The sequence below is a fragment of the Somniosus microcephalus genome, chromosome 7 (genome assembly GCF_052327205.1).
Source record: "Somniosus microcephalus isolate GS21.2 chromosome 7, FLI_Smic_1.0, whole genome shotgun sequence".
NCBI classification, from domain to species: Eukaryota; Metazoa; Chordata; class Chondrichthyes; order Squaliformes; family Somniosidae; genus Somniosus; species Somniosus microcephalus.
The window spans coordinates 108,278-251,204 of NC_140993.1; the positions used below are offsets into that span (position 1 = coordinate 108,278).

The 142,927-nt window shown below is 46.4% G+C and overlaps 11 protein-coding genes and 3 non-coding genes across 14 annotated transcripts; 6 read left to right on the plus strand and 8 right to left on the minus strand.

Annotated features, from left to right (window-relative positions):
- Positions 1–22,051: 22,051 nt before the first annotated feature.
- On the minus strand, positions 22,052–22,123 carry trnag-ucc (transfer RNA glycine (anticodon UCC)). The gene has a single exon. It is a non-coding gene; the product is annotated as a tRNA-Gly (tRNA).
- A 7,830-nt stretch (positions 22,124–29,953) lies between these two features.
- On the plus strand, positions 29,954–30,662 carry LOC147114415 (histone H1.4-like). Its single transcript, XM_085993913.1, has one exon. The coding sequence runs from the start codon at positions 29,954–29,956 to the stop codon at positions 30,638–30,640; it is 687 nt and encodes a 228-aa protein (XP_085850039.1). The 3' UTR covers positions 30,641–30,662.
- A 16,441-nt stretch (positions 30,663–47,103) lies between these two features.
- LOC147114416 (histone H3) lies at positions 47,104–47,637 on the plus strand. Its single transcript, XM_085992068.1, has one exon. The coding sequence runs from the start codon at positions 47,207–47,209 to the stop codon at positions 47,615–47,617; it is 411 nt and encodes a 136-aa protein (XP_085848194.1). The 5' UTR covers positions 47,104–47,206; the 3' UTR covers positions 47,618–47,637.
- An 828-nt stretch (positions 47,638–48,465) lies between these two features.
- Positions 48,466–48,855, minus strand: LOC147114417 (histone H2A type 2-C). The gene has a single exon (XM_085992070.1). The coding sequence runs from the start codon at positions 48,853–48,855 to the stop codon at positions 48,466–48,468; it is 390 nt and encodes a 129-aa protein (XP_085848196.1).
- A 12,060-nt stretch (positions 48,856–60,915) lies between these two features.
- On the minus strand, positions 60,916–61,305 carry LOC147114418 (histone H2A type 2-C-like). The gene has a single exon (XM_085992071.1). The coding sequence runs from the start codon at positions 61,303–61,305 to the stop codon at positions 60,916–60,918; it is 390 nt and encodes a 129-aa protein (XP_085848197.1).
- A 6,735-nt stretch (positions 61,306–68,040) lies between these two features.
- On the minus strand, positions 68,041–68,112 carry trnag-ucc (transfer RNA glycine (anticodon UCC)). The gene has a single exon. It is a non-coding gene; the product is annotated as a tRNA-Gly (tRNA).
- A 6,072-nt stretch (positions 68,113–74,184) lies between these two features.
- Positions 74,185–75,398, plus strand: LOC147114420 (histone H1-like). Its single transcript, XM_085993915.1, has one exon. It carries the CDS (start codon positions 74,185–74,187, stop codon positions 74,899–74,901), a length of 717 nt encoding a protein of 238 aa, XP_085850041.1. The 3' UTR covers positions 74,902–75,398.
- A 6,719-nt stretch (positions 75,399–82,117) lies between these two features.
- Positions 82,118–82,574, plus strand: LOC147114421 (histone H3). The gene has a single exon (XM_085992072.1). It carries the CDS (start codon positions 82,143–82,145, stop codon positions 82,551–82,553), a length of 411 nt encoding a protein of 136 aa, XP_085848198.1. The 5' UTR covers positions 82,118–82,142; the 3' UTR covers positions 82,554–82,574.
- Positions 82,575–83,401: 827 nt separating this feature from the next.
- LOC147114422 (histone H2A type 2-C-like) lies at positions 83,402–83,791 on the minus strand. The gene has a single exon (XM_085992073.1). The coding sequence runs from the start codon at positions 83,789–83,791 to the stop codon at positions 83,402–83,404; it is 390 nt and encodes a 129-aa protein (XP_085848199.1).
- Positions 83,792–96,101: 12,310 nt separating this feature from the next.
- On the minus strand, positions 96,102–96,491 carry LOC147114423 (histone H2A type 2-C-like). Its single transcript, XM_085993916.1, has one exon. It carries the CDS (start codon positions 96,489–96,491, stop codon positions 96,102–96,104), a length of 390 nt encoding a protein of 129 aa, XP_085850042.1.
- Positions 96,492–108,015: 11,524 nt separating this feature from the next.
- trnag-ucc (transfer RNA glycine (anticodon UCC)) lies at positions 108,016–108,087 on the minus strand. Its single transcript has one exon. It is a non-coding gene; the product is annotated as a tRNA-Gly (tRNA).
- A 6,071-nt stretch (positions 108,088–114,158) lies between these two features.
- On the plus strand, positions 114,159–115,443 carry LOC147114425 (histone H1-like). Its single transcript, XM_085993917.1, has one exon. The coding sequence runs from the start codon at positions 114,159–114,161 to the stop codon at positions 114,843–114,845; it is 687 nt and encodes a 228-aa protein (XP_085850043.1). The 3' UTR covers positions 114,846–115,443.
- Positions 115,444–122,090: 6,647 nt separating this feature from the next.
- LOC147114426 (histone H3) lies at positions 122,091–122,542 on the plus strand. Its single transcript, XM_085992074.1, has one exon. It carries the CDS (start codon positions 122,091–122,093, stop codon positions 122,499–122,501), a length of 411 nt encoding a protein of 136 aa, XP_085848200.1. The 3' UTR covers positions 122,502–122,542.
- An 809-nt stretch (positions 122,543–123,351) lies between these two features.
- On the minus strand, positions 123,352–123,750 carry LOC147114427 (histone H2A type 2-C-like). Its single transcript, XM_085992075.1, has one exon. The coding sequence runs from the start codon at positions 123,739–123,741 to the stop codon at positions 123,352–123,354; it is 390 nt and encodes a 129-aa protein (XP_085848201.1). The 5' UTR covers positions 123,742–123,750.
- Positions 123,751–142,927: the final 19,177 nt, after the last annotated feature.

Consider the following 142,927-nt stretch of genomic DNA (forward strand, 5'->3'; position numbering starts at 1 on the left):
TTCGCTGTCTGTTTCTGGTATGGGAGTGTGAACTTTAGTCTGTCTCTTCCCGTCTAATCTTGTGTGTGTGTGGGTTTCACCCTGTACCGGTCACTCTCTGGGACGTGAGTGCAAGTTTCACCCTGTATCTGTCAGTCTCTTTTAATTGTGTTTTGATTTTATCTATAGCTGTGAACCTGGTATGTGAATGTGGGTTTTACTCTATAGCATTCTGTCTCTAGGATGTGTGTGTGGATTTTACTCGAACTCAGTTTCTAGTCTTTTGTCTGTACCTGTCAGTTTCTGGTGTGATTGTAGATTTTACTTTGTTCCTGTCTGTCTCTGCTTTGTGAGTGTGGGCTTTATTCTGTAGCTGTCATTTCTGCAACTGGTTGTGAGTGTGGGATTGATTCTGTATCTCTTATACTGGTGATGTATGTGAGTGTGAGAATTATTATGTAATTGACAGTCTCTTGTATTGTACTATCCTTGCTCTGTGTAACTATTGAATTCCATTCCTTCTCCACCTTGTGTAGGCCAATGCTCGTTTGAGATTATCTGTGACTGTCTCAGGAGGAGGTTTGTTTCAGTCCATTACCTCCGACTCTCTGGTCTTGTATTTTAGTTATTCGGGTTGACTGTCCGTGTACAGCCAGCAGCGAGGACTGACACCATATCAGTGTCTATCTGTTCGTATGTGTTAGGGAGTGAAAATGGATATGCCTATCAGTGCAATGTGTTTGGGCTTTGAAACAGCATCTTATTCAACTACTGCAAGTTATTGTGAGATTCATAATGTAACACTGGAAATTCGGATCACTGTGGGGCTGACTGCTTCTGCTGCCTGTTATAATAGGATAGAGGCCAGTTCTGTGTCTCTGCGCTCTGTGAGTGATAGTCTACTTACTGTGTGTGCGATGGAGCTGCCTGAATAGTTAACAGAATGTCTCAGAGCCCGGATACTGATATATCTGAGGGAGCGACAATGTATCTCTCGATCACCAGCAACACGGTTCTGGAGAACTCAACGCACCCAAAGGAAATAACCGATTTTTGAATTGTGTTATTTCACATTTCTCACCTGCTGCCTGCAATCGATGCAGGTTGTGAATCTCCGCACATCCTCACTGTCAGGCTGTTTCCCTGTTCACTGAACAATAACAACAGACACGGTGAGATTGGAACTGAATCAGGAACATTCACTACTGATCTGGAGAAAGCAGCAATGATTTGGAAGAGCGAGGTGATTTACTTTCTAAGTTATCTTACACTGTACACACACAGCCCGAGAATGGCCTCTCCCTTCCCCCACTCACTCCATGTTCCGGAACGAGATCCTGTTCCAATCTGTCTCTTACAAACAATCCCCGGCTTCCGATGAACTTACCCCGACTCAAAGCCCATCTGCGGACACAGTCTCAATGCGATGTGCTGCTGTGAGGAGGCTGCTGTTTGCTCCCTTTCTCGGGCCCGTGATATCTCCGCTCCCTGATGTGTTCAGCGATCATCAGCCGAGCACAGAGGAAACGGCCCCCGCTGGCAGAGCTGGGGGAGGTGAGCTCACGTGGTCCCTTCCTGTCACTTTAAACACTGTGGGGGAGAGGGGGAGGTGCAGGAAACTATTTTAATGCTGAAGCATGAAAGCTGGAGGCGGAGCTGAAGCTCAGAGGACGCTGTCTCTGCTCTGTCTGTCACACTGATTCTGTCTCGTCCCAGCCTCTCTCACACTCTGCCTTTCTCAACCAGATCCGGGCTGGCTTCATAAATTCATCAGGACGGCGAGAGTTTATCATTCAGTTGATATTCCTGTAAAGAATTGTCCGGCCTGGAGGAGGTAAAGGGGCAAAGGACTGGGAAAAGTCGGAGCCAAGCGCCACCGAAAAGTGACAACATCCAGGGCACAAAACAAAGGCTCTTCTCAGAGCCACCCACCGCCTCACAGAGAGAGCAGCGCCCTGGGACCGGGAGCGGGGATATATTGGGGTGGGGAATAGCTTCAGAATTATAAGGATTATTATGGGGTTACAAGTGACTCTTTGGGCCGGACCCTGTATTCTCCCCTCACAGTGAAATGCTCTTTTAGTCTTCCTGGGTGTCCATGCGCTCAGTGTTCTGTTTCCATTCAGCTTTTATATATCAGACAGATGGTGTGACGGGGAACCGGAGCTTTCCACCTCACAATAGGTTAAACCGAGCTGCTGTGACAAGAGGCCAACTTGTGAGATTATTCTCCTTCTGAAGTTTGCTTCCTGCACAGATACTGTCGGGGATTGTGGAATTCAAGGGTTTAAGTAAAGTCATTGGATGGACTGTAATGTCTCCAGTTCTAACTGTCGGAACCCGCTGTAACCTGAGGCTACTTCGGATTGGTCGCTTGATTGGAATCCAATTTCCTTAACAGAATTAACTATTGGCCTCAATTGATCAATTTTAAAATTAAGTTTGAAACATTCCACCACATTCAAAAAAGAAAGATTTAATTTATAATTTTTAAATTCGACAGAGACAGACATTAAATTGGGGCAGTTTCACTAATTTTCCGCTAATTTCCTCACCAGATTGACAGGGCTTTGGCCGGAATGAATAAACTGACGAAATCAGTGCATTAAACTGGCGGCTCCTTCAGAGAGGCTGTGGGTGGCTCTTAAAGCAGCCGTTGTGATTTCCATGTTTCTGTCAGTAAATTGTAGAGTTATACTTGGAGCTGGCATTCTTGGCCAGCTCCCCGGCCAACACCAGACTCACGGCGGTCTGGATGTGTGGACACAATCCGCACTCTCCAAACTATTAGACGTCTTTGCCATCTACTGGCTAAAAGCGAGTGCTGCAACAAGAGGCAATGATTCAGCAGAAACCATTTTGATTTCGACAGATACCTCAGCACCGTGGTTCCGCTTAAAACCATTGCCAAGTAGTTTGTTGGTCTAGCTGAAAACTCCAAACAACCATTAAAAGCAGATGGACGCGCTCATCCGATTCTAGTGTGAACAGGGTGGTTGATCATTGAGTGTGGGATAGACACTCCCTCTGTCACTCTGGTACTATGTGCCAATGTGGGATTCACTGCTGAATATGGGACAGATACTGTATCTGTCACTCTCTGCATTGTCAGTGGCAGATTGGCTGGCGAAAAACGATAGATACTGTATCTGACACTGTCTAGTACAATGTGACATTTTTAAATTGTCTGGTGAGGCTACACTTGATACTTTATCTGTCACTCTCTGGTGCTGTGTCAGTGTGGGATTGACAGGTGAGTATTGGAAAAGCACGACCAATCACTAGTACTGCTTGTGAATGAGGGGATATTCGTTCATACAGGATACCAATTGTATGTTACTCTGTTACTGTGTGGCAGCGTTTGATTGTCAGGTGAGTGGTGGATAGATAACTTAATGGGCAAATCTGTGAATTTCAAAGTAGAATTTAAGATTCAACATGTTAATTTAGATCTGAGATTGGTTGGAATCATACCTAGCACAAAGGAAGTTGGCTGTGGTTGTTGGAGGTCATTCATTTCAATCACATGACATCACTGCAGGAGTTCCTCAGGGCAGTGTCCTAGGACCAACCATCTTCAGCTGTTTCATCAATGACCTTCCCTCCATCATAAGGTCAGAAGTGGGGATGTTCGCACATTGTTCAGCACCATTCAAGACTCGTCATATACTGACGCAGTCCATGTCCATATGCAGCAAAACCTGGACAACATTCAGACTTGGGCTGACAAGTGGCAAGTAACATTCGCACCACACAAGTGCCAGGCAATGACCATCTCCAACAAGCGAGACTCTAACCATCTCCCCTTGACATTCAATGGCATTACCATCGCTGAATCCCCCACTATCAACATCCTGGGGGTTACCATTGATCAGAAACTGAACTGGACCAGCCATATAAATACTGTGGCTACAAGAGCAGGCCAGAGGCTGGGAATGCTGCAGCGAGTGCCTCACCTCCTGACTCCCCAAAGACTTTCCACCATCTACAAGGCACAAGTCAGGAGTCTGATGGAATACTCTCCACTTGCCTGGATGAGTGCCGCTCCAATAACACTCAAGAAGTTCGACGCCATTCAGGATAAATCTGCCCGCTTGATTGGCACTCCATCCACCACCTTCAAAATTCACTCCCTCCACCACCGGCGCACTGTGGCTGCCGTGTGTACCATCTACAAATGCACTGCAGCAACTCGCCAAAGCTCCTTCAACAGCACCTTCCAAACCCATGACCTCTACCACTTAGAAGGACAAGGGCAGCAGATGCATGAGAACATCACCACCTACAAGTTCCCCTCCAAGCCGCACACCATCCTGACTTGGACCTGTATCGCCATTCCTTCACTGTTGCTGGGCCAAAATCCTGGAACTCCCTCCCTAAAAGCATTGTGGGTGTACCTACACCATATGGGCTGCAGCGGTTCAAGAAGGCGGCTCACCACCATCTTCTCAAGGGCAATTAGGGATGGGCACTATATGCAGGCCTAGCCAGCCAGCGATGCCCACATCCCATCAATGAATAAAAAAAATAAATTGTGACCCATAGAACAGAACAGTAACGAGCCCTTTCCTGGATACAGTGGGTGGCTCTTAAAAGAGCCTTTGAGTTATTAGATTGAATCTTGTCCGCTTTACTTGCTCTTGGAGCTGGCAGTGCCGGTTTTCTGGGGCAGCAGCATGGCTTGGATATTAGGCAGCACCCCGCCCTGAGCGATGGTCACCTTTCCCAGCAGCTTGTTGAGCTCCTCGTCATTGCGGATGGCCAGCTGCAGGTGTCTGGGGATGATGCGGGTCTTCTTGTTGTTGCGGGCCACGTTGCCGGCCAGCTCCAGGATTTCAGCGGTCAGATACTCGAGCACAGCAGCCATGTAGACCGGGGCTCCGGCACCCACACGCTCAGCATAGTTGCCCTTTCGCAGGAGCCTGAGAACACGGCCCACAGGGAACTGCAGTCCGGCCCGGGAGGAGTGGGACTTGGCCTTGGCCTAAGCTTTACCGCCGGTTTTTCCTCTTCCAGACATTTGCACAATCAACACGGTCAGAGAAAGAATGAAAGTCTCCTCTGCTACTGCTCTTCTGCTCTCCTTATACCTTCTTAAGGAATTCAGAGAGCTAAATTATGATTGGTTGCTTTGTATGAATTTCATTTGTGTTTTCCGTTGACCAACCCACCAATCAATAGGGCGGAAATAATTGGCCTCAACAGTCAGACCGCCAATGATATTTTATTTTCAAAAAGCCCGCCAATGTTTTTCTAAACCACCGAATTAAGTTAATAAATTCATTATTAGCCAAAGATTTCGGAACATTTTAAAATTCTTTTTGTCTTATTCCATCACTCCCTTGCAAATTCCAGGCTGATACTGCTGTGTATGTACCTTTAAGAGAGAACTGTTTTACAGCTCCTGTATACTGTAGTACCGGCAGTGACCACACCTGTATATAAAGCCAGAGCAGGCTTCTGTACTTCAGTCTTGAGACTACTCTACTCCAGTAAACACCTGTTGATTGTTAAGTTACAGCCTCCGTGTAGTTCTTGGGGAAACATCCCATTTAAAGAATCACGGATCTAACAGTGGCGACGAGGTTGATTCGAATCTGCCTGCAACTCTGCATTTCCCATCGAGGAGTCGCTCTGGGAGGACGGTGGAAGAAACCCGAGGCCAGAAGCACAGGCGTCGACCACAAGCAACCACCCAGTCATCCGGCAGCAAGTCAACATTGCAGGAGTGGCTGTTGAGAGCCGGGCTTGGTTCCCCAGCCACGACGATCCAGCAACAGACTGGCAACAGGTGCAGTGCACACCCTTCCCAGACAGCGGCGGTGGGAGCCAACCGACGGCGTAGAAAAGCCGAGCAGCATCAACGGGGTAAGAGAGAGGGTGAAGCGCACAGGGCACGGCCGGAGGTTAAACGACCGAGTTGCGTCGAGGACAAACGAGCAGAAAGAGAGAGAGGGTAAAGCAGCAGCCGGGTTCAGGACCGAGCGACGGTAACGGGAAAGGCGCACAGGAGAACGCGCAGAGCACAGCCAGGGCTAAAGGGCTGAACCGCGTCCACGGAGAGAAGGGGGAGCACGGGAGACACCATTGAGCAGCGGAGAAGAAGGGAGAGCGCGGGAGATGCCATTTTTAGAAGCCGCAGCGGAGAAGAAGGGCGAGCGCGGGAAGGAAGGAAAGCGTTAAAGACACCATTTTGTTCCAGCGGAGAAGAAGGGAGAGCGTGGGAGACAACATTTAGACAGTTAAAATGCACCCAGGGATGGCGAAGAGTGGCAGTATCACAGCGTTCAACAATGAAGTCGAAGATTGGGCGACATATGTGGAATGCATTGAGGTGTACTGCAGGGCGAATGAAGTGCCAGATGCTAGGAAAGCACTGGTTTTGTTAAATTCCATGGGTGCAAAAACTTATGGCTTGCTGCGAAACCTGATAACCCCAGAGAAGCCCGTGGAGAAGATTTTTGAAAGCATAGTAGAAATCCTACAGGACCACTTAAGCACCACACCGCTGCTGATAGCAGAAAGATTTAAGTTCCACAAAAGGAACAAGCATAATGACAAAAGTAATGCTGAGTACTTAACGGAACTGCGCAGTTATCGAAACACTGCCAGTTTGGAGCGTCTCTATCAGATACATTAAGGGACAAGTTTGCGTGTGGGCTTCAAAGTGAAGGAACCCAGAAACGGCTTCTATCAGAAAAGGATCTTAAGCTGGACAAGGCTTTCAGCATGGCAGTATCACTCGAAGCAGCCGCACAGGGCGCTGCAGAGATACAATGAAAACCGCAAGAATACGGCACCAATGAAATGTCATATGGAGCAGGGAAGTGTTATCGCTGTGGCAGAACGACACACGATCAGAAGGATTGTTGGTTCAAGGACCAAGTGTGCAGACAGTGTGGAAAGGCAGGACACATAGCAAGAGTCTGCAGGTCAGGGAAGAAAACCAACAGCAGGGAATCTCCACAGGAGAAGTATAAAAAGGTACATAAGGTGATGGACAGTAGTTCAGATGAACAGGGAAGTGATAAAGACTCCGGAAGCAAGGAGCTGGGTTGTCTGAAACTACATAAGGTAATCAAAACGGAGGATCACCAGACTATCTGGGTCACACTCAAGATAGACGGAGTCCAAGTGAAAATGGAATTGGACACTGGATCAGCCCTAACAGCCATAAACCAAAGGGACTACAAGCAGTTATTTCCACATATACCCTTGGAAGCTACAGAGATTGTCTTGAAGATATACACGGGGCAAAAAGTCTACCCCAAAGGAAAAATAAGGGTGAAAGTTATATACAAAGGCCAGGAAATACCTAAAATGGACCTATATGTATTGCCAGATGGAGGACCACCACTACTAGGACGTGAATGGATCCGGAAGATACAACTAGATTGGCATTCCATACAGGCACTGAAGGTTGAGGCCAAAAAGGATGACGACGCCACACCTGGTTGACTGTCAAAAATGCTAACTGACGCACAAGAGGTGTTCCAGAGGGACTCGGAACACTAAAAGGCATAACAGCAATGATTAAAATAGAGGAAAATGCAAGGCCAAAGTTTTTTAAGGCCAGAGCAGTGCCTTATAAGAACATAAGAAATAGTAGCAGGAGTTGGCCAATCGGCCCCTCGAGCCTGCTCCACCATTCAATAAGATCATGGCTGATCTGATCCTAACCTCAAATCTTCTATCACTCTGCATCCACCCGAACCCATGTGATCTCCCGGGAGAGGCAAAAAACCAGATAAAGACCCAATGGCCAATTTGGGAGAAGAAAATCTTGGAAATTCCTCTCCGACCCATCTAGGGGATCGAAATTCTTCCAGGAGATCACTCTGTCCCTATATTTTCTACAGTACTTACCTTCTGTAAAGACAATCGCCACCCCAGCCAGGAACAGGAATAAAACCATCTCCTGAAATCTGACACGGAATTAGAACACAGTAGGAGCAGAACCAGGCTACACGGCCCCTGGGACCACTCCACTACCCACAGGGCCATGACCATTCCGAACCTAGACTCATGTCCAATTTCCTGCCCGCTCCCCGTAACCCTTAATTCCCTTTACTTCTAGGAAACTATCTATTACTGTTTTAAATTTATTTAATGATGTAGCTTCCACAGCTTTCTGGGGCAGCAAATTCCACAAACCTACCACCCTCTGAGTGAAGAAGTTTCTCCTCATCTCAGTTTTGAAAGAGCAGCCCCTTATTTTAAGATTATGCCCCCTAGTTCTAGTTTCACCCATCATTGGGAACATCCTCACCGCATCCACCCGATCAAGCCCCTTCACAATCTTATATATTTCAATAAGATCGCCTCTCATTCTTCTGAACTCCAATGAGTAGAGTCCCAATCTACTCAACCTCTCCTCATATGACCACCCCCTCATCCCCGGGATTAACTGAGTGAACCTTCTTTGTACTGACTCGAGAGCAAGTATGTATTTTCTTAAGTATGGACACCAAAACTGTATGCAGTATTCCAGGTGCGGTCTCACCAATACCTTGTACAACTGCAGCAATACTTTCCTGTTTTTATATTCCATCCCCCTAGCAATAAAAGCCAACATTCCATTGGCCTTCTTGATCACTTGCTGCACCTGCATACTAACTTTTTGAGTTTCGTGCACCAGGACCCCCAGATCCCTTTGCACTACATTACATTCCAGTTTCTTGCCATTAAGACAATAACTTGCTCTATGATTTTTCCTGCCAAAGTGCATAACCTCACACTTTCCAGTATTGTATTCCATCTGCCAAATCTCTGCCCACTTACTTAGCCTGTCTATGTCCCTTTGCAGGTTTTTTATGTCCTCCTCACTCACTACTTTCCGTCCCATCTTTGTATCATCTGCAAACTTTGATGTGTTACACTCGGTCCCCTCCTCCAAATCTTTAATATAGATTGTAAAGAGTTGAGGACCCAGCACTGACCCCTGCGGAACACCACTAGTTACTGGTTGCCAATCTGAGACCGAACCATTTATCCCAACTCTCTGCTTTCTGTTAGAGAGCCAATCCTCCACCCACGCCAGACTATTACCCCCAATCCCGTGATTTTTTATCTTGAGCAATAATCTTTTGTGTGGCACTTTGTCAAATGCCTTTTGGAAGTCTAAATGCACTACGTCCACTGGTTCCCCTTTATCCACCCTGTATGTTACTTCCTCAAAAAACTCCAGCAAATTTGTCAAACATGACTTCCCCTTCATGAAACCATGCTGAGTTTGTCCTATTAAATTATGTTTATCGAAATGTCCCGTTACTGTCTCCTTAATAATGGACTCTAACATTTTATCAACCACAGATGTTAGGCTAACAGGACTATAGTTTCCAGCCTTCTGCCTACTACCCTTTTTAAATAAGGGTGTTACATTAGCAGTTTTCCAATCTGCCGGGACCTTTGCTGAGTCCAGTGAGTTTTGGAAAATTATTACCAATGCATCCACAATCCCTACCGATACTTCCCTCAAGACCCTAGGATGCAAGCCATCAGGTCCAGGAAATTTATCCCCCTTGAGTCCCATTATTTTACCAAGTACCACTTCCTTAATGATTTTAATCGTATTTAGTTCCTCCCCCCCTAGAGCCCCCTGTTTGTCCAGTGTTAGGATATTCTTAGTGTCCTCTACTGTAAAGACTGATACAAAATAATTGTTCAGTGTTTTTGCCATCTCCATGTTTCCCACCATTAATTTCCCGGTCTCATCCTCTAAGGGACCAACATTTACTTTAGCCACCCTTTTTCTTTTTATATAACTATAGAAACTTTTACTGTCTGTTTTTATATTTTTTGCTAATTTACTTTCATAATCTATCTTCCCTTTCTTAATCAATCTTTTAGTTATTTTTTGCTGTCTTTTAAAGACTTCCCAATCTTCCATCCTCCCACTAGATTTGGCTACCATATATGCCCTTGCTTTTAGTCGGATACTATCCTTAATTACTTTACTTAGCCACGGATGGCTATCTTTTCTTTTACACCCTCTTTTCCTCAGTGGAATATATATTTTTTGGAAGTTGTAAAACAACTCCTTAAATGTACACCACTGATCATGTACTGTCTTACCCTTTAATCTATTTTCCCAGTCCACTCAAATCAATTCCGCTCTCATACCTTCGTAGTCTCATTTATTCAAGCTCAGCACGCTTGTTTGAGATCCAACCTTCTCACCCTCTAATTGAATATGGAACTCAACCATGTTATGGTCACTCATTCCAAGGGGATCCTTTACTAGGACATTTTTAATTAATCCTGTCTCATTACACAGGACCAAATCTAAGGTTGCTTGCCCCCTGGTCGGTTCAGTTACGTACTGCTCAAGAAACCCATCCCTAATACACTCAATGAACTCATCCTCAAGGCTGCTCTGCCCAATTTGATTTGTCCAGTTAATATGATAATTAAAATCCCCCATAATTATAGCTGTTCCCTTATTACAAGCCTCAACTATTTCCTGATTAATACTCCGTCCAACAGATTTGCAACTGTTCGGAGGCCTATAGACTACACCCACTAGTGTTTTTTTCCCCTTATTATTCCTTATCTCCACCCAAACTGTTTCACTATTCTGCTCCTTTGATCAATATCATTTCTCTGTATTATAGTGATTCCTTCCTTTATTAACATAGCCACCCCACCTCCTCTCCCTTCCTACCTGTCCTTCCTGATTGTTAAATAGCCTGGTATGTTTAATTCCCAGTCATGGACACCCTGCAGCCATATTTCTGTAATGGCCACAAGATCATACCCATATGTCGTTATTTGTGCCATTAACTCATTCATTTTGTTACAAATGCTACGTGCATTCAGATAAAGAACTTTCAAATATGTTTTGTAACACTTAGTTCCTGTTTTTTCCCTTTTTAGTGATTTACTTTTTACTCCATACCTTCTGTCCCTTCCTGACACATTCTGTTTTTTAATTCCCCCACTGCTACCTAAATCTATGACCTTCTCTGTTGTCATTTCTATTTTTGCTCTCTAGAAACCGCCCCGCCACTAATTAGTTTAAAGCCCTCTCTACATCCCTAGTTATATGATTCGCCAGGGCTCTAGTCCCAGCACTGGCCAAGTGGAGTCCGTCCCAATGGAACAGCTCCCTCCTGTCCCAGTATTGGTGCCAGTGTCCCAAGAAGCAAAACCCATTTCTCCCACACCAGTCTTTGAGCCACGAATGTAACTCTTTAATTTTATTTATCCTAGCCACATTCGCTCGTGGCTCAGGTAATAACCCAGAGATTATTACCCTTGAGGTTCTGTTTTTTAATTTGACCCCTAGCTGCTCATACTCCTTTAACAGAACCGTCTTCCTTGTCCTATCTGCATCGTTTGTACCAACATGGACCACGACAACTGGATCCTCCCCCTCCCACTCCAAGTTTCATTCCAGCCCAGAAGAGATGCCCTTAACCCTGGCACCGGGCAGGCAACACAGCCTTCGGGACTCCCGCTCTTGACTGCAGAGAACCCTATCTATCCCCCTAATGATACTATCCCCTACCACTACAACATTTCTTTTTACTCCCTCCACTTGAATGGCCCCCTGTACCACGGTGCTGTGGCCAGGTTACTCATCCTCCCTGCAGTCCCCGCTCCCGCCCTCACAGGGAGCAAGAACCTCGATCCTGCTGGACAAGAACAATGGCTGCATCTCCTTCAACACTACATCCTGGATCCCTGTACCATCCTCACTCGCAGTCACACCATCCTGTCCCTGACCACGGACTACATCTGCAGTAATTAACTTCATAGGTGTGACCATCTCCTGAAACATAGAGTCCAGGAACTTCTCCCCCTCCCTGATGTGTCGCAGTGTCTGAAGCTCGGTCTCAAGCTCCATAACATGGAACTTGAGTTCCTCTAGCAGCAAACACTTGTCGCAGATGTACTCACCATGAGCCTCAATGGGGACCACCGGCTCCCACATCTCGCAACAGTAACACATCACCTGCTCCATTCTATATAATTCATTAAATTTCTTATTATTAGTTATGAAGACCCTGGCCGGATATAGATGATAATATCACACCACTATTCAATAGGACTTACCAACTTAAAGGTATAAAAGAGAAGAGAAGGAAGAAAACCAACCAACCAGCTGATAACCAACCTCCTCCTTGAATACTGTCTGTGGGGCCTGTTTGGTTGACTCGTCTCGTTGCTCTGCCTCCACAGTGTTGTCCAAGCCTGGGAGTGGGGAACAAAACAGAGCAGAAAACACACCCTCACCTCCCACTTATCCGAACTCTCCCACTTAGGAAAACTCCAGCACCACTCAATGCACAAAGCACTCCGTGCACTGCACTAGCCCCTCCCCTTTTATACCCAGATTCTACTTCCGGTTTAAACTGCCCAAGAGTTTAAAAAACCCTTAAAAAATTAAACTTACTTCAAATAATTGACTTCTTAACACACTAAAATTCACAAAATACACTTAAATGATTTATCTCCCACTTAGCAAAACTCCAGCACCACTCAATGCACAAAGCACTACTGTACAACTGTAGACAAATTTGCTAAGAACTTATGGTAGTAGTTCACCAATCTGAGGAACGACCTCAGTTGTGACACATTTTCCGGTGCTGGAGCCTTGACTTCTGCCTCAATCTTTTCAGGGGACATATGTAACCCCTCTTCATCAATAATGTGGCCACAATACGAGATCTGCTTCTGGAAAAACTCGCACTTGTGGCGATTAGCTCGTAGCCCATATTCCTTTAATCTAGTGAGCACCTTCTCCAGGTTGGCAAGGTGCTCACTGTCATTTTCGCCCGTGACCAGGATGTCGTCGAAATAATACTTGGTCCCTGCGATCCGACCAGCCGTTGATGCAGAGCTGGAAGGGTTGGAACATTCAGGAGTACTGTCCAAAGTAGACTGGAGCGAGTGGCCTACACCCATCATCCCTGTAATGAAGAGGTTGTTGAGTAATACGCCTGGGGAACCAAAGAAGGTCCACATCTGTGGGGATTTCAAGGTGACAGTGAACCCAATCCTTCACACGGTACAATATCTGCTTCCACGGATTGAGGATATTTTCGCCTCGCTATCTGGGGGTAAAGGCTTCACCAAAATTGATCTGGCCCAGGCATATTTGCAAATGGAGGTAGAAGAAGCCTCGAAACAATACATCATGATCAACACTCATAAAGGTCTCTATCAATACAACCAACTGGTGTTCGGGATAGCATTGGCTCTGGCTATTTGGCAAAGGGCAATGGATCAAGTCCTGCAAGGAATTCCAGGGACCCAGTGTTATTTCGACGACATCCTGGTCACGGCCGAAAATGACAGTGAGCACCTCGCCAACCTGGAGAAGGTGCTCACTAGATTAAAGGAATATGGGCTACGAGCAAATCACCACAAGTGCAAGTTTTTCCAGAAGCAGATCTCGTATTGTGGCCACATTATTGATGAAGAGGGGTTACATAAGTCCCCTGAAAAGATTGAGGCAGTACTCAAGTCTCCAGCACCGGAAAATGTGTCACAACTGAGGTCGTTCCTCGGATTGGTGAACTACTACCATAAGTTCTTACCAAATTTGTCTACAGTAGTACACCCACTGAATACCCTACTGCAAACGGGGGTACTATGGAAGTGGAATGACGAATGTAAACGAGCTTTCCAGAAGTGCAAATATTTGATCACATTAAAAGAGGTGTTAGCCCATTTCAACACAGCACTACCAATCCGGTTGGCATGTGATGCATCACCCTATGGTATTGGAGCGGTGTTGTCGCACAAATTCCCGGATGGGTTGGAGAGGCCAGTAGCCTTTGCGTCTTGGTCACTAACCTCAGCCGAGCGCAACTACGCCCAGATTGACAGGGAGGCACTCAACCTAGTATGGGGAGTAAAAAAATTCAACCACTATCTGCATGGACAGAAGTTCACCTTGCTGACTGACCACCAACCACTTGTCTCCATCTTTAATCCAAAGAAGGGCGTTCCGGTAATGACTGCAGAACGGTTACAAAGATGGTCCCTTTTTCTAGGGGTGAACCAATATGAAGTAGAATATAAAGGCACGAAACAGCACGGAAATGCTGATGGTCTATCGCGCTTGCCACTGCCTACTGTGGAGGAAGCACCAGCAGTGGACCCTATCGAGATATTTTATTCATCAATAATTGAACGATTGCCAGTAACTAACGCGGATATAGAGGAGGAGAACCGCAATGATCCAACACTGTCTCGGGTATATGATTTGATGGTGAGGGGGTGGCCAACACATGGTGACTCAGTGTTGCCAGCATTCTCACCCAGAAGAGAACAGCTGTCAGTATGCCAGGGGATAGTGAAGTGTGAATCCTGAGTGGTAATTCCACCCAAGTTAAGGGAGAGAGTGCTAAATGAGCTTCACGAAGGTCATCTGGGAGGGGTGAAAATGAAAAGCCTTGCTAGGGCTTATGTGTGGTGGCCGGGGATTGATCAACAAATCGAGGACCTAACTAAGAGCTGCTCAGGATGCCAGAAGGTCCAAAATGCACCACCACATACCCCTCTACACCCTTGGGAGTGGCCCTCCTCTCCATGGCAACGGGTGCATATTGATTTTGCTGGTCCATTCATGGACTCAATGTTTTTAATAGCTGTGGATGCGCACTCGAAATGGCCTGAGGTGATCCAAATGTCCTCCACCACCACGGAGAAAACTATTGCAGTCCTACGGACCATCTTCGCCAGGAACGGCTTGCCAGAGCAGATTTGCTCTGATAACGGACCACAGTTTGTGTCCGAAGAGTTTCGAAATTTATGGAAAGAAATGGGGTAAGGCATTACACCCCCACTCTGTATCATCCAGCCACCAATGGATTGGCTGAGAGGGTTGTACAAACCTTTAAAAAAGCAGTGAGGGCCATGTGCGATGACGACATTCCACTGCAGCAAAAAGGTGGACAATTTCCTGTTAGCCTACAGAAATGCGACACATACAATCACCAACCAGACCCCGGCCATGATGTTTTTTAACCGAAGGTTGAGACCTCGCCTGTATTTGCTCAGACCAAATGTGCGAAGAAATGTCGAGGATAAACAATTCCAGCACATCAATGAGAAGCCGACAAGGAGCTTCAATGTAGGACAACCAGTCTTGGCCCGTGATTACCGAACAGAGAAATGGCAACCCGGAACGATATGCACACGGCAGGGGCCATTAATCTACGCAGTGGATGTCAGGGAGAACATTGTGAGGTGCCACGTCGACCAGATCTTAGCGTCACAGGAACGAGTCAACCCCATGTCTCGCGTTCCTGGGAATGAACCCGACATACTGGTAGCATCTACCTCAGAAACAGTAGCAGTGGGAGCCGATGGAAAGGGGCCAGAATCGCCTCCGCACCAAGAACAAGAACCTCAGGAAAGGCGCTATCCAGAAAGGATCAGGAAGCCGCCCCAAAGACTGAATTTATAAATGGGCTATTTCTGTTTAATGCGCATGTTAAAGTGTTAACTGTTATTTGAATATTATGGGTACTGTTAATCTAAAAGGGGAGGAATTGTTGTGTATGTACCTTTAAGAGAGAACTGTTTTACAGCTCCTGTATACTGTAGTACCGGCAGTGACCACACCTGTATATAAAGCCAGAGCAGGCTTCTGTACTTCAGTCTTGAGACTACTCTACTCCAGTAAACACCTGTTGATTGTTAAGTTACAGCCTCCGTGTAGTTCTTGGGGAAACATCTTATTTAAAGAATCACGGATCTAACAGATACAATCAGGATTAATTTCTGGTTCAATTTCAAACTGTAACAGGTGCGATTCAATCCCCATTGATTCTGTAACAGGAGACATTCCAGGTCAATCTTTGTAAAAGTGAGGTTTCACAGATTATCGACCGATCATTTGCACAGGCGCGGCTGCGGGAGTGAAACTAGAACTGGGAGTCCTGCTGTGAAAAGGGAAGAGGGACATAGTGATCAAACTGACCCCCTTCTGTTCTCTAAAATAACTCCCATTCTGCCTTGTTACACTGCAGGAAGTCTCACTTAATAAACGGATGACTCCTAAATTGCATAAATAAATTGGAAAGGTCTTGACAGAGAATAAAGTGACTGAAATCAGAGTCTCGTCCCTTAAACAAGCTTTTAATTTGTCGGCAGGCGCTGTAAATGAACAGGACAGAGACCAGAGGGAAAGAGCGACCACGACCGTGTTTGTAGTCCTTATCAGCCGAGCACAGAGGAAACGGCATCCGCTGGGGGAGTGGTGCTCGCATGGGCCCTTCCCGTCGGTTTAAAAAGTGTGGGGGAGGGGGAGGCTTCTTCTTCTTATCGTGTCCACGGACAGTCTATACATAACCCAGCCAGAACTGGACACATTTTTGCACCTTGTTGTTGGATTCGGCAAGATCTGCAACAGTGCAGGGTTCCTCTTACGATGGGCATTGCAGGAGATGTTGCATAGTCTATGCCTCAGTTCCACATTCACAAGTTGTCGGACTGGTTGAATATCCCCATTTGCTTAGTGACACCTTTGAGCAACCTACACTGTCCTAAGTCTGTTAAGACACTTCCAGATTGCTCAGTTGCAATCAGCTCCTGGGGGGAGGCTTTCATCAGGTAAAATTTCCATCGCTCGGGGTTGTTCAAGACTGGCGAGCCAGTCTTTCCACAAGGCGATGCGGGCTTCAGATGAGGTTGATTGTAATGGAACAACACTGTTCATGAAGCTCTTCCTTGACTTTAGACGGCTGGGTGTAGGTGTATGACAATGCAGAGGGTGCCTCTCATCTGATGTTTGACGGAGTCGCTCTTTCTTGCTGGCTACCGTTCTTCTTATATCAGGGGGAGCAATACCCGCCAGGATATATAGGCTGTTTGTGTTTGTTGGTTTTAAGCAACCTGTGATAAATTGGCAGCTTGCATTCAGAACGGCATCCATCTTCTTGGCATGAGTAGACCTTTCCCATGCAGGGCAGGCATATTCGGCAGTGGAATAGCAAAGAGCAAGTGCACTGGTTCACAATGTTTTCGGGCTTGCTCCCCATCTTGTGTTAGTGAGCTTATTCAGGATGTTGTTTCGTGCACTTACTTTTGTCTTTGTCTTCTTGATGTGGTTCTTGAAGGTGAGACATTGGTCAAGGGTGACTCCTAAGTAGATAGGGTGCTCTCAATGCGTCAGTGTTGCTCCACACCAGGTTACTTTCAACTGGTGTTTGGCTTCACGGTTTCTGAGGTGGAATGCACAAACTTGCATCTTTGATGGGTTTGCGCGAAGGTGGTTTTCTTCACAGTAGGATTTTAGTCCCTCCAAGGCCTCAGAAAGCGTTTTCTCCACGGTGTTAAAATCAGTGCTTTGGGCAGTGACACATAAGTCATTAGCATATATAAAACAGCGTGTAACACCGTCTATACGTTGATCATTCATGTAGATGTTGTACAGCAGCGGTGCAAGCATGCTTCCCTGAGGAAGACCATTCTTCTGAATACGCCACCTGCTGCACTTCCCACCTAGTTCAACATAGAACCGGCGATTCTGAAGCATGCTTTCCAACAGCTCTGTTAAGTGAATATCTTTTGTCATCTCTAGAATCTTGCAGAGAAGTCGTCTATGGTTCACTGTATCGTATGCTGCTGACAGGTCTACAAAAACAGCACCTGTTACCATCCCTTGCTCAAAACCATCTTCGATGTGTTGTGTGAGGTTGAGCAGTTGGCTTGTTGTTGATTTCCCGGGGCGGAAACCTGCTTGTTCTGGAATGATCTTCTCATGTACAGTTGGTGCTATCCTATTGAGTATCAGGCGTTCAAACAGCTTATAGGTGTGGCAAAGCAGTGAAATTGGCCGAAAACTCTTAGGATCTGAGGGAATCTTTTCCAGGCTTTAATAATGCTATTACATGTGCCTTCTGCCAGATATTAGGTAGCTTGTGTGTTGCCAGACAGTGGTTGAACAATTGTAGGAGCTATTTCTTTGCTTGCTGTCCAAAATGCTTTATCTGCTCCATTGCTATTTTGTCAAGACCAATTGCTTTCCCGTGTTTTAGACTAGATGTACCAGTTTCCAGCTCTTCCATGTTGAATGGTCTAGTGAAGCCAGGATCATCGCTGTACTTCTTCCTATCTAGTTGTGCTCTGGTTGTTTCTTGTTGATTTTTCCATTTAGGAGCAATTGGTGTACAACTTGGTTAGCAGACACATTTGGATGTTGGGCAGCTTTCTTGGGATCACCACCAAGTTTGCATATGAGAGACCATGCCTTCTTGTTGTTTTTTGAAAGATCTGTTGTCTCTATCAAGGTGTTCCAGGTGTTTTGACATTCTTGAGAGACACTTAACATCACCCTCTCACCGGTAGATATTGTTTCCTCTGAGAAGGGGTCAGATTCAAACATTGAGGCATACTCCCAGCAGAGTTCAGCATTCTCCTTGGTGAGACCAGGGAAGTAGTGTACTCTGCAACCTCGGGGGATCTTCATTCTAGCTGTTTTTTGGTCAGCTTTTGCAAAGAGGTTGCAGTGCTCAGGTAGGGTTTAATGCGTTTAACCTTGCGGTCAAGTGCTCGTGTGAAACCGTTCCAATCGGCCTTCTTGAAGTTGAAGCACCTTTTGAATGGTATGACGGTTAGTAACACTGCTGCATTTACCTGGATGCCAATAGGACGGTGTTGTGTCTGTGGTATTGGGTCTCTGACAAGCTTCTTGCAGAGGCCAGCGATGTCGTTGCTGGCAATGGCAAGATCTGGATTATATCTACATTTCCAGTGGGCACTGTGGAAGGAGGCTGGCAATTTAGGATCGTGGATGAGACAAAGCTGGTTAGTGTCCATCCATTCTTCGACTGCTTCTCCATCGTTGTTAGTCTCCTTGTACCACCATTGGGTACTGTGGCTATTAAAGTCTCCAATGATGATCTGTGGTTTATTGTGCAGGTTGGGTACAGGGTTAGAGAAGCTGAAATCTGTGCCAGGTGGCTTATACACTGAGGTCACTACTACTTTGCTCAGCTCTACGGTTAGAATTTCGATGTTGTCCTCCTCTGTTTTAGAAGTGGCTTCTACAACTGAGGAGGAGGCGAGGGTTGTATTTTAGCGCATGATCAGATTTCTTTTTATCACACTTAAATCAACAAAAATGTGATCGTTTTACAAATCGCTTTTATCATTCATTAAATGGGCCTCATTGAGACGATGTTAATTATCATCCGAATTACTGATAAACGGAGTGTGTGACCCGCACACTGGAGTGGGAGTTCCTGAAGAGGTTTACACATTCCATCAAATGAGATTTTATTTTCACCCACAGGGTGGTGGGGGTCTGGAATTATTTTGCCTGAAAGGGTGTTAGAGACTGAAACCCTCATCACATTTAATAAAAGTACTTGGATATGACCATAAGTGCCATAAACTGCACTTTAGGGACAGCTTGTTTCCCACGGCTGTCATCCTACTGAACTCCACAAATAAACTCTAAAGCCTGCACATCTGCCAATGCACTTTATTATGGTTATGTTTATGTTAATGTATTACAAGCCAAATGTATGTTGAATGTTTAAGTGTCTTAATCTAAATGTACACTCTCGGGAGCCGCAAGCCTACATTTCGTTGTACTGCACTTGTGCACTAACAATGACAATAAAAGTTGATTTGATTTGACAACGGACCAAGAGCTGTAAAGTGCGAATTGGCTTTATAGATTGTTTATGGCCGACAGACACGATGAGCCAAATGGCCTCCTTCTGTGCCGTAACTTTCTATAATACTGTACATCGCAGAGACAGAGAGCTATAGAGTAAAGACACACTCACATACTAGACCCTAAGAAATACACAGTAACTCTCAGTCAGATCCCAGAAAGTGTCAGATATAGAGTAAAATCAACACCCACATAAATCCCAGACCAGAAATTGAGTTACAGAAGTGCCGCTACCGACAAGGCTACGGCCGGCAGAGATGAAGGGTCGAATAACCTCCTTCTATGCCGTAAATGTCTACGATTCAATGACAGAGGTCCATTCGACCCATCGTGCGTATGCTGATTTAAAACACCTCCACACCTAAATTTGATCTTGTAATTTAATATAGATCTTCACCGATCACAATGTAAATCGTCAATCTATCCCCGCTCCCAGGTCACTGCTCTCTCTGTGAGGTGGTGAGTGGCTCTTAAAAGAGCCTTTGTGTTGTGTTTGGTTGAAAGAGTTGAGTTGTTCAGCTGCCGAATCCATAGAGTTGTTTCAGAGTGTACACCACATGCATGGCAGTGACCGTCTTGCACTTGGCGTGCTCAGTGTAGGTGACTGCATCCCTGTTTTACTCTGTATCTATTAGTCTCTGGTATGTGAGTGTCGGTTTTACTCTGTATCTGTTAATGTCTGGTATGTGAGTGTGTGTTTCACTCTGTATCTGTTAGTCTCTGGTATCTGAGTGTTGGTTTTATTCCATAGCAAATGTTCCCTTTAAGCTGCCGGTCCTATGCAGCAGATCCTACGATGTTCTAATGGCAACAGCTGCACATGCATGTTAATCTGAATGGGTCGCGCAGCCCCCACAAAAAATAGTCGCTGGGAATTGAGTGTGGGTTTTACTCTGTATCTGTCTGTCTCTGGTATTTAAGTGTGGATTTCACACTGTATCAGTCAATCTCTGGGAAGTGAGTGTGATATTTACTCTGTATCTGTATGTCTCTGGTATGTGACTGTGGGCTTTACTCTGTACCTTTCAAACTTCATCGATGTGAGTGTGGCTTTCTCTCTGTCCCTGAGAGTCTCTGGTGTGTGAGTGCGGGTTTTACTGTGCGTTGTTCAGTCTCTGATAGCTGAGTGTGAGTTTTATTCTGTATTAATCTGACTGTGGTATGTGTGTGTGTGTTTTACTTTATATGATTGAAAATACGGAATTTTTTAGAAGGTGAAAGCCTAGTAAATGTTCGTATTCAGAGGGATTTGTGTATCCTCGTACATGAATCACAGAAAGTTAACAGCAATCAATTGGGAATTAAATGTTATATTTGCCCTTATTGCAAGCGGTTGGATTCTAAGTGTATGGTAGTGTTGGTTCAATTTTATAGGTCTGGGATGAGCAGAAATGTATTCACTCGAAGGGTTATGAATCTTTTCAATTCTACCCCAGAGGGCTGTGGATGCTCAGCCGGCGGGTATATTCAAGACTGAGGTATATAGATTTTGGGCACTTAGTGTATCGTATCAACAGAATCAATTTCTGCTAATTGCATGTGGGGTTCACTCTAACTGTCAATCCCTGGTGTCTGAGTGTATGTTTTACACTGTGTCTGTCAATCTTTGGTATATGAATGTGGGTTCCACTCTATACCCGTCGTACTCTGGTATATTAGTATAGTTTTATCTGTACCAGACATATTTATGATATGTGAGTATTCGTTTTACTTTCTAGGAACATTTGAATTTCGAGCAGGGGTTGGCCATACTGCCTCTCGAGCCTGCTCTGATATTCAATAAGATCATGGCTGACCTTCGAACTCAACTCGGATTTCCTGTCCTTTCCCGAAACCCCTTAATTCCTCTGCAGTACAAGAATCTGAATCAGCCTTAAACATAATCAACGACTGAGCATCCACAGCTCCTTGGGGCAGCGAATTCCAAATATTCGCAACCCTCTGAGTGAAGAAATTCCTCCTTATCTGAGTCTTAAAAGGCCGGCCATTTCTCCGGAGTCTTTGCCCCATAGTTCTAGATTCTCCTGTGAGGGGAAACAATCTCTGAAATGTGAGTGTGAGTCTTACTCTTTACCTGCCAGTTTCTGCTAAATTGTGGGTGGCTTTTCATTGTACCTGTCAGTTTCTGGTATGGAAGAGAGGTTTTCACCCTGTACCTGTCAATTACTCGTAATTGTGTATGGGCTTTACTCTGTATCTGCCAGTTTCTGTCGTGCGAGTGTTTGTTTTGTTCTGTATCTGTCAATCTCTAATACATGACCTTCCCCTGCAGTATCCATAGCACTGTTTGTGACCTGAAATCTTCTCTCTTTTTTGATCACCGAGATCAAAGTATTTTGTCAGTTGCAATGGACATTTTTCTCTTAAAATCCTGCTGCAACGTTCCACATGTCAGTTCTGACCTGCGAGGGGTATTAAAAGTACCTCGGTTGCGATGGCCGGGAATCGAACCCGGGTCAACTGCTTGGAAGGCAGCTATGCTCACCAATATACCACCATCGCTCATATATGTTAATTTATATATTTACGGACTATATCCTTCTTTTGGCTCCTAAGTGGGTCAAGTGAGAGAAACAGCACTCATTTTAATCAGAACGTCAGCACTTTCCCTCCAATTAAGAATGGCCACTGTGAATAATTATATCGCTTGGATTGAGCCCTCACTCCGTTTATTTTTTAAAAATCCTTTATAGGTTAAAAATAATAATCCACAAAAATAAATTGAAAATCATTTTTATGGGAGAAGCAAATGGGCGATGATTTTTGTTGTTGTAAATTTTAGTGAAATGGCATTGGCTGGAAGGCATTAAACTGCGATAGGGTGACCTAAACTGTATCAACAGGAGCCTGGTTGCGATGCCGCGAATTCGAACACCAATCAACTCGCTCGAAAGAGCAGCTACAATCACCACTGTCCCCCCATCGCTCTAATTTTAAAATGTAATCTTCTGTATTTACAGATCGAACGCAATGGGTCTTTGGAGCTTTAGTCAGGATGAGTAAAACACTTTGCAATCATTTCAATCTGAACATAAACAAGGTGTTCAGTTTATTTCTCTCCAATATAAACAGTTACTGATGAATGGTTATCTTGTTGCACTACTGGCTGGCGGCCAGGAGATGGCACCAACCTCTAATAGTTTGGAGTGTACGGATTGTGTCCACACATCCAGACCGCCGTGAGTCTGGTGCTGCCCGGAGAGCTGGCCAAGCACGGCGTGTCGGAAGGGACAATGCCGGTGGCCATTGTAAATGAATTTCACAACGCACTGAGAAAGCATAAAGCATAGCAACGGCTCTTGTAAGAGGAAACCACAGCATTAATTTAGTCGAATTCTTCATTCGGGAATAACAACAGAAAATGCTGGAAAAACTCAGCAGGTCAGGCAACATCCGTGGAGAGAAATTTGAGTTGACGTTTCGGGTTTGACCCTTTTTGCTATCGTATTCATTCGGGATATCGTCCTTTTAAAGAATCACAGAAAGGTACAGCACATTTGTTTGTGGCTTTACTCTGCAACTGTTATTTACTGCTATTTGAGTGCGGGTTTAACGCTGTACCTGTCTGTATCTGGAATGTGAGTTTGTGATTTATTCTGTACCTGTTGTTTTCTGGTAAGTGAGTGAACATTTTTCTTTGTATCTGTCAGTGTCTTGATGTGAGAGTGTGTGTTTCAGTCTACATGTCCACCTCTGGTATGGAAGTGTGGTTTTTATTTTGTACCTGTTATTTTCTGATGTGGAAGAGAGGCTTTACTCTGTACTTCTCAAGCTCTGGAATGTGTGCATGGGTTATACCCTCGATTTGTAATTCTCTGTTATGTGACAGTTCATTTAATCTATGTCAATCAGTGTCTGATATAATACTGTGCGTTTTACTCTACTTGTCAATTTCTGACACATGAGTGTGGCTTTTCTGCTCTAACGCTCAGGAACTGGTATGTGAGTGTGGGTGTTTCTCTGTACCTGTCAGTTTCTGGTATGTGAGTGTGGATTTTACTCTGTACCTGTCTATCTCTGGTATGTGAGTGAGGGTTTTTGATCCAGTGCAGACAGTTTCTATTATGAGTAAGTGTTTAAACCAGTAGCTGCCAGTTTCTGTTATGGAAGCCTGATTTTGGTCTGTATCTGTCAGTCTCCGGGATGCATGTTGGGTCTTATCTGTACCTGCCAGTTTCTGGTGAGTGGCTGTGGATTTCACTCTCTACCTCTCTGTATCTGGTATGTGAGTGTCAGTTTCTGTCTTTCTGTCTGTGTCTAGTATGGGAGTGTAGATTTTACTCTGTAAATGTCTATCTCTGGTATGTGAGTGGGGTTTTCATCTGTGTCTGTCCATCAATCTCAGTTACAGTAAGTGATTGTGATTCTTTCTCAATCTGTCATTCTGTGAGTGATAATATACTTACCGTGTGTGAGAAGGAGCTGCCTGCACTGCTCCTTGTATTCCGCATGGAGGAGAGATCACTTTTTATTCTGGCTCAGTGAAGTATTTTGCTTCGAGAACAATAATATGAGAAAAACATTGGTTATACAATATGGACAGTTGAGGGTAGAATATAAAAAATAAAGTTATAATTAATGTGTTTTTTTATAATAAAATAAATTATCTGGAGAGAGGAAACAGTGATACAAACATTGTCTTTGTCTGACCTCACTGCAATACAGCGGGTCTCAGATTCTCCACACCAGGTGTGTAGGACTGCTCTATGGTAAGTTATCAACATCCAGACACAACACAGACCCAGCACTGCACCATGAATGGAACCACCTCAATACAGCCGGTCTCAGATTCTCCACACCAGGTGTGTAGGACTGTTCTATAGTAAGTTATCAGCATCCAGACACAACACAAACCCAGCACTGGACCATGAATGGAACCACCTCAATACAGCCAGTCTCAGATTCTCCACACCAGGTGTGTAGGATTGTTCTATGGTAAGTTATCAGCATCCGGACACAACACAAACCCAGCACTGGACCATGAATGGAACAACCTCAATACAGCCAGTCTCAGATTCTCCACACCAGGTGTGTAGGATTGTTCTATGGTAAGTTATCAGCATCCAGACATAACACAAATCCAGCACTGGACCATGAATGGAACCACCTCAATACAGCGGGTCTCAGATTCTCCACACCAGGTGTGTAGGACTGTTCTATAGTAAGTTATCAGCATCCAGACACAACACAAATCCAGCACTGGACCACGAATGGAACCACCTCATTGCCACACGCCAGGTTTATATCTCCCATTCCCATGGGACGACCTATGAAGTTCTGGATGGCTTCCTGGAATATAACCACAGGTACCTGGGCTGTATAAACAATTGTTTTCAGTCTAAGGACAGAAAGCAGCGAGTTGTGGTAAATGTCTGTTTTTCAGACTGGAGGATGGTAGACAGTAGTGTTCCCCAAGGGTCAGTGCTGTGGCCACTGCTTTTTTGATCCATATTGATAACCTGGATATTGGAATACAAAGTTGAATTTCTGAATTTGCAGATGACACCAAACTTGGGGGTGAGGCAGGCAGTGAGCATCGACTGCAACAGGACACAGAAAGGCTAGCAGAATTGACAGACAAGTGGCAGATAGAACTTAGCACAGAGACGTGTGAGATGATGCATTTTGGCAGAAGGAACAGGGAGAGGAAATATACACTTAATGGCACAGTTTTAAAGAGTGTGCAGGGACAGAAGAACCTGGGAGTTAATGTGCATAGGTCCCTGAAGGTGGCAGGACATATTGAGAGAGTGGTTAGGAAAGTATTTGGGATCTTGGGTTTCATAAATAGAGATATTGAGTACAAAAGTAGAGATGTTATGCTGAATCTTTATAAAGCACTGGTTAGGCCACAACTGGAGTATTGCATTAAGTTCTGCTCACCACACTTTAGGAAGGATGTGAAGGCCCTTGAGAGGGCGCAGAGGAGATTGACCAGAATAGTTCTGGGGAGGGGGGGATCTTAGCTACAAGGAAAGGTTGGAGAAGCTGGATTTGTTTTTATTAGAGCAAAGGAGGTTGAGGGGTGATTTGATAGAGGTGTACAAGATTATGACGGGTTTGAATAGGCTAGATGGAGAAATGCTGTTCCCACTACTTGATGGTACAAGGACCAGGGAACACAGAATTAAGGTTTTGGGCAAGAGATATGGGGGGGTGGGGGGCCGTGTGAGGACATTTTTTTTATGCAGCGAGTGGTGAGGACCTGGAACTCGCTGCCGACGGAAGTGGTGGAAGCGGAGACACTAAATGTGTTCAAGGGGAGACTGGATAGGCACTTGAGGGAAATACACTTGCAGGGCTACGGGGATAGAGCGGGGGAATGGGACTGACTGGATTGCTCTACAGAGAGCCGGCATGGACTTGATGGGCCGATTGGCCTCCTTCTGTGCCGTTATGAATCTATGACTATGACTCTATGGAAACCGAGTTAGGGCCTGTGAACTTAACAGAATGCCACAGAGCGCGGATCCTGATGTACCTGAAGGAGCGACTATGTATCTCCTAATCACCAGCAACACGGTTCTGGAGAACTCAATGCATCGAAACAAAGGTAACGATTTTTGAAATGTGTTCTTTCACACTTCTCACCTGGTGCCCGCAATAGATGCACTTTGTGAACTAAAGCAGCAATGATTTGAAAGAGCGAGGTGATTTACTTTCTATGTTAACTTACACTGTACACACACAGCCCGAGAATGGCCTCTCCCTTCCCCCACTCACTCCATGTTCCGGAAATATTTCCTGCTTCAATCTGTCTCGCAGAAACACCCGCGAATGCCGCTGAACAGTCCCAGTGCGACGAGCTGCTGTGAGGAGGCTGCTGTTTGCTCCCTTACTCAGGCCCGTGATATCTCCGCTCCCTGATGTGTTCAGCGATCATTAGCCGAGCACAGAGGAAACGGTCCCCGCTGGCAGAGCTGGGGGAGGGGAGCTCACAGGGCCCTTCCTGTCGCTTTAAACACTGTGCTGGAGAGGGGGAGGAGAAGGCAAGTGTTTACCACGCATGCTCAGACCTCTCTCCTGAGGCAAATTAAAAGAAGCAACAGCAACAACAACTTGAATTTATAAAGCACATTTAAATGAATAAATCGTCCCAATGATCTTGACAGGAGCGTTATCAAAGAAACATTGTCACCGAAACAGATAAGGAGATATTAGGAGAGGAGGAAGCGACTCTGGACACACGTCAGTTGCTGCCGGTGAGTGTGAGAGCGACGCGAATCCTGTCCCTTTGAGCGATTTGTTTCCCCATACTGTATGGAAGGATGGGGAGGAACAGGCTCTGTCAATCTCTGATACTGAACTGCTGGTGAGTGGGGAGTTTAATCCGTCTCTGCCTGTCTCCGCTGGGTGAGTAGGCGACAGATACCAGTCAAGTTCCCGAGCCTGTGTGACTGTCACCCCCTGTGTCTGTCTCTGTGCCTTGTGTACAGGATCAATCCTCAGTCCCTCTATCCCCCAGCCCTGCCTGTTATATCTGGATCGATGCTGAACCTATCATTTTTCGCTCTATTGAAACCGAGGTGTGGAGATGCCGGAGTTGGACTGGGGTGGACAAATGTAAGAAGTCACACAACACCAGGTTATAGTCCAACAGCTTTATTCGAAATCACAAGCTTTCGGAGCGCTGCTCCTTCTTCAGGTGAAGTGGAGAAATGCATAAAGACACAGCTTATATAGTCAGAGAATCTTGTCAGATGTTTACAGTTAACCTTTCAACTGCCATTTATCACACCTCGGCAGAGAGATAATCACAGCAGTCAAAGGTGTGAATGGTGTCCAAACAGGTCAGTCAGGGAAATATTACATCAAAGAACAATGAGGTGGGGTCACAAGGTGTCAAATATTGCAGATGCTGGGGTCTGTATGAAAAACAAAAAAACAGACAAGAAACATTTTTTTTTTGGCTGGAAATCAAAGCAGGTCCGGCCGCATCTGTGTAGGAAGAACAAGCCAATGTCGACTCGAGTCTGGATGACCCTGCGTCAGGTGGGGTTACATGTAGCATGACATGAACCCAAGATCTCGGTTGAGGCCGTCCTCATGGGTGCGGAACTTGGCTATCAGTTTCTGCTCGACGATTTTGCATTGTCGTGTGTCTTGAAGGCCGCCTTGGAGAATGCTTACCCGAAGATCGGAGGCTGAATGTCCATGACTGCTGAAGTGTTCCCCGACTGGGAGGGAACACTCCTGCCTGGTGATTGTTGCGCGGTGTCCGTTCATCCGTTGTCACAGTGTCTGCATGGTCTCGCCGATGTACCATGCTCCGGGGCATCCTTTCCTGCAACGTATCAGGTAGACAACGTTGGCCGAGTCACATGAGTATGTACCATGTACCCGGTGGGTGGCGTTCTCACGTGTGATGATGGTATCCGTGTTGATACCATCATCACACTTGAGGACACCACCCACCGGGTACATGGTACATACTCATATGACTCGGCCAACGTTGTCTACCTCATACGTTGCAGGAAAGGATGCCCCGGAGCATGGTACATCGGCGAGACCATGCAGACACTGCGACAACGGATGACTGGACACCACGCAACAATCACCAGGCAGGAGTGTTCGCTCCCAGTCGGGGAACACTTCAGCAGTCAAGGACATTCAGCCTCCGATCTTCGGGTAAGGATTCTCCAAGGCGGCCTTCGAGACACACGACAACGCAAAATCGTTGAGCAGAAACTGATAGCCAAGTTCCGCACCCATGAGGACGGCCTCAACCGAGATCTTGGGTTCATGTCACGCTACATGTAACCCCACCTGAAGCAGGGTCATCTAGACTCGAGTCGACATTGGCTTGTTCTCTCTACACAGATGCGGCCGGACCTGCTGTGATTTCCAGCCAAAAAAAAAATGTTTTTTGTCAGTTTTTTTGTTTTTCATACAGACCCCAGCAATATTTGACCCCTTGTGACCCCACCTCATTGTTCTTTGATGTAATGTTTCCCTGACTGACCTGTTTGGACACCATTCACACCTTTGACTGCTGTGATTATCTCTCTGCCGAGGTGTGATAAATGGCAGTTGGAAAGGTTACCTGTAAACATCTGACATGATTCTCTGACTATATAAGCTGTGTCTTTATGCATTTCTCCACTTCACCTGAAGAAGGAGCAGCGCTCCGAAAGCTTGTGATTTCGAATAAAGCTGTTGGACTATAACCTGGTGTTGTATTGAAACCGAGTTCAAGGTATGTGTGGTGAACAGAATGCCTCACTATTTCTGTGAATAATACAATGATCTAAAAGCAGGCCAGACTCGACACAGCCAAACTGTGACACGTTCCTGCCCCTAAATCTCGGTAACAGAGAGTGCGTGGACCGCCTGGCTCAGAGAACGAACATTAAGACTGATGCAGTCTCTCTGCCCCTCTCTCTGGTTGCTGTCTCTGGGTGTTGAGAATGGAATGCACAGGACACCAGTTGCTCTGTTCTGTTCCTCAATTTCGGAGAGAGAGACAGAGAGAGGCTAGAGGGGCGGTGAGATCATCATTTCTATTTTCATATAAATCAAACATATTTCTGCCTGCGAACAATATAATACCTTCAAACCAGATATGGGTGAACACAGCCAGAGCTGTGATTGGCTCCTGCCCCTGAATCTGGGGAACAGACACTATGAGGAGCGCCGGCCTCAGAGTGTTTAACACTGACTGAGCTGGGAAACTGCAACTAACCCCGAGAATCGGCAGCACAGGCCGAGCGGAGAGGAAAACCTGTCCTGTGAACTGTAAATCTGGGAACAGATTGTGCTGTGAATGAGCAGAGTGAACATTGTGTCAGCGAGTGTGTTAAAGGGGCGGGTGCGTTAGACAAGTGTCACTGTGTTTGTTTGTCCGCTCCCATCGCCGGATTTCAGACACGCTCTTGTGCAAAATTTAAAGATTTCCCTGTCATAGGATCGCCCTGCTCCCCTGCTCAGCCCTGAAGTGGGAATTAAACGTGAAGCTTTAGTTGATTTCAAATTTCAGTCGACAAACAGCGAACATTTCCGCGATTGGGTGAGAGAGCGCGATCAGTGCAGCAATGAAACGGTTTTAAATCGAAATTGTTGTCTTGAATTCTGATGAAACTTTCTCGACAGCAAACATTCCAGTCTTCCAGACAGAAAGAGGCCAGTCTGGGAATGTGGGGTGCCCGAGTTTAATTGGAATCGGAGAGGTAATAAAGACAGAGAAACACAGAGAGGCTGGAGGGGCCGGGAGCTGACAGCAGGATGTCTCCGCCCCGTCCGCTCGCTGCCTATAAGTAGCTCTGTGCCGCCGCCTCTCGTCTCATTTCTGACCCAGCTCTGACTGTCAGAGAGATTTTCTACAGAGTCGCGGACATGACTGAGATCGCAGCCGCCGAAACGGCTCCTCCTGCCGCCGCCGCTCAAACCAAGGCTCCCAGCAAGGAGAAGAAAGCGGCTCCCCGCTCCAAGCCTGCCGGTCCCACGTTGGGCGAACAGATCCTCAAGGTTGTGGCGAGTGGCAGCGATCGCAAGGGGATGTCCCTGGCGGCGATAAAGAAGGCTCTGGCTGCCAACGGCTTCGATGTGCTGAGGCAGCGTTCACTGATCAATTTAAGTATCAAGAGGAAAGTGGAAAACGGCTTCCTGGAGCAGACCAAGGGCACGGGCGCCGCGGGCTCCTTCAGGCTCGCTAAGAAGGAATCCCAGCGGAAAGAGGGAAAGAAGGTGAAGAAACCAGCAGCCAAGAAACCAGTAGCCAAGAAATCTCCAGTCAAGAAACCAGCAGCCAAGAAATCTCCAGCCAAGAAACCAGCAGCCAAGAAACCAGCAGCCAAGAAATCTCCAGCTAAGAAACCAGCAGCCAAGAAAACGATCACCATGAAAGCAGCAACGTCAAAAAAGACAGCGAAAGCGGCGGCTGGGAAGAAGGCGGCGGCGAAGAAGCCCAAGAGCCCCAAGAAGGCCAGGGGCGGAATGGTGAAGGCGGCCAAGAAGGTGGAAAAACCCAAGGCCAAGCCCAAATCAGCAATGCCTCAGAAAGCAGCGCCCAAAAGAAAATAAAAAGGACAACTTGTAAACATCTGAACGGAAAGGCTCTTCTCAGAGCCACCCACGTCTTTCCAAAAAGAGCTGATCACGGAATCAGATGATCCATTTCCCGGGGCCGGGCTCAGATTCCCGATTGAAATCATTTCAAATGAACCGCGGCTCCCTGGTGACTCGCTGACATTCGCTGCACCCACCCCTGCCCCAGTGTCTGCAATAAAACACAGAACGGGATGTCCGGGCCGGGCCTCACTAACTGGGGGGTGTTCGGCTCCAGTCTCAGGTTATGGTCATTTTCAGGGGTTCACAGGTTGAGGGAATCTCGAGCGGCAGAGCGCGGCTATAAAAGCCCCAGAGACCAGGTAAGGCCTCAGTGTGAGAATCGGCTGGCTGAGCGGCTGTATAAAAGCCCCAGAGACCAGGTAAGGCCTCAGTGCGAGAATCGCGGGCTGAGCGGCTGTAAAAAAGCCCCAGAGACCAGGTAAGGCCTCAGTGCGAGAATCGCGGGCTGAGCGGCTGTATAAAAGCCCCAGAGACCAGGTAAGGCCTCAGTGTGAGAATCGCGGGCTGAGCGGCTGTATAAAAGTCCCAGAGACCAGGTAAGGTCTCAGTGCGAGAACCGCGGGCTGAGCGGCTGTATAAAGGCCCCAGAGACCAGGTAAGGTCTCAGTGCGAGAACCGCGGGCTGAGCGGCTGTATAAAGGCCCCAGAGACCAGGTAAGGTCTACAGTGCGAGAACCGCAGGCTGAGCGGCTGTATAAAGGCCCCAGAGACCAGGTAAGGTCTCAGTGCGAGAACCGCGGGCTGAGCGGCTGTATAAAGGCCCCAGAGACCAGGTAAGGTCTACAGTGCGAGAACCGCAGGCTGAGCGGCTGTATAAAGGCCCCAGAGACCAGGTAAGGTCTCAGTGTGAGAACCGCGGGCTGAGCGGCTGTATAAAGGCCCCAGAGACCAGGTAAGGTCTACAGTGCGAGAACCGCGGGCTGAGCGGCTGTATAAAGGCCCCAGAGACCAGGTAAGGTTTACCAATCTCCAGTCTGGGAACTCGGAGGGAAGGAGAGAGGTAAAAAGTAATCCAAGTGTGACGTCACCAGAAAGCGGGTAAGTGATTGGTTGGTAAGTATTTCTCCCTTTTTAAGCTTAAATCTCTTTGGTTTATAGTTTCTAAGGTGTGATATTCACCATCTAGAATCGGGGCAGAGGGTATTTAAGAATAATATTAATAAATTTAATTAATTACATAGAATGGGAGATCAGGTGATGTGTTGCTGCTGCAATATGTGGGAGCTGGTGGACACCATTGATGCTCACGGTGATCACATTTGCAGAAAGTGTTGGCTGCTGGAGGAATTCCGGCTCCGTGTTGAAGAGCTGGAGTCCGAGCTTCAAACATTGAGACACATTACGGAGGGGGAGAGTTACCTGGACTCTGTGTATCACGAGGTATTCACACCAATTAGATTAATTAATTCAGATGTAGTCCGTGGCCAGGCTCAGGATGGTGTGACTAGAAGTGAGGCAGGTACGGGGATCCAGGAGGTAGTGTTGGAGCAGCCGCAGCCCTTGCACTTGTCCAACAGGTTCGAGGCTCTTACTCCCTGTGAGGATGGGAACAGGGTCTGCGGGGAGGATGAGCAACCTGGCCACAGCACCGTGGAGCGGGGGGCCATTCAAGTGGGGGGAGTTAAAAGAAATGTTGTAGTGGTAGGGGATAGTATCGTTAGGGGGATAGATAGAGTTCTTTGCAGCCGAGAGCGAGAGTCCCGAAGGCTGTGTTGCCTGCCCGGTGCTAGGGTTAAGGAGATCCCCTCTGGACTGGAGAGAAACTTGGAGTGGGAGGGGGAGGATCCAGTTGTCGTGGTCCATGTTGGTACCAACGACATAGATAGGACAAGGAAGGAGGTTCTGCTGAGGGAGTTTGAACAGCTAGGGGCCAAATTAAAAAGCAGAACCACAAGGGTAATAATCTCTGGATTATTACCTGAGCCACGAGCGAATTTGGCTAGGACAAATAAAATTAGAGAGTTAAATGCGTGGCTCAAAGACTGGTGTGGGAGAAATGGGTTTTGCTTCCTGGGACACTGGCACCAGTACTGGGGCAGGAGGGAGCTGTTCTGTTGGGACGGGCTTCACTTGGCCAGTGCTGGGACTAGAGTCCTGGCGGATCATATAACTAGGGCTGTAGAGAGGGCTTTAAACTAATGTTGTAGATAAAATGATTCCTCGGAAACTAGACTTTGAGTTAGAGAGACAACTTTATTAAATGACAGAGCTCTGGGAGAAGCGTCTGCAACCACGCGGTCTGTGAGAGCACCTTCTCCTCGATTGTAGTACGTGCCGAGCTTATATAAAATTCCAAGAAGTTGGTTTTAGATCATTTACATTCATTCAATCAATTCATTTATTAGCGCATATCGTTATTTTCCTCCAGTCGGGGTTTACACACTTGTGTTGCCAATTCTGCCTCTTCAGTGATTGCGAAAGGTCTTCGTTCCATCTTGTTCCATCCGCGTCACCGGCGGAATGTGATTAGTTCGATAATAGGATACCAGTGAACCTTTTTAGTCCTCAGTGATTCAATTAGTCCCAGTCAGGACACGAGATGAACTTTGTTCCAGCCATGCGTAAGCGTGGCATGTCTCATTGTGCAGTGATTCAATTTGTCCCAGTCAGCGAATTTATTGTTTGTGTCTTTTCCAGCAAAATCTTGTCCAGCAAAATTTTATTCTAACACTAACTAGTGGGGGGGAGGTTCCTGGAGAGCAAATAATAAAAATGACAACAGAGAAGGTCATAGACTTAGGTAGCAGTGGGGAAATTAAAAACCAGAGCATGTCAGGAAGGGGCAGAAGGTATGGTGTAAAAGGTAAAGTAATAAAAAGGGCAAAAGCAGGAACTAAGTGTCACAAAACATCTTTGAAAGTTCTCTATCTGAATGCACGTAGCATTCGTAACAAAATAGATGAGTTAATGGCACAAATAACTACATATGGGTATGATCTTGTGGCCATTACAGAAACATGGCTGCAGGGTGACAGTGCCTGGGAATTAAACATACCAGGTTATTTAACGATCAGGAAGGACAGGCAGGAAGGAAGGGGAGGTGGGGTGGCTATGTTAATAAAGGAAGGAATCACTGTAATACAGAGAAATGATATTGGGTCAAAAGATCAGGATAATGAAACAGTTTGAGTGGAGGTAAGGAATAATAAGGGGAAAAAAACACTAGTGGGCGTAGTCTATAGGCCTCCGAACAGTGGCAACTCTGTTGGACGGAGTATCAATCAGGAAATAGTTGAGGCTTGTAATAAGGGAACATCTATAATTATGGGGGATTTTAACTATCACATTAATTGGACAAATCAAATTGGGCAGGGCTGCCTTGAGGATGAGTTCATTGAGTGTATTAGGGATGGGTTTCTTGAGCAGTATGTAACTGAACCGACCAGGGGGCAAGCAACCTTAGATCTGGTCCTGTGTAACGAGACAGGATTAATTAATAATGTCCTAGTAAAGGATCCCATTGGAATGAGTGACCATAACATGGTTGAATTCCATATTCAATTAGAGGGTGAGAAGGTTGCATCTCAAACAAGCGTGCTGAGCTTGAATAAAGGAGACTATGAAGGTATGAGAGCAGAATTGAGTAGAGTGGATTGGGACAATAGATTAAAGGGTAAGACGATACATGATCAGTGGTGTACATTTAAGGAGTTATTTTACAACTTCCAAAAAATATATATTCCACTGAGAAGAAAAGGGTGTAAAAGAAAAGACAGCCATCCGTGGCTAAGTAAAGAAATTAAGGATAGTATTCAACTAAAAACAAGGGCATATAAGGTAGCCAAATCTAGTGGGATGATAGAAGATTGGGAAAACTTTAAAAGACAGCAGAAAATAACAAAAAGATTGAGTAAGAAAGGGAAGATAGATTATGAAAGTAAATTAGCAAAAAATATAAAAACAGATAGTAAGAGTTTTTATAGTTATATAAAAGGAAAAAGGGTGGCTAAAGTAAATGTTGGTCCCTTAGAGGATGAGACCGGGAAATTAATGGTGGGAAATATGGAGATGGCAAAAACACTGAATGAATATTCTATATCAGTCTTTACAGTAGAAGACACTAAGAATATCCCAACACTGGACAAACAGGGGGCTAAAGGCGGGCGGGGGGAGGACCTAAACACGATCAAAATCACTAAGGAAGTGGTACTCAGTAAAATAATGGGACTCAAGTTGGATAAATCACCTGGACCTGGTGGCTTACATCCTAGGGTCTTGAGGGAAGTGGCAGTAGGGATTGTGGATGCATTGGTAATAATTTTCCAAAACTCCCTGGACTCGGCAAAGGTCCCGGCAGACTGGAAAACTGCTAATGTAACAGCCTTATTTAAAAAGGGTAGTAGACAGAAGGCTGGAAACTATAGACCAGTTAGCCTAACATCTGTGGTAGGTAAAATTTTGGAGTCCATTATTAAGGAGACAGTAACAGGACATTTGGATAATCATAATTTAATAGGACAAAGTCAGCATGGTTTTATGAAGGGGAAGGCATGTTTGACAAATTTGCTGGAGTTCTTTGAGGAAGTAACATATAGGGTGGATAAAGGGGAACCAGTGGACGTAGTGTATTTAGACTTCCAAAAGGCATTTGACAAGGTGCCACACAAAAGATTATTGCTTAAGATAAAAAATCATGGGATTGGGGGTAATATTCTGGCATGGATAGAGGATTGGCTATCTAACAGAAGGCAGAGAGTTGGGATAAATGGTTCATTCTCAGACTGGCAATCAGTAACTAGTGGTGTTCCACAGGGGTCAGTGCTGGGTCCCCAACTCTTTACAATCTATATTAATGATTTGGAGGAGGGGACCGAGTGTAACATATCAAAGTTTGCAGATGATACTAAGAGGGGAGGGAAAGTAGTGAGTGAGGAGGACATAAAAAACCTGCAAGGGGACATAGACAGGCTAAGTCAGTGGGCAGAGATTTGGCAGATGGAATACAATACTGGAAAGTGTGAGGTTATGCACTTTGGCAGGAAAAATCGTAGAGCAAGTTATTATCTTAATGGCAAGAAACTGGAAAGTACTGAAGTACAAAGGGATCTGGGGGTCCTGGTGCACGAAACTCAAAAGGTTAGTATGCAGGTACAGCAAGTGAATAAGAAGGCCAATGGAATGTTGGCTTTCATTGCTAGGGGGAAAGAATATAAAAATAGGGAGGTATTGCTTCAGTTGTACAAGGTATTGGTGAGACCGCACCTGGAATACTGCATACAGTTTTGGTGTCCATACTTAAGGAAGGACATACTTGCTCTCGAGTCAGTACAAAGAAGGTTCACTCGGTTAATCCCGGGGATGAGGGGATGGACATATGAGGAGAGGTTGAGTAGATTGGGACTCTACTCATTTGAGTTCAGAAGAATGAGAGGCGATCTTATTGAAACATATAAGATTGTGAAGGGGTTGGATCGGATGGATGAGGGGAGGATGTTCCCGATGATGGGTGAAACTAGATCTAGGGGGCAGAGTCTTAGAATAAGGGGCTGCTCTTTCAAAACTGAGATGAGGAGGAACTACTTTACTCAGAGGGTGGTAGGTCCATGGAATATGCTGCCGCAAAAAGGTGTAGAAGCTACATCATTACATAAATTTATAACAGAAATAGACAGTTTCCTAGAAGTAAAGGGAATTAAGGGTTGCGGGGAGTGGGCAGGAATTTGGACATGAGTCTAGTTTCGGATCGGTCATGGCCCTGTGGGTAGCGGAGCAGGCCCAGGGGCCGTGTAGCCTGATCCTGCTCCTATTTCGTGTGTCTAATTCTGTTAGATTCAGGAGATGGTTCTGTGATAGTAGATTGGCGGTTAGGATCAGAACAGCCATGATCTTATTGAATGGTGGAGCAGGCTCGAGGGGCCGATTGGCCTACTCCTGCTCCTATTTCTTATGTTCTTATGAGGGGGAGGGAGAACAGCCAGTGGTCGTGGTCCACATTGGTACCAACGACATAGGTAAAAAGAGGGATGAGGTACTGCAGCAAGAATTTAGGGAGCTAGGTGAAGGATTAAGGAGCAGGACCTCAAAGGTTGTAATTTCTGGATTACTCCCGGTGCCACGTGCTAGTAAGTATAGGAATAGGAAGATAGAACAGATGAATGCGTGGCTAAAGGGATGGTGCAAGGGGGAGGGCTTTAGTTTCCTGGATCACTGGATCTGCTTCTGGGAAAGGTGGGACTTGTACAAGTCGGACGGTTTACACCTGAACCAGGGGGGAACCAATATCCTTGCGGGGAGGTTTGCTAGCACTGCTGGGGAGGGTTTAAACTAACTTGGCAGGGGGTTGGGGTACAGAGTGGAGCTATAGTAGGGGGTGATTTACGGCCAAATACAGAGGGAAAAACAAGTCAGCTGGGAAGGCAGAGCAAATATGTGAAGGCAAAAGAGAATATGGCAGGGCTGGAAGGCATTTATTTTAATGCAAGGAGTCTTGCAAATAAGGTGGATGAACTGAAGTTGTTGTTGAACACATGGGAGTACGATATTGTTGCTATCACGGAGACATGGTTGAGGGAGAGTCAGGTTGGCAGCTCAATATTCCGGGGTATAGCATCTTCAGGCGAGACAGAGGGGGGTGTAAAAGGGGAGGGGGTGTTGCAATATTAATTAAGGAGTCAATTACTGCTGTAAGGAGGGATGATATATTAGCGGGTTCCTCTAATGAGGCCATATGGGTAGAACTTAAAAACAAAAAGGGGGCAAGCACTTTGCTGGGAGTGTACTATAGGCCCCCAAACAGTCAGGGGGAGATAGAGGAACAGATATGTAGGCAAAGCTCCGAGAAGTGCGAAAATAATAGGGTAATAATAGTGGGGGATTTCAACTTCCCCAATATAAATTGGGACAGTCAGAGTGTGAAAGGCTTAGAGGGTGCAGAATTCTTAAAGTGCATCCAGGAGAGCTTTTTGAGCCAACATGTAGAAAGTCCTACAAGAGAGGGGGCGGTACTGGACCTAATTCTGGGGAATGTAGCCGGGCAAGTGGTGGAAGTGTCAGTAGGAGAGCATTTTGGCGACAGTGACCATAATTCGGTGAGATTTAAGGTGGTCATGGAAAAAGACAAAGACGGCCCGGAAATAAGGGTTCTAAATTGGGGGAAGGCCGATTTTAATATGATAAGGCAGGATCTGGCCAAAGTGGACTGGGAGCAGCTGCTTATAGGAAAATCCACATCAAAACAGTGGGAGACTTTCAGAAGGGAAATAGAGAGAGTACAACGCCAACATGTTCCTGTAAAGGTCAAGGGTGGGACCAACAAGCAAAGGGAACCTTGGATGACAAGGGATATACAAAAATGCATTAGAAATAAGAGGGGGGCTTTTGGCAGTTACAAAAGACTAAAGACAGAAGAAGCCCTAGAGGAGTATAAAAAGTGCAGGGGCATACTTAAAAAAGAAATTAGGAGGGCGAGGAGGGGCCATGAAATAACACTGGCGAGCAAAATAAAGGAAAATCCTAAGATGTTTTATAAGTATATTAAGGGCAAGAGGATAACCAGGGAAAGGGTAGGGCCCATTAGGGACCAAAGTGGCAATCTGTGTGTAGAGCCAGAGGATGTAGGCGGGGTTTGAAATTAATTTTTTGCATCTGTGTTCACTATGGAGAAAGACGATGCAGACATAGAAATCGGGCAAGGGGACTGTGACATACTTGAACATATTAGCATCGAGAGGGAGGAGGTGCTAGCGGTTTTAGCGGGCCAAAAAGTGGATAAATCCCCAGGCCCGGACGAGATGTATCCCAGGCTGCTGTGGGAGGCAAGGGAGGAGATTGCAGGGGCTCTGACACTAATTTTCAGAACCTCTCTGGCCACAGGGGATGTACCAGAGGACTGGAGAACAGCTAACGTAGTACCATTATTCAAGAAGGGTAGCAGGGATAAACCAGGGAATTACAGGCCAGTGAGTCTAACATCTGTGGTGGGGAAATTATTGGAAAAAATTCTGAGGGACAAAATTAATCTCCACTTGGAGAGGCAAGGATTAATCGGGGATAGTCAGCATGGCTTTGTTAAGGGTAAATCATGTCTAACAAATCTGATCGAATTTTTCGAGGGGGTGACTAGTGGGGTGGATGAGGGAAATGCTGTGGATGTGGTGTACATGGACTTCAGTAAAGCTTTTGACAAAGTCCCGCATAGGAGACTGGTCAAGAAGGTAAGAGCCCATGGGATCCAGGGTGCCTTGGCGCGTTGGATCCTAAACTGGCTGAGTGGCAGGAGGCAGAGGGTGATGGTCGAAGGTTGCTTTTGTGACTGGAAGCCTGTGTCCAGTGGGGTACCTCAGGGATCGGTGCTGGGTCCCTTATTGTTTGTGATCTACATAAATGATTTGGATGAAAATGTAAAAGGTATGATCAGTAAGTTCGCAGATGACACGAAAATTGGTGGGGTGGTAAATTGCGAGGAGGAAAGCCTGCGGCTACAGGACGATATAAACGGGTTGGTCAGATGGGCGGAAAAGTGGCAAATGGAATTTAACCCTGAAAAGTGCGAGGTGATGCATTTTGGACGGACAAATAAGGCAAGGGAATACACAATGAGTGGTAGGACCCTAGGAAGTACAGAGGGTCAGAGGGACCTTGGTGTACATGTACATAGATCCCTGAAGGCAGCGGAGCAGGTAGATAAGGTGGTTAAAAAGGCACATGGGATACTTGCCTTCATTAGCCGAGGCATAGAATATAAGAGCAGGGAGGTTAAGATGGAGCTGTACAAAACGCTGGTGAGGCCACAGCTGGAGTACTGTGTGCAGTTCTGGTCGCCTCACTATAGGAAGGATGTGATTGCTTTGGAGAGGGTGCAGAGAAGATTCACCAGGATGTTACCAGGGATGGAGCGCCTCAGCTATGAAGAGAGGCTGGACAGGCTGGAGTTGTTTTCCTTGGAGCAGAGAAGGCTGAGGGGGGACTTGATTGAGGTGTACAAAATAATGAGGGGCATAGATAGGGTAGATAAAGAGGAACTTTTCCCCTTAGTGGGGGGGTCAATAACAAGGGGGCATAGATTCAGGGTAAGGGGCAGGAGATTTAGAGGGGACTTGAGGAGGAACTTTTTCACCCAGAGGGTGGTTGGAATGTGGAACTCAATGCCTGAAAGGGTGGTGGAGGCAGGAACCCTCACAACATTCAAGAAGCATTTGGATGAGCACTTGAAATGCCATTGCATACAAGGCTATGGACCAAATGCTGGAAAATGGGATTAGACTGGACAGGGATGGATGGGCGGCGCAGACACGATGGGCCGAAGGGCCTCTTTCTGTGCTGTAAAACTCTATGACTCTATGACTCTATGAGAGTCTCTGTGAGACGGTGACACTGGTGGAGATACCCCGCGTCACAACTCAAACCCCAACACATGTGATTCTCCAAATCACCTGGAATAAAGTGTTTGTAAACTGCTGAACCCGTCTGTGTGGGGAGGTGGAATAAGGTCAGAGATTGACATGGAAGGAGACGGGATGACTTGTGATCGAAGGGACTGTATATAGGCGGGAATATTACTGATAGTTAATTGTAACAGGACCTTATTTGAAAAGCTTCTTGTGGTGTATGTAACCGTTCCACCTTTAAGAGAACTATTTTAAGAGATGCACTACTTTATCTTGGCTGCTGTATACTGTAATACCGGTGGTGACCACACCGGTATATAAGTGCTGTGTAATGATTTATTGAGCAGTTCAGCCTGAACTCCGACTAGTAAAGACCTGTTGAATTTACTCTTGTGGTCTGTGTGCAGTGATTCTTATTACCAATAACTAGAACAGACAGACTTAACATTGGCGACGATGATGATCTTACCCTGCGGCAGAGATATATCCAAGGCAGTTTAACAGGCGTCGAGAAGAGGCATCCGCCCTCATCATCCTGCTGAGAAAAGACTCGGGTCTGAAGAGCAAGGAAGAATCCTGACATGAAGCCTTCCATCAGCAACAGGCAGCGATCATCCCTTCTATCACGGTGGTGGGTAAGCCGATCAGCGACGAGCAGCAAGTCGGCCACGTTGGCTGTGAAGTAGGGGAGGGAAAAACGGAGGATATAAGGGCGGAGAACTCGACCACGGCCGGGGAAAAGAGCCGGACAGAAGTCGGGGCCAGAGGCACTGAGACTGGGACAGCGTACGGCACGGGAGCCGCGGTGAATGCAAACGCAGCCGGTGTAAAAGACCGGGCTGCAAGCGGGCTGGGAGACGCAACAGCGTCGAGGGAGAGCTCGACCGCGACCGGGGAAAAAGGCCGGGCAGCTACCGAGGCCGCTAGGCGCGGTATAAAATTTTAAAAAACCGCGGAGAACTCAGCCGCAGCCGGGGGAAAGGACCGGACTGCAAGAGGGGCTGGGAGGCACGATTTGAGAACCGTTGGGGAGGGCGAACGCAGCAATACGGCAATCGCCATTACAGCCAGCGGGGGAGAAAGGCAAACACGGGAAGCCGCCACTTTCATAGGCGGGGGAAGAAGACAAGCGCGGGAAACCACCATTTTGAAAAAAAAATAAAAGAAACATTTCTTTTTGTTTCTCAAGAAGATTGCGAGGATGCCTAAGCATGGTAACATCAATGATTTCGATCCCGATGTTGAAGATTGGGCCACGTATGTAGAACGCATAGAGATTTATTGTAAGGCAAATAAAATATCAGATGAAGATAAAGCACTAACCTTACTGAACTCAATGGGTGCGAAGACATACGGGCTATTGAAGCATCTTCTATCACCAGCTAAACCGGCAGATCAGGCTTTCGCTAATATTGTTGCTGTCCTGAGAAATCATTTGAACCCCACACCGCTGATGTTAGAGGAACGATTTAAATTTTATGCGAGAACGCAACTGAAAGAGGAAAGCAACGCGGAGTATTTAATTGAACTGCGTAAGCTAGCGAAATACTGTCAGTTTGGGGAAAGACTGACAGAGGCACTGAGAGACAAATTCGTGTGTGGATTGTCGAAAGAAGGAACACAAAAGCAGCTGCTTGAAGAGAATGATCTTACACTTGATAAGGCTGTCACTATGGCAGCATCGCACGAAGCCGCAGCGAGAGGCTCTGTGGAAATGCAGCTGAAGGCAGCGGTACTCAGCGTAGATCAAATGGCTTTGGGTACAGCGAAATGTTATCGTTGTGGAAAGACAACACACAATCAGAACCAATGCTGGTTTAAAAATCAGGAATGTAGAAAATGTGGCAAGCTTGGTCACATAGCTAAAGTATGCCGGTCAGGAAAGAAGACCAGCAACAAAAAGTCACCGCAGGAAAAGTGCAGAAAGGTACATAAGGTGGCTGAGAAGAGTTCGGATGAACAGAATTCGGATTCAGTCTCCAACAGCAAGGAACTGGGTAGTCTGAGAATTCACAATGTGAGTAAGGAAGCTGACCTACAAAGTATCTGGGTCACACTTCAGATAGCAGGAGTCCAAGTGAAGATGGAATTGGACACCGGATCGGCGTTGACGGTCATGAATAAGCAAGATTACAAAAGGTTATTCACACATATTCCCCTACGGGATACAGAGATAATATTGCAGACATACACGGGGCAAAGAGTATACCCCATCGGAAAGATAAAAGTCAAGGTGGTACACAAGGGCAAAGAACACCAAGGAATGGACTTATATGTACTACCTGAGGGAGGTCCACCACTTCTGGGATGGGAGTGGATCAGGAAAATAAATATGGACTCGCACTCCCTACAAGCAATAACGGTAGATTCCGGAAAAAAAGATGTCAAACCTGAACGATTGTCCAGAATATTGGATGAGGCTAAAGAGGTGTTCCAACAGGGACTGGGAACACTGAGAGGAATTATGGCAAAAATCAAGATTGCAGAACATGCAGACCCAAAATCTTTCAAAGCCAGACTGGTACCTTATGCGATACGACCTGCTGTGGAAGCTGAGCTGGAAGGGCTAGAACGTTCAGGAGTACTGTCTAAGGTGGACTGGAGTGAGTGGGCCACGCCCATTGTTCCCGTCATGAAGCGTTCATCGAGTAACAAGCCAGGGGAACCGGGGAAGGTCCGCATCTGTGGAGACTTCAAGATCACGGTTAATCCGGTGCTTCACACGGTGCAATATCTGTTTCCGCGGATTGAGGATATCTTTGCTTCATTGTCTGGCAGGAAACACTTCAACAAGATAGACCTGGCGCAAGCGTACTTACAGATGGAAGTTGAGGAAGAATCGCGCCAGTATCTCACAATCAACACGCACAGAGGCTTGTATCGATATAATGGACTGGTTTTTGGAGTGGCTTCGGCTCCAGCAATTTGGCAGAGGGCCATGGAGCAGGTATTACAGGGAATTCCAAGCACTCAATGTTACTTGGACGATATCCTGATTACAGGAGATGACGATGAGGAACACCTTGCAAATTTGAAACTGGTGCTCACCAGATTGAAGGAATATGGACTTCGAGTTAATCGCCAGAAATGTGAGTTCTTTCTGAAACGGATCTCGTACTGTGGTCATGTCATTGACCAGGAGGGGCTGCACAAGTCACCTGACAAGATCGAAGCTGTTGTGAAGGCTCCCGCTCCGGAAAATGTATCCCAGTTGAGGTCGTTCCTCGGGTTGATTAACTATTCCCATAAGTTTCTGCCAAATCTATCCACGGTGCTGCACCCACTGAACGCTCTTTTGCAGAAAGAAGTACCATGGAAGTGGAGCGAGGACTGTAAGAAGGCCTTTCACAAAAGCAAGGCATTGATCACCTCAGAGGAAGTGTTGGCTCACTTCAACCCAACGCTACCTATTCGTTTAGCTTGTGATGCTTCTCCTTATGGTATTGGAGCAGTACTCTCGCACAAGTTGCCAAATGGCTTGGAAAGGCCAGTCGCATTTGCATCCAGATCATTGACCTCCGCTGAGCGCAACTATGCTCAGATAGATAGGGAGGCTCTCAGCCTTGTGTGGGGAGTAAAGAAGTTTAATCATTACCTGCAGGGCCAGAAGTTTACACTGCTGACAGACCACCAGCCGTTGGTATCCATTTTTAACCCTAAGAAGGGTGTTTCGGTGATGACAGCACAGAGGCTCCAGAGATGGTCCCTTTTCCTAGGGGCACATCAATATCAGATAGAATTCAAAGGTACAAAGCAGCATGGTAATGCTGATGGGCTGTCGCGCCTGCCACTACCTACTGAGGAGGAGGCACCGACGGTTGACCCGGTGGAGTTATTTCACTCGACCATCATTGAATGTTTACCTGTCACCAATGCAAATATTGAAAGGGAGACTAGGAATGACCCGACACTGTCCCGGGTCTATGAATTGACAGTAAAGGGATGGCCAGCCCATGGTGATCCACTGTTACCGGCATTCTCAGCAAGACGAGAACAGCTGTCCATCTGTCAGGGAACATTGATGTATGGAACAAGGGTGATTATCCCTCCTAAGTTAAGAGAGAGAGTTCTAAAAGAACTACATGAAGGTCATCTGGGGGGAGTCAAGATGAAAAGCCTTGCTAGGGCTTATGTGTGGTGGCCGGGTATCGACCAACAGATAGAGGATCTGACAAAAAGCTGCTCAGGGTGCCAAAAAGTCCAAAATGCACCTCCAATTGCACCGCTGCATCCATGGGAATGGCCTTCAACCCCATGGCAACGTGTACATATTGACTTTGCTGGTCCATTCATGGATTCCATGTTTTTAATTGCGGTGGACGCACATTCTAAATGGCCAGAAGTGATTAAAATGACTACCACTACCTCGGAGAAGACGATCATGGTGCTAAGAACGATATTTGCAAGAAATGGATTGCCAGAGCCAATATGTTCAGACAACGGACCACAGTTCGTGTCAGAGGAATTCCAGAAATTCCTGAAGAAGAATGGGGTGAAACATTATACCTCTGCCCCATATCATCCAGCTACGAATGGGCTGGCCGAGAGGTTTGTACAGATGTTCAAAAAGGCAATAAAGGCCATGAGCGAAGATCAGATTCCACTGCAACACAAGTTGGACAAATTCCTACTGGCATATCGAAACGCCACCCATGCAACAACAAACCAAAGTCCTGCCATGATGTTCTATAACAGGAGGTTGCGGTCCAGGTTGGACTTGTTAAAACCAAATGTGTGGAGGGAAGTCGAAAACAAACAGTTCCAGCATATCAATAACAAGCCCACTCGGAGTTTTGAAATAGGTCAACCGGTGTCAGCCAGGGACTATAAAAACGAGAAATGGCAATCTGGAACAATTCGGGCCAGACAAGGACCCCTGATGTACATGGTAGATGTTGGTGAAAATGTAATGCGACGTCATGCTGACCAACTGGTGGGATCGAGAACAAGGGTCGAGCCCATGGTTACGACAGAGACAACCGTGGAGGAAGTTAGTGAACCTGAAGCATCTACCTCAGAAGTGAATATACCTGATGATGATGTCCTATCCATAGGGGATCAACTAGATGAGTCACCCCAGCAACGAGAACCAGAGACCCCTGAAAGGCGTTATCCGTCTTGGATCAGGAGGCCTCCTCAGAGACTGAATCTGTGAACTGTTTTTACATGAAGTTGTGTATATATGTTATGATGTTATGTTTAATGGGGAATATATACTGTTAAGCTAAAAAGGGAGGATTGTGGTGTATGTAACCGTTCCACCTTTAAGAGAACTATTTTAAGAGATGCACTACTTTATCTTGGCTGCTGTATACTGTAATACCGGTGGTGACCACACCGGTATATAAGTGCTGTGTAATGATTTATTGGGCAGTTCAGCCTGACCTCCGACTAGTAAAGACCTGTTGAATTTACTCTTGTGGTCTGTGTGCAGTGATTCTTATTAACAATAACTAGAACACACAGACTTAACACTTCTGGTTTCAGGAAACCCTTGAATATAAAGTCCGAGTCTGTAAGGGTTTGTGCGGAGCGCTGGGTTTCGGTTCTACTGTCGATAAACGGTTTGAAATTGGCGGTTGCAGAAAGCTGGAGGTGGAGCTGGAAGATCAGAGGCCGCTCTCTGCTCTGTCTGTCACTCTTGAAATTGTCTCCTCCCCTCCCGCTCTCTCTGTTCAATCTCTCACTCTGTATACTCCCCTCCCCGCCTCTCTCACTCTGCGCTTTCTCAGTCAGGTCGGAGTCGGCTGTATATAAGAGCAGCCAGAAGCCTTTCGTTTTTCATTCAGCAGAAATTTGACTGAAGAATCATCATGACTGGACGCGGTAAAGGAGGCAAAGGACTTGGCAAAGGCGGAGCCAAGCGGCACCGTAAAGTGCTCCGTGACAACATCCAGGGCATCACCAAACCAGCCATCCGCCGCCTGGCTCGCCGTGGCGGTGTCCAGCGGATCTAGGGTTTGATCTACGAGGAGACCCGCGGGGTGCTGAAGGTTTTCCTGGAGAATGTGATCAGGGATGCGGTCACCTACACTGAGTACGCCAAGCGCAAGACGGTCACTGCCATGGATGTGGTGTACGCTCTGAAAAGGCAGGGCCGCACTCTCTATGGATTCGGCGGCTGAACAACTCGACTCTTTTTACCAAACACAACACAAAGGCTCTTCTAAGAGCCACCCAACGCCTCACAGAGAGAGCAGTGACCTTGCGACGGGAGCGGGGTTAGATTGTGGTCAGAAATAGATTGTAGCCAGAAATATTAGAAACGGATTGCGCTGCGCTGTGGATTTTGGAATTTCCGAATTTAGCTTTCGGTTGCACCAAGGTTCGAGAGAGGTTTATTTGCCCAGACGGCACATTCTCTCCTCAGTGAAAAGCCACATCACATCTATACATTTGTTCATTGTCTTGTACTGTAATGATTATAATTGTAATAATCAGCAGGCTGGTCGGGCCTTCGTTCTGTTATTCTGCGTTCACCGTCACACATTCCTTGCGCTGTTCTATGAACAGGGTTAATTTGTCAGCCTCTGAACTGTAACCGGCGGCAATAAATCTCCATTCAGCAATCTAAAATGTGCCGAGTATCAGATCTCTCACTGCACAGTTCCCGAATGACAGATTGTTGGCCAAGCCCTTCTCACAGGCTCCACGGGGACAGAGAGAAGCGACTGATTTCTGATCCTCTCCCCTGAAAGCGGCGGCTAACCTCACAATGGGACGGGCGGAGGGAAATTCTGAATGGGCTGGAGAGGAGAGGTGAGAGGAATCGAGTGGAAGAGCGGGAGATTGGCGCGGGTCCCTTTCCCCGCTCCTGTCAGCATCAACAACCCAGAGGGAGAAGGGCCCTAAAGCACCAAGGCCAGGAAGGTACATTTAAAACCTTCAATGGTTCCGGCAATGATCCTTTCAATTTGTGCAGGATAAAATTGATTTGTGTCAAAACGGTTATTTCCTGCACTAAAATTGGCGGGCGTTTTGAAATGGGCGATTAATCCCAGCTCAGCCAATCGGGGTCTGAGATTCCAGCGTTTCATTGACTGGTCAGAATTGGGATGAAAGTGTCTGGGCGCCGGTCTCCAGCCAATCAGTGCTCGGGGCGGTCCCTCACTGAGTATAACAGTGCGGACACACAGCAGATTCCGCATTAACAGTCTATGTGTTCCAGATTGTGCTGAGATCGGTTCAGAAAATGGCCAGGACCAAGCAGACAGCGCGCAAATCGACCGGAGGCAAAGCTCCTCGCAAACAGCTGGCGACCAAAGCGGCCCGGAAGAGCGCTCCAGCTACGGGCGGAGTAAAGAAGCCCCATCGCTACAGACCCGGCACTGTGGCTCTGAGGGAGATCCGCCGCTACCAGAAATCCACCGAGCTGCTGATCCGCAAACTGCCCTTCCAGCGCCTGGTGCGGGAGATCGCTCAGGACTTCAAGACCGACCTGCGTTTCCAGAGCTCGGCCGTCATGGCCCTGCAGGAGGCCAGCGAGGCTTACCTGGTGGGGCTGTTTGAGGACACCAACCTGTGCGCCATCCACGCCAAGCGAGTCACCATCATGCCCAAAGATATCCAGCTGGCTCGCCGCATCCGCGGGGAGCGCGCCTAAACTCACTCTGCCCGGCTCCAGATTTTAGCACCAGATACAACAACGGCTCTTTTAAGAGCCACCAAACCAGCAAAGGAAAGAGCTGCGATCGGCGCAAGGCAAATTGGTCTGTGCACACACCGTGCAGGTCTTGTGTTAATGTAACTGGGGATTTATAGTGGGGGCAGTGAATATCTGAAGGTGCGTTTATGATCTAGGTTGAAATGTGATTGAGCTGCCCAATAGACTGAATGAACTCGCCCAGTGTGAGTCGGAAACTGTCATTTCTGATAGCAAACTGATCCAACTTCACATACTGGGATAGATCCGAGAGAACGAGGTGCCTGAAGTCTGACTCTCACCTTTAAAGCCAGCTCTTAATGCGGGGACAGGCGGGAATTTTAGTTACTATTGGAAATATTTTAAATTAACCAGAGCGCCAATTCTGATTCGATTCTGCCAACTAAAACGGGAAATGTTTGTATGGTTCCGGATGTATATATTTCTCCCTATGGAATTATTGTCCCAATAACGAACGGTAAGCCCATCCACCGCTCACTCACTTTCTACTCGGTTCTAAACATCCGTTCACATTCGGCTCTCCCAATAACATGTTCATTGAGTGCCGGTCTCACGTTCGGGTTCCGTGTGTTTTGTTTTACTCTGAAGCCAGACCTTCTATATATTGAATCACCGATCTGAATATTCGCTCACAGCAAGCCCGCTAGTGTTTGTAGATCTAGATTTCTACATGCTCGACAGTGTCCTGTTTATAGCGGAAAATGTTTGAACAGTAACCAGCTCTTTCACAGATAAAGTAGGTGGCTCTGAAAAGAGCCTTTGGGTTATTAGATTGAATCTTGTCCGCTTTACTTGCTCTTGGACCTGGCAGTGCTGGTTTTCTTGGGCAGCAGCACGGCCTGGATATTAGGCAGCACCCCGCCCTGAGCGATGGTCACCTTTCCCAGCAGCTTGTTGAGCTCCTCGTCATTGCGGATGGCCAGCTGCAGGTGTCTGGGGATGATGCGGGTCTTCTTGTTGTCGCGGGCCGCGTTGCCGGCCAGCTCCAGGATTTCAGCGGTCAGATACTCGAGCACAGCAGCCATGTAGACCGGGGCTCCGGCACCCACACGCTCAGCGTAGTTGCCCTTTCGCAGGAGCCTGTGAACACGGCCCACAGGGAACTGCAGTCCGGCCCGGGATGAGCGAGACTTGGCCTTGGCCCGAGCTTTACCGCCGGTTTTTCCTCTTCCAGACATTTCCACAATTCACTCCTTGAAAGAAAGAATGAAAATCTCCTCCCATATCTGCCCTTCTTATGCCTTCTGGAGGAATGCAGAGAGCGTACTTGTGATTGGTCGCTCTGTGGTGAATTTCATTGGTGCTTTGCGGTGACCAATCACAGTCTGCTTTTCCCGCCAATCAAAACAGTGCGGAAATAACTGCCTCAACAGTCAGACTGCGAACGATTTTTTAATTTCAAAAAGCCCGCTAATACTTTCCTGAATAAATTTACTCATAGCCAAGGAGTTCCAAATAATTCCTTGTGTCTTATTCCCTCTCATCCGTGCAAATTCTAGGCTGTTACAATCAGGATTAATTCCGGGTTCAATATCGAAACTTCACGGGCGGGATTAAATCGCCATTGATTCTGTAACGGGACACATTCCTGCTCAATCTTTGTAAAAGTGAGGATTCAGATTATCGATCGATCCTTTGCACGGGCGCTGCTGCAGGAGTGAAACTAGTTCTGGGTGTCCTGCTGTGAGAAGAGAAGATGGACAGAGTGATCAAACTGACCCCGTTCTGGTCTCGAAGAACCCCCATTCAGGATTGTTACAATAAAGGAATTCTCAGGTTAATAAAATGATTGACCACAACTGGCATTGAAAAAATGAAAATGTTTTTATAGAGATTGAGGTGAATGAAATCAGAGTCTCCTCTCGAAAACAAGCTTTTAATTCGTCGGAAGGCGCTGCAAGTGAACGGGTCTGAGAGTAAAGGGAAAGAGCGATCAGGGACCGTGTTTGTAATTTACTGGACGGGAAATACAACAGCGACACTAAGGTCGATCCGGTCAGCGAAACTGCTTATCTGAAAAGACAAAACTAAATCTACAGCTGGAACTTTAAACGTTCCCAAACACACTTCTAACGGAAATAATTACAGTAAATTGAGCCTAAAGGGAGATGTGTTTGTGTAGCTCTTTCAGAGAGATTGTGGGTGGCTCTTAAAAGAACCGTTGCGTTTTGGGTTTGTTCTTTCAGCACAGCGTGCAGTTTTACTTGGAGCTGGTGTATTTGGTCACCGCCTTTGTGCCTTCCGACACGGCGTGCTTGGCCAGCTCCCCGGGCAGCAGCAGGCGCACGGCGGTCTGGATCTCCCGGGAGCTGATGGTGCGCCGCTTGTTGTAATGGGCCAGGCGGGAAGCCTCACCCGCGATGCGCTCGAAAATATCGTTCACAAACGAGTTCATGATGCCCATGGCCTTTGAGGAGATGCCGGTGTCGGGGTGAACCTGCTTCATCACTTTGTAGATGTAGATGGAGTAACTCTCCTTCCTCGACTTTCTGCGCTTCTTCCCGCCCTTCGCTGCCGGTTTAGTGACGGTTTTCTTGGCGCCCTTCTTGGCAACTGTTTTCTTTTCATCAACCATTCTCAAACTCGAATTCAGGAACAAAATGACGCAAACCCGCTCCGCGCTCGGAATAAATAGGCAGCCCCCACAGTCCTATGCTAATGAGGGATGGGTGAAGGCAATGGTTGTGATTGGCTGGTGAAGAGTGATGTGAAATGCCATTGTTCTGCATCTCTCTGATTGGCTTCTTTATGTATCCAATCAGATTGAGCTTTTGTCACCAGCACGCCCCCTGCAGTCAGAAAGGTCATTGCAAGTGCATCTGTCCATTCACCATTTCCCAGACCATTATCCAGGGTCCCAAGCACTTCTTCCGGACGAGACAACAATGTAGATGTACTTCCTCCAACCAGTGCACTATATTCACGTCTTGCGGTGTGGTCTCCGCCAATTTAGTTCAATATCTGACAGTCTCTAGTACTGTGAGTGTGTGTATTGGAATAGTTCTGTATTATTCAGTCTCTGGTGATTTATGTAAGTGTGGGAATCATTCTCAATCTGAATCTCTGTTACAGTATGTGAGTGTGGGATCCATTCGTTTCCTGTCCGTCACTGATACCATGTGTCAGTGTGGGATTCCATCTGTATCCGTCAGACTCTGGTACCGTGTGTCAGTGTTGGGATTCATTCAGAATCTGTCATTCTCTGGTACTGTACGTGTGTGTGATATTAATTCTGTATCTGTCTGTCACTGGGATGTGCGAGTTTGAGATTCAGTCTGTATCTGTCATTCACTGGGATGGTGTGCATGTCTAAGATTAATTCTGGATCTGTCAGTCTCTGGTACTGAGTGTAGTGTGGGATTCATTCTGTTTCTGTCATTCACTGGGACGTTGTGCAAGTCTAAGTCTAAGATGTCAGTCTCTGGTACTGAGTGTGAGTGTGAGATTCATTCTGTATTTGTCAGTCTCTGGGACTGCAGGTTAGTGTCGTATTAGTGCTGAATCTGTCAGTCTCTCGTACTGTCTTTCACCGAAGAATTCCGCATGTATCTGCTACTTACTCGGTTTATGAATGTGGGATTTGTCCTGCATCTGTCAGACTCTGGCACTTGATGTTAGTTTGAAATTAATTCCATTTCTGCTAGTATCTGCTACTGTATCAGAGTGTGGGACTGAATCTATCTGTAAATCAATTGTACTGCATGTGATTGTGGACTCATTCTGTATCTGCCAGGCCCTATGATGCTGTGTGTTACTGTAAGATTCATTCTCTCTCTGTCAGCCTCTGTTCTGTATGTGCTTGTTAGAGTAATTATATATCTGTCATTTTCTGGTGCTGTATATGAGAGGGAGATTCATTCTATAACAATCAGCCTTTAATGTGGGGTTAATGGTGTCTCTATCATTTTCCTGTACTGTGTGCCAGTCTGTATTAATTCTGGGTCTGTCACCGTCTGATACTCTGTGTCAGTGTGAGATTCATTCTCACTCTCTGCCAATCTGATATACTGTATGTGAGATTGAGATTTATTATATATCTGTCAGTTTGGGATTTATTCTTTACCTGTCAGTCTCTGATACTGTATGTGAGAGTTAGATTAATTCTGTCTCTGTCACTATCTGGTGCTGTATGTGAGTGTGAGATATCTGTCAATCTCTGATACCATATGAGAGCATGAGATTAATTCTATACCTGTCAGTCCCTGATAATCTGTGTCAGTGTGGGATTGATTCTGTGTTAGTCAGTGTCTGATACTCCATGTGACAGTGAGATACATTCTGTATCTCTCAGTCTCTGTTATTATGTTTGAAAGTGAGATCCATTCTGTATCAGTCAGTCTTTAATTCTCTGTATCAGAGTGGGGATCATTGTGTCTCTATCATTTTCTGGTACTGTATATGATTGTGGGATTCATTCTGTACCTGTCTGACTCTGATGCTGTTAGTGTGAGATTCATTCTGTATCTGTCAGTCTCTGATACTGTATTTGAGACTGAGCTGTATTCTATATCAGTCAGCTCTGGCACGGCATAAGAATTTGGAAATCATTATATAACTGTCTGTCTCTGATACACTATGGGAGAAATTGATTTATTTTCTGTCTGTTAATCTTTGGTATCGTATGTGATTGTTATATACAATCTTTATCTCTTAGACTTTGATACACTTTGTCAGAGTTTGATTAATTCTGGATTTGTCTGTTTCTGGTTCAGTATGTGACAATGAGGTGCATTCAGTATTAATTATGTGTCTGTCAGTCTTTGGTACTTTGTGTGAGAGTGAGAATCATTCTGTATATATGTCTCTGATACTCTTGTCATTGTGTATTTGATTCTGTATTTGTCAGTGTCTAGTACTAAATGTGACAGTGAGGTACATTCTCTGTCAATCTCTGGACTTTGTGTGAGAGTGAGATTCATTCTGTACCAGTCAGTCTTTAATAATCGGTGTCAGTGTGGGATTCATTGTATCTCTATTATTTTCTGGTATTGCATGTGTGTGGGGTACTCATTCTGTGTCTGTCACACTCCGATACTCTGTGTCAGTGTGTGATTCAACCTGCACCTGTCAGTCTCTGGATGGTGAATGTGGGTTTCACTCTGTACCTGTCAGTTTCTGATGAGATAATGTGGGTTTTTCACTGTAACTGTCAGTTTCTGATATGTGAATTTTAGGTTTTACTCTACCAGTCAGTCTCTAATATGTGAGTGTGGGTTTTATTCTGCATCTTCCAATTACTGTTCTGTGAGAATGGGTTTTATTCTGTTTCTGTCTGTCTTTGGTTTGTAAATGTGGGTTCTATTCTGTACCCATCGATCTCTTGTATTCTAGTACTGCTTTTATTCAGAACCAGTCAGTTTCTGATAGATGAGAGTGGGTTTTCCTTTCTATCTGTCAATTTCTGCTATTGAAAAAGTGTTTACTCTGAATCTGTAAGTTTCTGGTTTGTGAGTGTGGGTTTTTGTCTTTATCTGTCAAACTCTACTATGTGAGTGTCTTTTTCACTATCTTCTTTTTCTGCTATGCAATGTTGTGTTTTTTTATGTACCTATCAGCTTCTGGTAATTGAGTGTGGGTTTCTCTGTATCAGTCAGTCACAGTTGTGTGAGTGTGAGATTATTCTGTCTCTGTCAGTTTCTGATATCTGAGTGTGTGTTTTTCTTTGTACCTCTCAGTGTCTGGTTTGTTAGGACGGGCTTTATTTTGTACATTTTTGTTTCTTATATGTGCGAGTGGGTTGGAATATGTACTTTTTAGTCTCTGTTGAATGTGTGAGTATTTGAATTAATACCTACTAGTTTCTGGAATGTGTGTGTCAGTTTTACTCTATCTCTTCGTCTATGGTATGTGAATGTGGGACTTACTATTTATCTCTCAGTCTTTGGTGTGAGTGTGGGTTTTACCGTGTATCTGTCTGTCTCTGTGAGTTGAGTGTGGGTTTTACTCTGTAAATGTTGTATTATGGGATGTGTGTTAGGTTTTTCCCTGTAAATGTCGTTATCTGTGGTGTATGGTGGGGTGTTTACTCTGTATATGTCATACTCTGGGATGTGAGTGTGTGTTTTACTCTGCAATGTTATACTTTGGGATGTGTGTCAGGGTATTACTCTGTAAATGTCACAATCTGGGATGTGCGGTGGGGGGTTCACTCTATACGTCATACTCTGGGATGTGAATGTGTGTTTTTCTCTGTATCTGTCATACTCTGAGATGTATTTTTGGGTTTTACTCTGTATCTATCATACTCAGGAATGTGTGTGTGGGTTTTAATCTATATCTGTAATACTCTGAGATGTGTTTACGCATTTTACTCTCTATCTGTTTGTCTTTGGTGTGCGAGGGTGGGCTTTACTCTATATCTGTCAGATTCTGGTTTCCGAGTGCCAGGTTTTAATCTTTACCTGTCTGTTTCTGTCATGGAAATGTGGGTGGTCATTCTGTGCCTGACAGTCTCTGGTTTGTGAGTGTGGCTTTATTCTATATCTGTGATGCTTGAGGGGCCATTTGACCTACTCCTGTTTCTAATGCTTATATCTCTGGGATGTGAGTGTGGGTTTTTGTCTGTAATATTCAGTTTGTGCCACGTGTGTGTGTGTTTTACTCTGTACCTCTTTGTGTCTGGGGTGTGAGTGTGGGTTTTTCTTTGTAACAGTCAGTGTCTAGTATGTGAATATGGGCTTTATTTTGAACCTGTTGTTTTCCGGTATGTGTGGCTATGTTGTATTATGTATCTGTCAGTTTCTGTTATATGATTGAGGATTTTACTCTATTCATGACTGTCTCTGATATATGAGTATGGGTTTTTCTCTGTCCCTATTCAGATGGATTGGAGTGTCCTTTTACACGAATCACAGAAAGTTAACATGCAGGTACAATTAGAATGGTAAAAGGAATGTTTGCATTTATTGCAAAGGGGTCGCAGTAAAAGTATACGTATGTGTGCTGCAATTTTGTAGGCCTTTGGTTATACCATAACTGGAGCACTTTGCATATTTTGGTCTCCTTAGCTAAGGCAGGGTTTACATGCTCTAGATGGGGTGTATCAAGTGTTCACGAGATTGATTCCTAGGCTGTTCTATGAGGAGAGATTGATTATAATGGGCATATATTCTGTGGAGTTTAGAAGAATGAGAGGTGATCTCATTGAAACATTTCAAATTATAGAGTGTTTGACAGGGGTAAATGCTGCGAGGCTGTTTCCCCTGGCAGGAGAGTCTAGAACCAGAAGTCATAGACTCGTGACAAGGCATTGGACAATTAGGAATGAGTTGATGAGAAATGTATCCACTCAGAAGGTAGTGAATCTTTGGAATTCTCTACTGCATGGGGCTGTGGATGCTCAGTCGATGAGTGTATTCAAGACTGAGATCATAGACTTTTGGGCACTAAGGGAAACAAGGGATTTAGGGAGAGGGTGGGAAATTGGAGTTGTGGCAGAAGTTCAGCCATGATCTTATTGAATATCGGAGCAGGCTTGAGGGGCAATATAACTATTTCTTATTTTCTTATAGCTGACTGTCTCTTGGATGTGTTTGTGGATTTTATTCTGTATCTGTCAGTCTCTTGAATGTGAGTGTTGTGTTGTTTCACTATCTTCAGTTTCTGGTATGCATATCTTGCATTTATTTTGCACCTGTGATCTTCTGGTATGTGAGTTTCACTCTGTATCTGACAGTCTCTGGTATATGAGTGTGAGTTTCACTCTGTATCTGACAGTCTCTGATATGTGAGTGTGAGTTTCACTCTGTATCTGACAGTCTCTGGTATGTGAGTGTGAGTTTTACTCTGTATCTGACAGTCTCTGGTATATGAATGTGAGTTTCACTCTGTATCTGACAGTCTCTGGTATATGAGTGTAAGTTTCACTCTGTATCTGACAGTCTCTGATATGTCAGTGTGAGTTTCACTCTGTATCTGACAGTCTCTGTTATATGAGTGTGAGTTTCATTCTGTATCTGACAGTCTCTGGTATGTGAGTGTGAGTTTCACTCTGTATCTGACAGTCTCTGATATGTGAGTGTGGGTTTTATGCTGTACCTTTCAATTTCTGTTGTAAGAGTAAGGGTTTTGTTCAGTACCTGTCAGTTTCTGGGATGGGAGTGTGGAATTTATTCTGCATCTGTCAGTCACTGGTTTGTGAGTAATGGCATTAATCTCTAGCTGTCATTCTCTGGTGCCTGAGATTTGTTGTCCCATTTATCATTCAGAGTCTATAATTTGGATGTGGGCTTTATTCTGTATTTGTCAGTCTCTGGGGTTTTATTCTTTATCTGACAGCTTCTGTTGTGTGAGTGTGTGTTTCACTCTGTACCATTCTGCCTCTTGTATGTGAGTGTGGTGTGATCTCTGTAAATGTCAGTTTCAAGTACGTGAGTGGGGATTTATGCTGTATCTGGTAGTTTCTATTATATGAGTAAGGTTTAATCAGTCGCTGTCTGTTTCTGGTATGGGAGTGTGGACTTTAGTCTGTCTCTTCCCGTCTAATCTTGTGTGTGTGTGGGTTTCACCCTGTACCGGTCACTCTCTGGGATGTGAGTGCAAGTTTCACCCTGTATCTGTCAGTCTCTTTTAATTGTGTTTTGATTTTATCTATAGCTGTGAACCTGGTATCTGAATGTGGGTTTTACTCTATAGCATTCTGTCTCTAGGATGTGTGTGTGGATTTTACTCTAACTCAGTTTCTAGTCTTTTGTCTGTACCTGTCAGTTTCTGGTGTGATTGTAGATTTTACTTTGTACCTGTCTGTCACTGCTTTGTGAGTGTGGGCTTTATTCTGTAGCTGTCATTTCTGCTACTGGTTGTGAGTGTGGGATTGATTCTGTATCTCTTATACTGGTAATGTATGTGAGTGTGAGAATTATTATGTAATTGACAGTCTCTTGTATTGTACTATTCTTGCTCTGTGTAACTATTGGATTCCATTCCTTCTCCACCTTGTGTAGGCCAATGCTCGTTTGAGATTATCTGTGACTGTCTCAGGAGGAGGCTTGTTTCAGTCCATTACCTCCGACTCTCTGGTCTTGTATTTTAGTTATTCGATTACCTGTAAACATCTGACATTATTCTCTGGCTATATAAGCTGTGTCTTTATGCATTTCTCCACTTCACCTAACGAAGGAGCAGCGCTCCGAAAGCTTGTGATTTCAAATAAAGCTGTTGGACTATAACCTGGTGTTGTGTGACTTCTGACATTTGTCCACCCCAGTCCAAATCCGGCATCTCCACACTTTAGTTATTCGGGTTGACTGTCCGTTTGCAGCCAGCAGCGAGGACTGACACCATATCAGTGTCTATCTGTTCGTATGTGTAAGGGAGTGAAAATGGATATGCCTATCAGTGCAATGTGTTTGGGCTTTGAAACAGCATCTTATTCAACTACTGCAAGTTACTGTGAGATTCATAATGTAACACTGGAAATTCGGATCACTGTGGGGCTGAGTGCTTCTGCTGCCTGTTATAATAGGATAGAGGCCAGTTCTGTGTCTCTGCGCTCTGTGAGTGATAGTCTACTTACTGTGTGTGCGATGGAGCTGCCTGAATAGTTAACAGAATGTCTCAGAGCCCGGATACTGATATATCTGAGGGAGCGACAATGTATCTCTCGATCACCAGCAACACGGTTCTGGAGAACTCAACGCACCCAAAGGAAATAACCGATTTTTGAATTGTGTTATTTCACATTTCTCACCTGCTGCCTGCAATCGATGCACGTTGTGAATCTCCGCACATCCTCACTGTCAGGCTGTTTCCCTGTTCACTGAACAATAACAACAGACACGGTGAGATTGGAACTGAATCAGGAACATTCACGACTGATCTGGAGAAAGCAGCAATGATTTGAAAGAGCGAGGTGATTTACTCTCTAAGTTATCTTACACTGTGCACACACAGCCCGAGAATGGCTTCTCCCTTCCCCCACTCACTCCATGTTCCGGAACTAGTTCCTGTTCCAATCTGTCTCTTACAAACAATCCCCAGCTTCCGATGAAATTACCCCGACTCAAAGCCCATCTGCGGACACAGTCTCAATGCGATGTGCTGCTGTGAGGAGGCTGCTGTTTGCTCCCTTACTCAGGCCCGTGATATCTCCGCTCCCTGATGTGTTCAGCGATCATCAGCCGAGCACAGAGGAAACGGCCCCCGCTGGCATAGCTGGGGGAGGGGAGCTCACGTGGTCCCTTCCTGTCACTTTAAACACTGTGGGGGAGAGGGGGAGGTGCAGGAAACTGTTTAAATGCTGAAGCATGAAAGCTGGAGGCGGAGCTGAAGCTCAGAGGACGCTGTCTCTGCTCTGTCTACCATTCTGATTCTGTCTCGTCCCAGCCTCTCTCACACTCTGCCTTTCTCAACCAGATCCGGGCTGGCTTCATAAATTCATCAGGACGGCGAGAGTTTATCATTCAGTTGATATTCCTGTAAAGAATTGTCCGGCCTGGAGGAGGTAAAGGAGGCAAAGGACTGGGAAAAGTCGGAGCCAAGCGCCAGCGAAAAGTGACAACATCCAGGCACAAAACAAAGGCTCTTCTCAGAGCCACCCACCGCCTCACAGAGAGAGCAGCGCCCTGGGACCGGGAGCGGGGATATATTGGGGTGGGGAATAGCTTCAGAATTATAAGGATTATTATGGGGTTACAAGTGACTCTTTGGGCCGGACCCTGTATTCTCCCCTCGCAGTGAAATGCTCTTTTAGTCTTCCTGGGTGTCCATGCGCTTAGTGTTCTGTTTCCATTCAGCTTTTATATATCAGACAGATGGTGTGACGGGGAACCGGAGCTTTCCACCTCACAATAGGTTAAACCGAGCTGCTGTGAGAAGAGGCCAACTTGTGAGATTATTCTCCTTCTGAAGTTTGCTTCCTGCACAGATACTGTCGGGGATTGTGAAATTCAAGGGTTTAAGTAAAGTCATTGGATGGACTGCAATGTCTCCAGTTCTAACTGTCGGAACCCGCTGTAACCTGAGGCTACTTCGGATTGGTCGCTTGATTGGAATCCCATTTCCTTAACAGAATTAACTATTGGCCTCAATTGATCAATTTTAAAATTAAGTTTGATACATTCCATCACATTCAAAAAAGAAAGATTTAATTTATAATTATTAAATTCGACAGAGACAGACATTAAATTGGGGCAGTTTCACTAATTTTCTGCTAATTTCCTCACCAGATTGACAGGACTTTGGCCGGAATGAATAAACTGACGAAATCAGTGCATTAAACTGGCGGCTCCTTCAGAGAGGCTGTGGGTGGCTCTGAAAGCAGCCGTTGTGATTTCCATATTTCTGTCAGTAAATTGTAGAGTTTTACTTGGAGCTGGCGTTCTTGGCCAGCTCCTCGGCCAACACCAGACTCACGGCGGTCTGGATGTGTGGACACAATCCGCACTCTCCAAACTATTAGACGTCTTTGTCATCTACTGGCTAAAAGCGAGTGCTGCAACAAGAGACAATGATTCAGCAGAAACCATTTTGATTTTGACAGATACCTCAGCGCCGTGTTTATGTTCCGCTTAAAACCATTGCCAAGTAGTTTATTGGTCTAGCTGAAAACTCCAAACAACCATTAAAAGCAGATGGACGCGCTCATCCGATTCTAGTGTGAACAGTGTGGTTGATCATTGCGTGTGGGATAGACACTCCCTCTGTCACTCTGGTACTATGTGCCAATGTGGGATTCACTGCTGAATATGGGACAGATACTGTATCTGTCACTCTCTGCATTGTCAGTGGCAGATTGGCTGGCGAAAAACGACAGATACTGTATCTGACACTGTCTAGTACAATGTGACATTTTTAAATTGTCTGGTGAGGCTATACTAGATACTTTATCTGTCACTCTCTGGTACTGTGTCAGTGTGGAATTGACAGGTGAGTATTGGAAAAGCACGACCACTCACTACTACTGCTTGTGAGTGAGGGGATATTCGTTCATACAGGATACCAATTGTATGTTACTCTGTTACTGTGTGGCAGCGTTTGATTGTCAGGTGAGTGGTGGATAGATAACTGAATGGGCAAATCTGTGAATTTCAAAGTAGAATTTAAGATTTAAGATGTTAATTTAGATCTGAGATTGGTTGGAATCATACCTAGCACAAAAGAAGTTGGCTGAGGTTGTTGGAGGTCATTCATCTCAATCACATGACATCACTGCAGGAGTTCCTCAGGACAGTGTCCTTGGCCCAACCATCTTCAGCTGTTTCATCAATGACCTTCCCTCCATCATAAGGTCAGAAGTGGGGATGTTCGCACATTGTTCAGCACCATTCGAGACTCGTCAGATACTGACGAAGTCTGTGTCCATATGCAGCAAGACCTGGACAACATTCAGACTTGGGCTGACAAGTGGCAAGTAACATTCGCACCACACAAGTGCCAGGCAATGACCATCTCCAACAAGCGAGACTAACCATCACCCCCTAACATTCAATGTCATTAATATCGCTGAACCCCCCACTATCAACATCCTGGGGGTTACCATTGATCAGAAACTGAACTGGACCAGCCATATAAATACTGTAGCTACAAGAGCAGGCCAGAGGCTGGGAATTCTGCGGTGAGTGTCGCACCTCCTGACTCCCCAAAGACTTTCCACCATCTACAAGGCACAAGTCAGGAGTGTGATGGAATACTCTCCACTTGCCTGGATGAGTGCAGCTCCAACAACACTCAAGAAGCTCGACACCATTCAGGATAAAGCAGCCCACTTGATTGGCACTCCATCCACCACCTTCAACATTCACTCCCTCCACCACCGGCACACTGTGGCTGCCGTGTGTACCATCTACAAATGCACTGCAGCAACTCGCCAAAGCTCCTTCAACAGCACCTTCCAAACCCGCGACCTCTACCACTTAGAAGGACAAGGGCAGCAGACGCATGGGAACATCACCACCTACAAGTTCCCCTCCAAGCCACACACCATCCTGACTTGGACCTGTATCGCCATTCCTTCACTGTTGCTGGGCCAAAATCCTGGAACTCCCTCCCTAACAGCATTGTGGGTGTACCTACACCATATGAACTGCAGCGGTTCAAGAAGGCGGCTCACCACCATCTTCTCAAGGGCAATTAGGGATGGGCACTATATGCAGGCCTAGCCAGCCAGCGACGCCCACATCCCATCAATGAATAAAAAAAAAAATTGTGACCCATAGAACAGAACAGTAACCAGCCCTTTCCTAGATACAGTGGGTGGCTCTGAAAAGAGCCTTTGGTTATTAGATTGAATCTTGTCCGCTTTACTTCCTCTTGGAGCTGGCAGTGCTGGTTTTCTTGGGCAGCAGCATGGCCTGGATATTAGGCAGCACCCCACCCTGAGCGATGGTCACCTTTCCCAGCAGCTTATTGAGCTCCTCGTCATTGCGGATGGCCAGCTGCAGGTGTCTGGGGATGATGCGGGTCTTCTTGTTGTCGCGGGCCGTGTTGCCGGCCAGCTCCAGGATTTCAGCGGTCAGATACTCGAGCACAGCAGCCATGTAGACCGGGGCTCCGGCACCCACACACTCTGCAAAGTTGGCCTTTTGCAGGAGCCTGAGAACACGGCCTCCAGGGAACTGCAGTCCGGCCCGGGAGGAGCGGGACTTGGCCTTGGCCCGAGCTTTACCGCTGGTTTTTCCTCTTCCAGACATTTCCACACGGTCAGAGAAAGAATGAAAGTCTCCTCTGCTACTGCTCTTCTGCATTCCTTATACCTTCTTAAGGAACTCAGAGAGCGAAATTATGATTGGTTGCTTTGTATGAATTTCATTTGTGTTTTCCGTTGACCAACCTGCCAATCAATAGGGCGGAAAAAACTGGCCTCAACAGTCAGACCGCCAACGATTTTTTATTTTCAAAAAGCCCGCCAACGTTTTTCTAAACCACAGAATTAAGTTAATAAATTCATTATTAGTCAAAGATTTCCTAACATTTTTAAATTCTTTTTATCTTATTCCATCACTACCTTGCAAATTCCAGGCTGATACTGTTGTGTATGTACCTTTAAGAGACAACTGTTTTACAGCTCCTGTATACTGTAGTACCGGCAGTGACCACACCTGTATATAAAGCCGGAGCAGGCTTCTGTACTTCAGTCTTGAGACTACTCTACTCCAGTAAACACCTGTTGATTGTTAAGTTACAGCCTCCGTGTAGTTCTTGGGGAAACATCCTATTTAAAGAATCACGGATCTAACAGGTACAATCAGGATTAATTTCGGGTTCTATTTCAAACTGTAACAGGTGCGATTCAATCCCCATTGATTCTGTAACAGGAGACATTCCAGGTCAATCTTTGTAAAAGTGAGGTTTCACAGATTATCGACCGATCATTTGCACAGGCGCGGCTGCGGGAGTGAAACTAGAACTGGGAGTCCTGCTGTGAAAAGGGAAGAGGGACATAGTGATCAATCTGGCCCCCTTCTGTTCTCTAAAATAACTCCCATTCTGCCTTGTTACACTGCAGGAAGTCTCACTTAATAAACGGATGACTCCTAAATTGCATAAATAAATTGGAAAGGTCTTGACAGAGAATAAAGTGACTGAAATCAGAGTCTCGTCCCTTAAACAAGCTTTTAATTCGTCGGCACGCGCTGTAAATGAACAGGACAGAGAGCAGAGGGAAAGAGCGACCACGACCGTGTTTGTAGTCCTTATCAGCCGAGCACAGAGGAAACGGCATCCGCTGGGGGAGCGGTGCTCGCATGGGCCCTTCCCGCCGGTTTAAAAAGTGCAGGGGAGGGGGAGGCTTCTTCTTCTTATCGTGTCCACGGACAGTCTATACATAGCCCAGCCAGAACTGGACACATTTTTGCGCCTTGTTGTTGGATTCGGCAAGATCTGCAACAGTGCAGGGTTCCTCTAACAATGGGCATTGCAGGAGATGTTGCATAGTCTGTGCCTCAGATCCACATTCACAAGTTGTCAGACTGGTTGAATATCCCCATTTGCTTAGTGACACCTTTGAGCAACCTACACCGGTCCTAAGTCTGTTAAGGCACTTCCAGATTGCCCAGTTGCAATTAGCTCCTGGGGGGAGGTTTTCATCAGGTAAAATTTCCATTGCTGGGGGTTGTTCAAGACTGGCGAGCCAGTCTTTCCACAAGGCGATGCGGGCTTCAGATGAGGTTTATTGTAATGGAACAACACTGTTCATGAAGCTCTTCCTGGACTTTAGATGGCTGGGTGTAGGTGTATGACAATGCAGAGGGTGCCTCTCATCTGATGTTTGACGGAGTCGCTCTTTCTTGCTGGCCACCATTCTTCTAATATCAGGGGGAGCGATACCCGCCAGGGTATATAGGCTGTTGGTGTTTGTTGGTTTTAAGCAACCTGTGATAAATTGGCAGCTTGCATTCAGAATGGCATCCATCTTCTTGGCATGAGTAGACCTTTCCCATGCAGGGCAGGCATATTCGGCAGTGGAATAACAAAGAGCAAGTGCACTGGTTCGCAATGTTTTCGGGCTTGCTCCCCATCTTGTGTTAGTTAGCTTATTCAGGATGTTGTTTCGTGCACTTACTTTCACCTTTGTCTTCTCGATGTGGTTCTTGAAGGTGAGACATCTGTCAAGGGTGACTCCTAAGTAGATAGGGTGCTCGCTATGCGTCAGTGTTGCTCCACACCAGGTTACTTTCAACTGACGTTTGGCTTCACGGTTTCTGAGGTGGAATGCACAAACTTGCGTCTTTGATGGGTTTGCGCGAAGGTTGTTTTCTTCATAGTGGGATTTTAGTCCCTCCAAGGCCTCAGAAAGCGCTTTCTCCACGGTGTTAAATTCAGTGCTTTGGTCAGTGACACCTAAGTCATCAGCCTATATAAAACGGCGTGTGACACCGTCAATAGGTTGTTCATTCATGTAGATGTTGTACAGCAGCAGTGCAAACACGCTTCCCTGAGGAAGACCATTCTTCTGAATACGCCACCTGCTGCGCTTCCCACTTAATTCAACATAGAGCCGGCGATTCTGAAGCGTGCTTTCTAACAGCTCTGTTAAGTGAATCTCTTTTGTCATCTCTAGAAGATTGCAGAGGAGACGTCTATGGTTCACTGTATTGTATGCTGCTGACAGGTCTACAAAAACAGCACCTGTTACCATCCCTTGCTCAAAACCATCTTCGATGTGTTGTGTGAGGTTGAGCAGTTGGCTTGTTGTTGATTTGCCGGGGCGGAAACCTGCTTGCTCTGGAATGATCTTCTCATCTACAGTTGGTGCTATCCTATTGAGTATCAGGCGTTCAAACAGCTTATAGGTGTGGCAAAGCAGTGAAATTGGCCGAAAACTCTTAGGATCTGAGGGATCTTTTCCAGGCTTTAATAGTGCTATTACATGTGCCTTCTGCCAGATATTAGGTAGCTTGTGTGTTGCCAGACAGTGGTTGAACAATTGTAGGAGCCACTTCTTTGCTTGCTGTCCAAAATGCTTTATCTGCTCCATTGCTATTTTGTCAAGACCAATTGCTTTCCCGTGTTTTAGATTAGATGTACCAGTTTCCAGCTCTTCCATGGTGAATGGTCTAGTGAAGCCAGGATCATCGCTGTACTTCTTCCTATCTAGTTGTGCTCTTGGTTGTTTCTTGTTGATTTTTCCATTCAGGAGCAACTGGTGTGCAACTTGGTTAGCAGACACATTTGGATGTTGGGCAGCTTTCTTGGGATCACCACCAAGTTTGCGTATGAGAGACCATGCCTTCTTGCTGTTTTTTGTAAGATCTGTTGTCTCTATCATGGTGTTCCAGGTGTTTTGACGTTCTTGAGAGATACTTAACATCACCCTCCCGCCGGTAGATATTGTTTCCTCTGAGAAGGGGTCAGATTCAAACATTGAGACATACTCCCAGTAGAGTTCAGCATTCTCCTTGGTGAGACCAGGGATGTAGTGTACTCTGCAACATCGGGGGATCTTCCTTCTAGCTGTTTTTTGGACAGCTTTTGCAAAGAGGTTGTAGTGCTCAGGTAGTGGTTTAATGCGTTTAACCTTGCGGTCAAGTGCTCGTGTGAAACCGTTCCAATCGGCCTTCTTGAAGTTGAAGCGCCTTTTGAATGGTACGATGGTTGGTAACACTGCTGCATTTGCCTGGATGCCAATAGTACGGTGTTGTGTCTGTGGTATTGGGTCTGTGACAAGCTTTTTGCAGAGGCCAGCGATGTCTTTGCTGGCAATGGCAAGATCTGGATTATATCTACATTTCCAGCGGGCACTGTGGAAGGAGGCTGGCAATTTAGGATCGTGGATGAGACTAAGCTGGTTCGTGTCCATCCATTCTTCGACTGCTTCTCCATCGTTGTTAGTCTCCTTGTACCACCATTGGGTACTGTGGCTATTAAAGTCTCCAATGATGATCTGTGGTTTATTGTGCAGGTTGGGTACAGGGTTAGAGAAGCTGAAATCTGTACCAGGTGGCTTGTACACTGAGGTCACTACTACTTTGCTCAGCTCTACGGTTAGAATTTCGATGTTGTCCTCCTCTGTTTTAGAAGTGGCTTCGACAACTGAGGGGGAGGCGAGGGTTGTATTTTAGCGCATGATCAGATTTCTTTTTATCCCACTTAAATCAACAAAAATGTGATCGTTTTACAAATCGCTTTTATCATTCATTAAATGGGCCTCATTAAGACGATGTTAATTATCATCCGAATTACTGATAAACCGAGTGTGTGACCCGCACACTGGAGTGGGAGTTCCTGAAGAGGTTTACACATTCCGTCAAATGAGATTTTATTTTCACCCACAGGGTGGTTGGGGTCTGGAATTATTTTGCCTGAAAGGGTGTTAGAGACAGAAACCTTCATCACATTTAATAAAAGAACTTGGATATGACCATAAGTGCCGTAAACTGGAAGACAAAGGACCAAGAGCTGTAAAGTGAGATTTGGCTTTATAGATTGTTTATGGCCGACAGACACGATGGGCCGAATGGCCTCCTTCTGTGCCGTAACATTCTATAATACTATACATCGCAGAGACAGAGAGCTATAGAGTAAAGACACACTCACATACTAGACCCTAAGAAATACACAGTAACTCTCAGTCAGATCCCAGAAAGTGTCAGATATAGAGTAAAATCAACACCCACATAAATCCCAGACCAGAAATTGAGTTACAGAAGTGCCGCTACCGATCAGGCTACGGCCGGCAGAGATGAAGGGTCGATTAACCTCCTTCTATGCCGTAAATGTCTACGATTCAACGACTGAAGGCCATTCGACCCATCGTGCGTATGCTGATTTATAACACCTCCACACCTAAATTTGATCTTGTAATTAAATATAGATCTTCACCGATCACAATGTAAATCGTCAATCTATCCCCGCTCCCAGGTCACTGCTCTCTCTGTGAGGTGGTGAGTGGCTCTTAAAAGAGCCTTTGTGTTGTGTTTGGTTGAAAGAGTCGAGTTGTTCTCCCGCCGAATCCATAGAGTGCGGCCCTGCCGTTTCAGAGCGTACACCACATGCATGGCAGTGACCGTTTTGCGCTTGGCGTGCTCAGTGCAGGTGACCGCATCCCTGTTTTACTCTGTATCTGTTAGTCTCTGTTATGTGAGTGTCGGTTTTACTCTGTATCTGTTAGTGTCTGGTATGTGAGTGTGTCTTTCACTCTGTATCTGTTAGTCTCTGGTATCTGAGTGTCGGTTTTATTCTATAGCAAATGTTCCCTTTAAGCTGCCGGTCCTGTGCAGCAGATCCTACGATGTTCTAATGGCAACAACTGCACATGCATGTTAATCTGAATGGGTCGCGCAGCCCCCACAAAAAATACTCTCTGGGAATTGAGTGTGGGTTTTACTCTGTATCTGTCTGTCTCTGGTATTTAAGTGTGGATTTCACACTGTATCAGTAAATCTCTGGGAAGTGAGTGTGATATTTACTCTGTATCTGTATGTCTCTGGTATGTGACTGTGGGCTTTATTCTGTACCTTTCAATTTCATCGATGTGAGTGTGGCTTTCTCTCTGTCCCTGACAGTCTCTGGTGTGTGAGTGCGGGTTTTACTATGTGTTGTTCAGTCTCTGGTAGCTGAGTGTGGGTTTTATTCTGTATTAATCTGACTCTGGTATGTGTGTGTGTGTTTTACTTTATATGATTGAAAATACGGAATTTTTTAGAAGGTGAAACCCCAGTAAATGTTCGTATTCAGAGGGATTTGTGTGTCCTCGTACATGAATCACAGAAAGTTAACAGCAATCAATTGGGAATTAAATTTTATATTTGCCCTTATTGCAAGTGGTTGGAGTATAAGTGTATGGTAGTGTTGGTTCAACTTATAGGTCTGGGATGAGCAGAAATGTATTCACTCGGAGGGTTATGAATCTTTTCAATTCTACCCCAGAGGGCTGTGGATGCTCAGTCGGTGGGTATATTCAAGACTGAGATATAGAGATTTTTGGGCACTTAGTGTATCGTATCAACAGAATCAATTTCTGCTAATTGCATGTGGGGTTCACTCTAACTGTCAATCCCTGGTGTCTGAGTGTATGTTTTACACTGTGTCTGTCAATCTTTGGTATATGAATGTGGGTTCTACTCTATACCCGTCGTTCTCTGGTATATTAATATAGTTTTATCTGTACCAGACATATTTATGATATGTGAGTATTCGTTTTACTTTCTAAGAACATTTGAATTTCGAGCAGGGGTGGCCATACTGCCTCTCGAGCCTGCTCTGATATTCAATAAGATCATGGCTGACCTTCGAACTCAACTCGGATTTCCTGTCCTTTCCCGATATCCCTTAATTCCTCTGCAGTACAAGAATCTATATCAGCCTTAAACATAATCAACGACTGAGCATCCACAGCTCCTTGGGGCAGCGAATTCCAAATATTCGCAACCCTCTGAGTGAAGAAATTCCTCCTTATCGGAGTCTTAAAAGGCCGGCCATTTCTCCGGAGCCTTTGCCCCATAGTTCTAGATTCTCCTGTGAGGGGAAACAATCTCTGAAATGTGAGTGTGAGTCTTACTCTTTACCTGCCAGTTTCTGCTAAATTGTGGGTGGCTTTTCATTGTACCTGTCAGTTTCTGGTATGGAAGAGAGGTTTTCACCCTGTACCTGTCAATTACTCGTAATTGCGTATGGGCTTTACTCTGTATCTGCCAGTTTCTGTCGTGCGAGTGTTGGTTTTGTTCTGTATCTGTCAATCTCTAACACATGACCTTCCCCTGCAGTATCCATAGCACTGTTTGTGACCTAGAAATCTTCTGTCTTTTTTGATCACCATTTTCACTGTTGTTTTAAAATTCCTTTTTAATTCTGTGGGAGACGCATGGGATTCCATGGAAGATCAAAGTATTTTGTCAGTTGCAATGGACATTTTTTTCTCTTAAAATCCTGCTGCAACGTTCCACATGTCAGTTCTGACCTGCGAGGGGTATTAAAAGTACCTCGGTTGCGATGGCCGGGAATCGAACCCAGGTCAACTGCTTGGAAGGCAGCTATGCTCACCACTATACCACCATCGCTCATATATGTTAATTTATATATTTACGGACTATATCCTTCTTTTGGCTCCTAAGTGGGTCAAGTGAGAGACACAGCACTCATTTTAATCAGAACGTCAGCACTATGCTGAGGCACTTTCCCTCCAATTAAAAATGGCCACTGTGAATAATTATATCGCTTGGATTGAGCCCTCACTCCGTTTATTATTTTAAAATCCTTTATAGGTTAAAAATAATAATCCACAAAAATAAATTGAAAATCATTTTTATGGGAGAAGCAAATGGGCGATGATTTATTTTGTTGTAAATTTTAGTGAAATGGCATTTGCTGGAAGGCATTAAACTGCGATAGGGTGACCTAAACTGTATCAACAGGAGCCTGGTTGCGATGCCGCGAATTCGAACACCAATCAACTCGCTCGAAAGAGCAGCTACAATCACCACTGTCCCCCCATCGTTCTAATTTTAAAATGTAATCTTCTGTATTTACAGATCGCACGCAATGGGTCTTTGGAGCTTTAGTCAGGATGAGTAAAACACTTTGCAATCATTTCAATCTGAACATAAACAAGGTGTTCAGTTTATTTCTCTCCAATATAAACAGTTACTGATGAATGGTTATCTTGTTGCACTACTGGCTGGCGGCCAGGAGATGGCACCAACCTCTAATAGTTTGGAGTGTACGGATTGTGTCCACACATCCAGACCGCCGTGAGTCTGGTGCTGCCCGGGGAGCTGGCCAAACACGGCGTGTCGGAAGGGACAATGCCGGTGGCCATTGCAAATAAATTTCACAACGCACTGAGAAAGCATAAAGCAAAGCAACGGCTCTTGTAAGAGGAAACCACAGCATTAATTTAGTCGAATTATTCATTCGGGATATTGTCCTTTTAAAGAATCACAGAAAGGTACAGCACATTTGTTTGTGGCTTTACTCTGCAACTGCTATTTACTGCTATTTGAGTGCGGGTTTAACGCTGTACCTGTCTGTATCTGGAATGTGAGTTTGTGATTTATTCTGTACCTGTTGTTTTCTAGTAAGTGAGTGAATATTTTTCTTTGTATCTGTCAGTGTCTTGATGTGAGAGTCTGTGTTTCAGTCTACATGTCCACCTCTGGTATGGAAGTGTGGTTTATATTTTGTACCTGTTATTTTCTGGTGTGGAAGAGAGGCTTTACTCTGTACTTCTCAAGCTCTGGAATGTGTGCATGGGTTATACCCTCGATTTGTAATTCTCTGTTATGTGACAGTTCATTTAATCTACGTCAGTCAGTGTGCGTTTTACTCTACTTGTCAATTTCTGACACATGAGTGTGGCTTTTCTGCTGTAACGCTCAGGTACTGGTATGTGAGTGTGGGTGTTTCTCTGTACCTGTCAGTTTCTGGTATGTGAGTGTGGATTTTACTCTGTACCTGCCTATCTCTGGTATGTGAGTGAGGGTTTTTGATCTAGTGCAGACAGTTTCTATTATGAGTAAGTGTTTAAACCAGTAGCTGCCAGTTTCTGTTATGGAAGCCTGTTTTTGGTCTGTACCTGTCAGTCTCTGGGATGCATGTTGGGTTTTATCTGTACCTGCCAGTTTCTGGTGAGTGGCTGTGGATTTCACTCTCTACCTCTCTGCAACTGGTATGTGAGCGTCAGTTTCTGTCTTTCTATCTGTGTCTAGTATGGGAGTGTAGATTTTAATCTGTACCTGTCTATCTCTGGTATGTGAGTGGGGTTTTCATCTGTATCTGTCAGTCAATCTCAGTTACAGTAAGTGATTGTGATTCTTTCTCAATCTGTCATTCTGTGAGTGATAATATACTTACTGTGTGTGAGAAGGAGCTGCCTGCGCTGCTCCTTGTATTCCGCATGGAGGAGAGATCACTTTTTATTCTGGCTCAGTGAAGTATTTTGCTTCGAGAATAATAATATGAGAAAAATATTGGTAATACAATATGGACAGTTGAGGGTAGAATATAAAAATAAAGTTATAATTAATGTGTTTTTTCTAATAAAGTAAAGTATCTGGAGAGAGGAAACCACGATACAAACATTGTCTTTGTCTGACCTCACTGCAATACATTGGGTCTCAGATTCTCCATGACAGGTGTGTAGGACTGTTCTATAGTAAGTTATCAGCATCCACACACAACACAAACCCATCACTGGACCATGAATGGAACCACCTCAATACAGCGGGTATCAGATTCTCCACACCAGGTGTGTAGGACTGTTCTATGGTAAGTTATCAGCATCCAGACACAACACAAACCCAGCACTGGACCATGAATGGAAACACCTCAATACAGCCGGTCTCAGATTCTCCACGACAGGTGTGTAGGACTGTTCTATTGTAAGTTATCAGCATCCAGACACAACACAAACCCAGCACTGGACCATGAATGGAAACACCTCAATACAGTCGGTCTCAGATTCTCCACGACAGGTGTGTAGGACTGTTCTATGGTAAGTTATCAGCATCCAGACACAACACAAACCCAGCACTGGACCATGAATGGAACCACCTCAATACAGCCGGTCTCAGATTCTCCAAACCAGGTGTGTAGGACTGTTCTATGGTATGTTATCAGCATCCAGACACAACACAAATCCAGCACTAGACCATGAATGGAACCACCTCAATGCCACACGCCAGGTTTATATCTCCCATTCGCATGCGACTACCTATGAATTTCTGGATGGCTTCCTGGACTATAACCACAGGTACCTGGGCTGTACAAAGAATTGTTTTCAGTCTAAGGACAGAAAACAGCGAGTTGTGGTAAATGTCTGTTTTTCAGACTGGAGGATGGTAGACAGTAGTGTTCCCCAAGGGTCAGTGCTGTGGCCACTGCTTTTTTGATCCATATAAATAACCTGGATATTGGAATACAAAGTTGCATTTCTAAATTTGCAGATGACACCAAACTTGGGGGTGAGGCAGGCAGTGAGCATGATACCAATCAACTGCAACAGGACACAGAAAGGCTAGCAGAATTGACAGACAAGTGGCAGCTAGAACTTAATACAGAGACGTGTGAGATGATGCATTTTGGCAGAAGGAACAGGGAGAGGAAATATACACTTAATGACACAGTTTTAAAGAGTGTGCAGGGACAGAAGAACCTGGGAGTTAATGTACATAGGTCCCTGAAGGTGGCAGGACATATTAAGAGAGTGGTTAGGAAAGTATATGGGATCTTGGGTTTCATAAATAGAGGTATTGAGTACAAAAGTAGAGATGCTATGCTGAAACTTTATAAAGCACTGTTTAGGCCACAACTGGAGTATTGCGTCCAGTTCTGGTCACCACACTTTAGGAAGGATGTGAAGGCCCTTGAGAGGGTGCAGAGGAGATTGACCAGAATAGTTCTGGGGAGGCGGGGGGGGGGGGGGGTCTTAGCTACAAGGAAAGGTTGGAGAAGCTGGATTTGTTTTTATTAGAGCAAAGGAGGTTGAGGGGTGATTTGATGGAGGTGTACAAGATTATGACGGGTTTGAATAGGCTAGATGGAGAAAGGCTGTTCCCACTACTTGATGGTACAAGGACCAGGGAACACAGAATTAAGGTTTTGGGCAAGAGATATGGGGGGGGGGGGAGGGGTTGTGAGGTCATTTTTTTAATGCAGCGAGTGGTGAGGACCTGGAACTCGCTGCCGACGGAAGTGGTGGAAGCGGAGACACTAAATGTGTTCAAGGGGAGACTGGATAGGCACTTGAGGGAAATACACTTGCAGGGCTACGGGGATAGAGCGGGGGAATGGGACTGACTGAATTGCTCTACAGAGAGTCGGCATGGACTCGATGGGCCGAACGGATTCCTTCTGTGCCGTTATGAATCTATGACTATGACTCTATGGAAACCGAGTTGAGGGCCTGTGTAGTTAACAGAATGCCACAGAGCGCGGATCCTGATGTACCTGAAGGAGCGACTATGTATCTCCTAATCACCAGCAACACGGTTCTGGAGAACTTAGTGCATCGAAACAAAATAACCGATTTTTGAAATGTGTTCTTTCACACTTCTCACCTGGTGCCCGCAATAGATGCACTTTGTGAACTAAAGCAGCAATAATTTGAAAGAGCGAGGTGATTTACTTTCTATGTTAACTTACACTGTACAAACACAGCCCGGGAATGGCCTCTCCCTTCCCCCACTCACTCCATGTTCCGGAAATATTTCCTGCTTCAATCTGTCTCGTACAAACAGCCCCGAATGCCGCTGAACAGCCCCAGTGCGACGAGCTGCTGTGAGGAGGCTGCTGTTTGCTCCGTTACTCAGGCCCGTGATATCTCCGCTCCCTGATGTGTTCAGCGATCATTAGCCGAGCACAGAGGAAACGGTCCCCGCTGGCAGAGCTGGGGGAGGGGAGCTCGCAGGGCCCTTCCTGTCGCTTTAAACACTGTGCTGGAGAGGGGGAGGAGAAGGCAAGTGTTTATCACGCATGCTCAGACCTCTCTCCTGAGGCAAATTAAAAGAAGCAACAGCAACAACAACTTGAATTTATAAAGCACATTTAAATGAATAAATCGTCCCAATGAGCTTGACAGGAGCGTTATCAAAGAAACATTGTCACCGAAACAGATAAGGAGATATTAGGAGAGGAGGAAGCGACACTGGACACACGTCAGTTGCTGCCGGTGAGTGTGAGAGCGACGCGAATCCTGTCCCTTTGAGCGATTTGTTTCCCCAATACTGTATGGAAGGATGGGGAGGAACAGGCTCTGTCAATCTCTGATACTGAACTGCTGGTGAGTGGGGAGTTTAATCCGTCTCTGCCTGTCTCCGCTGGGTGAGTAGGCGACAGATACCAGTCAAGTTCCCGAGCCTGTGTGACTGTCACCCCCTGTGTCTGTCTCTGTGCCTTGTGTACAGGATCAATCCTCAGTCCCTCTATCCCCCAGCCCTGCCTGTTATATCTGGATCGATGCTGAACCTCTCAGTTTTCGCTCGATTGAAACCGAGTTCAGGGTATGTGTGGTGAACAGAATGTCTCACTATTTCTGTGAATAATACTATGATCTAAAAGCAGGCCAGACTCGACACAGCCAAACTGTGACACGTTCCTGCCCCTAAATCTCGGTAAGAGAGAGTGCGTGGACCGCCTGGCTCAGAGTGCGAACATTAAGACTGATACAGTCTCTCTGCCTCTCTCTCTGGTTGCTGTCTCTGGGTGTTGAGAATGGAATGCACAGGACACCAGTTGCTCTGTTCTGTTCCTCAATTTCGGAGAGAGACAGAGAGAGGCTAGAGGGGCGGTGAGATCATCATTTCAATTTTCATATAAATCAAACATATTTCTGCCTGCGAACAATATAATACCTTCAAACCAGATATGGGTGAACACAGCCAGAGCTGTGATTGGCTCCTGCCCCTGAATCTGGGGAACAGACACTGTGAGGAGCGCCGGCCTCAGAGTGTTTAACACTGACTGAGCTGGGAAGCTGCAACTAACCCCGAGAATCGGCAGCACAGGCCGAGCGGAGAGGAAAACCTGTCCTGTGAACTGTAAATCTGGGAACAGATTGTGCTGTGAATGAGCAGAGTGAACATTGTGTCAGCGAGTGTGTTAAAGGGGCGGGTGGGTTAGACTAGTGTCACTGTGTTTGTGTGTCCACTCTCATCGCCGGATTTCAGAGACCCTCTTGTGTAAAATTTAAAGATTTCCCTGTCATAGGATCGCCCTGCTCCCCTGCTCAGCCCTGAAGTGGGAATTAAACGTGAAGTTTTAGTTGATTTCAAATTTCAGTCGACAAACAGCGAACATTTCCGCGATTGGGTGAGAGAGCGCGAACAGTGCAGCAATGAAAGGGCTTTAAATCGAAATTGTTGTCTTGAATTCTGATGAAACTTTCTCGACAGCAAACATCCCAGTCTTCCAGACAGAAAGAGGCCAGTCTGGGAATGTGGAGTGCCCGAGTTTAATTGGAATCGGAGAGTTAATAAGGACAGAGAAACACAGAGGGGCTGGAGGGGCCGGGAGCTGACAGCAGGATGTCTCCGCCCCGTCCGCTCGCTGCCTATAAGTAGCTCTGTGCCGCCGCCTCTCGTCTCATTTCTGACCCAGCTCTGACTGTCAGAGAGATTTTCTACAGAGTCCCGGACATGACTGAGACCGCAGCCGCTGAAACGGCTCCTTCTGCCGCCGCCGCTCAAACCAAGGCTCCCAGCAAGAAGAAGAAGGCGGCTCCCCGCTCCAAGCCTGCCGGTCCCACGTTGGGCGAACAGATCCTCAAGGTTGTGGCGAGTGGCAGCGATCGCAAGGGGATGTCCCTGGCGGCGATAAAGAAGGCTCTGGCTGCCAACGGTGTCGATGTGCTGAGGCAGCGTTCACTGATCAATTTAAGTATCAAGAGGAAAGTGGAAAACGGCTTCCTGGAGCAGACCAAGGGCACGGGCGCCGCGGGCTCCTTCAGGCTCGCTAAGAAGGAATCCCAGCGGAAAGAGGGAAAGAAGGTGAAGAAACCAGCAGCCAAGAAATCTGCAGCCAAGAAACCAGCAGCCAAGAAATCTGCAGCCAAGAAACCAGCAGCCAAGAAATCTCCAGCCAAGAAACCAGCAGCCAAGAAATCTCCAGCCAAGAAACCAGCAGCCAAGAAATCTCCAGCTAAGAAACCAGCAGCCAAGAAAACGATCACCATGAAAGCAGCAACGTCAAAAAAGACAGCGAAAGCGGCGGCTGGGAAGAAGGCGGCGGCGAAGAAGCCGAAGAGCCACAAGAAGGCTAGAGGCGGAATGGTGAAGGCGGCCAAGAAGGTGGAAAAACCCAAGGCCAAGCCCAAATCAGCAAAGCCTCAGAAAGCAGCGCCCAAAAGAAAATAAAAAGGACAACTTGTAAACATCTGAACCCAAAGGCTCTTCTCAGAGCCACCCACGTCTTTCCAAAAAGAGCTGATCACGGAATCAGATTGTAGTGTATGTACCTTTAAGAGGAACTATGTTTTTGAAGCCCCTGTATACTGCAGTACCAGTAGTAACCACTCGTGTATATAAGCCTGTATAGCGTCTTGTGTAGTTAGTTCACCTCCAGACTTTGTTCAGTAAACACTTGCTAAATCAACTCCTGCATTCCGTGTCTCCATTAACACACGGATCTAACAGTGGCGATGAGTTAGAAACGAACTTACCTGCAATTCGGCAGCACCTCAAGGAGATCGATTCCTCAGACAAAGGTCGAAGCCAGAGGCAAGAAAAAAGAAAGGGAAGCTGTGGTTTCACCAGCTAAACAGGCTGGTGGCAGGTAGTGCACTGATCCTTCCTGGGCTGCGGCGGGCTAGAGCTCGATCGGGTGGCTCTGCAACGGGGCCGGGCAGCGAGTTGGGAAGCAGGAGGAAGGAGAGAGAGAGGGTGGAGCACTCAGGGCGCGGCCGGTGCTGCAAAGCAGGTCGGCGTTCAGGCCGAGCAGAGGGATGGGAAAGTCCCAGAGAGTCCGCTCCATGACGGGAATGGTTCTCCAAGTAACGGAGAAACTATTGAAGAGATATATATAATTTTTTTTTTAATAGAAATACCGCGAAAAGCTGCAGGTCGCAACGGGAACCGCGGAGAACAGCGGTGGCAGCAGCCGCAGAAACGCGTGGGAGGTGCCATTTTGATCCATCGGGGATGGAGGAAAAGCGCGGGAAGCGCCATTTTAGATTTTCCAGATGCTGAAGACTGGCAATATTACTGCTTTCGATACTGATATAGAATATTGGACCACATATGTGGAAAGAGTGGAGGTATATTGCAAGGCGAATGAAGAAGCGGATGATAAAAAGGCATCGGTACTTCTAAATCTGATGGGCGCAAGGACATACGGGCTGTTACAAAACTTGATTACTCCAGCCAAACCGATGGACAAGAATTTTAAGGAGATTGTTGATATCTTACAGGAGCACTTAAACCCAACACTGCTGCTGATAGCGGAACGATTCAAATTCTTCAGGAGGAATCAGCACAAGAATGAAAGTAATGCTGATTACCTCACCGAATTACGAAAGCTGTCAAAGCACTGCCAATTCGGGGCAGGACTGGCAGATTCTCTACGAGACAAATTCGTCTGTGGTCTCCTAAGTGAAGGAACACAGAAAAGACTACTTTCTGAGAAAGTTTTGACACTGGACAAGGCTTTCAGTGTGGCTGTATCATATGAAGCAGCAGCAAGAGGAGCTGCAGAGACACAGCAAAAGCCACAAGACTTCGGCACCCATGAAATGACACGGGGTTTCGAGAGATGTTATCGCTGCGGCAGATGCACCCATGACCAGAAAGACTGCTGGTTCAAGGACAAAGCATGCAGGCAATGCGGAAAGATGGGACACATTGCACGTGTATGCAGACCTGGAAAGAAATCCGCTGACAGTAAAAAGGTCAATAAGGAAAAGTACAGAAAGGTACAAATGATGACGGACAGTAGCTCCGAAGACCAGAAGAGCGATAGTGACTCCGGAAGCAAGAGACTAAGCTGTCTCAAATTACATAATGTAATTGCCAAAGAAGATTACCAGACCATTTGGGTTACCCTCATGATAGCGGGGTCCCCAGTCAAAATGAAGCTAGATGCAGGATCAGCTCTGACCGTCATGAGTCGATGGGATTATGAGCGGCTATTTCCCCATATACCTTTGAAAGACACATCCATTATCTTGAAGAAATATACGGGGCAGAAAGTATACCCCAGAGGGAAAAAAGGGGTGCCTGTTGTATACAACGGCAAAGAAATACAGAAGTTGTATTTATACGTTCTGCAAGATGGTGGTCCACCGTTGTTGGGATGTGAATGGATCAGAAAGATACGTTTAGACTGGCACTCCATTCAGGCACTGACGGTGACTAGTAAGAAAAAAAACGATGATGACGTCATACCTGGACAATTGAAAGAAATCTTGGCTAACACAAAAGAAGTGTTTCAACAGGAACTAGGAACCCTGAAAGGCACCACCACCTCAATAAAAGTGGAAGATGCGGCAATTCCCAAGTTTTTTAAGGCAAGGCCGGTGCCATATGCAATTCGAACAGCCGTCGAGGCAGAGCTGGAGAATTTGGAAAAAGCAGGCGTGTTATCCAAGGTAGATTGGAGCGAGTGGGCAACACCTATTGTCCCGGTCATGAAGAAAACGTTGAATAAAGATAAATCTGAAGAACAGAGAAAAATTCGCATCTGTGGGGACTTCAAGGTGACTGTAAACATGGTTCTTCACATGGTACAGTATCCTCTTCCGAGGATAGAAGATATTTTCACCTCATTATCCGGAGGGAAACGTTTCAACAAAATTGACTTAGCACAGCCATATCTACAGATGGAGGGTGAGGAGGCCTCTAAAAAGTATCTCACGATAAACACACACAAAGGCCTGTACCAGTACAATCAACTGGTTTTCAGAGTGGCATCAGCTCCGGCTATCTGGCAAAGAGCTATGGAGCAAGTGCTGCAAGGGATTCCGGGAACTCAATGCTACCTAAACGACATCCTTGGAACAGGAGAAAACGACAACGAGCACCTTGCCAACTTGGAGCAGGTGCTCACAAGGCTGAGAGAACGGGGCCTACGAGCAAATCGCCCCGTGCGAATTTTTGCTGAAACAAATATCATATTGTGGCCATGTCATTAACGAAGAAGGGTTGCATAAGTCACCTGTAAAAATTGAAGCGGTCGTAAAGGCCCCAGCGCCTGAAAATGTCTCACAATTAAGGTTGTTCCTGGGATTAGTAAATTACTATCATAAATTTTTACCGAACTTGTCGATGGTTCTGCACCCTCTTAACGCACTGCTACAAACGGGAGTAGTTTGGAAATGGAGCGAAGACTGTAAACGTGCCTTCCATAAATGCAAAAGCTTGATCACGTCCAGGGAAGTGTTGGCTCATTACAACCCATCACTGCCAATCTGACTGGCATGCGATGCATCCCCTTATTGCATAGATTCCCTGATGGCTCGGAGCGGCCGATAGCTTTTGCGTCACGCTCATTGAACTCAGCTGAGCGTAACTATGCCCAGATCGACAGGGAGGCACTCAGCCTGGTGTGGGGGGTGAAGAAATTCAACCATTACCTACACGGACAAAAGTTTACCTTGTTGACTGACCATCAACCCCTCATCTCCATATTCAACCCTAAAAAGTGCGTTCCCATTATGACAGCGCAAAGGCTACAGAGGTGGTCCCTTTTCCTAGGAGCACACCAATATGACATAGAATACAAAGGGACAAAACAGCATGGGAATGTTGAAAGGTTATCACGTCTACCGTTGCCAACGGTGGAAGAGGCACCTACAGTGGACCCAGTGGAGATGTTCCACTCGACCATAGTGGAATGTCTACTGGTGACAAATTCTACCATTGAAAAGGAAACGCGAAATGTCCCGACTCTCTCACGAGTCTACGATTTAACCGTGAAGGGATGGCCAGCACATGGCGAACCACTGTTGCCAGCATTCTCGCAAAGAAGGGAACAGCTGTCAGTGTGCCGAGGAAACTTGATGTGTGGATCCAGAGTGGTGATCCCACCCAAACTCAAGGATAGAGTGCTAAAGGAGCTACACGAGGGGCATCTGGGTGGAGTGAAAATGAAGAACTTAGCCAGAGCGTTTGTGTGGTGGCCAGGTATCGATGGAGACATCGAAGAAATGACCAAGAGCTGTCTAGGATGTGAGAAGGTCCAAAATGCCCCACCACAAGCCCCTCTACATCCATGGGAGTGGCCCTCATCTCCATGGCAAAGGGTACATATCGACTTTGCTGGTCCATTTATGGACTCAATGTTCTTAATCGCAGTGGATGCACACTCCAAGTGGCCGGAGGTAATAAAGATGTCCTCCACCACCACGGAAAAAACCATCACAGTATTAAGGACCATATTCGCCAGGAATGGGCTGCCTGAACAGATCTGTTCTGATAATGGACTGCAATTTGTATCCGAAGAATTCAGGAAGTTCTTAAAAAACAATGGGGTTAAGCACTACACGTCCGCCTCATACCATCCCGCCACCAGTGGATTGGCTGAAAGGTTTGTCCAGGCCTTCAAGAAGGCCATAAAGGCCATGGGTAATGAAGACATAAATCTACAACATAAGGTAGATAAATTCTTGTTTGCATACAGGAATGCAACACATGTGGTTACAAACCAAACCCCTGCCATGATGTTTTTCAATAGAAGCCAAAGATGCCGGCTGGATTTGGTCAAGCCAAACGTCAGAAGGGACGTAGAGAACCGGCAATTTCAAAGCATGAATGAACGGCCAACTAGAACCTTCCAGTTAGGTCAACCAGTTTTGGCCCGGGACTACCGTACCGAGAAATGGCAGCCTGGAACTATTTGCACACGACGAGGACCGCTGATGTATACCGTGGACATTGGAGAAAGCATAATAAGGCGCCATGCTGACCAGATCATAGAGTCATCCGAAAAAGGACAACCTACACCACAACTCTATATGCCTAGTGATTAAGCAGAGATACCCATAGTATCTACCTCCGATCCGGTGATACTGGAACCAGATGAACCCGACACTGGCATTGAAGCCAAATCGACCTTGCCAAAAGAACCTACTACACCACCGAGGCGTTATCCGGACCGAGTCAGGAAGCCTCCAGAGAGACTGAATTTGTAATTGATTAACTTCAGCAAATGTGTATATTACTGTTCTTGTAAAAATGTTATTTAATGATTACTTAAAATGTTATGTACTATTTATCAAAAAGGGGAGGAATTGTAGTGTATGTACCTTTAAGAGGAACTATGTTTTTGAAGCCCCTGTATACTGTAGTACCAGTAGTAACCACTCGGGTATATAAGCCTGTATAGCGTCTTGTGTAGTTAGTTCACCACCAGACTTTGTTCAATAAACACTTGTTAAATCAACTCCTGCATTCCGTGTCTCCATTAACACACTGATCTAACACAGATGATCCATGTCGCGGGGCCGGGCTCAGATTCCCGATTGAAATCATTTCAAATGAACCGCGGCTCCCTGGTGACTCGCAGACATTCGCTGCACCCACCCCTGCTCCAGTGTCTGCAATAAAACACAGAGAATGGGATGTCCGGGCCGGGCCTCACTCTAACTGGGGGTGGGGTGTTCGGCTCCAGTCTCAGGTTATGGTCATTTTCAGGGGTTCACAGGTTCAGGGTGAGACGGTGACACTGGCGGAGATACCCCACGTCACAACTCAAACCCCAACACCTGAGATTCTCCAAATCACCTGGAATAAAGTGTTTGTAAACTGCTGAACCCGCCTGTGAGGGGAGATGGAATAAGGTCAGAGATTGACATGGAAGGAGACGGGATGACTTGTGATCGAAGGGACTGTATATAGGCGGGAATATTACTGGTAGTTAATTGTAACAGGACCTTATTTAAAAAGCTTCTGGTTTCAGGAAACCCTTGAATATAAAGTCCGACTCTGTAAGGGTTTGTGCGGAGCGCTGGGTTTCCGTTCTACTGTCGATAAACGGTTTGAAATTGGCGGTTGCAGAAAGCTGGAGGTGGAGCTGGAAGATCAGAGGCCGCTCTCTGCTCTGTCTGTCACTCTTGAAATTGTCTCCTCCCCTCCAGCTCTCTCTGTTCAATCTCTCACTCTGTATCCTCCCCTCCCCGCCTCTCTCACTCTGCGCTATCTCAGTCAGGTCGGAGTCGGCTGTATATAAGAGCAGCCAGAAGCCTTTCGTTTTTCATTCAGCAGAAATTTGACTGAAGAATCATCATGACTGGACGTGGTAAAGGAGGCAAAGGACTTGGCAAAGGCGGAGCCAAGCGACACCGTAAAGTGCTCCGTGACAACATCCAGGGCATCACCAAACCAGCCATCCGCCGTCTGGCTCGCCGTGGCGGTGTCAAGCGGATCTCGGGTCTGATCTACGAGGAGACCCGCGGGGTGCTGAAGGTTTTTCTGGAGAATGTGATCAGGGATGCGGTCACCTACACTGAGCACGCCAAGCGCAAGACGGTCACTGCCATGGATGTGGTGTACGCTCTGAAAAGGCAGGGCCGCACTCTCTATGGATTCGGCGGCTGAACAACTCGACTCTTTTTACCAAACACAACACAAAGGCTCTTTTAAGAGCCACCCAACGCCTCACAGAGAGAGCAGTGACCTTGCGACGGGAGCGGGGTTAGATTGTGGTCAGAAATAGATTGTAGCCAGAAATATTAGAAACGGATTGCGCTGCGTTGTGGATTTTGGAATTTCCGAATTTAGCTTTCGGTTGCACCAAGGTTCGAGAGAGGTTTATTTGCCCAGACGGCACATTCTCTCCTCAGTGAAAAGCCACATCACATCTATACATTTGTTCATTGTCTTGTACTGTAATGATTATAATTGTAATAATTAGCAGGCTGGTCGGGTCTTCGTTCTGTTATTCTGCGTTCACCGTCACACATTCCTTGAGATGTTTTATGAACAGGTTTAATTTGTCAGCCTCTTAACTGAAACCGGCGGCAATAAATCTCCATTCAGCAATCTAAAATGTGCCGAGTATCAGATCTCTCACTGCACAGTTCCCGAATGACAGATTCTTGGCCAAGCCCTTCTCACAGGCTCCACGGGGACAGAGAGAAGCGACTGATTTCTGATCCTCTCCCCTGAAAGCGGCGGCTAACCTCACAATGGGACGGGCGGAGGGAAATTCTGAATGGGCTGGAGAGGAGAGGTGAGAGGAATCGAGTGGAAGAGCGGGAGATTGGCGCGGGTCCCTTTCCCCGCTCCTGTCAGCATCAACAGCCCAGAGGGAGAAGGGCCCTAAAGCACCAAGCCCAGGAAGGTACATTTAAAACCTTCAATGATTCCGGCAATGATCCTTTCAATTTGTGCAGGATAAAATTGATTTGTGTCAAAACGGTTATTTCCTGCACTAAAATTGGCGGGCGTTTTGAAATGGGCGATTAATCCCAGCTCAGCCAATCGGGGTCTGAGAGTCCAGCGTTTCATTGACTGGTCAGAATTGGGATGAAAGTGTCTGGGCGCCGGTCTCCAGCCAATCAGTGCTCGGGGCGGTCCCCCACTGAGTATAACAAGGCGGACACACAGCAGATTCCGCATTAACAGTCTATGTGTTCCAGATTGTGCTGAGATCGGTTCAGAAAATGGCCAGGACCAAGCAGACAGCGCGCAAATCGACCGGAGGCAAAGCTCCTCGCAAACAGCTGGCGACCAAAGCGGCCCGGAAGAGCGCTCCAGCTACGGGCGGAGTAAAGAAGCCCCATCGCTACAGACCCGGCACTGTGGCTCTGAGGGAGATCCGCCGCTACCAGAAATCCACCGAGCTGCTGATCCGCAAACTGCCCTTCCAGCGCCTGGTGCGGGAGATAGCTCAGGATTTCAAGACCGACCTGCGCTTCCAGAGCTCGGCCGTCATGGCCCTGCAGGAGGCTAGCGAGGCTTACCTGGTGGGGCTCTTTGAGGACACCAACCTGTGCGCCATCCACGCCAAGCGAGTCACCATCATGCCCAAAGATATCCAGCTGGCTCGCCGCATCCGCGGGGAGCGCGCCTAAACTCACTGCCCGGCTCCAGACTTTAGCACCAGATACAACAACGGCTCTTTTAAGAGCCACCAAATCAGCAAAGGAAAGAGCTGCGATCGGCGCAAGGCAAATTGGTCTGTGCACACACCGTGAAGGTCTTGTGTTAATGTAACTGGGGATTTATAGTGGGGGCAGTGAATATCTGAAGGTGCGTTTATGATCTCGGTTGAAATGTGAGTGAGCTGCCCAATAGACTGAATGAACTCGCCCAGTGTGAGTCGGAAACTACGTAATTTCTGATAGTAAATTGATCCAACTTCACATACTGGGATAGATTCGAGAGAACGAGGTGTCTGAAGTCTGACTCTCACCTTTAAAGCCAGCTCTTAATGCGGGGACAGGCGGGAACTTTAGTTACTATTGGAAATATTTTAAATTAACCAGAGCTCCAATTCTGGTTCGATTCTGCCAAATAAAAGGGGAAATGTTTGTATGGTTCCGGATGTATATATTTCTCCCTATGGAATTATTGTCCCAACAACGAACGGTAAGCCCATCCACCGCTCACTCAATTTCTACTCGGTTCTAAACATCCGTTCATATTCGGCTCTCCCAATAACATGTTCATTGAGTGCCGGTCTCACGTTCAGGTTCCGTGTGTTTTGTTTTACTCTGAAGCCAGACCTTCTCTATATTGAATCACCGATCTGAATATTCGCTCACAGCAAGCCCGCTAGTGTTTGTAGATCTAGATTTCTACATGCTCGACAGTGTCCTGTTTAGAGCCGAATATGTTTGAACAGTAACCAGCTCTTTCACAGATAAAGTGGGTGGCTCTGAAAAGAGCCTTTGGGTTATTAGATTGAATCTTGTCCGCTTTACTTGCTCTTGGAGCTGGCAGTGCTGGTTTTCTTGGGCAGCAGCACGGCCTGGATATTAGGCAGCACCCCGCCCTGAGCGATGGTCACCTTTCCAAGCAGCTTGTTGAGCTCCTCATCATTGCGGATGGCCAGCTGCAGGTGTCTGGGGATGATGCGGGTCTTCTTGTTGTCGCGGGCCGCGTTGCCGGCCAGTTCCAGGATTTCAGCGGTCAGATACTCGAGCACAGCAGCCATGTAGACCGGGGCTCCGGCACCCACACGCTCAGCGTAGTTGCCCTTTCGCAGGAGCCTGTGAACACGACCCACAGGGAACTGTAGTCCGGCCCTGGATGAGCGAGACTTAGCCTTGGCCCGAGCTTTACCGCCGGTTTTTCCTCTTCCAGACATTTCCACAATTCACTCCTTGAAAGAAAGAATGAAAATCTCCTCCCATATCTGCCCTTCTTATGCCTTCTGGAGGAATGCAGAGAGCGTACTTGTGATTGGTCGCTCTGTGGTGAATTTCATTGGTGCTTTCCGGTGACCAATCACAGTCTGCTTTTCCCGCCAATCAAAACAGGGCGGCAATAACTGCCTCAACATTCAGATCGCCAACGATTTTTTAATTTAAAAAAGCCCGCCAATATTTTCCTGAATAAATTTACTCATAGCCAAGGAGTTCTAAATAATTCCTTGTGTCTTATTCCATCTCATCCGTGCAAATTCTAGGCTGTTACAATCAGGATTAATTCCGGGTTCAATATCGAAACTTCACGGGCGGGATTAAATCCCCATTGATTCTGTAACGGGACACATTCCTGCTCAATCTTTGTAAAAGTGAGGATTCAGATTATCGATCGATCCTTTGCACAGGCGCTGCTGCAGGAGTGAAACTAGATCTGGGTGTCCTGCTGTGAGAAGAGAAGATGGACAGAGTGATCAAACTGACCCCGTTCTGGTCTCTAAGAACCCCCATTCAGGGTTGTTACAATGCAGGAATTCTCGGGTTAATAAAATGATTGACCACAACTGGCATTGAAAAAATGAAAATGTTTTTATAGAGATTGAGGTGAATGAAATCAGAGTCTCCTCTCGAAAACAAGCTTTTAATTCGTCGGAAGGCGCTGCAAGTGAACGGGTCTGAGAGTAAAGGGAAAGAGCGATCAGGGACCGTGTTTGTAGTTTACTGGACGGGAAATACAACAGCGACACTAAGGTCGATCCGGTCAGCGAAACTGCTTATCTGAAAAGACAAAACTAAATCTACAGCTGGAACTTTAAACGTTCCCAAACACACTTGTTACGGAAATAATTACAGTAAATTGAGCCTAAAGGGAGATGTGTTTGTGTAGCTCTTTCAGAGAGATTGTGGGTGGCTCTTAAAAGAACCGTTGCGTTTTGGGTTTGTTCTTTCAGCACAGCGTGCAGTTTTACTTGGAGCTGGTGTATTTGGTCACCGCCTTTGTGCCTTCCGACACGGCGTGCTTGGCCAGCTCCCCGGGCAGCAGCAGGCGCACGGCGGTCTGGATCTCCCGGGAGCTGATGGTGCGCCGCTTGTTGTAATGGGCCAGGCGGGAAGCCTCACCCGCGATGCGCTCGAAAATATCGTTCACAAACGAGTTCATGATCCCCATGGCCTTTGAGGAGATGCCGGTGTCGGGGTGAACCTGCTTCATCACTTTGTAGATGTAGATGGAGTAACTCTCCTTCCTCGACTTCCTGCGCTTCTTGCCGCCCTTCGCTGCCGGTTTAGTGACCGTTTTCTTGGCGCCCTTCTTGGCAACTGTTTTCTTTTCATCAACCATTCTCAAACTCGAATTCAGGAACAAAATGACACAAACCCGCTCCGCGCTCGGAATAAATAGGCAGCCCCCACAGTCCTATGCTAATGAGGGATGGGTGAAGGCAATGGTTGTGATTGGCTGGTGAAGAGTGATGTGAAATGCCATTGTTCTGCATCTCTCTGATTGGCTTCTTTATGTATCCAATCAGATTGAGCTTTTGTCACCAGCACGACCCCTGCAGTCAGAAAGGTCATTGCAAGTGCATCTGTCCATTCACCATTTCCCAGGCCATTATCCAGGGTCCCAAGCACTTCTTCCGGACGAGACAACAATTTAGATGTACTTCCTTCAACCAGTGCACTATATTCACGTCTTGCGGTGTGGTCTCCGCCAATTTAGTTCAATATCTGACAGTCTCTAGTACTGTGAGTGTGTGTATTGGAATAGTTCTGTGTTATTCAGTCTCTGGTGATTTATGTAAGTGTGGGAATCATTCTCAATCTGAATCTCTGTTACAGTATGTGAGTGTGGGATCCATTCGTTTCCTGTCCGTCACTGATACCATGTGTCAGTGTGGGATTCCATCTGTATCCGTCAGACTCTGGTACCGTGTGTCAGTGTTGGGATTCATTCAGAATCTGTCATTCTCTGGTACTGTACGTGTGTGTGATATTAATTCTGTATCTGTCTGTCACTGGGATGTGCGAGTTTGAGATTCAGTCTGTATCTGTCATTCACTGGGATGGTGTGCATGTCTAAGATTAATTCTGGATCTGTCAGTCTCTGGTACTGAGTGTAGTGTGGGATTCATTCTGTTTCTGTCATTCACTGGGACGTTGTGCAAGTCTAAGTCTAAGATGTCAGTCTCTGGTACTGAGTGTGAGTGTGAGATTCATTCTGTATTTGTCAGTCTCTGGGACTGCAGGTTAGTGTCGTATTAGTGCTGAATCTGTCAGTCTCTCGTACTGTCTTTCACCGAAGAATTCCGCATGTATCTGCTACTTACTCGGTTTATGAATGTGGGATTTGTCCTGCATCTGTCAGACTCTGGCACTTGATGTTATTTTGAAATTAATTCAATTTCTGCTAGTATCTGCTACTGTATCAGAGTGTGGGACTGAATCTATCTGTAAATCAATTGTACTGCATGTGATTGTGGACTCATTCTGTATCTGCCAGGCCCTATGATGCTGTGTGTTACTGTAAGATTCATTCTCTCTCTGTCAGCCTCTGTTCTGTATGTGCTTGTTAGAGTAATTATATATCTGTCATTTTCTGGTGCTGTATATGAGAGGGAGATTCATTCTATAACAATCAGCCTTTAATGTGGGGTTAATGGTGTCTCTATCATTTTCCTGTACTGTGTGCCAGTCTGTATTAATTCTGGGTCTGTCACCGTCTGATACTCTGTGTCAGTGTGAGATTCATTCTCACTCTCTGCCAATCTGATATACTGTATGTGAGATTGAGATTTATTATATATCTGTCAGTTTGGGATTTATTCTTTACCTGTCAGTCTCTGATACTGTATGTGAGAGTTAGATTAATTCTGTCTCTGTCACTATCTGGTGCTCTATGTGAGTGTGAGATATCTGTCAATCTCTGATACCATATGAGAGCATGAGATTAATTCTATACCTGTCAGTCCCTGATAATCTGTGTCAGTGTGGGATTGATTCTGTGTTAGTCAGTGTCTGATACTCCATGTGACAGTGAGATACATTCTGTATCTCTCAGTCTCTCTTATTATGTTTGAAAGTGAGATCCATTCTGTATCAGTCAGTCTTTAATTCTCTGTATCAGAGTGGGGATCATTGTGTCTCTATCATTTTCTGGTACTGTATATGATTGTGGGATTCATTCTGTACCTGTCTGACTCTGATGCTGTTAGTGTGAGATTCATTCTGTATCTGTCAGTCTCTGATACTGTATTTGAGACTGAGCTGTATTCTATATCAGTCAGCTCTGGCACGGCAGAAGAATTTGGAAATCATTATATAACTGTCTGTCTCTGATACACTATGGGAGAAATTGATTTATTTTCTGTCTGTTAATCTTTGGTATCGTATGTGATTGTTATATACAATCATTATCTCTTAGACTTTGATACACTTTGTCAGAGTTTGATTAATTCTGGATTTGTCTGTTTCTGGTTCAGTATGTGACAATGAGATGCATTCAGTATTAATTATGTGTCTGTCAGTCTTTGGTACTTTGTGTGAGAGTGAGAATCATTCTGTATATATGTCTCTGATACTCTTGTCATTGTGTATTTGATTCTGTATTTGTCAGTGTCTAGTACTAAATGTGACAGTGAGGTACATTCTCTGTCAATCTCTGGACTTTGTGTGAGAGTGAGATTCATTCTGTACCAGTCAGTCTTTAATAATCGGTGTCAGTGTGGGATTCATTGTATCTCTATTATTTTCTGGTATTGCATGTGTGTGGGGGACTCATTCTGTGTCTGTCACACTCCGATACTCTGTGTCAGTGTGTGATTCAACCTGCACCTGTCAGTCTCTGGATGGTGAATGTGGGTTTCACTCTGTACCTGTCAGTTTCTGATGAGAGAGTGTGGGTTTTTCACTGTAACTGTCAGTTTCTGATATGTGAATTTTAGGTTTTACTCTACCAGTCAGTCTCTGATATGTGAGTGTGGGTTTTATTCTGCATCTTCCAATTACTGTTCTGTGAGAATGGGTTTTATTCTGTTTCTGTCTGTCTTTGGTTTGTAAACGTGGGTTCTATTCTGTACCCATTGATCTCTTGTATGCTAGTACTGCTTTTATTCAGAACCAGTCAGTTTCTGATAGATGAGAGTGGGTTTTCCTTTCTATCTGTCAATTTCTGCTATTGAAAAAGTGTTTACTCTGAATCTGTAAGTTTCTGGTTTGTGAGTGTGGGTTTTTGTCTTTATCTGTCAAACTCTACTATGTGAGTGTCTTTTTCACTATCTTCTTTTTCTGCTATGCAATGTTGTGTTTTTTTATGTACCTATCAGCTTCTGGTAATTGAGTGTGGGTTTCTTCTGTATCAGTCAGTCACAGGTGTGTGAGTGTGAGATTATTCTGTCTCTGTCAGTTTCTGATATCTGAGTGTGTGTTTTTCTTTGTACCTCTCAGTGTCTGGTTTGTTAGGACGGGCTTTATTTTGTACATTTTTGTTTCTTGTATGTACGAGTGGGTTGGAATATGTACTTTTTAGTCTCTGTTGAATGTGTGAGTATTTGAATTAATACCTACTAGTTTCTGGAATGTGTGTGTCAGTTTTACTCTTTATCTCTTCGTCTATGGTATGTGAATGTGGGACTTACTATTTATCTCTCAGTCTTTGGTGTGAGTGTGGGTTTTACCGTGTATCTGTCTGTCTCTGTGAGTTGAGTGTGGGTTTTACTCTGTAAATGTTATATTATGGGATGTGTGTTAGGTTTTTCCCTGTAAATGTCGTTATCTGTGGTGTATGGTGGGGTGTTTACTCTGTATATGTCATACTCTGGGATGTGAGTGTGTGTTTTACTCTGCAATGTTATACTTTGGGATGTGTGTCAGGGTATTACTCTGTAAATGTCACAATCTTAGTTGTGTGGTGGGGGGTTTACTCTGTATCTGTCATACTCTGGGATGTGAGTGTGTGTTTTACTCTGCAATGTTATACTTTGGGATGTGTGTCAGGGTATTACTCTGTAAATGTCACAATCTTAGTTGTGTGGTGGGGGGTTTACTCTGTATCTGTCATACTCTGGGATGTGAGTGTGTGTTTTACTCTGCAATGTTATACTTTGGGATGTGTGTCAGGGTATTACTCTGTAAATGTCACAATCTGGGATGTGCGGTGGGGGGTTCACTCTATACGTCATACTCTGGGATGTGAATGTGTGTTTTTCTCTGTATCTGTCATACTCTGAGATGTATTTTTGGGTTTTACTCTGTATCTATCATACTCAGGAATGTGTGTGTGGGTTTTAATCTATATCTGTAATACTCTGAGATGTGTTTACGCATTTTACTCTCTATCTGTTTGTCTTTGGTGTGCGAGGGTGGGCTTTACTCTATATCTGTCAGATTCTGGTTTCCGAGTGCCAGGTTTTAATCTTTACCTGTCTGTTTCTGTCATGGAAATGTGGGTGGTCATTCTGTACCTGACAGTCTCTGGTGTGTGAGTGTGGCTTTATTCTATATCTGTGATGCTTGAGGGGCCATTTGACCTACTCCTGTTTCTAATGCTTATATCTCTGGGATGTGAGTGTGGGTTTTTGTCTGTAATATTCAGTTTGTGCCACGTGTGTGTGTGTTTTACTCTGTACTTCTCTGTCTCTGGGGTGTGAGTGTGGGTTTTTCTTTGTAACAGTCAGTGTCTAGTATGTGAATATGGGCTTTATTTTGAACCTGTTGTTTTCCGGTATGTGTGGCTATGTTGTATTATGTATCTGTCAGTTTCTGTTATATGATTGAGGATTTTACTCTATTCATGACTGTCTCTGATATATGAGTATGGGTTTTTCTCTGTCCCTATTCAGATGGATTGGAGTGTCCTTTTACACGAATCACAGAAAGTTAACATGCAGGTACAATTAGAATGGTAAAAGGAATGTTTGCATTTATTGCAAAGGGGTCGCAGTAAAAGTATACGTATGTGTGCTGCAATTTTGTAGGCCTTTGGTTATACCATAACTGGAGCACTTTGCATATTTTGGTCTCCTTAGCTAAGGCAGGGTTTACATGCTCTAGATGGGGTGTATCAAGTGTTCACGAGATTGATTCCTAGGCTGTTCTATGAGGAGAGATTGATTATAATGGGCATATATTCTGTGGAGTTTAGAAGAATGAGAGGTGATCTCATTGAAACATTTCAAATTATAGAGTGTTTGACAGGGGTAAATGCTGCGAGGCTGTTTCCCCTGGCAGGAGAGTCTAGAACCAGAAGTCATAGACTCGTGACAAGGCATTGGACAATTAGGAATGAGTTGATGAGAAATGTATCCACTCAGAAGGTAGTGAATCTTTGGAATTCTCTACTGCATGGGGCTGTGGATGCTCAGTCGATGAGTGTATTCAAGACTGAGATCATAGACTTTTGGGCACTAAGGGAATCAAGGGATTTAGGGAGAGGGTGGGAAATTGGAGTTGTGGCAGAAGTTCAGCCATGATCTTATTGAATATCGGAGCAGGCTTGAGGGGCAATATAACTATTTCTTATTTTCTTATAGCTGACTGTCTCTTGGATGTGTTTGTGGATTTTATTCTGTATCTGTCAGTCTCTTGAATGTGAGTGTTGTGTTGTTTCACTATCTTCAGTTTCTGGTATGTAAATCTTGCATTTATTTTGCACCTGTGATCTTCTGGTATGTGAGTTTCACTCTGTATCTGACAGTCTCTGGTATATGAGTGTGAGTTTCACTCTGTATCTGACAGTCTCTGATATGTGAGTGTGAGTTTCACTCTGTATCTGACAGTCTCTGGTATGTGAGTGTGAGTTTTACTCTGTATCTGACAGTCTCTGGTATATGAGTGTGAGCTTCACTCTGTATCTGACAGTCTCTGGTATATGAGTGTAAGTTTCACTCTGTATCTGACAGTCTCTGATATGTCAGTGTGAGTTTCACTCTGTATCTGACAGTCTCTGTTATATGAGTGTGAGTTTCATTCTGTATCTGACAGTCTCTGGTATGTGAGTGTGAGTTTCACTCTGTATCTGACAGTCTCTGATATGTGAGTGTGGGTTTTCTGCTGTACCTTTCAATTTCTGTTGTAAGGGTAAGGGTTTTGTTCAGTACCTGTCAGTTTCTGGGATGGGAGTGTGGAATTTATTCTGCATCTGTCAGTCACTGGTTTGTGAGTAATGGCATTAATCTCTAGCTGTCATTCTCTGGTGCCTGAGATTTGTTGTCCCATTTATCATTCAGAGTCTATAATTTGGATGTGGGCTTTATTCTGTATTTGTCAGTCTCTGGGGTTTTATTCTTTATCTGACAGCTTCTGTTGTGTGAGTGTGTGTTTCACTCTGTACCATTCTGCCTCTTGTATGTGAGTGTGGTGTGATCTCTGTAAATGTCAGTTTCAAGTACGTGAGTGGGGATTTATGCTGTATCTGGTAGTTTCTATTATATGAGTAAGGTTTAATCAGTCGCTGTCTGTTTCTGGTATGGGAATGTGGACTTTAGTCTGTCTCTTCCCGTCTAATCTTGTGTGTGTGTGGGTTTCACCCTGTACCGGTCACTCTCTGGGATGTGAGTGCAAGTTTCACCCTGTATCTGTCAGTCTCTTTTAATTGTGTTTTGATTTTATCTATAGCTGTGAACCTGTTTGTGAATGTGGGTTTTACTCTATAGCATTCTGTTTCTAGGATGTGTGTGTGGATTTTACTCTAACTCAGTTTCTAGTCTTTTGTCTGTACCTGTCAGTTTCTGGTGTGATTGTAGATTTTACTTTGTACCTGTCTGTCACTGCTTTGTGAGTGTGGGCTTTATTCTGTAGCTGTCATTTCTGCTACTGGTTGTGAGTGTGGGATTGATTCTGTATCTCTTATACTGGTAATGTATGTGAGTGTGAGAATTATTATGTAATTGACAGTCTCTTGTATTGTACTATTCTTGCTCTGTGCAACTATTGGATTCCATTCCTTCTCCACCTTGTGTAGGCCAATGCTCGTTTGAGATTATCTGTGACTGTCTCAGGAGGAGGCTTGTTTCAGTCCATTACCTCCGACTCTCTGGTCTTGTATTTTAGTTATTCGATTACCTGTAAACATCTGACATTATTCTCTGGCTATATAAGCTGTGTCTTTATGCATTTCTCCACTTCACCTAACGAAGGAGCAGCGCTCCGAAAGCTTGTGATTTCAAATAAAGCTGTTGGACTATAACCTGGTGTTGTGTGACTTCTGACATTTGTCCACCCCATTCCAAATCCGGCATCTCCACACTTTAGTTATTCGGGTTGACTGTCCGTGTACAGCCAGCAGCGAGGACTGACACCATATCAGTGTCTATCTGTTCGTATGTGTAAGGGAGTGAAAATGGATATGCCTATCAGTGCAATGTGTTTGGGCTTTGAAACAGCATCTTATTCAACTACTGCAAGTTACTGTGAGATTCATAATGTAACACTGGAAATTCGGATCACTGTGGGGCTGAGTGCTTCTGCTGCCTGTTATAATAGGATAGAGGCCAGTTCTGTGTCTCTGCGCTCTGTGAGTGATAGTCTACTTACTGTGTGTGCGATGGAGCTGCCTGAATAGTTAACAGAATGTCTCAGAGCCCGGATACTGATATATCTGAGGGAGCGACAATGTATCTCTCGATCACCAGCAACACGGTTCTGGAGAACTCAACGCACCCAAAGGAAATAACCGATTTTTGAATTGTGTTATTTCACATTTCTCACCTGCTGCCTGCAATCGATGCACGTTGTGAATCTCCGCACATCCTCACTGTCAGGCTGTTTCCCTGTTCACTGAACAATAATAACACACACGGTGAGATTGGAACTGAATCAGGAACATTCACGACTGATCTGGAGAAAGCAGCAATGATTTGAAAGAGCGAGGTGATTTACATTCTAAGTTATCTTACACTGTACAGACACAGCCCGAGAATGGCCTCTCCCTTCCCCCACTCACTCCATGTTCCGGAACTAGTTCCTGTTCCAATCTGTCTCTTACAAACAATCCCCAGCTTCCGATGAAATTACCCCGACTCAAAGCCCATCTGCGGACACAGTCTCAATGCGATGTGCTGCTGTGAGGAGGCTGCTGTTTGCTCCCTTACTCAGGCCCGTGATATCTCCGCTCCCTGATGTGTTCAGCGATCATCAGCCGAGCACAGAGGAAACGGCCCCCGCTGGCAGAGCTGGGGGAGGGGAGCTCACGTGGTCCCTTCCTGTCACTTTAAACACTGTGGGGGTGAGGGGGAGGTGCAGGAAACTATTTTAATGCTGAAGCATGAAAGCTGGAGGCGGAACTGAAGCTCAGAGGACGCTGTCTCTGCTCTGTCTATCACTCTGATTCTGTCTCGTCCCAGCCTCTCTCACACTCTGCCTTTCTCAACCAGATCCGGGCTGGCTTCATAAATTCATCAGGACGGCGAGAGTTTATCATTCAGTTGATATTCCTGTAAAGAATTGTCCGGCCTGGAGGAGGTAAAGGAGGCAAAGGACTGGGAAAAGTCGGAGCCAAGCGCCAGCGAAAAGTGACAACATCCAGGGCACAAAACAAAGGCTCTTCTCAGAGCCACCCACCGCCTCACAGAGAGAGCAGCGCCCTGGGACCGGGAGCGGGGATATATTGGGGTGGGGAATAGCTTCAGAATTATAAGGATTATTATGCGGTTACAAGTGACTCTTTGGGCCGGACCCTGTATTCTCCCCTCGCAGTGAAATGCTCTTTTAGTCTTCCTGGGTGTCCATGCGCTTAGTGTTCTGTTTCCATTCAGCTTTTATATATCAGACAGATGGTGTGACGGGGAACCGGAGCTTTCCACCTCACAATAGGTTAAACCGAGCTGCTGTGACAAGAGGCCAACTTGTGAGATTATTCTCCTTCTGAAGTTTGCTTCCTGCACAGATACTGTCGGGGATTGTGAAATTCAAGGGTTTAAATAAAGTCATTGGATGGACTGCAATGTCTCCAGTTCTAACTGTCGGAACCCGCTGTAACCTGAGGCTACTTCGGATTGGTCGATTGATTGGAATCCCATTTCCTTAACAGAATTAACTATTGGCCTCAATTGATCAATTTTAAAATTAAGTTTGAAACATTCCATCACATTCAAAAAAGAAAGATTTTATTTATAATTATTAAATTCGACAGAGACAGACATTAAATTGGGGCAGTTTCACTAATTTTCTGCTAATTTCCTCACCAGATTGACAGGACTTTGGCCGGAATGAATAAACTGACGAAATCGGTGCATTAAACTGGCGGCTCCTTCAGAGAGGCTGTGGGTGGCTCTGAAAGCAGCCGTTGTGATTTCCATATTTCTGTCAGTAAATTGTAGAGTTTTACTTGGAGCTGGCGTTCTTGGCCAGCTCCTCGGCCAACACCAGACTCACGGCGGTCTGGATGTGTGGACACAATCCGCACTCTCCAAACTATTAGACGTCTTTGTCATCTACTGGCTAAAAGCGAGTGCTGCAACAAGAGACAATGATTCAGCAGAAACCATTTTGATTTTGACAGATACCTCAGCGCCGTGTTTATGTTCCGCTTAAAACCATTGCCAAGTAGTTTATTGGTCTAGCTGAAAACTCCAAACAACCATTAAAAGCAGATGGACGCGCTCATCCGATTCTAGTGTGAACAGTGTGGTTGATCATTGAGTGTGGGATAGACACTCCCTCTGTCACTCTGGTACTATGTGCCAATGTGGGATTCACTGCTGAATATGGGACAGATACTGTATCTGTCACTCTCTGCATTGTCAGTGGCAGATTGGCTGGCGAAAAACGATAGATACTGTATCTGACACTGTCTAGTACAATGTGACATTTTTAAATTGTCTGGTGAGGCTATACTAGATACTTTATCTGTCACTCTCTGGTACTGTGTCAGTGTGGGATTGACAGGTGAGTATTGGAAAAGCACGACCACTCACTAGTACTGCTTGTGAGTGAGGGGATATTCGTTCATACAGGATACCAATTGTATGTTACTCTGTTACTGTGTGGCAGCGTTTGATTGTCAGGTGAGTGGTGGATAGATAACTGAATGGGCAAATCTGTGAATTTCAAAGTAGAATTTAAGATTTAAGATGTTAATTTAGATCTGAGATTGGTTGGAATCATACCTAGCACAAAAGAAGTTGGCTGAGGTTGTTGGAGGTCATTCATCTCAATCACATGACATCACTGCAGGAGTTCCTCAGGACAGTGTCCTTGGCCCAACCATCTTCAGCTGTTTCATCAATGACCTTCCCTCCATCATAAGGTCAGAAGTGGGGATGTTCGCACATTGTTCAGCACCATTCGAGACTCGTCAGATACTGACGAAGTCCGTGTCCATATGCAGCAAGACCTGGACAACATTCAGACTTGGGCTGACAAGTGGCAAGTAACATTCGCACCACACAAGTGCCAGGCAATGACCATCTCCAACAAGCGAGACTAACCATCTCCCCCTAACATTCAATGTCATTAATATCGCTGAACCCCCCCACTATCAACATCCTGGGGGTTACCATTGATCAGAAACTGAACTGGACCAGCCATATAAATACTGTAGCTACAAGAGCAGGCCAGAGGCTGGGAATTCTGCGGTGAGTGCCTCACCTCCTGACTCCCCAAAGACTTTCCACCATCTACAAGGCACAAGTCAGGAGTGTGATGGAATACTCTCCACCTGCCTGGATGAGTGCAGCTCCAACAACACTCAAGAAGCTCGACACCATTCAGGATAAAGCAGCCCACTTGATTGGCACTCCATCCACCACCTTCAACATTCACTCCCTCCACCACCGGCGCACTGTGGCTGCCGTGTGTACCATCTACAAATGCACTGCAGCAACTCGCCAAAGCTCCTTCAACAGCACCTGCCAAACCCGCGACCTCCACCACTTAGAAGGACAAGGGCAGCAGACGCATGGGAACATCACCACCTATAAGTTCCCCTCCAAGCCACACACCATCCTGACTTGGACCTGTATCACCGTTCCTTCACTGTTGCTGGAACAAAATCCTGGAACTCCCTCCCTAACAGCATTGTGGGTGTACCTACACCATATGAACTGCAGCGGTTCAAGAAGGCGGCTCACCACCATCTTCTCAAGGGCAATTAGGGATGGGCACTATATGCAGGCCTAGCCAGCCAGCGATGCCCACATCCCATCAATGAATAAAAAAAAAAATTGCGACCCTTAGAACAGAACAGTAACCAGCCATTTCCTAGATACAGTGGGTGGCTCTGAAAAGAGCCTTTGGTTATTAGATTGAATCTTGTCCGCTTTACTTCCTCTTGGAGCTGGCAGTGCTGGTTTTCTTGGGCAGCAGCATGGCCTGGATATTAGGCAGCACCCCACCCTGAGCGATGGTCACCTTTCCCAGCAGCTTATTGAGCTCCTCGTCATTGCGGATGGCCAGCTGCAGGTGTCTGGGGATGATGCGGGTCTTCTTGTTGTCGCGGGCCGTGTTGCCGGCCAGCTCCAGGATTTCAGCGGTCAGATACTCGAGCACAGCAGCCATGTAGACCGCGGCTCCGGCACCCACACACTCTGCAAAGTTGGCCTTTTGCAGGAGCCTGAGAACACGGCCCACAGGGAACTGCAGTCCGGCCCGGGAGGAGCGGGACTTGGCCTTGGCCCGAGCTTTACCGCTGGTTTTTCCTCTTCCAGACATTTCCACACGGTCAGAGAAAGAATGAAAGTCTCCTCTGCTACTGCTCTTCTGCTTTCCTTATACCTTCTTAAGGAACTCAGAGAGCGAAATTATGATTGGTTGCTTTGTATGAATTTCATTTGTGTTTTCCGTTGACCAACCTGCCAATCAATAGGGCGGAAATAACTGGCCTCAACAGTCAGACCGCCAACGATTTTTTATTTTCAAAAAGCCCACCAATGTCTTTCTGAACCACAGAATTAAGATAGTAACTTCATTATTAGTCAAAGATTTCCTAACATTTTTAAATTCTTTTTATCTTATTCCATCACTCCCTTGCAAATTCCAGGCTGATACTGTTGTGTATGTACCTTTAAGAGACAACTGTTTTACAGCTCCTGTATACTGTAGTACCGGCAGTGACCACACCTGTATATAAAGCCAGAGCAGGCTTCTGTACTTCAGTCTTGAGACTACTCTACTCCAGTAAACACCTGTTGATTGTTAAGTTACAGCCTCCGTGTAGTTCTTGGGGAAACATCCTATTTAAAGAATCACGGATCTAACAGTGGCGACGAGATTGATTCGAATCTGCCTGCAACTCTGCATTTCCCGTCGAGGAGTGTGGTAAACCACTGTTATTGTTGTTCACTGTTGTTGTTGTTGTTGCACACTGTTGTATCTATGCATGCCTCAGCTGGCTCCGCCCCTGGCTCCACCCACATGCCCAGGTATAAAGGTGACTGCTCTGCAGTCCCCTGCCTTCTTGGAAACCAGTCAACCACGAGAGGCATGCACTGTTCTTTGTTAATAAAAGGCTTTTTGGTTACTCTCCTAATTCTCCATCTTTTATGAGTAATTAATAGCGCATCAATTTTATTAACAAGAAACAAAATGTCGGCACCAAACGCTGAGCAGCCAGCGCTGCAGCAAATGACGGCACCAAACGCTGAGCAGCAGGCGCTGCTGCATGCCCTCAGACCAACATGCCTGGACCTAGACCCTCAAGAGGCGTGTTTGTCTACCAAGTTCGCACAATGCCTGCGTTGCTTCAAAGCTTACCTGGAAGCCTCAGCGGTGACACTAGATGGAAACAAACTAAAAATCGTGGCCTCCAAGGTGGGCCACCAAGTCTACATGCTCATCCAGGACGCAACTACCTATGCGGCGGCTATCGATCTGCTAAAAGGACAATACACACGCCCGGTAAATACGGTTTATGGCAGACACCTCCTGAGATCCCGCAAACAGCAATCCGGGGAATCGGTGGAGGCATTCCTACGGGCACTACAGATACTCGGCCGAGCCTGCAATTGTAAAGAGGTATCGGCCGCGCCAGACACGGAGGGACTTATCCGAGATGCTTTCGTTGCGGGCCTCAAGTCCGACTACTCCCGGCAGAGACTGCTGGAGAAGGGCGAAATCAACCTGAAGAAGGCAGTGTCCCTCGCGCTCTCGCTAGACGCGGCCCACCGGAATATGGACGCATTCTCCCCTAGCCGCTCGGCACTGTGGACGCCTCAACCTTGGGTCATGGGACCGCCACCCCCGGCACCAACTGCTGCAGCGATGTCCAAGGGCCCGAAATGTTACTTTTGTGGCCAGGCTAAACACCCCAGAGCACGCTGCCCGGCGAAAAATGCTACCTGCTCTGGCTGCGGGAAGAAAGGACACTACGTCAGCGCCTGCAAAGGTAAAACCGCTAACGCCAGCAGCGCCGCATGTGAACCGTGGGGGCAGCCATCTTGACCGCCATCTTGGACACCTCCAGCCGCGTGGGGATCGGGATCCTGGGCGCAGCCATTTTGTCCGCCATCTTGGACACCTCCAACTCCAATCACGGGTGACCCGGACTCAACCACCGCCTCGTCTGACGACCACAGTGACTCGCTTGACCATACGCTGGCCTCCGTGACGCTGGACCAATCTCTCCCTCACCAACTGTCCAGGTCCATGATGGACATTACGGTAAATGGCCGCGCCACTACCTGCCTTTTCAACAGCGGGAGCACGGAGAGCTTTATCCACCCCGACACGGTGCGCAGTTACTCTCTCCCGGTCCTGCCAACGCGCCATCGGATCTCTATGGCTTCCAAATCCCATTCAGCAGACGTCGGTGGCTACTGTGTAGTGACCCTTTCAGTAAGGGGCACAGAATACAAAAATTTTAAACTTCTTGTCCTGCCCCATCTCTGCGCTGCCGTTCTACTGGGGTTGGATTTTCAGTGCCACCTTAAAAGTGTCACATTAGCGTACGGCGGACCCCTCCCCCCTCTCACAGTCTGCAGCCAGCAGCTTTTAAATCGCCCACCACGCACCATTTGCAGCCTCTCCACGCTTAAAGTCTCCCCCCGCCTTGTTCGCTAACCTCACCCGCGACTGTAAGCCCATCGCTACCAAAAGCAGGCGGTACAGTGCCGGGGATAGGAGCTTCATTAAATCTGAAGTAGCAAGACTCCTGAAGGAAGGGATTATTGAGGGTAGCACTAGCCCATGGCGAGCCCAAGTGGTGGTAGTGAAGACTGGCGAAAAACAGCGCCTAGTTATTGACTACAGCCAGACAATCAATCGTTACACCCAGTTAGATGCATACCCACTCCCCCGCATATCTGACATGGTCAATCAGATAGCACAATACCGGGTGTTCTCGACGATTGATCTGAAGTCGGCATACCACCAGCTCCCCATCAGGGCTGAGGACCACCAGTACACAGCTTTTGAAGCTGACGGTCATCCCTACCACTTCCTCCGAGTCCCCTTCGGCGTCATCAATGGGGTTTCAGTCTTCCAACGGGAGGTGGACCGGATGGTTGACCAGAACGCGCTCCAGGCCACTTTCCCCTATCTAGACAACGTCACCATCTGCGGCCACGACCAGCAGGACCATGATGTTAATCTAGAGAAATTCCTCCGTACGGCCCAGCGGCTGAACCTAACATATAACAAGGACAAGTGTATGTTTCGCACCACGCGCCTTGCCATTCTTGGCTGTGTAGTGGAGAACGGAGTCATTGGCCCCGACCCCGACAGGATGCGCCCCCTTATGGAGCTCCCCCTCCCCCACTGCCAAAAAGCACTGAAGAGATGCCTAGGGTTTTTCTCGTACTATGCTCAGTGGGTGCCCAACTATGCTGACAAAGCCAGACCCCTCATCAAGTCCAACTCCTTCCGCCTGACAGCAGAGGCCTGTGCAGCCTTCACTCTCATAAAAAGAGATATTGCAAGGGCCACGATGCACGCAGTGGATGAGTCCATCACTTTCCAAGTGGAGAGCGACGCATCCGACTTTGCCCTAGCTGCAACCCTTAACCAGGCGGGGAGACCCGTGGCCTTTTTCTCAAGGACCCTCCAGGGCCCTGAGATTCGACACTCCTCTGTCGAAAAGGAGGCCCAGGCCATTGTGGAAGCTGTGCGACATTGGAGGCATTACCTGGCCGGAAAACGATTTACCCTGCTCACTGACCAGCGTTCAGTAGCTTTTATGTTTAATAATAAGCAGAGGGGCAAAATCAAGAATGACAAGATCTTGAGGTGGAGAATCGAACTCTCCACCTACAATTAAGATATCTTGTACAAGCCCGGGAAACTCAATGAGCCCCCAGATGCCCTATCACGTGGTACATGCGCCAACGCGCAAGTTGATAGACTGAAGACCCTCCACAATGACCTCTGCCACCCGGGGGTCAGCAGGTTTTTTCACTTCATCAAATCCCGTAACCTGCCCTACTCCATCGAGGAGGGCAGGACCATGACCAGGAACTGCCAACTCTGTGCCGAGTGCAAACCGCATTTTTATAGGCCAGACAGAGCAAGCCTGATCAAGGCCACTCGCCCCTTCGAGTGCCTGAGCATCGATTTTAAAGGGCCCCTCCCCTCCTCTGACCACAACGTGTACTTCCTCAACATAATTGATGAGTACTCCCGTTTCCCGTTTGCCATCCCTTGCCCAGACATGACCAGTACCACGGCCATTAAAGGTCTGAATGACCTTTTCGCCTTGTTTGGCTTCACTAGCTATATCCATAGCGACCGGGGCTCATCCTTTATGAGCGACGAACTCCATCAGTACCTGCTCACGAGAGGTATTGCTACAAGCAGAACCAGCAGCTACAACCCGCGGGGGAACGGCCAGGTGGAAAGAGAGAATGCGACAGTTTGGAAGGCCGTCCTCTTAAACTTAAAATCAAAGGGCCTTCCGACCTCTCACTGGCAGGAGGTCCTCCCTGCAGCACTCCATTCCATTCGGTCACTGCTTTGTACGGCCACCAATGCCACCCCCCATGAAAAAATGTTCACTTTCCCCAGGAAGTCCACATCGGGCACCTCGCTACCGACATGGCTGATGTCTCCAGGACCCGTCCTACTGCGGAAACACATGAGGTCCCATAAAATGGACCCCCTGGTCGAGAGGGTGAGCCTCCTCCATGCCAACCCCCAGTAGGCTTACGTGGCGTACCCGGACGGGCGGGAGGACACAGTCTCCATACAAGACCTCGCACCTTCGGGTGCCCCTGAAACACTACCATTGCCATCCACCACTACCCACAACCCAACACCTGTAGACGGCATGCCGCAGCCCCAAGACCCATCATTGACCACCCAACCACTCAATGAGACGCCAGATTCAACGTTGGATGCTGCACCATCACCGCCGCCACCACGACGATCAGGACGGCATACAAGGCCACCTGATAGACTTACTTACACGAACCTTTAGTACACTTCACCCCGCCGGACTCAATTTTAAACAAGGGGTGAATGTGGTAAACCACTGTTATTGTTGTTCACCGTTGTTGCTGTTGTTGCACAGTGTTGTATCTATGCATGCCTCAGCTGGCTCCGCCCCTGGCTCCACCCACATGCCCAGGTATAAAGGTGACTGCTCTGCAGGCCCCTGCCCTCTTGGAAACCAGTCAACCACGAGAGGCATGCTCTGTTCTTTGTTAATAAAAGCCTTTTAGTTACTCTCCTAACTCTCCGTCTTTTATGGGTAATTGATAGCGCATCAAAGGTGCTATCTAGAAAGGATCAGGAAGCCGCCCCAAAGACTGAATTTATAAATGGACTATTTCTGTTTATTGTGCATGTTAAAGTGTTAACTGTTATTTGAATGTTATGGGTACTGTTAATCTAAAAGGGGAGGAATTGTTGTGTATCTACCTTTAAGAGAGAACTGTTTTACAGCTCCTGTATACTGTAGTACCGGCAGTGACCACACCTGTATATAAAGCCGGAGCAGGCTTCTGTACTTCAGTCTTGAGACTACTCTACTCCAGTAAACACCTGTTGATTGTTAAGTTACAGCCTCCGTGTAGTTCTTGGGGAAACATCCTATTTAAAGAATCACGGATCTAACAGATACAATCAGGATTAATTTCGGGTTCAATTTCAAACTGTAACAGGTGCGATTCAATCCCCATTGATTCTGTAACAGGAGACATTCCAGGTCAATCTTTGTAAAAGTGAGGTTTCACAGATTATCGACCGATCATTTGCACAGGCGCGGCTGCGGGAGTGAAACTAGAACTGGGAGTCCTGCTGTGAAAAGGGAAGAGGTACATAGTGATCAAACTGACCCCCTTCTGTTCTCTAAACTAACTCCCATTCTGCCTTGTTACACTGCAGGAAGTCTCACTTAATAAACGGATGACTCCTAAATTGCATAAATAAATTGGAAAGGTCTTGACAGAGAATAAAGTGACTGAAATCAGAGTCTCGTCCCTTAAACAAGCTTTTAATTCGTCGGCACGCGCTGTAAATGAACCGGACAGAGAGCAGAGGGAAAGAGCGACCACGACCGTGTTTGTAGTCCTTATCAGCCGAGCACAGAGGAAACGGCATCCGCTGGGGGAGCGGTGCTCGCATGGGTCCTTCCCGCCGGTTTAAAAAGTGCAGGGGAGGGGGAGGCTTCTTCTTCTTATCGTGTCCACGGACAGTCTATACATAGCCCAGCCAGAACTGGACACATTTTTGCGCCTTGTTGTTGGATTCGGCAAGATCTGCAACAGTGCAGGGTTCCTCTAACAATGTGCATTGCAGGAGATGTTGCATAGTCTATGCCTCATTTCCACATTCACAAGTTGTCAGACTGGTTGAATATCCCCATTTGCTTAGTGACACCTTTGAGCAACCTACACCGGTCCTAAGTCTGTTAAGGCACTTCCAGATTGCCCAGTTGCAATTAGCTCCTGGGGGGAGGTTTTCATCAGGTAAAATTTCCATTGCTGGGGGTTGTTCAAGACTGGCGAGCCAGTCTTTCCACAAGGCGATGCGGGCTTCAGATGAGGTTTATTGTAATGGAACAACACTGTTCATGAAGCTCTTCCTGGACTTTAGATGGCTGGGTGTAGGTGTATGACAATGCAGAGGGTGCCTCTCATCTGATGTTTGACGGAGTCGCTCTTTCTTGCTGGCCACCATTCTTCTAATATCAGGGGGAGCGATACCCGCCAGGGTATATAGGCTGTTGGTGTTTGTTGGTTTTAAGCAACCTGTGATAAATTGGCAGCTTGCATTCAGAATGGCATCCATCTTCTTGGCATGAGTAGACCTTTCCCATGCAGGGCAGGCATATTCGGCAGTGGAATAGCAAAGAGCAAGTGCACTGGTTCGCAATGTTTTCGGGCTTGCTCCCCATCTTGTGTTAGTTAGCTTATTCAGGATGTTGTTTCGTGCACTTACTTTCACCTTTGTCTTCTCGATGTGGTTCTTGAAGGTGAGACATCTGTCAAGGGTGACTCCTAAGTAGATAGGGTGCTCGCAATGCGTCAGTGTTGCTCCACACCAGGTTACTTTCAACTGGCGTTTGGCTTCACGGTTTCTGAGGTGGAATGCACAAACTTGCGTCTTTGATGGGTTTGCGCGAAGGTTGTTTTCTTCATAGTGGGATTTTAGTCCCTCCAAGGCCTCAGAAAGCGCTTTCTCCACGGTCTTAAATTCAGTGCTTTGGTCAGTGACACCTAAGTCATCAGCCTATATAAAACGGCGTGTGACACCGTCAATAGGTTGTTCATTCATGTAGATGTTGTACAGCAGCGGTGCAAACACGCTTCCCTGAGGAAGACCATTCTTCTGAATACGCCACCTGCTGCGCTTCCCACTTAATTCAACATAGAGACGGCGATTCTGAAGCGTGCTTTCTAACAGCTCTGTTAAGTGAATCTCTTTTGTCATCTCTAGAAGATTGCAGAGGAGACGTCTATGGTTTACTGTATTGTATGCTGCTGACAGGTCTACAAAAACAGCACCTGTTACCATCCCTTGCTCAAAACCATCTTCGATGTGTTGTGTGAGGTTGAGCAGTTGGCTTGTTGTTGATTTGCCGGGGCGGAAACCTGCTTGCTCTGGAATGATCTTCTCATCCACAGTTGGTGCTATCCTATTGAGTATCAGGCGTTCAAACAGCTTATAGGTGTGGCAAAGCAGTGAAATTGGCCGAAAACTCTTAGGATCTGAGGGATCTTTTCCAGGCTTTAATAGTGCTATTACATGTGCCTTCTGCCAGATATTAGGTAGCTTGTGTGTTGCCAGACAGTGGTTGAACAATTGTAGGAGCCACTTCTTTGCTTGCTGTCCAAAATGCTTTATCTGCTCCATTGCTATTTTGTCAAGACCAATTGCTTTCCCGTGTTTTAGATTAGATGTACCAGTTTCCAGCTCTTCCATGGTGAATGGTCTAGTGAAGCCAGGATCATCGCTGTACTTCTTCCTATCTAGTTGTGCTCTTGGTTGTTTCTTGTTGATTTTTCCATTCAGGAGCAACTGGTGTGCAACTTGGTTAGCAGACACATTTGGATGTTGGGCAGCTTTCTTGGGATCACCACCAAGTTTGCGTATGAGAGACCATGCCTTCTTGCTGTTTTTTGTAAGATCTGTTGTCTCTATCATGGTGTTCCGGGTGTTTTGACGTTCTTGAGAGATACTTAACATCACCCTCCCACCGGTAGATATTGTTTCCTCTGAGAAGGGGTCAGATTCAAACATTGAGACATACTCCCAGTAGAGTTCAGCATTCTCCTTGGTGAGACCAGGGATGTAGTGTACTCTGCAACATCGGGGGATCTTCCTTCTAGCTGTTTTTTGGACAGCTTTTGCAAAGAGGTTGTAGTGCTCAGGTAGTGGTTTAATGCGTTTAACCTTGCGGTCAAGTGCTCGTGTGAAACCGTTCCAATCGGCCTTCTTGAAGTTGAAGCGCCTTTTGAATGGTACGATGGTTGGTAACACTGCTGCATTTGCCTGGATGCCAATAGTACGGTGTTGTGTCTGTGGTATTGGGTCTGTGACAAGCTTCTTGCAGAAGCCAGCGATGTCTTTGCTGGCAATGGCAAGATCTGGATTATATCTACATTTCCAGCGGGCACTGTGGAAGGAGGCTGGCAATTTAGGATCGTGGATGAGACTAAGCTGGTTCGTGTCCATCCATTCTTCGACTGCTTCTCCATCGTTGTTAGTCTCCTTGTACCACCATTGGGTACTGTGGCTATTAAAGTCTCCAATGATGATCTGTGGTTTATTGTGCAGGTTGGGTACAGGGTTAGAGAAGCTGAAATCTGTGCCAGGTGGCTTGTACACTGAGGTCACTACTACTTTGCTCAGCTCTACGGTTAGAATTTCGATGTTGTCCTCCTCTGTTTTAGAAGTGGCTTCGACAACTGAGGGGGAGGCGAGGGTTGTATTTTAGCGCATGATCAGATTTCTTTTTATCCCACTTAAATCAACAAAAATGTGATCGTTTTACAAATCGCTTTTATCATTCATTAAATGGGCCTCATTAAGACGATGTTAATTATCATCCGAATTACTGATAAACCGAGTGTGTGACCCGCACACTGGAGTGGGAGTTCCTGAAGAGGTTTACACATTCCGTCAAATGAGATTTTATTTTCACCCACAGGGTGGTTGGGGTCTGGAATTATTTTGCCTGAAAGGGTGTTAGAGACAGAAACCTTCATCACATTTAATAAAATAACTTGGATATGACCATAAGTGCCGTAAACTGGAAGACAAAGGACCAAGAGCTGTAAAGTGCGATTTGGCTTTATAGATTGTTTATGGCCGACAGACACGATGGGCCGAATGGCCTCCTTCTGTGCCGTAACATTCTATAATACTATACATCGCAGAGACAGAGAGCTATAGAGTAAAGACACACTCACATACCAGACCCTAAGAAATACACAGTAACTCTCAGTCAGATCCCAGAAAGTGTCAGATATAGAGTAAAATCAACACCCACATAAATCCCAGACCAGAAATTGAGTTACAGAAGTGCCGCTACCGACAAGGCTACGGCCGGCAGAGATGAAGGGTCGAATAACCTCCTTCTATGCCGTAAATGTCTACGATTCAACGACTGAAGGCCATTCGACCCATCGTGCGTATGCTGATTTATAACACCTCCACACCTAAATTTGATCTTGTAATTAAATATAGATCTTCACCGATCACAATGTAAATCGTCAATCTATCCCCGCTCCCAGGTCACTGCTCTCTCTGTGAGGTGGTGAGTGGCTCTTAAAAGAGCCTTTGTGTTGTGTTTGGTTGAAAGAGTCGAGTTGTTCTGCCGCCGAATCCATAGAGTGCGGCCCTGCCGTTTCAGAGCGTACACCACATGCATGGCAGTGACCGTCTTGCGCTTGGCGTGCTCAGTGCAGGTGACCGCATCCCTGTTTTACTCTGTATCTGTTAGTCTCTGTTATGTGAGTGTCGGTTTTACTCTGTATCTGTTAGTGTCTGGTATGTGAGTGTGTCTTTCACTCTGTATCTGTTAGTCTCTGGTATCTGAGTGTCGGTTTTATTCTATAGCAAATGTTCCCTTTAAGCTGCCGGTCCTGTGCAGCAGATTCTACGATGTTCTAATGGCAACAACTGCACATGCATGTTAATCTGAATGGGTCGCGCAGCCCCCACAAAAAATACTCTCTGGGAATTGAGTGTGGGTTTTACTCTGTATCTGTCTGTCTCTGGTATTTAAGTGTGGATTTCACACTGTATCAGTAAATCTCTGGGAAGTGAGTGTGATATTTACTCTGTATCTGTATGTCTCTGGTATGTGACTGTGGGCTTTATTCTGTACCTTTCAATTTCATCGATGTGAGTGTGGCTTTCTCTCTGTCCCTGACAGTCTCTGGTGTGTGAGTGCGGGTTTTACTGTGTGTTGTTCAGTCTCTGGTAGCTGAGTGTGGGTTTTATTCTGTATTAATCTGACTCTGGTATGTGTGTGTGTGTTTTACTTTATATGATTGAAAATACGGAATTTTTTAGAAGGTGAAAGCCCAGTAAATGTTCGTATTCAGAGGGATTTGTGTGTCCTCGTACATGAATCACAGAAAGTTAACAGCAATCAATTGGGAATTAAATTTTATATTTGCCCTTATTGCAAGTGGTTGGAGTATAAGTGTATGGTAGTGTTGGTTCAACTTATAGGTCTGGGATGAGCAGAAATGTATTCACTCGGAGGGTTATGAATCTTTTCAATTCTACCCCAGAGGGCTGTGGATGCTCAGTCGGTGGGTATATTCAAGACTGAGATATATAGATTTTTGGGCACTTAGTGTATCGTATCAACAGAATCAATTTCTGCTAATTGCATGTGGGGTTCACTCTAACTGTCAATCCCTGGTGTCTGAGTGTATGTTTTACACTGTGTCTGTCAATCTTTGGTATATGAATGTGGGTTCTACTCTATACCCGTCGTTCTCTGGTATATTAATATAGTTTTATCTGTACCAGACATATTTATGATATGTGAGTATTCGTTTTACTTTCTAAGAACATTTGAATTTCGAGCAGGGGTGGCCATACTGCCTCTCGAGCCTGCTCTGATATTCAATAAGATCATGGCTGACCTTCGAACTCAACTCGGATTTCCTGTCCTTTCCCGATATCCCTTAATTCCTCTGCAGTACAAGAATCTATATCAGCCTTAAACATAATCAACGACTGAGCATCCACAGCTCCTTGGGGCAGCGAATTCCAAATATTCGCAACCCTCTGAGTGAAGAAATTCCTCCTTATCGGAGTCTTAAAAGGCCGGCCATTTCTCCGGAGCCTTTGCCCCATAGTTCTAGATTCTCCTGTGAGGGGAAACAATCTCTGAAGTGTGAGTGTGAGTCTTACTCTTTACCTGCCAGTTTCTGCTAAATTGTGGGTGGCTTTTCATTGTACCTGTCAGTTTCTGGTATGGAAGAGAGGTTTTCACCCTGTACCTGTCAATTACTCGTAATTGCGTATGGGCTTTACTCTGTATCTGCCAGTTTCTGTCGTGCGAGTGTTGGTTTTGTTCTGTATCTGTCAATCTCTAATACATGACCTTCCCCTGCAGTATCCATAGCACTGTTTGTGACCTAGAAATCTTCTGTCTTTTTTGATCACCATTTTCACTGTTGTTTTAAAATTCCTTTTTAATTCTGTGGGAGACGCATGGGATTCCATGGAAGATCAAAGTATTTTGTCAGTTGCAATGGACATTTTTTTCTCTTAAAATCCTGCTGCAACGTTCCACATGTCAGTTCTGACCTGCGAGGGGTATTAAAAGTACCTCGGTTGCGATGGCCGGGAATCGAACCCAGGTCAACTGCTTGGAAGGCAGCTATGCTCACCACTATACCACCATCGCTCATATATGTTAATTTATATATTTACGGACTATATCCTTCTTTTGGCTCCTAAGTGGGTCAAGTGAGAGACACAGCACTCATTTTAATCAGAACGTCAGCACTATGCTGAGGCACTTTCCCTCCAATTAAAAATGGCCACTGTGAATAATTATATCGCTTGGATTGAGCCCTCACTCCGTTTATTATTTTAAAATCCTTTATAGGTTAAAAATAATAATCCACAAAAATAAATTGAAAATCATTTTTATGGGAGAAGCAAATGGGCGATGATTTATTTTGTTGTAAATTTTAGTGAAATGGCATTTGCTGGAAGGCATTAAACTGCGATAGGGTGACCTAAACTGTATCAACAGGAGCCTGGTTGCGATGCCGCGAATTCGAACACCAATCAACTCGCTCGAAAGAGCAGCTACAATCACCACTGTCCCCCCATCGTTCTAATTTTAAAATGTAATCTTCTGTATTTACAGATCGCACGCAATGGGTCTTTGGAGCTTTAGTCAGGATGAGTAAAACACTTTGCAATCATTTCAATCTGAACATAAACAAGGTGTTCAGTTTATTTCTCTCCAATATAAACAGTTACTGATGAATGGTTATCTTGTTGCACTACTGGCTGGCGGCCAGGAGATGGCACCAACCTCTAATAGTTTGGAGTGTACGGATTGTGTCCACACATCCAGACCGCCGTGAGTCTGGTGCTGCCCGGGGAGCTGGCCAAACACGGCGTGTCGGAAGGGACAATGCCGGTGGCCATTGCAAATAAATTTCACAACGCACTGAGAAAGCATAAAGCAAAGCAACGGCTCTTGTAAGAGGAAACCACAGCATTAATTTAGTCGAATTATTCATTCGGGATATTGTCCTTTTAAAGAATCACAGAAAGGTACAGCACATTTGTTTGTGGCTTTACTCTGCAACTGTTATTTACTGCTATTTGAGTGCGGGTTTAACGCTGTACCTGTCTGTATCTGGAATGTGAGTTTGTGATTTATTCTGCACCTGTTGTTTTCTAGTAAGTGAGTGAATATTTTTCTTTGTATCTGTCAGTGTCTTGATGTGAGAGTCTGTGTTTCAGTCTACATGTCCACCTCTGGTATGGAAGTGTGGTTTATATTTTGTACCTGTTATTTTCTGGTGTGGAAGAGAGGCTTTACTCTGTACTTCTCAAGCTCTGGAATGTGTGCATGGGTTATACCCTCGATTTGTAATTCTCTGTTATGTGACAGTTAATTTAATCTACGTCAGTCAGTGTGCGTTTTACTCTACTTGTCAATTTCTGACACATGAGTGTGGCTTTTCTGCTGTAACGCTCAGGTACTGGTATGTGAGTGTGGGTGTTTCTCTGTACCTGTCAGTTTCTGGTATGTGAGTGTGGATTTTACTCTGTACCTGCCTATCTCTGGTATGTGAGTGAGGGTTTTTGATCTAGTGCAGACAGTTTCTATTATGAGTAAGTGTTTAAACCAGTAGCTGCCAGTTTCTGTTATGGAAGCCTGTTTTTGGTCTGTACCTGTCAGTCTCTGGGATGCATGTTGGGTTTTATCTGTACCTGCCAGTTTCTGGTGAGTGGCTGTGGATTTCACTCTCTACCTCTCTGCAACTGGTATGTGAGCGTCAGTTTCTGTCTTTCTATCTGTGTCTAGTATGGGAGTGTAGATTTTAATCTGTACCTGTCAATCTCTGGTATGTGAGTGGGGTTTTCATCTGTATCTGTCAGTCAATCTCAGTTACAGTAAGTGATTGTGATTCTTTCTCAATCTGTCATTCTGTGAGTGATAATATACTTACTGTGTGTGAGAAGGAGCTGCCTGCGCTGCTCCTTGTATTCCGCATGGAGGAGAGATCACTTTTTATTCTGGCTCAGTGAAGTATTTTGCTTCGAGAATAATAATATGAGAAAAATATTGGTAATACAATATGGACAGTTGAGGGTAGAATATAAAAATAAAGTTATAATTAATGTGTTTTTTATAATAAAGTAAAGTATCTGGAGAGAGGAAACCACGATACAAACATTGTCTTTTTCTGACCTCACTGCAATACATTGGGTCTCAGATTCTCCATGACAGGTGTGTAGGACTGTTCTATAGTAAGTTATCAGCATCCACACACAACACAAACCCAGCACTGGACCATGAATGGAACCACCTCAATACAGCGGGTATCAGATTCTCCACACCAAGTGTGTAGGACTGTTCTATGGTAAGTTATCAGCATCCAGACACAACACAAACCCAGCACTGGACCATGAATGGAAACACCTCAATACAGCCGGTCTCAGATTCTCCACGACAGGTGTGTAGGACTGTTCTATTGTAAGTTATCAGCATCCAGACACAACACAAAGCCAGCACTGGACCATGAATGGAAACACCTCAATACAGTCGGTCTCAGATTCTCCACGACAGGTGTGTAGGACTGTTCTATGGTAAGTTATCAGCATCCAGACACAACACAAACCCAGCACTGGACCATGAATGGAACCACCTCAATACAGCCAGTCTCAGATTCTCCAAACCAGGTGTGTAGGACTGTTCTATGGTATGTTATCAGCATCCAGACACAACACAAATCCAGCACTAGACCATGAATGGAACCACCTCAATGCCACACGCCAGGTTTATATCTCACATTCGCATGCGACTACCTATGAATTTCTGGATGGCTTCCTGGACTATAACCACAGGTACCTGGGCTGTACAAAGAATTGTTTTCAGTCTAAGGACAGAAAACAGCGAGTTGTGGTAAATGTCTGTTTTTCAGACTGGAGGATGGTAGACAGTAGTGTTCCCCAAGGGTCAGTGCTGTGGCCACTGCTTTTTTGATCCATATAAATAACCTGGATATTGGAATACAAAGTTGCATTTCTAAATTTGCAGATGACACCAAACTTGGGGGTGAGGCAGGCAGTGAGCATGATACCAATCAACTGCAACAGGACACAGAAAGGCTAGCAGAATTGACAGACAAGTGGCAGCTAGAACTTAATACAGAGACGTGTGAGATGATGCATTTTGGCAGAAGGAACTGGGAGAGGAAATATACACTTAATGACACAGTTTTAAAGAGTGTGCAGGGACAGAAGAACCTGGGAGTTAATGTGCATAGGTCCCTGAAGGTGGCAGGACATATTAAGAGAGTGGTTAGGAAAGTATATGGGATCTTGGGTTTCATAAATAGAGGTATTGAGTACAAAAGTAGAGATGTTATGCTGAAACTTTATAAAGCACTGTTTAGGCCACAACTGGAGTATTGCGTCCAGTTCTGGTCACCACACTTTAGGAAGGATGTGAAGGCCCTTGAGAGGGTGCAGAGGAGATTGACCAGAATAGTTCTGGGGAGGCGGGGGGGGGGGGGGTCTTAGCTACAAGGAAAGGTTGGAGAAGCTGGATTTGTTTTTATTAGAGCAAAGGAGGTTGAGGGGTGATTTGATGGAGGTGTACAAGATTATGACGGGTTTGAATAGGCTAGATGGAGAAAGGCTGTTCCCACTACTTGATGGTACAAGGACCAGGGAACACAGAATTAAGGTTTTGGGCAAGAGATATGGGGGGGGGGGGAGGGGTTGTGAGGTCATTTTTTTAATGCAGCGAGTGGTGAGGACTTGGAACTCGCTGCCGACGGAAGTGGTGGAAGCGGAGACACTAAATGTGTTCAAGGGGAGACTGGATAGGCACTTGAGGGAAATACACTTGCAGGGCTACGGGGATAGAGCGGGGGAATGGGACTGACTGAATTGCTCTACAGAGAGTCGGCATGGACTCGATGGGCCGAACGGATTCCTTCTGTGCCGTTATGAATCTATGACTATGACTCTATGGAAACCGAGTTGAGGGCCTGTGTAGTTAACAGAATGCCACAGAGCGCGGATCCTGATGTACCTGAAGGAGCGACTATGTATCTCCTAATCACCAGCAACACGGTTCTGGAGAACTTAGTGCATCGAAACAAAATAACCGATTTTTGAAATGTGTTCTTTCACACTTCTCACCTGGTGCCCGCAATAGATGCACTTTGTGAACTAAAGCAGCAATGATTTGAAAGAGCGAGGTGATTTACTTTCTATGTTAACTTACACTGTACAAACACAGCCCGGGAATGGCCTCTCCCTTCCCCCACTCACTCCATGTTCCGGAAATATTTCCTGCTTCAATCTGTCTCGTACAAACAGCCCCGAATGCCGCTGAACAGTCCCAGTGCGACGAGCTGCTGTGAGGAGGCTGCTGTTTGCTCCGTTACTCAGGCCCGTGATATCTCCGCTCCCTGATGTGTTCAGCGATCATTAGCCGAGCACAGAGGAAACGGTCCCCGCTGGCAGAGCTGGGAGAGGGGAGCTCGCAGGGCCCTTCCTGTCGCTTTAAACACTGTGCTGGAGAGGGGGAGGAGAAGTCAAGTGTTTATCACGCATGCTCAGACCTCTCTCCTGAGGCAAATTAAAAGAAGCAACAGCAACAACAACTTGAATTTATAAAGCACATTTCAATGAATAAATCGTCCCAATGAGCTTGACAGGAGCGTTATCAAAGAAACATTGTCACCGAAACAGATAAGGAGATATTAGGAGAGGAGGAAGCGACACTGGACACACGTCAGTTGCTGCCGGTGAGTGTGAGAGCGACGCGAATCCTGTCCCTTTGAGCGATTTGTTTCCCCAATACTGTATGGAAGGATGGGGAGGAACAGGCTCTGTCAATCTCTGATACTGAACTGCTGGTGAGTGGGGAGTTTAATCCGTCTCTGCCTGTCTCCGCTGGGTGAGTAGGCGACAGATACCAGTCAAGTTCCCGAGCCTGTGTGACTGTCACCCCCTGTGTCTGTCGCTGTGCCTTGTGTACAGGATCAATCCTCAGTCCCTCTATCCCCCAGCCCTGCCTGTTATATCTGGATCGATGCTGAACCTCTCAGTTTTCGCTCTATTGAAACCGAGTTCAGGGTATGTGTGGTGAACAGAATGTCTCACTATTTCTGTGAATAATACTATGATCTAAAAGCAGGCCAGACTCGACACAGCCAAACTGTGACACGTTCCTGCCCCTAAATCTCGGTAAGAGAGAGTGCGTGGACCGCCTGGCTCAGAGTGCGAACATTAAGACTGATACAGTCTCTCTGCCTCTCTCTCTGGTTGCTGTCTCTGGGTGTTGAGATTGGAATGCACAGGACACCAGTTGCTCTGTTCTGTTCCTCAATTTCGGAGAGAGACAGAGAGAGGCTAGAGGGGCGGTGAGATCATCATTTCAATTTTCATATAAATCAAACATATTTCTGCCTGCGAACAATATAATACCTTCAAACCAGATATGAGTGAACACAGCCAGAGCTGTGATTGGCTCCTGCCCCTGAATCTGGGGAACAGACACTATGAGGAGCGCCGGCCTCAGAGTGTTTAACACTGACTGAGCTGGGAAGCTGCAACTAACCCCGAGAATCGGCAGCACAGGCCGAGCGGAGAGGAAAACCTGTCCTGTGAACTGTAAATCTGGGAACAGATTGTGCTGTGAATGAGCAGAGTGAACATTGTGTCAGCGAGTGTGTTAAAGGGGCGGGTGGGTTAGACTAGTGTCACTGTGTTTGTGTGTCCACTCTCATCGCCGGATTTCAGAGACCCTCTTGTGTAAAATTTAAAGATTTCCCTGTCATAGGATCGCCCTGCTCCCCTGCTCAGCCCTGAAGTGGGAATTAAACGTGAAGTTTTAGTTGATTTCAAATTTCAGTCGACAAACAGCGAACATTTCCGCGATTGGGTGAGAGAGCGCGATCAGTGCAGCAATGAAAGGGCTTTAAATCGAAATTGTTGTCTTGAATTCTGATGAAACTTTCTCGACAGCAAACATCCCAGTCTTCCAGACAGAAAGAGGCCAGTCTGGGAATGTGGAGTGCCCGAGTTTAATTGGAATCGGAGAGTTAATAAGGACAGAGAAACACAGAGGGGCTGGAGGGGCCGGGAGCTGACAGCAGGATGTCTCCGCCCCGTCCGCTCGCTGCCTATAAGTAGCTCTGTGCCGCCGCCTCTCGTCTCATTTCTGACCCAGCTCTGACTGTCAGAGAGATTTTCTACAGAGTCGCGGACATGACTGAGACCGCAGCCGCTGAAACGGCTCCTTCTGCCGCCGCCGCGCAAACCAAGGCTCCCAGCAAGAAGAAGAAGGCGGCTCCCCGCTCCAAGCCTGCCGGTCCCACGTTGGGCGAACAGATCCTCAAGGTTGTGGCGAGTGGCAGCGATCGCAAGGGGATGTCCCTGGCGGCGATAAAGAAGGCTCTGGCTGCCAACGGTGTCGATGTGCTGAGGCAGCGTTCACTGATCAATTTAAGTATCAAGAGGAAAGTGGAAAACGGCTTCCTGGAGCAGACCAAGGGCACGGGCGCCGCGGGCTCCTTCAGGCTCGCTAAGAAGGAACCCCAGCGGAAAGAGGGAAAGAAGGTGAAGAAACCAGCAGCCAAGAAATCTGCAGCCAAGAAACCAGCAGCCAAGAAATCTCCAGCCAAGAAACCAGCAGCCAAGAAATCTCCAGCCAAGAAACCAGCAGCCAAGAAATCTCCAGCTAAGAAACCAGCAGCCAAGAAAACGATCACCATGAAAGCAGCAACGTCAAAAAAGACAGCGAAAGCGGCGGCTGGGAAGAAGGCGGCGGCGAAGAAGCCCAAGAGCCACAAGAAGGCTAGAGGCGGAATGGTGAAGGCGGCCAAGAAGGTGGAAAAACCCAAGGCCAAGCCCAAATCAGCAAAGCCTCAGAAAGCAGCGCCCAAAAGAAAATAAAAAGGACAACTTGTAAACATCTGAACCCAAAGGCTCTTCTCAGAGCCACCCACGTCTTTCCAAAAAGAGCTGATCACGGAATCAGATTGTAGTGTATGTACCTTTAAGAGGAACTATGTTTTTGAAGCCCCTGTATACTGCAGTACCAGTAGTAACCACTCGTGTATATAAGCCTGTATAGCGTCTTGTGTAGTTAGTTCACCTCCAGACTTTGTTCAGTAAACACTTGCTAAATCAACTCCTGCATTCCGTGTCTCCATTAACACACGGATCTAACAGTGGCGATGAGTTAGAAACGAACTTACCTGCAATTCGGCAGCACCTCAAGGAGATCGCTTCCTCAGACAAAGGTCGAAGCCAGAGGCAAGAAAAAAGAAAGGGAAGCTGTGGTTTCACCAGCTAAACAGGCTGGTGGCAGGTAGTGCACTGATCCTTCCTGGGCTGCGGCGGGCTAGAGCTCGATCGGGTGGCTCTGCAACGGGGCCGGGCAGCGAGTTGGGAAGCAGAAGGAAGGAGAGAGAGAGGGTGGAGCACTCAGGGCGCGGCCGGTGCTGCAAAGCAGGTCGGCGTTCAGGCCGAGCAGAGGGATGGGAAAGTCCCAGAGAGTCCGCTCCATGACAGGAATGGTTCTCCAAGTAACGGAGAAACTATTGAAGAGATATATATAAAAATGTATTTTTTTAATAGAAATACCGCGAAAAGCTGCAGGTCGCAACGGGAACCGTGGAGAACAGCGGTGGCAGCAGCCGCAGAAACGCGTGGGAGGTGCCATTTTGATCCATCGGGGATGGAGGAAAAGCGCGGGAAGCGCCATTTTAGATTTTCCAGATGCTGAAGACTGGCAATATTACTGCTTTCGATACTGATATAGAATATTGGACCACATATGTGGAAAGAGTGGAGGTATATTGCAAGGCGAATGAAGAAGCGGATGATAAAAAGGCATCGGTACTTCTAAATCTGATGGGCGCAAGGACATACGGGCTGTTACAAAACTTGATTACTCCAGCCAAACCGATGGACAAGAATTTTAAGGAGATTGTTGATATCTTACAGGAGCACTTAAACCCAACACTGCTGCTGATAGCGGAACGATTCAAATTCTTCAGGAGGAATCAGCACAAGAATGAAAGTAATGCTGATTACCTCACCGAATTACGAAAGCTGTCAAAGCACTGCCAATTCGGGGCAGGACTGGCAGATTCTCTACGAGACAAATTCGTCTGTGGTCTCCTAAGTGAAGGAACACAGAAAAGACTACTTTCTGAGAAAGTTTTGACACTGGACAAGGCTTTCAGTGTGGCTGTATCATATGAAGCAGCAGCAAGAGGAGCTGCAGAGACACAGCAAAAGCCACAAGACTTCGGCACCCATGAAATGACACGGGGTTTCGAGAGATGTTATCGCTGCGGCAGATGCACCCATGACCAGAAAGACTGCTGGTTCAAGGACAAAGCATGCAGGCAATGCGGAAAGATGGGACACATTGCATGTGTATGCAGACCTGGAAAGAAATCCGCTGACAGTAAAAAGGTCAATAAGGAAAAGTACAGAAAGGTACAAATGATGACGGACAGTAGCTCCGAAGACCAGAAGAGCGATAGTGACTCCGGAAGCAAGAGACTAAGCTGTCTCAAATTACATAATGTAATTGCCAAAGAAGATTACCAGACCATTTGGGTTACCCTCATGATAGCGGGGTCCCCAGTCAAAATGAAGCTAGATGCAGGATCAGCTCTGACCGTCATGAGTCGATGGGATTATGAGCGGCTATTTCCCCATATACCTTTGAAAGACACATCCATTATCTTGAAGAAATATACGGGGCAGAAAGTATACCCCAGAGGGAAAAAAGGGGTGCCTGTTGTATACAACGGCAAAGAAATACAGAAGTTGTATTTATACGTTCTGCAAGATGGTGGTCCACCGTTGTTGGGATGTGAATGGATCAGAAAGATACGTTTAGACTGGCACTCCATTCAGGCACTGACGGTGACTAGTAAGAAAAAAAACGATGATGACGTCATACCTGGACAATTGAAAGAAATCTTGGCTAACACAAAAGAAGTGTTTCAACAGGAACTAGGAACCCTGAAAGGCACCACCACCTCAATAAAAGTGGAAGATGCGGCAATTCCCAAGTTTTTTAAGGCAAGGCCGGTGCCATATGCAATTCGAACAGCCGTCGAGGCAGAGCTGGAGAATTTGGAAAAAGCAGGCGTGTTATCCAAGGTAGATTGGAGCGAGTGGGCAACACCTATTGTCCCGGTCATGAAGAAAACGTTGAATGAAGATAAATCTGAAGAACAGAGAAAAATTCGCATCTGTGGGGACTTCAAGGTGACTGTAAACATGGTTCTTCACATGGTACAGTATCCTCTTCCGAGGATAGAAGATATTTTCACCTCATTATCCGGAGGGAAACGTTTCAACAAAATTGACTTAGCACAGCCATATCTACAGATGGAGGGTGAGGAGGCCTCTAAAAAGTATCTCACGATAAACACACACAAAGGCCTGTACCAGTACAATCAACTGGTTTTCAGAGTGGCATCAGCTCCGGCTATCTGGCAAAGAGCTATGGAGCAAGTGCTGCAAGGGATTCCGGGAACTCAATGCTACCTAAACGACATCCTTGGAACAGGAGAAAACGACAACGAGCACCTTGCCAACTTGGAGCAGGTGCTCACAAGGCTGAGAGAACAGGGCCTACGAGCAAATCGCCCCAAGTGCGAATTTTTGCTGAAACAAATATCATATTGTGGCCATGTCATTAACGAAGAAGGGTTGCATAAGTCACCTGTAAAAATTGAAGCGGTCGTAAAGGCCCCAGCGCCTGAAAATGTCTCACAACTAAGGTTGTTCCTGGGATTAGTAAATTACTATCATAAATTTTTACCGAACTTGTCGATGGTTCTGCACCCTCTTAACGCAGTGCTACAAACGGGAGTAGTTTGGAAATGGAGCGAAGACTGTAAACGTGCCTTCCATAAATGCAAAAGCTTGATCACGTCCAGGGAAGTGTTGGCTCATTACAACCCATCACTGCCAATCCGACTGGCATGCGATGCATCCCCTTATTGCATAGATTCCCTGATGGCTCGGAGCGGCCGATAGCTTTTGCGTCACGCTCATTGAACTCAGCTGAGCGTAACTATGCCCAGATCGACAGGGAGGCACTCAGCCTGGTGTGGGGGGTGAAGAAATTCAACCATTACCTACACGGACAAAAGTTTACCTTGTTGACTGTCCATCAACCCCTCATCTCCATATTCAACCCTAAAAAGGGCGTTCCCATTATGACAGCGCAAAGGCTACAGAGGTGGTCCCTTTTCCTAGGAGCACACCAATATGACATAGAATACAAAGGGACAAAACAGCATGGGAATGTTGACAGGTTATCACGCCTACCGTTGCCAACGGTGGAAGAGGCACCTACAGTGGACCCAGTGGAGATGTTCCACTCGACCATAGTGGAATGTCTACTGGTGACAAATTCTACCATTGAAAAGGAAACGCGAAATGTCCCGACTCTCTCACGAGTCTACGATTTAACCGTGAAGGGATGGCCAGCACATGGCGAACCACTGTTGCCAGCATTCTCGCAAAGAAGGGAACAGCTGTCAGTGTGCCGAGGAAACTTGATGTGTGGATCCAGAGTGGTGATCCCACCCAAACTCAAGGATAGAGTGCTAAAGGAGCTACACGAGGGGCATCTGGGTGGAGTGAAAATGAAGAACTTAGCCAGAGCGTTTGTGTGGTGGCCAGGTATCGATGGAGACATCGAAGAAATGACCAAGAGCTGTCTAGGATGTGAGAAGGTCCAAAATGCCCCACCACAAGCCTCTCTACATCCATGGGAGTGGCCCTCATCTCCATGGCAAAGGGTACATATCGACTTTGCTGGTCCATTTATGGACTCAATGTTCTTAATCGCAGTGGATACACACTCCAAGTGGCCGGAGGTAATAAAGATGTCCTCCACCACCACGGAAAAAACCATCACAGTATTAAGGACCATATTCGCCAGGAATGGGCTGCCTGAACAGATCTGTTCTGATAATGGACTGCAATTTGTATCCGAAGAATTCAGGAAGTTCTTAAAAAACAATGGGGTTAAGCACTACACGTCCGCCTCATACCATCCCGCCACCAGTGGATTGGCTGAAAGGTTTGTCCAGGCCTTCAAGAAGGCCATAAAGGCCATGGGTAATGAAGACATAAATCTACAACATAAGGTAGATAAATTCTTGTTTGCATACAGGAATGCAACACATGTGGTTACAAACCAAACCCCTGCCATGATGTTTTTCAATAGAAGCCAAAGATGCCGGCTGGATTTGGTCAAGCCAAACGTCAGAAGGGACGTTGAGAACCGGCAATTCCAAAGCATGAATGAACGGCCAACTAGAACCTTCCAGTTAGGTCAACCAGTTTTGGCCCGGGACTACCGTACCGAGAAATGGCAGCCTGGAACTATTTGCACACGACGAGGACCGCTGATGTATACCGTGGACATTGGAGAAAGCATAATAAGGCGCCATGCTGACCAGATCATAGAGTCATCCGAAAAAGGACAACCTACACCACAACTCTATATGCCTAGTGATTAAGCAGAGATACCCATAGTATCTACCTCCGATCCGGTGATACTGGAACCAGATGAACCCGACACTGGCATTGAAGCCAAATCGACCTTGCCAAAAGAACCTACTACACCACCGAGGCGTTATCCGGACCGAGTCAGGAAGCCTCCAGAGAGACTGAATTTGTAATTGATTAACTTCAGCAAATGTGTATATTACTGTTCTTGTAAAAATGTTATTTAATGATTACTTAAAATGTTATGTACTATTTATCAAAAAGGGGAGGAATTGTAGTGTATGTACCTTTAAGAGGAACTATGTTTTTGAAGCCCCTGTATACTGTAGTACCAGTAGTAACCACTCGGGTATATAAGCCTGTATAGCGTCTTGTGTAGTTAGTTCACCACCAGACTTTGTTCAATAAACACTTGTTAAATCAACTCCTGCATTCCGTGTCTCCATTAACACACTGATCTAACACAGATGATCCATGTCGCGGGGCCGGGCTCAGATTCCCGATTGAAATCATTTCAAATGAACCACGGCTCCCTGGTGACTCGCAGACATTCGCTGCACCCACCCCTGCTCCAGTGTCTGCAATAAAACACAGAGAATGGGAATTCCGGGCCGGGCCTCACTCGAACTGGGGGTGGGGTGTTCGGCTCCAGTCTCAGGTTATGGTCATTTTCAGGGGTTCACAGCTTCAGGGTGAGACGGTGACACTGGCGGAGATACCCCACGTCACAACTCAAACCCCAACACCTGAGATTCTCCAAATCACCTGGAATAAAGTGTTTGTAAACTGCTGAACCCGCCTGTGAGGGGAGATGGAATAAGGTCAGAGATTGACATGGAAGGAGACGGGATGACTTGTGATCGAAGGGACTGTATATAGGCGGGAATATTACTGATAGTTAATTGTAACAGGACCTTATTTAAAAAGCTTCTGGTTTCAGGAAACCCTTGAATATAAAGTCCGACTCTGTAAGGGTTTGTGCGGAGCGCTGGGTTTCCGTTCTACTGTCGATAAACGGTTTGAAATTGGCGGTTGCAGAAAGCTGGAGGTGGAGCTGGAAGATCAGAGGCCGCTCTCTGCTCTGTCTGTCACTCTTGAAATTGTCTCCTCCCCTCCAGCTCTCTGTTCAATCTCTCACTCTGTATCCTCCCCTCCCCGCCTCTCTCACTCTGCGCTATCTCAGTCAGGTCGGAGTCGGCTGTATATAAGAGCAGCCAGAAGCCTTTCGTTTTTCATTCAGCAGAAATTTGACTGAAGAATCATCATGACTGGACGCGGTAAAGGAGGCAAAGGACTTGGCAAAGGCGGAGCCAAGCGACACCGTAAAGTGCTCCGTGACAACATCCAGGGCATCACCAAACCAGCCATCCGCCGTCTGGCTCGCCGTGGCGGTGTCAAGCGGATCTCGGGTCTGATCTACGAGGAGACCCGCGGGGTGCTGAAGGTTTTCCTGGAGAATGTGATCAGGGATGCGGTCACCTACACTGAGCACGCCAAGCGCAAGACGGTCACTGCCATGGATGTGGTGTACGCTCTGAAAAGGCAGGGCCGCACTCTCTATGGATTCGGCGGCTGAACAACTCGACTCTTTTTACCAAACACAACACAAAGGCTCTTCTAAGAGCCACCCAACGCCTCACAGAGAGAGCAGTGACCTTGCGACGGGAGCGGGGTTAGATTGTGGTCAGAAATAGATTGTAGCCAGAAATATTAGAAACGGATTGCGCTGCGTTGTGGATTTTGGAATTTCCGAATTTAGCTTTCGGTAGCACCAAGGTTCGAGAGAGGTTTATTTGCCCAGACGGCACATTCTCTCCTCAGTGAAAAGCCACATCACATCTATACATTTGTTCATTGTCTTGTACTGTAATGATTATAATTGTAATAATTAGCAGGCTGGTCGGGCCTTCGTTCTGTTATTCTGCGTTCACCGTCACACATTCCTTGCGCTGTTCTATGAACAGGTTTAATTTGTCAGCCTCTGAACTGTAACCGGCGGCAATAAATCTCCATTCAGCAATCTAAAATGTGCCGAGTATCAGATCTCTCACTGCGCAGTTCCCGAATGACAGATTATTGGCCAAGCCCTTCTCACAGGCTCCACGGGGACAGAGAGAAGCGACTGATTTCTGATCCTCTCCCCTGAAAGCGGCGGCTAACCTCACAATGGGACGGGCGGAGGGAAATTCTGAATGGGCTGGAGAGGAGAGGTGAGAGGAATCGAGTGGAAGAGCGGGAGATTGGCGCGGGTCCCTTTCCCCGCTCCTGTCAGCATCAACAGCCCAGAGGGAGAAGGGCCCTAAAGCACCAAGCCCAAGAAGGTACATTTAAAACCTTCAATGATTCCGGCAATGATCCTTTCAATTTGTGCAGGATAAAATTGATTTGTGTCAAAACGGTTATTTCCTGCACTAAAATTGGCGGGCCTTTTGAAATGGGCGATTAATCCCAGCTCAGCCAATCGGGGTCTGAGAGTCCAGCGTTTCATTGACTGGTCAGAATTGGGATGAAAGTGTCTGGGCGCCGGTCTCCAGCCAATCAGTGCTCGGGGCGGTACCTCACTGAGTATAACAAGGCGGACACACAGCAGATTCCGCATTAACAGTCTATGTGTTCCAGATTGTACTGAGATCGGTTCAGAAAATGGCCAGGACCAAGCAGACAGCGCGCAAATCGACCGGAGGCAAAGCTCCTCGCAAACAGCTGGCGACCAAAGCGGCCCGGAAGAGCGCTCCAGCCACGGGCGGGGTGAAGAAGCCCCATCGGTACAGACCCGGCACTGTGGCTCTGAGGGAGATCCGCCGCTACCAGAAATCCACCGAGCTGCTGATCCGCAAACTGCCCTTCCAGCGCCTGGTGCGGGAGATCGCTCAGGACTTCAAGACCGACCTGCGCTTCCAGAGCTCGGCCGTCATGGCCCTGCAGGAGGCTAGCGAGGCTTACCTGGTGGGGCTCTTTGAGGACACCAACCTGTGCGCCATCCATGCCAAGCGAGTCACCATCATGCCCAAAGATATCCAGCTGGCTCGCCGCATCCGCGGGGAGCGCGCCTAAACTCACTCTGCCCGGCTACAGACTTTAGCACCAGATACAACAACGGCTCTTTTAAGAGCCACCAAATCAGCAAAAGAAAGAGCTGCGATCGGCGCAAGGCAAATTGGTCTGTGCACACACCGTGCAAGTCTTGTGTTAATGTAACTGGGGATTTATAGTGGGGGCAGTGAATATCTGAAGGTGCGTTTATGATCTAGGTTGAAATGTGAGTGAGCTGCCCAATAGACTGAATGAACACGCCCAGTGTGAGTCGGAAACTATGTAATTTCTGATAGTAAATTGATCCAACTTCACATACTGGGATAGATCCGAGAGAACGAGGTGCCTGAAGTCTGACACTCACCTTTAAAGCCAGCTCTTAATGCGGGAACAGGCGGGAACTTTAGTTACTATTGGAAATATTTTAAATTAACCAGAGCTCCAATTCTGGTTCGATTCTGCCAAATAAAAGGGGAAATGTTTGTATGGTTCCGGATGTATATATTTCTCCCTATGGAATTATTGTCCCAACAACGAACGGTAAGCCCATCCACCGCTCACTCAATTTCTACTCGGTTCTAAACATCCGTTCATATTCGGCTCTCCCAATAACATGTTCATTGAGTGCCGGTCTCACGTTCAGGTTCCGTGTGTTTTGTTTTACTCTGAAGCCAGACCTTCTCTATATTGAATCACCGATCTGAATATTCGCTCACAGCAAGCCCGCTAGTGTTTGTACATCTAGATTTCTACATGCTCGACAGTGTCCTGTTTATAGCCGAATATGTTTGAACAGTAACCAGCTCTTTCACAGATAAAGTGGGTGGCTCTGAAAAGAGCCTTTGGGTTATTAGATCGAATCTTGTCCGCTTTACTTGCTCTTGGAGCTGGCAGTGCTGGTTTTCTTGGGCAGCAGCACGGCCTGGATATTAGGCAGCACCCCGCCCTGAGCGATGGTCACCTTTCCCAGCAGCTTGTTGAGCTCCTCATCATTGCGGATGGCCAGCTGCAGGTGTCTGGGGATGATGCGGGTCTTCTTGTTGTCGCGGGCCGCGTTGCCGGCCAGCTCCAGGATTTCAGCGGTCAGATACTCGAGCACAGCAGCCATGTAGACCGGGGCTCCGGCACCCACACGCTCAGCGTAGTTGCCCTTTCGCAGGAGCCTGTGAACACGACCCACAGGGAACTGTAGTCCGGCCCGGGATGAGCGAGACTTAGCCTTGGCCCGAGCTTTACCGCCGGTTTTTCCTCTTCCAGACATTTCCACAATTCACTCCTTGAAAGAAAGAATGAAAATCTCCTCCCATATCTGCCCTTCTTATGCCTTCTGGAGGAATGCAGAGAGCGTACTTGTGATTGGTCGCTCTGTGGTGAATTTCATTGGTGCTTTCCGGTGACCAATCACAGTCTGCTTTTCCCGCCAATCAAAACAGGGCGGCAATAACTGCCTCAACATTCAGTTCGCCAACGATATTTTAATTTCAAAAAGCCCGCCAATATTTTCCTGAATAAATTTACTCATAGCCAAGGAGTTCCAAATAATTCCTTGTGTCTTATTCCATCTCATCCGTGCAAATTCTAGGCTGTTACAATCAGGATTAATTCCGGGTTCAATATCGAAACTTCACGGGCGGGATTAAATCCCCATTGATTCTGTAACGGGACACATTCCTGCTCAATCTTTGTAAAAGTGAGGATTCAGATTATCGATCGATCCTTTGCACAGGCGCTGCTGCAGGAGTGAAACTAGATCTGGGTGTCCTGCTGTGAGAAGAGAAGATGGACAGAGTGATCAAACTGACCCCGTTCTGGTCTCTAAGAACCCCCATTCAGGGTTGTTACAATGCAGGAATTCTCGGGTTAATAAAATGATTGACCACAACTGGCATTGAAAAAATGAAAATGTTTTTATAGAGATTGAGGTGAATGAAATCAGAGTCTCCTCTCGAAAACAAGCTTTTAATTCGTCGGAAGGCGCTGCAAGTGAACGGGTCTGAGAGTAAAGGGAAAGAGCGATCAGGGACCGTGTTTGTAGTTTACTGGACGGGAAATACAACAGCGACACTAAGGTCGATCCGGTCAGCGAAACTGCTTATCTGAAAAGACAAAACTAAATCTACAGCTGGAACTTTAAACGTTCCCAAACACACTTGTTACGGAAATAATTACAGTAAATTGAGCCTAAAGGGAGATGTGTTTGTGTAGCTCTTTCAGAGAGATTGTGGGTGGCTCTTAAAAGAACCGTTGCGTTTTGGGTTTGTTCTTTCAGGACAGCGTGCAGTTTTACTTGGAGCTGGTGTATTTGGTCACCGCCTTTGTGCCTTCCGACACGGCGTGCTTGGCCAGCTCCCCGGGCAGCAGCAGGCGCACGGCGGTCTGGATCTCCCGGGAGCTGATGGTGCGCCGCTTGTTGTAATGGGCCAGGCGGGAAGCCTCACCCGCGATGCGCTCGAAAATATCGTTCACAAACGAGTTCATGATCCCCATGGCCTTTGAGGAGATGCCGGTGTCGGGGTGAACCTGCTTCATCACTTTGTAGATGTAGATGGAGTAACTCTCCTTCCTCGACTTCCTGCGCTTCTTGCCGCCCTTCGCTGCCGGTTTAGTGACCGTTTTCTTGGCGCCCTTCTTGGCAACTGTTTTCTTTTCATCAACCATTCTCAAACTCGAATTCAGGAACAAAATGACACAAACCCGCTCCGCGCTCGGAATAAATAGGCAGCCCCCACAGTCCTATGCTAATGAGGGATGGGTGAAGGCAATGGTTGTGATTGGCTGGTGAAGAGTGATGTGAAATGCCATTGTTCTGCATCTCTCTGATTGGCTTCTTTATGTATCCAATCAGATTGAGCTTTTGTCACCAGCACGCCCCCTGCAGTCAGAAAGGTCATTGCAAGTGCATCTGTCCATTCACCATTTCCCAGACCATTATCCAGGGTCCCAAGCACTTCTTCCGGACGAGACAACAGTTTAGATGTACTTCCTCCAACCAGTGCACTATATTCACGTCTTGCGGTGTGGTCTCCGCCAATTTAGTTCAATATCTGACAGTCTCTAGTACTGTGAGTGTGTGTATTGGAATAGTTCTGTGTTATTCAGTCTCTGGTGATTTATGTAAGTGTGGGAATCATTCTCAATCTGAATCTCTGTTACAGTATGTGAGTGTGGGATCCATTCGTTTCCTGTCCGTCACTGATACCATGTGTCAGTGTGGGATTCCATCTGTATCCGTCAGACTCTGGTACCGTGTGTCAGTGTTGGGATTCATTCAGAATCTGTCATTCTCTGGTACTGTACGTGTGTGTGATATTAATTCTGTATCTGTCTGTCACTGGGATGTGCGAGTTTGAGATTCAGTCTGTATCTGTCATTCACTGGGATGGTGTGCATGTCTAAGATTAATTCTGGATCTGTCAGTCTCTGGTACTGAGTGTAGTGTGGGATTCATTCTGTTTCTGTCATTCACTGGGACGTTGTGCAAGTCTAAGTCTAAGATGTCAGTCTCTGGTACTGAGTGTGAGTGTGAGATTCATTCTGTATTTGTCAGTCTCTGGGACTGCAGGTTAGTGTCGTATTAGTGCTGAATCTGTCAGTCTCTCGTACTGTCTTTCACCGAAGAATTCCGCATGTATCTGCTACTTACTCGGTTTATGAATGTGGGATTTGTCCTGCATCTGTCAGACGCTGGCACTTGATGTTAGTTTGAAATTAATTCCATTTCTGCTAGTATCTGCTACTGTATCAGAGTGTGGGACTGAATCTATCTGTAAATCAATTGTACTGCATGTGATTGTGGACTCATTCTGTATCTGCCAGGCCCTATGATGCTCTGTGTTACTGTAAGATTCATTCTCTCTCTGTCAGCCTCTGTTCTGTATGTGCTTGTTAGAGTAATTATATATCTGTCATTCTCTGGTGCTGTATATGAGAGGGAGATTCATTCTATAACAATCAGCCTTTAATGTGGGGTTAATGGTGTCTCTATCATTTTCCTGTACTGTGTGCCAGTCTGTATTAATTCTGGGTCTGTCACCGTCTGATACTCTGTGTCAGTGTGAGATTCATTCTCACTCTCTGCCAATCTGATATACTGTATGTGAGATTGAGATTTATTATATATCTGTCAGTTTGGGATTTATTCTTTACCTGTCAGTCTCTGATACTGTATGTGAGAGTTAGATTAATTCTGTCTCTGTCACTATCTGGTGCTGTATGTGAGTGTGAGATATCTGTCAATCTCTGATACCATATGAGAGCATGAGATTAATTCTATACCTGTCAGTCCCTGATAATCTGTGTCAGTGTGGGATTGATTCTGTGTTAGTCAGTGTCTGATACTCCATGTGACAGTGAGATACATTCTGTATCTCTCAGTCTCTGTTATTATGTTTGAAAGTGAGATCCATTCTGTATCAGTCAGTCTTTAATTCTCTGTATCAGAGTGGGGATCATTGTGTCTCTCTCATTTTCTGGTACTGTATATGATTGTGGGATTCATTCTGTACCTGTCTGACTCTGATGCTGTTAGTGTGAGATTCATTCTGTATCTGTCAGTCTCTGATACTGTATTTGAGACTGAGCTGTATTCTATATCAGTTAGCTCTGGCACGGCAGAAGAATTTGGAAATCATTATATAACTGTCTGTCTCTGATACACTATGGGAGAAATTGATTTATTTTCTGCCTGTTAATCTTTGGTATCGTATGTGATTGTTATATACAATCATTATCTCTTAGACTTTGATACACTTTGTCAGAGTTTGATTAATTCTGGATTTGTCTGTTTCTGGTTCAGTATGTGACAATGAGGTGCATTCAGTATTAATTATGTGTCTGTCAGTCTTTGGTACTTTGTGTGAGAATGAGAATCATTCTGTATATATGTCTCTGATACTCTTGTCATTGTGCATTTGATTCTGTATTTGTCAGTGTCTAGTACTAAATGTGACAGTGAGGTACATTCTCTGTCAATCTCTGGACTTTGTGTGAGAGTGAGATTCATTCTGTACCAGTCAGTCTTTAATAATCGGTGTCAGTGTGGGATTCATTGTATCTCTATTATTTTCTGGTATTGCATGTGTGTGGGGGACTCATTCTGTGTCTGTCACACTCCGATACTCTGTGTCAGTGTGTGATTCAACCTGCACCTGTCAGTCTCTGGATGGTGAATGTGGGTTTCACTCTGTACCTGTCAGTTTCTGATGAGAGAGTGTGGGTTTTTCACTGTAACTGTCAGTTTCTGATATGTGAATTTTAGGTTTTACTCTACCAGTCAGTCTCTGATATGTGAGTGTGGGTTTTATTCTGCATCTTCCAATTACTGTTCTGTGAGAATGGGTTTTATTCTGTTTCTGTCTGTCTTTGGTTTGTAAACGTGGGTTCTATTCTGTACCCATTGATCTCTTGTATGCTAGTACTGCTTTTATTCAGAACCAGTCAGTTTCTGATAGATGAGAGTGGGTTTTCCTTTCTATCTGTCAATTTCTGCTATTGAAAAAGTGTTTACTCTGAATCTGTAAGTTTCTGGTTTGTGAGTGTGGGTTTTTGTCTTTATCTGTCAAACTCTACTATGTGAGTGTCTTTTTCACTATCTTCTTTTTCTGCTATGCAATGTTGTGTTTTTTTATGCACCTATCAGCTTCTGGTAATTGAGTGTGGGTTTCTTCTGTATCAGTCAGTCACAGTTGTGTGAGTGTGAGATTATTCTGTCTCTGTCAGTTTCTGATATCTGAGTGTGTGTTTTTCTTTGTACCTCTCAGTGTCTGGTTTGTTAGGACGGGCTTTATTTTGTACATTTTTGTTTCTTATATGTGCGAGTGGGTTGGAATATGTACTTTTTAGTCTCTGTTGAATGAGTGAGTATTTGAATTAATACCTACTAGTTTCTGGAATGTGTGTGTCAGTTTTACTCTATCTCTTCGTCTATGGTATGTGAATGTGGGACTTACTATTTATCTCTCAGTCTTTGGTGTGAGTGTGGGTTTTACCGTGTATCTGTCTGTCTCTGTGAGTTGAGTGTGGGTTTTACTCTGTAAATGTTATATTATGGGATGTGTGTTAGGTTTTTCCCTGTAAATGTCGTTATCTGTGGTGTATGGTGGGGTGTTTACTCTGTATATGTCATACTCTGGGATGTGAGTGTGTGTTTTACTCTGCAATGTTATACTTTGGGATGTGTGTCAGGGTATTACTCTGTAAATGTCACAATCTTAGTTGTGTGGTGGGGGGTTTACTCTGTATCTGTCATACTCTGGGATGTGAGTGTGTGTTTTACTCTGCAATGTTATACTTTGGGATGTGTGTCAGGGTATTACTCTGTAAATGTCACAATCTGGGATGTGCGGTGGGGGGTTCACTCTATACGTCATACTCTGGGATGTGAATGTGTGTTTTTCTCTGTATCTGTCATACTCTGAGATGTATTTTTGGGTTTTACTCTGTATCTATCATACTCAGGAATGTGTGTGTGGGTTTTAATCTATATCTGTAATACTCTGAGATGTGTTTATGCATTTTACTCTCTATCTGTTTGTCTTTGGTGTGCGAGGGTGGGCTTTACTCTATATCTGTCAGATTCTGGTTTCCGAGTGCCAGGTTTTAATCTTTACCTGTCTGTTTCTGTCATGGAAATGTGGGTGGTCATTCTGTACCTGACAGTCTCTGGTGTGTGAGTGTGGCTTTATTCTATATCTGTGATGCTTGAGGGGCCATTTGACCTACTCCTGTTTCTAATGCTTATATCTCTGGGATGTGAGTGTGGGTTTTTGTCTGTAATATTCAGTTTGTGCCACGTGTGTGTGTGTTTTACTCTGTACCTCTCTGTCTCTGGGGTGTGAGTGTGGGTTTTTCTTTGTAACAGTCAGTGTCTAGTATGTGAATATGGGCTTTATTTTGAACCTGTTGTTTTCCGGTATGTGTGGCTATGTTGTATTATGTATCTGTCAGTTTCTGTTATATGATTGAGGATTTTACTCTATTCATGACTGTCTCTGATATATGAGTATGGGTTTTTCTCTGTCCCTATTCAGATGGATTGGAGTGTCCTTTTACACGAATCACAGAAAGTTAACATGCAGGTACAATTAGAATGGTAAAAGGAATGTTTGCATTTATTGCAAAGGGGTCGCAGTAAAAGTATACGTGTGTGTGCTGCAATTTTGTAGGCCTTTGGTTATACCATAACTGGAGCACTTTGCATATTTTGGTCTCCTTATCTAAGGCAGGGTTTACATGCTCTAGATGGGGTGTATCAAGTGTTCACGAGATTGATTCCTAGGCTGTTCTATGAGGAGAGATTGATTATAATGGGCATATATTCTGTGGAGTTTAGAAGAATGAGAGGTGATCTCATTGAAACATTTCAAATTATAGAGTGTTTGACAGGGGTAAATGCTGCGAGGCTGTTTCCCCTGGCAGGAGAGTCTAGAACCAGAAGTCATAGACTCGTGACAAGGCATTGGACAATTAGGAATGAGTTGATGAGAAATGTATCCACTCAGAAGGTAGTGAATCTTTGGAATTCTCTACTGCATGGGGCTGTGGATGCTCAGTCGATGAGTGTATTCAAGACTGAGATCATAGATTTTTGGGCACTAAGGGAATCAAGGGATTTAGGGAGAGGGTGGGAAATTGGAGTTGTGGCAGAAGTTCAGCCTTGATCTTATTGAATATCGGAGCAGGCTTGAGGGGCTTTATAACTATTTCTTATTTTCTTATAGCTGACTGTCTCTTGGATGTGTTTGTGGATTTTATTCTGTATCTGTCAGTCTCTTGAATGTGAGTGTTGTGTTGTTTCACTATCTTCAGTTTCTGGTATGCAAATCTTGCATTTATTTTGCACCTGTGATCTTCTGGTATGTGAGTTTCACTCTGTATCTGACAGTCTCTGTTATGTGAGTGTGAGTTTCACTCTGTATCTGGCAGTCTCTGGTATGTGAGTGTGAGTTTCACTCTGTATCTGACAGTCTCTGGTATATGAGTGTGAGTTTCACTCTGTATCTGACAGTATCTGATATGTGAGTGTGAGTTTCACTCTGTATCTGACAGTCTCTGGTATGTGAGTGTGAGTTTTACTCTGTATCTGACAGTCTCTGGTATATGAGTGTGAGTTTCACTCTGTATCTGACAGTCTCTGGTATATGAGTGTAAGTTTCACTCTGTATCTGACAGTCTCTGATATGTCAGTGTGAGTTTCACTCTGTATCTGACAGTCTCTGTTATATGAGTGTGAGTTTCATTCTGTATCTGACAGTCTCTGGTATGTGAGTGTGAGTTTCACTCTGTATCTGACAGTCTCTGATATGTGAGTGTGGGTTTTATGCTGTACCTTTCAATTTCTGTTGTAAGGGTAAGGGTTTTGTTCAGTACCTGTCAGTTTCTGGGATGGGAGTGTGGAATTTATTCTGCATCTGTAAGTCACTGGTTTGTTAGTAATGGCATTAATCTCTAGCTGTCATTCTCTGGTGCCTGAGATTTGTTGTCCCATTTATCATTCAGAGTCTATAATTTGGATGTGGGCTTTATTCTGTATTTGTCAGTCTCTGGGGTTTTATTCTTTATCTGACAGCTTCTGTTGTGTGAGTGTGTGTTTCACTCTGTACCATTCTGCCTCTTGTATGTGAGTGTGGTGTGATCTCTGTAAATGTCAGTTTCAAGTACGTGAGTGGGGATTTATGCTGTATCTGGTAGTTTCTATTATATGAGTAAGGTTTAATCAGTCGCTGTCTGTTTCTGGTATGGGAGTGTGGACTTTAGTCTGTCTCTTCCCGTCTAATCTTGTGTGTGTGTGGGTTTCACCCTGTACCGGTCACTCTCTGGGATGTGAGTGCAAGTTTCACCCTGTATCTGTCAGTCTCTTTTAATTGTGTTTTGATTTTATCTATAGCTGTGAACCTGGTATCTGAATGTGGGTTTTACTCTATAGCATTCTGTCTCTAGGATGTGTGTGTGGATTTTACTCTAACTCAGTTTCTAGTCTTTTGTCTGTACCTGTCAGTTTCTGGTGTGATTGTAGATTTTACTTTGTACCTGTCTGTCACTGCTTTGTGAGTGTGGGCTTTATTCTGTAGCTGTCATTTCTGCTACTGGTTGTGAGTGTGGGATTGATTCTGTATCTCTTATACTGGTAATGTATGTGAGTGTGAGAATTATTATGTAATTGACAGTCTCTTGTATTGTACTATTCTTGCTCTGTGTAACTATTGGATTCCATTCCTTCTCCACCTTGTGTAGGCCAATGCTCGTTTGAGATTATCTGTGACTGTCTCAGGAGGAGGCTTGTTTCAGTCCATTACCTCCGACTCTCTGGTCTTGTATTTTAGTTATTCGATTACCTGTAAACATCTGACATTATTCTCTGGCTATATAAGCTGTGTCTTTATGCATTTCTCCACTTCACCTAACGAAGGAGCAGCGCTCCGAAAGCTTGTGATTTCAAATAAAGCTGTTGGAATATAACCTGGTGTTGTGTGACTTCTGACATTTGTCCACCCCATTCCAAATCCGGCATCTCCACACTTTAGTTATTCGGGTTGACTGTCCGTTTGCAGCCAGCAGCGAGGACTGACACCATATCAGTGTCTATCTGTTCGTATGTGTAAGGGAGTGAAAATGGATATGCCTATCAGTGCAATCTGTTTGGGCTTTGAAACAGCATCTTATTCAACTACTGCAAGTTACTGTGAGATTCATAATGTAACACTGGAAATTCGGATCACTGTGGGGCTGAGTGCTTCTGCTGCCTGTTATAATAGGATAGAGGCCAGTTCTGTGTCTGTGCGCTCTGTGAGTGATAGTCTACTTACTGTGTGTGCGATGGAGCTGCCTGAATAGTTAACAGAATGTCTCAGAGCCCGGATACTGATATATCTGAGGGAGCGACAATGTATCTCTCGATCACCAGCAACACGGTTCTGGAGAACTCAACGCACCCAAAGGAAATAACCGATTTTTGAATTGTGTTATTTCACATTTCTCACCTGCTGCCTGCAATCGATGCACGTTGTGAATCTCCGCACATCCTCACTGTCAGGCTGTTTCCCTGTTCCTGTTTCCCTGTTCACTGAACAATAATAACACACACGGTGAGATTGGAACTGAATCAGGAACATTCACGACTGATCTGGAGAAAGCAGCAATGATTTGATAGAGCGAGGTGATTTACTCTCTAAGTTATCTTACACTGTGCACACACAGCCCGAGAATGGCCTCTCCCTTCCCCCACTCACTCCATGTTCCGGAACTAGTTCCTGTTCCAATCTGTCTCTTACAAACAATCCCCAGCTTCCGATGAAATTACCCCGACTCAAAGCCCATCTGCGGACACAGTCTCAATGCGATGTGCTGCTGTGAGGAGGTTGCTGTTTGCTCCCTTAATCAGGCCCGTGATATCTCCGCTCCCTGATGTGTTCAGCGATCATCAGCCGAGCACAGAGGAAACGGCCCCCGCTGGCAGAGCTGGGGGAGGGGAGCTCACGTGGTCCCTTCCTGTCACTTTAAACACTGTGGGGGAGAGGGGGAGGTGCAGGAAACTGTTTAAATGCTGAAGCCTGAAAGCTGGAGCCGGAGCTGAAGCTCAGAGGACGCTGTCTCTGCTCTGTCTGTCACTCTGATTCGGTCTTCTCCCAGCCTCTCTCACACTCTGCCTTTCTCAACCAGATCCGGGCTGGCTTCATAAATTCATCAGGACGGCGAGAGTTTATCATTCAGTTGATATTCCTGTAAAGAATTGTCCGGCCTGGAGGAGGTAAAGGAGGCAAAGGACTGGGAAAAGTCGGAGCCAAGCGCCAGCGAAAAGTGACAACATCCAGGCACAAAACAAAGGCTCTTCTCAGAGCCACCCACCGCCTCACAGAGAGAGCAGCGCCCTGGGACCGGGAGCGGGGATATATTGGGGTGGGGAATAGCTTCAGAATTATAAGGATTATTATGGGGTTACAAGTGACTCTTTGGGCCGGACCCTGTATTCTCCCCTCGCAGTGAAATGCTCTTTTAGTCTTCCTGGGTGTCCATGCGCTTAGTGTTCTGTTTCCATTCAGCTTTTATATATCAGACAGATGGTGTGACGGGGAACCGGAGCTTTCCACCTCACAATAGGTTAAACCGAGCTGCTGTGACAAGAGGCCAACTTGTGAGATTATTCTCCTTCTGAAGTTTGCTTCCTGCACAGATACTGTCGGGGATTGTGAAATTCAAGGGTTTAAGTAAAGTCATTGGATGGACTGCAATGTCTCCAGTTCTAACTGTCGGAACCCGCTGTAACCTGAGGCTACTTCGGATTGGTCGATTGATTGGAATCCCATTTCCTTAACAGAATTAACTATTGGCCTCAATTGATCAATTTTAAAATTAAGTTTGAAACATTCCATCACATTCAAAAAAGAAAGATTTTATTTATAATTATTAAATTCGACAGAGACAGACATTAAATTGGGGCAGTTTCACTAATTTTCTGCTAATTTCCTCACCAGATTGACAGGACTTTGGCCGGAATGAATAAACTGACGAAATCAGTGCATTAAACTGGCGGCTCCTTCAGAGAGGCTGTGGGTGGCTCTGAAAGCAGCCGTTGTGATTTCCATATTTCTGTCAGTAAATTGTAGAGTTTTACTTGGAGCTGGCGTTCTTGGCCAGCTCCCCGGCCAACACCAGACTCACGGCGGTCTGGATGTGTGGACACAATCCGCACTCTCCAAACTATTAGACGTCTTTGTCATCCACTGGCTAAAAGCGAGTGCTGCAACAAGAGACAATGATTCAGCAGAAACCATTTTGATTTTGACAGATACCTCAGCGCCGTGTTTATGTTCCGCTTAAAACCATTGCCAAGTAGTTTATTGGTCTAGCTGAAAACTCCAAACAACCATTAAAAGCAGATGGACGCGCTCATCCGATTCTAGTGTGAACAGTGTGGTTGATCATTGAGTGTGGGATAGACACTCCCTCTGTCACTCTGGTACTATGTGCCAATGTGGGATTCACTGCTGAATATGGGACAGATACTGTATCTGTCACTCTCTGCATTTTCAGTGGCAGATTGGCTGGCGAAAAACGATAGATACTGTATCTGACACTGTCTAGTACAATGTGACATTTTTAAATTGTCTGGTGAGGCTATACTAGATACTTTATCTGTCACTCTCTGGTACTGTGTCAGTGTGGGATTGACAGGTGAGTATTGGAAAAGCACGACCACTCACTAGTACTGCTTGTGAGTGAGGGGATATTCGTTCATACAGGATACCAATTGTATGTTACTCTGTTACTGTGTGGCAGCGTTTGATTGTCAGGTGAGTGGTGGATAGATAACTGAATGGGCAAATGTGTGAATTTCAAAGTAGAATTTAAGATTTAAGATGTTAATTTAGATCTGAGATTGGTTGGAATCATACCTAGCACAAAAGAAGTTGGCTGATGTTGTTGGAGGTCATTCATCTCAATCACATGACATCACTGCAGGAGTTCCTCAGGACAGTGTCCTTGGCCCAACCATCTTCAGCTGTTTCATCAATGACCTTCCCTCCATCATAAGGTCAGAAGTGGGGATGTTCGCACATTGTTCAGCACCATTCGAGACTCGTCAGATACTGACGAAGTCTGTGTCCATATGCAGCAAGACCTGGACAACATTCAGACTTGGGCTGACAAGTGGCAAGTAACATTCGCACCACACAAGTGCCAGGCAATGACCATCTCCAACAAGCGAGACTAACCATCTCCCCCTAACATTCAATGTCATTAATATCGCTGAACCCCCCACTATCAACATCCTGGGGGTTACCATTGATCAGAAACTGAACTGGACCAGCCATATAAATACTGTGGCTACAAGAGCAGGCCAGAGGCTGGGAATTCTGCGGTGAGTGCCTCACCTCCTGACTCCCCAAAGACTTTCCACCATCTACAAGGCACAAGTCAGGAGTGTGATGGAATACTCTCCACTTGCCTGGATGAGTGCAGCTCCAACAACACTCAAGAAGCTCGACACCATTCAGGATAAAGCAGCCCACTTGATTGGCACTCCATCCACCACCTTCAACATTCACTCCCTCCACCACTGGCGCACTGTGGCTGCCGTGTGTACCATCTACAAATGCACTGCAGCAACTCGTCAAAGCTCCTTCAACAGCACCTTCCAAACCCGCGACCTCTACCACTTAGAAGGACAAGGGCAGCAGACGCATGGGAACATCACCACCTACAAGTTCCCCTCCAAGCCACACACCATCCTGACTTGGACCTGTATCACCGTTCCTTCACTGTTGCTGGACCAAAATCCTGGAACTCCCTCCCTAACAGCATTGTGGGTGTACCTACACCATATGGACTGCAGCGGTTCAAGAAGGCGGCTCACCACCATCTTCTCAAGGGCAATTAGGGATGGGCACTATATGCAGGCCTAGCCAGCCAGCGATGCCCACATCCCATCAATGAATAAAAAAAAAAATTGTGACCCATAGAACAGAACAGTAACCAGCCCTTTCCTAGATACAGTGGGTGGCTCTGGAAAGAGCCTTTGGTTATTAGATTGAATCTTGTCCGCTTTACTTCCTCTTGGAGCTGGCAGTGCTGGTTTTCTTGGGCAGCAGCATGGCCTGGATATTAGGCAGCACCCCACCCTGAGCGATGGTCACCTTTCCCAGCAGCTTATTGAGCTCCTCGTCATTGCGGATGGCCAGCTGCAGGTGTCTGGGGATGATGCGGGTCTTCTTGTTGTCGCGGGCCGTGTTGCCGGCCAGCTCCAGGATTTCAGCGGTCAGATACTCGAGCACAGCAGCCATGTAGACCGGGGCTCCGGCACCCACACACTCTGCAAAGTTGGCCTTTTGCAGGAGCCTGAGAACACGGCCCACAGGGAACTGCAGTCCGGCCCGGGAGGAGCGGGACTTGGCCTTGGCCCGAGCTTTACCGCTGGTTTTTCCTCTTCCAGACATTTCCACACGGTCAGAGAAAGAATGAAAGTCTCCTCTGCTACTGCTCTTCTGCTTTCCTTATACCTTCTTAAGGAACTCAGAGAGCGAAATTATGATTGGTTGCTTTGTATGAATTTCATTTGTGTTTTCCGTTGACCAACCTGCCAATCAATAGGGCGGAAATAACTGGCCTCAACAGTCAGACCGCCAACGATTTTTTATTTTCAAAAAGCCCACCAATGTTTTTCTAAACCACAGAATTAAGTTAGTAAATTCATTATTAGTCAAAGATTTCCTAACATTTTAAAATTCTTTTTATCTTATTCCATCACTCCCTTGCAAATTCCAGGCTGATACTGTTGTGTATGTACCTTTAAGAGACAACTGTTTTACAGCTCCTGTATACTGTAGTACCGGCAGTGACCACACCTGTATATAAAGCCGGAGCAGGCTTCTGTACTTCAGTCTTGAGACTACTCTACTCCAGTAAACACCTGTTGATTGTTAAGTTACAGCCTCCGTGTAGTTCTTGGGGAAACATCCTATTTAAAGAATCACGGATCTAACAGTGGCGACGAGGTTGATTCGAATCTGCCTGCAACTCTGCATTTCCCGTCGAGGAGTGTGGTAAACCACTGTTATTGTTGTTCACTGTTGTTGTTGTTGTTGCACACTGTTGTATCTATGCATGCCTCAGCTGGCTCCGCCCCTGGCTCCACCCACATGCCCAGGTATAAAGGTGACTGCTCTGCAGTCCCCTGCCTTCTTGGAAACCAGTCAACCACGAGAGGCATGCACTGTTCTTTGTTAATAAAAGCCTTTTTGGTTACTCTCCTAACTCTCCATCTTTTATGAGTAATTAATAGCGCATCAATTTTATTAACAAGAAACAAAATGTCGGCACCAAACGCTGAGCAGCCAGCGCTGCAGCAAATGACGGCACCAAACGCTGAGCAGCAGGCGCTGCTGCATGCCCTCAGACCAACATGCCTGGACCTAGACCCTCAAGAGGCGTGTTTGTCTACCAAGTTCGCACAATGGCTGCGTTGCTTCAAAGCTTACCTGGAAGCCTCAGCGGTGATACTAGATGGAAACAAACTAAAAATCGTGGCCTCCAAGGTGGGCCACCAAGTCTACATGCTCATCCAGGATGCGACTACCTATGCGGCGGCTATCGATCTGCTAAAAGGACAATACACACGCCCGGTAAATACAGTTTATGCCAGACACCTCCTGAGATCCCGCAAACAGCAATCCGGGGAATCGGTGGAGGCATTCCTACGGGCACTACAGATACTCGGCCGAGCCTGCGATTGTAAAGAGGTATCGGCCGCGCCAGACACGGAGGGACTTATCCGAGATGCTTTCGTTGCGGGCCTCAAGTCCGACTACTCCCGGCAGAGACTGCTGGAGAAGGGCGAAATCAACCTGAAGAAGGCAGTGTCCCTGGCGCTCTCGCTAGACGCGGCCCACCGGAATATGGACGCATTCTCCCCTAGCCGCTCCGCACTGTGGACGCCTCAACCTTGGGTCATGGGACCGCCACCCCCGGCACCAACTGCTGCAGCGATGTCCAAGGGCCCGAAATGTTACTTTTGTGGCCAGGCTAAACACCCCAGAGCACGCTGCCCGGCGAAAAATGCTACCTGCTCTGGCTGCAGGAAGAAAGGACACTACGTCATCGCCTGCAAAGGTAAAACCGCTAACGCCAGCAGCGCCGCGTGTGAACCGTGGGGGCAGCCATCTTGACCGCCATCTTGGACACCTCCAGCCGCGTGGGGATCGGGATCCTGGGCGCAGCCATTTTGTCCACCATCTTGGACACCTCCAACTCCAATCGCGGGTGACCCGGACTCAACCACCGCCTCGTCTGACGACCACAGTGACTCGCTTGACCATACGCTGGCCTCCGTGACGCTGGACCAATCTCTCCCTCACCAACTGTCCAGGTCCATGATGGACATTACGGTAAATGGCCGCGCCACTACCTGCCTTTTCAACAGCGGGAGCACGGAGAGCTTTATCCACCCCGACACGGTGCGCAGTTACTCTCTCCCGGTCCTGCCAACGCGCCATCGGATCTCTATGGCTTCCAAATCCCATTCAGCAGACGTCGGTGGCTACTGTGTAGTGACCCTTTCAGTAAGGGGCACAGAATACAAACATTTTAAACTTCTTGTCCTGCCCCATCTCTGCGCTGCCGTTCTACTGGGGTTGGATTTTCAGTGCCACCTTAAAAGTGTCACATTAGCGTATGGCGGACCCCTCCCCCCACTCACAGTCTGCAGCCAGCAGCTTTTAAATCGCCCACCACGCACCATTTGCAGCCTCTCCACGCTTAAAGTCTCCCCCCGCCTTGTTCGCTAACCTCACCCGCGACTGTAAGCCCATCGCTACCAAAAGCAGGCGGTACAGTGCCGGGGATAGGAGCTTCATTAAATCTGAAGTAGCAAGACTCCTGAAGGAAGGGATTATTGAGGGTAGCACTAGCCCATGGCGAGCCCAAGTGGTGGTAGTGAAGACTGGCGAAAAACAGCGCCTAGTTATTGACTACAGCCAGACAATCAATCGTTACACCCAGTTAGATGCATACCCACTCCCCCGCATATCTGACATGGTCAATCAGATAGCACAATACCGGGTGTTCTCGACGATTGATCTGAAGTCGGCATACCACCAGCTCCCCATCAGGGCTGAGGACCGCCAGTACACAGCTTTTGAAGCTGACGGTCGTCTCTACCACTTCCTCCGAGTCCCCTTCGGCGTCACCAATGGGGTTTCGGTCTTCCAAAGGGAGATGGACCGAATGGTTGGCCAGAACGCGCTGCAGGCCACCTTCCCCTATCTAGACAACATCACCATCTGTGGCCACGACCAGCAGGACCATGATGTTAACCTAGAGAAATTCCTCCGTACGGCCCAGCGGCTGAATCTAACATACAACAAGGACAAATGTATGTTTCGCACCACGCGCCTCGCCATTCTTGGCTGCGTAGTGGAAAACGGAGTCATCGGCCCCGACCCCGACAGAATGCGCCCCCTTATGGAGCTCCCCCTCCCCCACTGCCAAAAAGCACTGAAGAGATGCCTAGGGTTTTTCTCTTACTATGCTCAGTGGGTGCCCAACTATGTGGACAAAGCCAGACCCCTCATCAAGTCCACCTCCTTCCCCCTGACAGCAGAGGCATGTGCAGCCTTCACTCTCATAAAAAGAGATATTGTGAAGGCCACAATGCATGCAGTGGATGAGTCCATCCCTTTCCAAGTGGAGAGCGATGCATCCGACTTCGCCCTAGCCGCAACCCTTAACCAGGCGGGGAGACCCGTGGCGTTTTTCTCAAGAACCCTCCAGGGCCCCGAGATTCGACACTCCTCTGTCGAAAAGGAGGCCAAGGTCATTGTGGAAGCGGTGCGACATTGGAGGCATTACCTGGCTGGAAAACGATTTACCCTGCTCACTGACCAGTGTTCAGTAGCTTTTATGTTTAACAATAAGCAGAGGGGCAAAATCAAGAACGACAAGATCTTGAGGTGGAGAATTGAACTCTCCACCTACAATTACGATATCTTGTACCGGCCCGGGAAACTCAATGAGCCCCCAGATGCCCTATCACGTGGTTGTGGTAAACCACTGTTATTGTTGTTCACCGTTGTTGTTGTTGCACACTGTTGTACCTATGCATGCCTCAGCTTGTCTCTGCTGGCTCCGCCCCTGGCTCCACCCACAGGCCCAGGTATAAAGGTGACTGCTCTGCAGCCCCCTGCCTTCTTGGAACCCAGTCAACCACGAGAGGCATGCTCTGTTCTTTGCTAATAAAAGCCTTTTAGTTACTCTCCTAACTCTCCGTCTTTTATGAGTAATTGATAGCGCATCAATTTTATTAGCAAAAACAAAATGTTGACAACAAACGCTGAGCAGCAGGCTGCTGCACCAAACGCCGAGCAGCAGGAGCTGCTGCGAGCCCTCAGACCAACATGCCTGGACCTAGACCCTCAAGAAGCGGGTTCGGCTACCAAATTCGCGCATTGGCTGCGTTGCTTCGAGGCCTACCTGCAAGCCTCAACTGTGACCCTGGACGAATACAAGCTGGAAATCCTGGCCTCAAAGGTGAGCCACCAAGTTTATACAATAATCCAGGACGCGACGGTCTACGCGGCGGCTATCGATCTGCTAAAAGGGCAATACGCATGCCCGGTAAATACGGTCTATGCCAGGCACCTCTTAAGATCCCGCAGACAGCAGCCCGGGGAATCGGTGGAGGCCTTCCTACGGGCACTACGGATACTCGGCCGAGTCTGCGATTGCAAAGAAGTATCAGCCGCAGCACACACGGAGGGACTGATCCGAGATGCTTTCGTTGCAGGTCTAAGGTCTGACTACTCACGGCAGAGACTGTTGGAAAAGGGAGAAATGGACCTGAGAAAGGCAGTGTCCCTCGCGCTCTCGCTTGACGCGGCCCACAGGAATATGGACGCCTTCTCCCCTAACCGCTCCGCAACGTGGACGCCACAACCTTGGGTCATGGGACCGCCACCTTCAACTACTGCTGCGATGTCCAAGGCATAGAATTGTTATTTTTGTGGCCAGGCAAAACACCCCAGAGCACGCTGCCCGGCGAGAAACACTACCTGCTCCGGCTGCGGAAAGAAAGGACACTATGTCAGCACCTGCAAAGGTAAAACCGCTAACGCCAGCAGCGCCGCATGTGAACCGTGGGGGCAGCCATCTTGTCCGCCATCTTGGGCTCCCCCAGCTGCGTGGGGATCGGGATCATGGGCGCCGCCATTTTGTCTGCCATCTTGGACGTCTCCAACTTCAACCATGGGGGACCCGGACTCAACCACCGCCTCATCTGACGACCACATCGACTCGCTCGACCATACGCTGGCCTCCGTGACACTGGACCAATCTCTCCCTCATCAACTGTCCAGGTCCATGATGGACATTACGGTTAATGGCCGCGCCACTACCTGCCTTTTTGACAGCGGGAGCACGGAGAGCTTTATCCACCCCGACACGGTGCGCAGTTACTCTCTCCCGGTCCTGCCGACGCGCCATCGGATCTCTTTGGCTTCCAAAGCCCAGTCAGCGGACATCGTTGGCTACTGTGTAGTGACCCGTTCAGTACGGGGCACAGAATACAAAAATTTTAAACTTCTGGTCATGCCACATCTCTGCGCTGCTGTTCTACTGGGGTTGGATTTTCAGTGCCACCTTAAGAGTGTCACATTAGCGTATGACGGTCCCCTCCCCCCACTCACAGTCTACAGCCAGCCGCTTTTAAAGCGCCCGCCGCGCACCATTTGCAGCCTCTCCACCCTTAAAGTCCCCCCCCGTCCTTGTTCGCTAACCTCACCCGCGACTGTAAGCCCATCGCTACCAAAAGCAGGCGTTACAGTGCCGGGGATAGGAGCTTCATTAAATCCGAGGTAGCGAGACTCCTGAAGGAAGGGATTATTGGAAGTAGCACCAGCCCATGGCGAGCACAAGTGGTGGAAGTGAAGACTGGCGAAAAACAGCGCCTAGTTATTGACTACAGCCAGACGATCAATCACTACACCCAGCTAGATGCATACCCACTCCCCCGCATATCTGACATGGTCAATCAGATAGCACAATACCGGGTGTTCTCGACGATTGATCTGAAGTCGGCATACCACCAGCTCCCCATTAGGGCTGAGGACCACCAGTACACAGCTTTTGAAGCTGACGGTCATCCCTACCACTTCCTCCGAGTCCCCTTCGGCGTCATCAACGGGGTTTCAGTCTTCCAACGGGAGGTGGACCGGATGGTTGACCAGAACGCGCACCAGGCCACTTTCCCCTATCTAGACAACGTCACCATCTGCGGCCACGACCAGCAGGACCATGATGTTAATCTAGAGAAATTCCTCCGTACGGCCCAGCGGCTGAACCTAACATATAACAAGGACAAGTGTATGTTTCGCACCACGCGCCTTGCCATTCTTGGCTGTGTAGTGGAGAACGGAGTCATTGGCCCCGATCCCGACAGGATGTGCCCCCTTATGGAGCTCCCCCTCCCCCACTGCCAAAAAGCACTGAAGACATGCCTAGGGTTTTTCTCGTACTATGCTCAGTGGGTGCCCAACTATGCGGACAAAGCCAGACCCCTCATCAAGTCCACCTCCTTCCGCCTGACAGCAGAGGCCTGTGCAGCCTTCACTCTCATAAAAAGAGATATTGCAAGGGCCACGATGCACGCAGTGGATGAGTCCATCGCTTTCCAAGTGGAGAGCGACGCATCCGACTTTGCCCTAGCTGCAACCCTTAACCAGGCGGGGAGACCCGTGGCCTTTTTCTCAAGGACCCTCCAGGGCCCTGAGATTCGACACTCCTCTGTCGAAAAGGAGGCCCAGGCCATTGTGGAAGCTGTGCGACATTGGAGGCATTACCTGGCCGGAAAACGATTTACCCTGCTCACTGACCAGCGTTCAGTAGCTTTTATGTTTAATAATAAGCAGAGGGGCAAAATCAAGAATGACAAGATCTTGAGGTGGAGAATCGAACTCTCCACC

What these genes read in the sequence shown, in the direction of transcription:
- LOC147114425 (XM_085993917.1), top strand. Translation starts at nt 114,159, where the DNA reads ATGACTGAGACCGCAGCCGCTGAAACGGCTCCTTCTGCCGCCGCCGCG.
- LOC147114421 (XM_085992072.1), top strand. Translation starts at nt 82,143, where the DNA reads ATGGCCAGGACCAAGCAGACAGCGCGCAAATCGACCGGAGGCAAAGCT.
- LOC147114426 (XM_085992074.1), top strand. Translation starts at nt 122,091, where the DNA reads ATGGCCAGGACCAAGCAGACAGCGCGCAAATCGACCGGAGGCAAAGCT.
- LOC147114416 (XM_085992068.1), top strand. Translation starts at nt 47,207, where the DNA reads ATGGCCAGGACCAAGCAGACAGCGCGCAAATCGACCGGAGGCAAAGCT.
- LOC147114422 (XM_085992073.1), bottom strand. Translation starts at nt 83,791, where the DNA reads ATGTCTGGAAGAGGAAAAACCGGCGGTAAAGCTCGGGCCAAGGCTAAG.
- LOC147114417 (XM_085992070.1), bottom strand. Translation starts at nt 48,855, where the DNA reads ATGTCTGGAAGAGGAAAAACCGGCGGTAAAGCTCGGGCCAAGGCCAAG.
- LOC147114427 (XM_085992075.1), bottom strand. Translation starts at nt 123,741, where the DNA reads ATGTCTGGAAGAGGAAAAACCGGCGGTAAAGCTCGGGCCAAGGCTAAG.
- LOC147114418 (XM_085992071.1), bottom strand. Translation starts at nt 61,305, where the DNA reads ATGTCTGGAAGAGGAAAAACCAGCGGTAAAGCTCGGGCCAAGGCCAAG.
- LOC147114423 (XM_085993916.1), bottom strand. Translation starts at nt 96,491, where the DNA reads ATGTCTGGAAGAGGAAAAACCAGCGGTAAAGCTCGGGCCAAGGCCAAG.
- LOC147114420 (XM_085993915.1), top strand. Translation starts at nt 74,185, where the DNA reads ATGACTGAGACCGCAGCCGCTGAAACGGCTCCTTCTGCCGCCGCCGCT.
- LOC147114415 (XM_085993913.1), top strand. Translation starts at nt 29,954, where the DNA reads ATGACTGAGATCGCAGCCGCCGAAACGGCTCCTCCTGCCGCCGCCGCT.